Source organism: Notamacropus eugenii, chromosome 2 (assembly GCF_028372415.1).
Source record: "Notamacropus eugenii isolate mMacEug1 chromosome 2, mMacEug1.pri_v2, whole genome shotgun sequence".
In the NCBI taxonomy this organism is placed as follows: domain Eukaryota; kingdom Metazoa; phylum Chordata; class Mammalia; order Diprotodontia; family Macropodidae; genus Notamacropus; species Notamacropus eugenii.
In genome coordinates this window covers 29,775,302-29,913,740 of record NC_092873.1, presented here as the reverse complement: position 1 = coordinate 29,913,740, position 138,439 = coordinate 29,775,302, and the positions used below count along the sequence as shown (strand labels likewise).

At 40.7% G+C, this 138,439-nt stretch overlaps 2 protein-coding genes and 1 long non-coding RNA gene across 11 annotated transcripts in view; 1 reads left to right on the top strand and 2 right to left on the bottom strand.

The window, feature by feature from the left end:
- Nucleotides 1-16,849: 16,849 nt before the first annotated feature.
- LOC140524843 (uncharacterized) lies at nucleotides 16,850-19,134 on the bottom strand. Its single transcript, XR_011973853.1, has 2 exons — nucleotides 19,020-19,134; nucleotides 16,850-18,156 (listed from the first exon to the last, which is right to left on the bottom strand). It is a non-coding gene; the product is annotated as an uncharacterized lncRNA (long non-coding RNA).
- A 169-nt stretch (nucleotides 19,135-19,303) lies between these two features.
- Nucleotides 19,304-85,287, top strand: LOC140524837 (golgin subfamily A member 3-like). 9 transcript variants are annotated; one of them, XM_072639672.1, is made up of 13 exons: nucleotides 19,304-19,681; nucleotides 42,607-42,805; nucleotides 43,181-43,377; nucleotides 46,324-46,442; nucleotides 47,737-47,830; nucleotides 74,031-74,231; nucleotides 74,567-74,764; nucleotides 77,782-77,898; nucleotides 78,188-78,327; nucleotides 79,217-79,310; nucleotides 80,144-80,304; nucleotides 84,257-84,397; nucleotides 84,857-85,287. In XM_072639672.1, exons 4-12 carry the CDS (start codon nucleotides 46,420-46,422, stop codon nucleotides 84,351-84,353), a joined length of 1,125 nt encoding a protein of 374 aa, XP_072495773.1. In that variant the 5' UTR covers nucleotides 19,304-19,681; nucleotides 42,607-42,805; nucleotides 43,181-43,377; nucleotides 46,324-46,419; the 3' UTR covers nucleotides 84,354-84,397; nucleotides 84,857-85,287. The 9 variants fall into 9 exon arrangements, with proteins under 9 accessions (XP_072495773.1, XP_072495776.1, XP_072495772.1 ...); XM_072639675.1 differs by lacking the exon at nucleotides 84,857-85,287 and adding an exon at nucleotides 36,723-36,849 and having other exon boundaries at nucleotides 84,257-84,619; XM_072639671.1 differs by lacking the exon at nucleotides 84,857-85,287 and having other exon boundaries at nucleotides 84,257-84,619.
- A 42,783-nt stretch (nucleotides 85,288-128,070) lies between these two features.
- LOC140524833 (golgin subfamily A member 3-like) overlaps nucleotides 128,071-138,439 on the bottom strand; it is a 15,367-nt gene continuing 4,998 nt past the window's right edge. The window contains exons 3-8 of the mRNA XM_072639657.1: nucleotides 138,031-138,228; nucleotides 134,796-134,912; nucleotides 134,367-134,506; nucleotides 133,384-133,477; nucleotides 132,390-132,550; nucleotides 128,071-128,433 (exon numbers count right to left, since the gene is read on the bottom strand). Coding sequence (XP_072495758.1) covers nucleotides 128,337-128,433; nucleotides 132,390-132,550; nucleotides 133,384-133,477; nucleotides 134,367-134,506; nucleotides 134,796-134,912; nucleotides 138,031-138,228 — 807 coding nt within the window. The 3' untranslated portion in view covers nucleotides 128,071-128,336. The remainder of the gene's footprint in view (nucleotides 128,434-132,389; nucleotides 132,551-133,383; nucleotides 133,478-134,366; nucleotides 134,507-134,795; nucleotides 134,913-138,030; nucleotides 138,229-138,439) is intronic.

The window sequence follows — 138,439 nt, the reverse complement described above, 5'->3', positions numbered from 1 at the left end:
GGTTTACAAGAGAACACTGTTAATACATTGCTTTTTTCCGTAAAGGAGGAGCGGTAGGAGTTTATTTTTAAAGAGAAAACAAAGTTGAGCCTGAGCACTTGGTACCTTTGAAAAAGAAACCTTTTGCTTTGTTGCAGGTGTTGCTTTTCACATCATTGGTGATTGGAACAAGGGAAGAAATTTCACCGTGAGTTATAGAGGAGTCCAAAATTCAAAGTGACATGTGAAAATCACAAAATACAATGTAAGTGATCCCACAGAGGCTGTTGCTCAGGTCAAGCTAGCAGGGAATCATTGAGTACAAGTTACATGTTCACATGGCCCTTCCCTCCAAATGGTTGAATAATCTGGTTAGAGATAGTAAATAAACAAAAGAAAAAATAAATACACAAAAATGTGCAAATACATTTGTGTTTCTAAGTGTACATATGTATGTATAAATGTATGTATAAATACAGATGAAATAAATATCAAGTATTTTATAAAGTAATTATGAAATAAGAGAAACATAAGAAAAATTAATATGGGAAAAGTAAATACAAGAGCCCTAACAAAACTCTAAATAATTCAAATGTGAACTATACTGAATTTTTAAAAGTTTTACCGATGCCTTTGTTTTTTACACAATTTTTCCCCACCACCCCAATCCTCCGTACAAATAACGAAATTAATTCATTTCCATGGACAAAAGTGGTCCAATAATATACGTATATTCTGCCTCCATAGTCCCTTAAATTTTTTGTCAGATGTGTTTCATTATGTACTTTCCAAGGACTGATGACTGTGACTGATCTGAGCCTGACTACCTTATCTAGGTCATGGTAATCATTGCATATGTTATTCCCCCCCCCCCAGTCTATTTATTTGGCTCTGAATTTTGATCTTCAAATGGAGGCTGAATGCTCACCAACATCTTATGCTGTTGGTATTTATGCTTCACTTAGAAACAAGAGAAGATGACTCTAAACTTCCCTAATTCCATGCAATTGTTATTTTCTATGGCATTAGCTCCTACTGGGAGCACCATTTCTCAGTATATCAACCAAAGAACATTCACTGAACATCTATTTTGTCTTTTAGGCACTCTGAGGCCTATCAACAAGTATACAATGGAAGGAGGTGATATTAGATGAAGCCAATTGAAGGGAGTAGGAATGTCTAAAGTGGAGCAGAGGAGGCTTCAGTGGAGCACGAGAGCTCAAATACATGAAGGATTGTAATATTGAAGGGTTATACTTCTATACTATATATTGCTTCACCTAAGAAGATAGAGCTAAAAACAATTTTAAAAATTGCAAAGAGGCAAATGGAGTAGAAATATGAGGGAAAATTTACTAGAACGTTAAGTGGAATAAGTCACCTTCTTGGGATATAATAAATTCCCTGTCAATGGAAGCATTTGTGTCAAAATTGGATGACCACTTACTGAGGAATCTATAGAGGCAATAGGATAGACTGTTCAGGGATAGAAGGGTGTAGGCTACCTCTGTAATGCCTTCCAACTGTAAGAGTCTATTCTTCCAAGAAGGCACAGTCATTGTGCCTAAGTCATTGGTTATCTAGCAGAAGAGATAATCAACCAATAAACATTCGTTCAGTACCTGTCATGCACTTTACACAGTGCTCAACTCTGAGCATAAAAAAAAAAATAGAATGAGTCCTTTCATGAAGGAGCATACATACACAAAGAAGAAGAATTAACAATACAAGGCATCATATAATAAGGGTCAAATGAGTGGCAAAAACAGGGTTTCCAGCAGAGTAGGCACTTACTGAAGCCTTGTAGAATTGTATTCACGCGATCAAAGAAAGGAGAGATCACCTGAGATCATCCGGAAAATCTTCATGGAAGAAGTAAAATTGGAGTTGAACCTGGTCTAAAAAAAATTGTCTTAGTTTCAATTAAATGACAAGGCTAGAAGCCAGGTAGGAAAAGGTGAAAAGTAAGGATCAGACTTAAAAAGTTTCGTAGGGGAAAATCTTGGTGCACGAGATGGGCTCTGAGTTGACTTTTGAAAAATGGACAGGATTTACAAATGGAAAGATTTTGCGGCACTGCAATAGCATGATTTGCAAATGAAGAAGATGCAGAGTCAAGAAAGTACAAGGGGACGATCAGTGAAGAAACATGGCTAAATTAAGGGCTATATGTAAGAGAGAAAAAAGCTTGAAATGGTTGATTTATAAATACTGAAAATCAGGATCAGGTCAAAGAACTGGGAGAACAAGGGCAGGTTGGGCTGCCAGGTGAAATAATAAAAGTATGATTAATAATAATAGTTTTCATTCTTGTACCTCTTTAAAGAGAGGACAATCAGATAGACAGAAATAAATGATACATACATACATACATACATACATACATACATACATATATACATACATAAATGATAGATAGGTGGATCGATGAGAGAGAGATAGCATTTACCAATCACTCAATATGTGCCAGGTACTGTGCCAAGTTGTAGTGATACAAATACAATAAAAGAGAAGGCCTCTGCCTTCAAGGGGCTTACATTCCAATGTGTGAAGACAACACATAAACGCAGTGCTGGGAAGTGGAGGAGGGGGATGTACATCCTGGAGTAGGGGAGAGACTTTATAATTACAAAGTGCCTTCGCACTTCCTTTTCTAATCTGAGCCTAGTAATAACTCTGTGAATCTGTATGTGATATATATATATATATATATATATATATATATATATATATATATATATATATGTATATACATGCCTTCAGACATGACTATGTTCTAATAGAGAAATTGTCGTTCCTATCAGACATTGAAATTCAATAAATTCAATTAATTAACAATTTATTCAGTGCCTGTTGTGTAAAGATTACTATACCTGATTCTAGGGCAGATATAAATTATGAAAGACCAATATGCTGAGTAAGGGAGGTGATCATACTGTCTTCCCCCACACCACTCATAATACAGCTAGTGTACTGTGTCTAGTTCCCTGCATCACATAGCACAAAGAGCTCAGTTGAGTTGGGGTATGTCGAGAGAAATGTGACTAGAATGGTAAAGGAACTGAAATCCCTACTAGATGACTGGCTAAAGGAATTGGAGATGTTTAGACTGCAGTAAAGAAGACCAGATTAGAGGAAGATACAGGGATCTTCAAATCTATCAAGGGCAATCATTCAGAATAGAAATCAAAGGTTTGTTTTACTTGACTCTAGAAGGCAAAACTAGGACTAATGAGTACAATTTATAAGGAAGAATACGTTGGAAAAACATAGGTTTCCTAAATATGAGGGTCATGCTTAAATGGGCTGGGAATGTTCAAGCAGAGGCTATCTGGTCACCATAGCTGCTACAGGCGCTAGCTTTGATTTCGGTAGAGGCTAGACAGGACTATCTCCAAAGTCCCTCCCAACTCCTCAGGTACTATATAATCTAGCAGAGGATTCCATTTCAACACATTATGTAATACGAAATTGTACTTGAAGAGGCATTCTACTTAACAAATTTCTCTGTATGAGGTAACGAAGTAGAAAGAGTGCTCAACTTAAAATTTGAGAAGATCTGAGTCTGAATCCTGACACTGTCAGTTTATTTGTAAGAACAGGCAAGTCATGGAACTCTCTGAGTCTCAATTTCCTTATCTTTAACATGGGGGTGATAATATCAAACTACCTGTGTCTCAAGGCTGTTATAAGGAAAGCCTTGGTAAAATGTAAAGTTTCACTATACACCCATGAATTATTCTTGGTGACAAGGACGTAACATTTTGAATTGTTCATTGTTTTGCTTTTGCTTCTTTAGGTAGAGGACAGAGTCTATGTGAGAAGCTTCTGTGCTCCTGTGATCAGACTGCTGCCAAATGTATGGCTGCTGCAACATTCAATGAAAGTCACAGGCACTGGCGTATATACAGGTGCCAGGAGAATGGAGCACTGTGTGAAGACAGTAACTCTCAATGGCCTTTGCCTCCCACTGGTTTAGTGACCAGGAGCTAAACTTTGATGAAAACAGCAGTGAAGAGTTGTTGCTTCTCTCACACGGGGTTTCAGAAGAAAGAAAAGATTTCTGGGAAACTCATTTGACAATGCTGGTTCCACACCAGGCCACAGACAAGTATTTGAGTTTCCTTCTTCAGTGAAAAACACCAAAAGTAGGTCATCTACATCTATATTATTTCAAATTTAAGCTTTTTGAAGCCTTGGATGCCTCACCTGCTGAATCATCATAATAATGACTCTGCTACATTTTCCTCCCACAGGCATGATGGAAAGATTGATCGAGAAAATAAAGAAAGTGCTGTGAAAGTTACAAGTCCTACACACATACACGTGAAACATTATTATTGCCAGACTTCTTAGAATGCAAGACCAGAGGGCTCTGGATGTACCATTTTGTCTGATTTGTACTGCATGTATTGTATCATGGGAATTAAAGAAAAATTCAAATTAATTGTGTTTTTAGAACTTCACTTTAGATGACGATGCACAAGTGCTCCTGGGGGCATATATGGGAGAGTGAGTGAGAGGATCACTACCAGAACACTTAGCCTTTGAATGCTATTCCTGGCAAAGTTGAACCAATGATAAACCTGAAGTTAGCAGTTTAGGTAAGGGAAGTTTTACTTAAGTTATACCACTTACTTTCAGGCAACTAGGTAGCACAGTGGAGAGAGTGCTGGATCTGAAGTCAGGAAATCATCTTTCTGAGTTCAAATCTGGCCTTAGATACTTATTGTGTGACCCTGGGTAAGCCACTTAACCCTGTTTGCCTCAGTTTCCTTCCTCATGTGTAAAATGAACTGGAGAAGGAAATGGCACATCATTCCCACATCTTTGCCAAGAAAACTCTAAACAGGGTCATGATGAGGCAGACACAGCTGAAAAACAATTGAACAACAAAAACCCCCACTTATAGAAGTACACATGTGACTGAGTAACTAGTCATTTCTCAGTCCTAGAGGTAGAAATGTAATGTGGTGCACTGAGAAGAACTGAGCTGGGAGGCAGAAGACATAACTCATGGTGCAGTCACTGAGCAAATTGCTATCCCTCCCTGTTCCTCCATTGAGGGAACTGGACCCTTTATTAGCTCTAACAATATACGAGTACAATTCTACTCAATTTGAGTAAGATTCACCACCTGCATCAAGAGCTTTCTTTTATGGGGTTGTCTATGAGGAGCACAGTTTAGTCAGTGCAAAAAAAGATACTTCTTTAACAATAAAATACGTTCTCAACACTATGAAAAGAAATTTCAGTATATATGATTAGGCTTTTTTTGAGAGGATGAAGGCTTTCAGAGGTTTTGCGTAATTATGAACTATATGCTTCTATTTTACAACTTAAAGCCTACAAACTTTGGCTAGGAAAATTTTAAAGCTCTTATACGCTTACACCTTGGAGTGGGAAAAACATATACAATCTGAAAATACAATGATTAGAATTACAAGGAACTTCAGAGTTCATGTGGTCGGTGCCACCCTTATTTTATTCACGAGTTTTTATATATTTGGTGTTCATCCAAAATCTGCTCCAACATTCTTCATGATGGAGACCTTGTTACTTCTTAAGGCAATCTTTTTGGACCCTTTGTTGGGAAAGTCTTATCTCGAGCAAAACCTGCACCTTCACCTTCCGTGATCCCATTAATTTTGCATTCTGAGCCAAGGCATGCCATGAAGTGTAACATTAAATAACTTCCAGCACAAGGCACTCTAAGGAAACCATTTTTCTTCCATTCTCAACACTATCACTTTACTCTGCTGTCATTTGGAAACCACCAAAATACCTCGCCCACCTCCAGAAGTGCAGGACTCAAATTCTATCTAGAATTCCATTTCTTTAGATAAATGCTTTGTCAGTCTATGAAGTTAAAAAAACTTCTCATCCCTATTCCCAGCTACCAGATAAAGATTTTTAAATATTAGTCCTTTATATGTAATGGAAACATAACCTTTCTAGAGAAGAGGTGTTGAAAACTATGGAAGGAATGTGTCTACAACATGAGCTTTTTGAGGCATCTGAAAGTGATCAGAGGAGGACCAATGCTGGAAAGAACAGTGGAGGCTTGAGGGGCTGAATATCTATGAACTGATAATTTATGAAATTATGAAATGGGGGCAGGCATATCCAGTGTTTCGGATAGCTGCCAGAAAACACCATAAGTTGACAGTGAGAAAAGAAGTGGCAATAACACTTTAATTAAACCGAGTATGGGGCAAAAAATCCTGTAAAAGCAGAGACAAATGATGAAGAGTGATACAGAGACAGATCTCATGGAAACGTATGGAGTGGATGGATGGCAAGGGGTGTGGAGTAAGGCATAGGGAAGGGGAGAGGCAGAGAATGTCACTCATGTAACTATGGGCTAGAGTTGGCCAGCAGAGGCCTGATTCAGATGGAACAGTACTGGGGGTGAGGAAGAAGCAAGAGTTTATTTTTTGTGGAAACAGACCAACTATCTATGACAGTTTGGAGATAGTTCATGGACATATCCACATCATCTCAAAGTCATCAGCACCTCTTGGATATTCTGCTGATGTGAAACTGCAGAGTCTGGATTTTGTCTGGAATTCACATTTCCCAGCATCAAAATCTTGACATCACAACCTAGATGGTTTCCTCTGATCTAGCACGTTACCGAGATATAAATTTTCATTAATGTATGATATAATTTGCAAATCATGCTCCTTTGACCTTTAAGACAGTTTGTACATAACTTTCAGGCTCCTCTTTGCAACCTCATTTCCTGGTATTGTCCCTTTATAGCGGTTACCTATAAATTTACTGACTATATTGATTAGAAGGAGAGGACCACAATAAGGTACAATTTTCACACAATCCACTTCGTTTGTTGCCTAATTTTACCAAAACTGTGTCCTGCTTAAACACATTTCCATGTGGAGCTAAGTCATTAGGAATTTAATATTCCCTAGGTTTAGGTGGCTCAATATCAGTCCTTTAAACAAGTACTTTTTTGGAAGCTATACTTAGGTATTTTGGAACAAACAGCTTGGTTACTTTGTGAAAGCTCCAATGCAATTGTAATTCTCTCTCTTCCATTCTGTTTCCAGGCTTCCCAGTCTTTCTCTGAGACCCAGCTAAAATCCGATGTTCTGCAAGAAGCCTTTCTCATTACTGCTACATGTAAGTGACTTCCTTCGTTCCTTATCTAATATTTCACTTGATTATATTTTGTTTGCTCATAGTTCTTTGCCTGTTGCTTGGTTATCTGAAAGTTAAAAGGTCATAGAAGGCCACTTACCTTCAGATGAGTACGACATAATTTAGAAAGTGATGGTTTGGGTGGGAAAAGAAGAGAAAGGAGGAAGGAGGGTAAGGGGAACAAAAGGGAGAGGGAAGGCTCCTGCTCCAGGGGTGGGGGAAATCATAGCTTAAAAACTAGAAATTGATCTGTAGAGAAATATTTCAATTTGCCACTTTTAGAGATGAGGAAACTGGGGCCCAGAGAAGAAACTGTCTGAAGTTAGCAAATGTTTCTTCTACCCCCAAGTCTGGTGCCGTTTCATTGGTTAGAGATTTTAGAAAAGTTAATTGAACAAGCACATTTTATATATGCTAAGTTCTCGTGATTCAAAGAAAGGCAAAAAATAGATCTTATTCTCAAGGACTTCGAATTGTAATTGGGGAAGCAACATGTTCAGAAAGAACCCAGTTTTTATGTAGTCAAACCTATGCCTAAAAGAGTCTCCACTGTGATACAGTCTATGGGAGGTCAGGTGGCCTTTGGAAAATCACTGCTTTACACAAGGCAGACCATTTCAAATTTGAAGAGTTCTAACAATTATTTTTTTTCGGACTGGAAGTCCAAATTTGTCGCTGAGACTTCTACCCACTTATTTTGCTTCCACCCTCTGGAGCCATATGGAACAATGTAAATCCTTTCCCATGTGACACAGTTTTAAATGTTTAAAGACATTGTGTTCCAGTTTTGTCTTCTACAAGTTAAATATCTCCAGTTCAACTGACATTCTTTCATATGATGGAATCACTACCATTTACAATCCAGTTTGCACTTCTTTAGGTGCTGTCTAACTTATTTATGGCCTTTCAAAAAAGGAGAACTCAGAATGGAACCCAATGCTCCAGATGTCATCTGACATGGGCAGAGTGCATTGGGACATCTCATTACTAAAAGCTACAATTCCCTTAACGCAGCTCAATCACATTGCCTTTTTTGATTGCCTCATCAGTGTTGACTCAGTTCGACCTTAAATTCTGTTAAAACCTTTTCCCCCCTAATAATTACTACCCATGCCTACTTAACTTGTACCTGTAGAGTTGTTTATTGATGGAAAGTACAAATGGTTACAATTTTATTAAATTTGTATCCAATTTTATTTTTTAAAAATCCAATCCCTATATTCTATTGTGTTAAGATCTATTTTGGATGAATATTTTTTCTTACATTATGCTAGTTATACACAGTTCGAATAATCTAAAAATTAGTCATATCCGTCTATATCTTTGGGTCATTGACAAAAGTATTAAACAAACTGAGCAAAGATGCATGGGAAATGGTAATAGAGAATTCTTTCCTTTTTGACATCAGCTCCTTAATCAATACTCTTTGAGGGATGTCATTAATGTTCCAAAGTCATCTAATGTCACTTCTAAACTTAGCTATGCCATCTGATTATACTATACTCTCGATCTTCTCCAACAGAACAACATGAGATAATTTATCAAACTCTTCACCAAAATCTAGTGTGAGAGGGTATGGGTTCTTTTTGGTTGACCCACGTAGATAATGAGAGCTTATGTGGGTCTCTCTAGATGTGACTTTCAGGGAGGCAAAAGCAGATATTTCTAGAATCTCTTCCTTCCATCCTTCTCCAAGGAGTCTTTGATTCTTGCAAGGAAGGAAAGCAGGAGATTGGAAGTAGTAACTAGTCACTCTGCTCTTCTTAGAAACGGTTAAGATTTATAGTTTCTTCCTTAAATACTGAAAGTCTAGGGGAAATAATTTTTAGGCTTAAGCTACTCTTTTAAAAAAAATTATTTTGAGTTCAAAGTTTTCTCCTTCTCTTCATTCCCCTCCCCCCATTAACTGAGAAGGTAATATGATACACATTGAAATGATGTAAAATATCTTCACATGACTTATGTTGCAAAACAGCAAGAAAAATGAAGTGAAAAGACATATGCTTCATTCTTCATTCAGAATTAATCAGTTCTCATTCTAGAGGTGAGTACCATTTCTCATCATGGGACTTTTAGAATTACCTTGGATCACTATATTAATTAGAATAGCCAAGTCTTTCATCGTTGATTAATGTTACAACAATGCTATTACTGTGTACACTACTGTGTAGTTCTTCTCACTTCATTTTCATCAGCTCCCAGATTTTTCTAAAATCATTTAGCTCATCATTTCTAATAGCACAGTAGTATTCCATCACAGTCATATACTACAACCTGTTCAGTCATTCCCCAACTTATGAGCAGCTTCTCAATGTTCAATTTTTCGCCACCTTTAGAGCAGCTACAAATATTTTTGTATATATTAATCATTTTCCTTTTCCTTTGATCTCTTGGGGTTATAGAACTAGTACTTCTACTTCTGGGTCAAAGAATTTGATAGCTCTTTGGTCTTAATTCCAAATTGCTCTCCAAAAAGGTTGGACCATTTCATAACTCCACCAATAGTGCCATAGTGTAACTATTCTTCCACATCCCCTCTAACGTCTATTATTTTTGCTTTCTCTCATATTAGCTGGTCTGGAAATCATCTCAGACTTGTTCTGACTTGCATTTCTCAGATTCTTAATGATTTAGAGCATTTTATGACTCTTGATAGTTTTGATTTATTCTCCTGAAAACTTGTCTGTACCAACTGGATAATGGTTCCTATTTCTATAGATTGGGATCAGTTCCCCATATATTTGAGAAATGAAACTTTTATCTGAAGCAACTTGATGTCCAATATTTTCCCGTTTCCTGATTTAACTCTAATTTGGACTAAATTAGTTTTATTTGTTTAAAATTTTATTACATGCAATCAAAATTAGCCATTTTTCTTCCCATGCTATCTATTGATTTTTTGGTCATAAAATTTTCCTTATCTGCCAGGTAATTTGTCCCACGTTCCCCTAATTTGCCTATGATATCACCTTTCTCTTTCAACTTTTTCTCAGTACACGGTGTGAGATATTGGTTTATGACTGGTTTCTGCCAAATTGCTTTCCAGTTTTCTCAGAATTGCTTTTTGGTCAAATAATGACTTTTTGTCCCCAAGGTTTGAATTTTTGAGTTTATCAAATTCTAGATGACAGTGGTCATTTACCTCCCTCTATTGTGCACTTAATCTTTAACACTGTTTTACTACTGTCTTACCCAATGCTAGATTGTTTTGATGACTGTCACTTTGTAATATAATTAAATCTACCTTCTGCCTGTATTTTCTATTGATTTCCTTGATATTCTTCACCTTTTGTTGTTCTACACAAATTTTGTTACTATTTCATCCAACACTATAAAATAACAGGGTGATTTGATTGGTATGGCACTGAAGAAATAAATGTCAGTAGAATTGTCTTTTGAGTTATATTGGTTTAGCCTGCCCACAAGCAATCAATAGTTCCCAGGTTATTTAGATCTTTTTATGTGAAAAGTGTTCTAAAATTGTATTCACATACTTTTGTAAGTGTGTCTCTTCAAGTAGACTCCAAGTATTTTATACTGTCTGTAGTTATTTTAAATGGAATTTCTCCTTCCTCTTAATACTGGGTTTTCTTGGTAAAGTTTGGAAACGGTGATGATTTATTTGGGGTTTATTATATTTCCTGAAAATTTGCTGGAAATTTTAATTGTTTCAATTTGTTTTTTTTTGCTTGATTGTCTAGTTCTTCATTATCCACAAAGAATGACAGTTTTGTTTCCCCACTGTCCATTTTTATTCCTGCAATTTCTTTTTCTTTTATTATTATAGCTACAATTTCCAATGTAATAATGAATAGTGGTGGTGATAATGGACATCTTTGCTTCACACTTGATCTTCTTGGAAAGCCTTCTAACTTATGTCCATAACAAATGTATGCTCTTGGTTTTAGAGTGATACTACTTACCATTTTAAGAAAGGCTCCATTTATTCCTATGCTTTCTGATGTCTTTAATAGGAATGGATGTATTTTGTTAAAACCTTTTTCTGTATTCATTAGTATAACCATATGATTTTGGTTGTTTTTGTTACTTAGAGGTCAACTACACTTATAGTTCTAGTGATGTAAAACCAGTTCTGCATTCCTGGTATAAATTCCACCTGATCACAGTGTTATGATCTTTGTGATATATTGCTGTAGTTTCCTTGGCGTTTTTTTTTTCTTTGAATTAGGAGTTCTGGAATTTGACAGTAATATTCCTAGGAGTTTCTATCTTCATATTTCTTTCAGGAGATGATTCCTGAATTTATTTTTGATTTTCTATTTTGCCTTTTGATTCTAGGAAATCAGGATAGATTTTCCTTAAAATTTCTTGAAATGTGTCTAGGTTCTTTTTTATGGCTTTTAAAATTTCCTCCCATTGATCTACTTTTCAATTCAGTTGTTTTTCCAATGAAATACTCATTTTTTCATACATTTTCATTCATTTGTCTTTATTCTGTTCCCTGATGTCTCATGGAGCCATTATCTTCTATTTGCCCAATTCTATTTTTTTTGAGGCAATTACGGTTAAGTGAATAACCTAGGGGCACAGAATTAGCAAGCGTCTCAGGCTGAATTGGAATTCAGGTCCTCCAGTCTTGAAGGCAAGAAAGTATTCTATCCACTGTACCATCTAGCTGCTCCTTAATTCTAACCTTTAATTAATTATTTTCTTCACTGAGGTTCTAAGGCTCTTTTTCCATTTGGACAATTCTACTTCTTAAAAGGTTTTTTTCATCAGCCTAGTTTTGTATCTCTTTTACAATTTGCTCAATTAAGTTTTGTAAGGTATTTCACCCTCCCTCAACCCGTTATTTTCTGCTCAACTTTTACCAAAATGTTTCTCTTTTCATAATTGTCTTGCATCGCTCTCCCATTCTTACTTGATTTTTAACATAATTTTTCTTTTGCTCTTTCTTTATCTCACTCAGAGATAATTTTTGAGCTTGTGTCTAGTCTGCATTTTTTCTTTGCGGCTTTGCTTCCAAATCTTTTTCTGCCAATGGCTTCTGAGTTTGTTATTGATTTGCCATTGTCAAAGCAGCTTTTTATGGTCAGGGTCTTTATTTGTTCTTTGCTCATTTTTCCAGCTTTTTTTTTTATCGACTTTGAACGCTTTATATTAAAGTTGGGAAGTAGGAGAGCTGTCCCTAGCTCGTTTTTTCTCAATCTGCTGTTTTCACAAATAATTCTCTGTGAAAATTTAGGATTTCCAAGATGTTGGAATGCAGAAAGACGCAGTCAATGCTACAACCTTCAAACCAAAGATCTGACAACACCACTGCACTCCTGCATGCCACCCCCACCAATGTCAAAGACCTTTTTTCATACCTCTTAAGTAAGCTGTCCTGTTCTGGAAAAAATATCTCACCCTGAGCTTTTGTTAGCTATACGACTCCAAAATTTAATTTGAGGGATTATTTTGAAGTTTTTGGTGTGGAATGTTAGGAGAGTTCAGCAGGAATGCTTATCTTGGTTGCACCCTCCCAGCTTCACTTTGGATAACTATTCCTTAATGGGAAAGAGGGTCCCAAGCCCTGTGTGTGTGTGTGCGTGTCTCTCTCTCTCTCTCTCTCTCTCACTCTCTCTCTCACACACACACACACACACACACACACACACGATGTGTAGATGTGTGCATTCACTAGTGCATGTATATGACGATACATTTAGTTATATCTACACATACACACAGGCATATATGTATGCACATATGAACGTACATGTGTGCATACACACATATACATATCTCCAAGTTTGACCCCATTCTGACGAAATGTATATTTCACAATGGAAAAATATAGCATAGCAGATAAATCCATTTGTTCAGGTTAACAAATTGGAAATTAGAGAAAAAATATGTAGAATATATGACAATCAATATATACAGTAGATGAGTCCTCCCATTGGGATTAAAAGAATTCAGCTCAACCAAGTGAGAGAGTCTCAGATATCTCCTATTCTGCACTCTTGTGATTCCAGTCTTCATAATTTTTCGAAGATCCCTGATAGTGACCAAGCAATCATTTTTTCCTCCAGTATCTGAGGATGTGTGTGAATCAATACTTGGACTGATTAAAGACAACAAAGTGACCTTATTATCTTAGACCTCACGTTCCTAGTAGCCATTTTTGTTCTGTTTTTTTTCTAATCCAAGTCATGTTCCTTGGCAGAGAAAACAGAAGCAAAATAAACATTGGAGAAACACTTCAGACCATAGACCTCTTGCCAGTAATTGTCTCATCCATCTGGAAGAGCTGTCTTTATACCTACCTCCACTCATCCTCTTTCCTCTCACATGGCTTTAGAAACAAAAATTCTCATTTTCCTGCATTTAGCTTTCGTGGGCTAACTTGCTTCTGATTAAGGTAAAAGAGGATTCTTCAGATCAGCACTTTAACTTTGAGCTCATCTGAGACTAAATCAGTCTTAGAAATTCAAAGCTAGTAATTTATAAATTACCAATTAATTTAATAAAAATGACCTTATAAAGAAATAGAACTATGGAACTATAACCATCACTATATAACTATATATAAATATGTATATTCATATATGTCTGCATACATGTATATAGATATATAGATATGTATATGTCAAGATATATAGATAGGTAGAAAGATATGTGTATATATATCTATATATATAGATGTATATATGTGTGTGTATGTGTAGATACACACACACATACACACATATATACAACTGTATATATGTATGCAGTTATATGCAGGAGGTCTTCCCTGTGTGAACATGATTGGTACCTGGAAAAGGCCACTTCAAGCAAATCAACGGACAATATAGACCAGTATGTTTCATTGAAACAGTGGGAAAAATTTTGTTTCTGACCCTTTATTATACATTTTATTATACTAGGACACTGGCTCTGGAGTCACATCATTTCACTCCAAATCACACCTCTGTCATTTGCTACTTAGGTGACTTTCAGCTTTAATTAACCTCCTTCGCCCTTCATTTCCTCATCATAAAATGAGGACTCAATAACTAAAATCTGGAGGACACTAAACGATTTTTAAGGTCTCTTTCAATTCTACACTTACAATCCTGAAAAATGAATCTAAAATCTACGAAAAGAAATTTATTTTATTTTATGTTTAACACAACGTTGGTGATGACTGCAACCCAGAGGTAATTCTTAGAATGAACAAAGATCAAATGTTACCAGAGAAAAAAGGGTTTCATCAATGTCCCTAAGATCTTCTTATATTCATATCATTCGCTTCTGAAATATCTACTGACAATCAGGAAGAAAAGGACCAGACAAAGACAAAATAGGATGGTCTTGGAAATATGTCAGTCTTCAGTATGAATGGTGGCATCTAATTGTATAAGTGGTCAATCCCTGAATATATATTCATGTTACAATTTTGGTTTGCCTCAGCAACTTCCAGGGGAGGCAGCGTTAACGGATCTCTGTAGCATGAAATTTTGTGTTCAGATTGTGCCAGTAAAACGCACTAGACTATTACCATCACCTTTCAATTATCTGGGCAATATTCTGTGATCATAAATAGCAAGATAATTTCTCATCTGCGGACTGGTAAAAGTTTTCTCACTGGGAGTCCCCTAAGCAGCTACCGTGAAACAAATCCAGACTCAAACAAAATGTAGCCTCATAACTTGGAGGACTCAAATAATAAATACCCAAATGATGACTAACATGTATTTGTATGTATATGAATACATAGCTTTTTCTGACTAAAATAAAATAAATAATAAAGTATTTAAATAGATGTATGCATACATACACAAATATGGAATTCATTGGTTCATTACTTGGCCATGAATTTATCTACTTATAATTACTTCTAATAAATAGGTTTGTGGGGGTGTGTGTATAAAAAATGATCAATTTTATTTCCCCACATTTTGAATGAAGCACCACTGTGTGCTAGAAAGTGCACTGAATTCCAAAAGGCGTCCCTTGTTTCAATGGAGAGTGGCAGAGCCCATTAAAGGCTCTGCCCGAACCCCAGTAAGCATTCCTTGTGCACGAGTTGAACCTCAGCTATAGGGCAAGGAGAGGGGAAAGCTCAGCAAGCTTAAGGGAAAAGAAAGCTCACCTTGACTTGGAGAGGACTTGAGATGTCAGATTATGCTCTGGAGGAGTCGCCAAAAATATGATGAGGGTCAAGAAAGGTGCAGGAAGCGCTAGCGATCCCTGTCAACCTAGTCTGGAAAGGATTCACTGGACTGAAACAATCTTAAGTCAAGTAGGCAAAACAGTTTATTATTATTACACTTTTTAGCGGGCAAGAATACTTAGGGAACCTGCCATTTAAAGGAATTATAGATAAAGTTTATACAGATTATTGTATAGTAAGATGGGTGCCAAATACGCTAACTAGGTATTCTGTGGTGTGATTAGGGAGTAGTCAGTTCTTAAAAGAACATGTACTTTAGGTATGTACTGTGTAGGTATTTTACTCAATATTTATCGGGAAATAGCCCAAGGGGGAGCTACATGGAGGTGTGGTTTTAAGTCTGAAACGTCACTAAGTCAAACGATAGTCAGGATTGATCATAAAAAATCATACTTCTGTTACCAATGTCTTCTTAGACAAGATTTATGTAAAGGAGCTCACATAAATCTAAGTTGAAGATGCGTATCACTGGTCAGCGAGGAATTAATGTCGCCATGAACCAGTGCACAGCTAGTTTAGTCAGCACGCAGCTGGCTCTAAGTGATAAATTCTATAGGTGCAGCTGGCTACTATGGTAGGAAGGGAGATAACGGTTCCTGCTGGGGCAGGCTGTCCTTGAACTGGAGGGAGACTGACTGAGAGAGTGTTTTGAGGTTAGAGAGAAATGTGATTTTTAAGAGAAATGTGATTTTTAAGAGAAATGTGATTTTAGAATTAGGGTCCAAGCACATGCACCCAAGCACCCCATCATAGTCATCCACCAGTTGTGAGTCCTCACTGCGTTATTCCTGCTCTCTCAGGGGAATTTGTGGTTAGCTCCTCAACCACAGCATGAAGTCTCTGGAATATTTAGGGTCTGGTTCTTCCTGCAGGTAGGACTGATGTGGGTAGAAACAGTGCCCTGAGAGGTAAAGTAATATTGATTGACTTTGTGAAGCCCTTGGTGCCCTAAACATCTCCCCTTACCACAACCTCCCCTTATCCTGGACCGTATGATTCCCCGTTCTCACCCCTCATCCTGGGGAAACAAAAAATTCCTGTTCCTACCCCTGATCCTGGGGAATGGGATTTCCTTACCATGTGTCCATCATAGTCCTCACCCTGTGTCTTTATCTTGCAAGACCCTAAATCTCCTACACCCACAAGGAAACCCTAAAGTCATCCTACATAAAACTGGTCCTTTTTCTAAAGCAAGGCCTTTGTTTAGCTCCTTACTAAATCTCAGCTTCTGCATCAATAAACCTCGCAATGGCTACAGAGAAGATCTAAGTGAATTCATTCACATTCTGAAGCAGTTCTCCCATCTCTCTTTCTTCAACAGGACCTGAGAGAATTCCAACACATGTTCTAATGATTACATGTAGAGGGCATGGCAGACTTTTTGATGATCTGTTTTCCTGGACAAACATTAGTCACTACAATTCAAACTGCTTCCTTTTTTCCTCTGTTCTCTAAGATGGTGTCTTCTTTTTCTTGACACCATTGCAGTCATAGTCTGTGGATTCTCCTGGTTCTGTTTACTTTGTATGAATGAGGAACAAAGAATGAATGGGAAAGCTTTTATTAGACGTTTATGAAATGAACTGGGAATACATTTAGAAAAGTAAGTCTGTCCTCAAGGAGTTTATATTTGAAGACAAAAAATAGAGGACATTCCAATTGTGAGTCAGATGGAAAGAGCTTCATTGACCTCAGGTTGCAGCATACAAAGGACCACAGGTGAGTATTTCTTAGCAATAAAAAGTTCAGAGGTTTCACTCTGGTGCTGGAGTTGCAGTTTCGCTTTTAAGCAAGGCTCCCTGACTGAGGCCAAAGTATTTGAGGCTGAACAGTGAGGAGCCAATTTCCAGGAAGGAAGGAGGGAAAAGATGGGGAGCTATGAGAAGGCTTTGGAGGATGCCTTTAGGAGGGGTTGGAAGGAAGATCAGTCATGCTGGTCACTCATGGCAGGTAGGTCCATGGTCTCTGCCTCTCATTATATATATATAATACACACACACACACACACACACACACACACACACACACATCCCTCCACTGTTTAGATTGATCTGGTCCTAGTAGGTGCCATGGCTGCATTGACATTGAGGCTGAAAACCAAAATTGTTCCACCTTCATGGTAGCAGTCTTGTCCTTTGTGGAAATGGTAGCATGTGGAAAGTCTGATCTGACAACCAAGCTCTTGATCATGGATAGATCTTTCCTGTCATCACAGGATTCCCATGTGAAGACAGGAATAGCCATTTACTACCTTCAGCAGGGGGAAGCAGCTAGATGATTAAGTGAATAGAGTGCTGGGTTTTGAGTCAGGAAGACCTGAGTTCAAATGGCCTCAAACATTTACTGTGTGCCCTTGAGCAAGTCACTGAACCCAATTTGTCTAAGAGCCAACTAGGTGGCTCATGGTGTAGAGTACTGGGCCTTTAGGAGTCAGGAAGCTCTTAGGTCACATGGCCTCAGACATTTACGACCTGTGTGGCATTCTGCTCCCACAGTTCCTCATCTCCACAGAGTGGGAAGGCAAGCTTCATTTCCTAAATCTCTTGGACTAATCTCGAAGCTTAGTCATCAGAATTACAATGCTACTGTCTTTGGGCGTTTCATTTCCACTGTGATTTTCCTTTTTTGTGCTGTCCTCCTGATTATGTTCACTTAATTCAATTAGTCCACATACTTTTTCCCATCTTTCTCTGAATACCTGTCATGCACTATTCCCCTTTTGTTTTCTTTTCCATTTTTTTTCAGACCTGGGATTTTACTAGCAATTCTAGGTGTGTTAACTCCTTCCACTTGCGTAGATTCAATAACTCATCCGCAATCTTAGGGGCTTCTAGGAGAGCTGCCTCAGAACCCTGAAAGGTTAAATGACAATCCAATGGTTATACAGTTTGAATATGGCAGGGTAGAACCTGAACTCTCATTTTCCTGAACTCAAGGTTAGCCTTCTATCTACTGTGGCCTCCTGTGTCTCATCATTTTTTTCTGTGCAAATAATCTAGCACTTTCATGTAGGTATGTATTAGGTACATTTTGAAGAATTTATTTTATTGCTTTTTTCAGAAAGATATCTACCTTTTCTCGTCCAATTGCCCTACTCCTCATTGAGAAAGAAACCAAATCAAAACTCCTATTATGTGCTTGTCAAGTCAAGCAAAATAAATTTCTGCATTGGCCATGTTAAAAAAAAAATAGTCTCATTCTGTACTCTAGCCTTACTTATAATCAGCTGAACCTGACATATCTTTTCCCAAACAACTGCTGTAACTCCCTCAGCCCCCACTCTAATAAAAGCATCAATAGGGAAATTGCAGTTCTGCACAAGCTGGGCTCGAACCCAGGGCTGCCTGGTTAAGGCCAGCTCCACCCTCCCTGTGCCAGGCTCCCTGTCCCAGAGGAATCATTGCCCTGTCCTCCTGAAGGGAGAATCAGAGGAGAGAGGAACCTAGACTGCGTTTGTCCCAGGGCGTCCATCAGGCATCAGAGCACCAACATGGTGCTGGCTTTCAGTCTGGGCTTCACAGAATTATTCATGGCTGGCAGACACTTGGGAAGTTATCAAGACCGAAGTCTGCGTTGTACAGAAGAAGGAACTGGGGCTCAGAGAGGAAGTGCTTTGCCCACCTTCACAAATGGAAACAACAGAGCGGGTCCAGGATTCGACGTTCGAACCCAGTTCCTCCCAATCCACATGCCCCACCCTCCCCTTAGGTTTCACCTGGCCCCCATCGCCTTCCCCCGTCTTCTATGCATCCTGTCACAGCTCCAGGCTCCAAAGAACCTCCAGCACAGGAAGCAGCCAGCCCAGGGCTCAGCCACCCTCGCGATCTTGAGCTGTGTACCCCTCCCGCGGAGAGGTAACTGACCTGGCACGTGTGCACTCGCCCAGGCTTAGCTTTACCGTTGGGCCCATGCGCGTGACTCCTGCATCTGGAGAACGCGTGCTCATTTCGGTCCCCCTCGAGGCGTTGCTAGGGCTACAGCCGTCTCTAGGATCGATTCCTTGCTGTTACTGGCTTAGGAGTCACTTCACTTGGAGCGGTTGACGTTCTTTTTGGAGAATAGGCGAGGGCCCAGAGGAGGCCAATACATCAAGGGAGAACTCCTCGTGACTTCCCCCACCCTCTCTGTGACCCCCTGCCAACATGAAGAACATTTCTAACATCTTTAGGAGGAGCGTTGTGTCCCCATCTTCCTCCTCCTCCTCCTCCCCCCGCGCAGGGACAGCGGGGTCCCACCCTTCGGCCCGGATTCTTACATCATCAGAGTCAAGGACCTCGATAAGATACACAAAGCTGCCGAGCTTGGGGATGTGAAGAAGGTGCAGGAACTGCTGCTCCACGAAAAGGCCGGAGTCGACGATCTGGATAAAAAGGGCAGGTGAGAGGGCGGTGGGGGAGAGTGAAGGGAAGGCCCCCAGGAACAGCCTCAGACACCCCCCCCTCCACGGGGGCGCCTGTGCCTCGGCTACCCCTTGGCCAAGCTCTTCCCCTCAGCATCTGGGACAGAGCAGGGTCAGGCTCTGCCTGCTGGAGAGTGGATCCCAATCGTGACCACTGGCGTCCCCTCCCCCTCCTCCCTACCCATTTTGAATGAAGGGAAACTCCTTCACTTTTTCCTTTAGCCAGCCTCCAGCTGACTTCCGCCTCCTCAGTGGTGAGGTGGGAGCAAATGTTACCCTGTTCTAGTGAAATGTTGTTTTCAGCCTTTCAGTTGTGCCTGACTCTCTGGGAAGACTTTGGGAGATTTCCCTGGCACAGATACTGGAGTGGTTTTCCATTTCCTTCTCCTGGTCCTTTTACAGATGAGCAAATTGAGGCAAATAAGGTTAAGTGACTTGCCCGGGGCCACACAACGAATATTTGCCTAAGGCTAGATTTGAAGCCAGGAATATGAATCTCCCTGATCCAAAGCCAGCACTCCTATCCCCTGGGCCACCTAGCTGCCCCATCTGGAGAAATATGGTCACTGTATGTGGAATGTAAAAGCAACAAGGCAGAAAAGAAATTTCTGCTTTTATTAATCGCGTTCTATGTGTCAGTCACCCAGCTAATCACAACCGATAGAAAGAAATCTGGAGGCTGTCTCTGCTTGCTAGGAGGTCAGTCGAATGGAGATGGTAATCTACAAGGGAGGCTAGGAAGGAGAGGATCAGATACTTAGGAGGAGATCCGGGGAAAACTAGTGTTACAAAACGAAGACTGTAGGGAATATCAAGCAGATAAGTGTTCTAGTTTGACAAGGCTTCAAAGAGATCAAGTCGGATGAGAAATGAGAAAAGACCATTAGATTTGGCAGTTAAGGCAGCATTGGTATCTTTGGAGATTTTACAAGCCAGACTAATGTTAAAAGAAAGAGTCCAGAAAGGAAGTGGAGACACGTGTTTTCAGGAATCCTCTTAGAACACAAATTAGGCAAAAATGCCAAGAGAAATGTGAGATGAGAGTGAGGACAGGTTGACGAAGTAAAGATGTTTTTGGGAATGGGGAAGGAGGGAAGTAGCCATTAGGCAGGGAAAGATTGAAGAAAGCAAGAATAGGAATGAGAGAGGGGCGATACGCTGGAGGAGATAAGATAGAATGCGATGAGTTGGACCTATAGAAGCATTTTCTTTTTTTTTTTTCCTCTTTCCTTGACTTGTCTAATAGCTTTTTTTTTTATTTAACTTTTAACATTTATTTTCACAAAATTTTGGGTTACAAATTTTCTCACCTTTTATCCCCTCCCCCCCAAACCCAGGCATTCTAATTGCCCCTGTGACCTATCTGCTCTCTCCTCTATCCTCCCTCCCTGCCCTTGTCTCCGTCTTCTCTTTTGTCCTGTAGGGCCAGATAGCTTTCTTGACCCCTTAACCTGTATTTCTTGTTACCCAGTGGTAAGAACATTACATTTGGTCCTAACACTTTGAGTTCCAACTTCTTTAGCTCCCTCCCTCTCCACCCCTTCCCCTTGGAAGACAGGTAATTCAATATAGGCCAAATCTGTTTAGTTTTGTGCCAGGCCTAGAGGCCTGTGGGCTACCCGAGTCTTACCTTACCTCTATCGGAGGTCTTCGGTTGGCCAAACCGGATGCTCGTATGAGAGAAAGGACGTTCCAGAGTCGAACAAGGGTTGAGCTTTATTTCAGGGTCTAGTTACAAGTGCAGGGGAATTCTTCCTTAGGAGGGAGCGAAGAATCTCCCAAGGAGGCAAAGATCTTATAATAAGAGATTGGAAGTAGAAGTGTAAGTGGGGAGAGAGGGGGAGGGGAGAGAGGAAAAGCGGAGCCTTGTTGTCCTCACACGTGGCCCCTCCGCCCAAGAGAACTTTCTGGCTTTCTTGATCCTACTTAAGCTCTCCAGCCGCATAGTTTGCATCTGAATATCGTGCTGTTAGGTGTGCCCAGGTCCGGGACAATCTCGAGGGCGGGGAGAGCTCTCTCCCATCACGTTTCTCACGGGAAGAGGCGGAAATACACGAGATAGCTCGGTTCACCTCGATTCCCAGTCGTTTCCTGGGGGGGCCTCGTGAGAACTCTAAGATTTAGAAGTTCCCACCTTTACCCGCCCGAGGCTGTCCACATGGAATTGAGCTTCCATCTCCAGCAGTTTTGCAAATGATTTCCATACTAGTTGTGTTGTATAGGACTAACTATATTTCCCTCCATCCTATCCTGTCCCCCATTACTTCTATTTTCTTATGGTCCTTTCCCTCCCCATGAGTGTCGACCTCGTATTGCATTCTCCTCCCTCTGCCCTCCCCTCCATCTTCCCCCCCACCCTGCTTGTACCCCTGTCCCCCACACTCCTGTATTATGAGATAGGTTTTCCTATCAAAATAAGTGTGCATTATATTCTTTCCTTTAGTGGAATGTGATGAGAGTAGACCTCATGTTTTTCTCTTGCCTCCCCTCTTTATCCCACCACTAATAAGTCTTTTGCTTGCCTTTTTTATGAGAGATAATTTGCCCCATATAACTTCTCCCTTTCTCCTCCCAATATTTCTCTCTCACTGCTTGATTTAATTTTTTTTCAAAGATATGATCCCATCCTCTTCAATTCATTCTGTGCACTCTTTCTCTATGTATGTGTGCGTATGTGCCTGTGTGTGTGTGTGTACTCCCACCCAGTGCCCAGTTACTGAAATGTTTCAAGAGTTACAAATATTGTCTTTCCATGGAGGAATGTAAACAGTTCAACTTTAGTAAGTCCCTTATGACTTCTCTTTGCTGTTCACCTTTTCATGGTTCTCTTCATTCTTGTGTTACAAAGTCAAACTTTCTTTCCAGCTCTGGTCTTTTCATCAGGAAAATTTGAAAATCCTCTATTTCATTGAAAGACCATTTTTTCTCCTGAAGCATTATACTCAGTGTTGCTGGGTAGGTGATTCTTGGTTTTAGTCCTAGTTCCTTTGACTTCTGGAATATCCTATTCCATTCCCTTCGATCCCTTAATGTAGAGGGTGCTAGATCTTGTGTTATCCTGATTGTATTTCCACAATACTTGAATTGTTTCTTTCTAGCTGCTTGCAATATTTTCTCTTTCACCTGGGAATTCTGGAATTTGGCCACAATGCTCCTAGGAGTTTCTCTTTTTGAGTCTCTTTCATGCGGTGTTCTGCGGATTCCTTGAATATTTATTTTGCCCTCTGGTTCTAGAATCTCAGGGCAGTTTTCCTTGATAATTTCATGGAAGATGATGTCTAGGCTCTTCTTTTGATCATGGTTTTCAGGTAGTCCCAGAATTTTTACATTGTCTCTCCTGATTCTATTTTCCAGGTCAGTTGTTTTTCCGACAAGATATTTCACATTATCTTCCATTTTTCGAATCTGCACGCTATGTTCTGAGATATCGGTCTTTCTCATAAAGTCTTTAGCGTCCATCTGTACCATTCCAGTTTTGAAAGATCTATTTTCTTCAGTGAGCTTTTGAATCTCCTTTTCCATTTGGTTAATTCTGCTTTTGAAAGCATTCTTCTCCTCATTGGCCCCTTGCACCTCCCTTGCCAACTGAGTTAGGCTAGTTCTCAAGGTGCCAATTTCTTCAAGATTTTTTTGGTTCTCCTTTAGCAGGGAGCTGATCTGCTTTTCATGCTTCTCCCTCATCCCTCTCATTTCTCTTCCCAGTCTTTCCTCCACCTCTCTAACTTGATTTTCAAAATTCCTCTTGAGCTCTTCCATGGCCTGAGCCCATTGGGTGGGCTGGGACACAGAATCCTCGATTTCTGTGTCTTTGCCTGATGGCAAGCTTTGTTCCTCCCCATCAGAAAGGAAGGGAGGAAGTGTCTTTTCTCCGAATAAGTACCCTTCAATAGTTTTATTTCTTTTCCCTTTTCTGGGCATTCTCCCCAACCAGTGACCTGACCTCTGAATGTTCTCCTCACACCCACCTCGCCTCCTGGTCCTCCCAGCCAGCGTTTGGGGACTGAGATTCAAATGCTGCTTTCCGCCTTAGGGTTTTTGGCGGGGGCAGGGCTGCTATTCAGTGTGAGAATTAAGTTCAGGTGGTCAGGGGCAGGGCCGCCTCTCTGGCTCAGTTCCCTCAGGGGGTTTATGCACAGACCTTCCACTATGGATCCAGGCTCCCGCCCGTTTGGAGAGCTCCTGTCTGTAGCCGCCTCTCAGCTTCTATCTCCTGGGGGGGCCCGGCCATGGGGGAACCCCACTCCCCTCTCGACCCGCCAAAGAGACTCTCTCACCTACCCCCGTCAGTCACCTGTTGGTGGGGGGGCTTGTGCCGCCGCTGGAGATCCCGTCCCGTAGCCTGCTCGGATCTTTTCCTCACGGTGTCTCGGCCACGACAGGGCTGCCCTCTGCTCCCAGTCCCGGCGCCCAGTCCACGGCGCGAAGGACCCCCCGCGAGAGGTTTGCAGGTCTCTCCGGAACAGAAATCTCCCTTGCTCCAATATTCCGTGGTCTCTGGGTGCAGAATTCGCCCTGGGTTGGTCCCCTCTAGCCGTTCTGTGGTTTGTGGGTTCGGAGCTATGTGTATGTGCGTCTTTCTACTTCGCTATCTTGGCTCCGCCCCCTGAAGAAGCATTTTCATGTGGGATGAATGAAGGGGGAGATACTGACAGAAGGCATTTGGATGATGTTAGATGAGAAGAAGTGGGGACAGGGTGGTCTCAAGTAATAGCCTCAATTGTTTTCAGCCAAATATGAGACAAGATTTTTAGCTGAGGAGGTGCAGAGTGAAATATGGGAGCTTTGAGGAGGGATGAAAAGGTTTGGAAGAGCAGCTGTGGTAAGTGTAAGGTGACCGGTTTTTCAGGTGTAGTTTATAGAATCAGCTTCCTTACTCTCTCAGCATACCTAATATAGCTATCCGATTAAATGTGTATGTTTGAGTTTCTCATGGGGTATGGACTGGATATATGGTGTCATGCTATAGGGAACTCCCTTTGCACTGCAGGCCAGTATCTTTCAGCAAATTAGAATCTTAGATAGTTACTTAGATCCCTGAGAGGTTAAGTGACTTGCCTAGGTCACACTGCCAGTGGGAGTCAGAGGTAGTTCTTGCCAGCTCCAAGGCTTGCTTTCTCTCCCCTGTGCTGTACTGCCTTTCTGGAGTGTAATTGACGACGCAAGCAAGGGGATCTTTAAACATGAGTCACAGAAATTATCCATAGGAAAATTAAGTTCCAAGTGTATTTATAAAAGACATATATGTTTTATTTTGTCTGTGAAACATTGGAAGTCTGTGGAATCCAGGATGGGCATTTGATGGTTCCCAGCGCATTATTCATTTGCCCCAATCTATGTTTGTACATTTTCATAATTGTTGAAAATATACACAAATTATTAGATGTGTTCTTAGAAACAACGAAATGCTGTCCTGTTGTTACCATACCCCTATGTTGAATGTAATTTCCAACATTAGTCATTCATTACCTTTCAAAAGTAGAAGTGATAACTATATATTGAGTTTCGATTAATATTTTCGCTTATCCTAAAAGCCAAGAAATGCCAGTATTGGCATGATCCCTGTGAACCGCTGCCTTCACAATTACAGGCCCAAAGTAGGAATGGATGAGAGAGAACAGCCTCATAGGTTAAAGCAGCTGAGGTACTGGCTCATTGAAATGGCTGAAGTCAAAGGCTTTCATGATTGTCTGGCTATCCTCATTGACCTTGTTCTGATACATAAGCTGTGATTTGCAGACTAATATAATAACTTTTGCCCTTCCCATAAATATATATTGTTTTGTTGAGATGGTTATTAAAAAGCATTTCAGCAGAGTAATGATAACGGAAATGAGTGTAGTAACCTATTTGTTTAATATACAAATGTAGTCTAAAACTGAAGAAATACAAAAACATACAACCGGTCACTGTACAGTTTGAAAAATGCTAGTCCCTTTTCAAGGTTGAGATACTTTTCACTGTGTTCAGTCGTGCTGAAAGAAGTGAACCCTAGCCCGTTGATCCTGCATGGTATGGCAACTAGATAATTATTGCCTAGTTGGAAGATTAACTGTAATTACCATGGATAGAGACATTCCCAGAATGATGAATGTTGTAATTGCTAACAGCAACTACAGGTGAAGTGAGGTTGAAAGTTGTCACAGACTTTTGTCGCCCCTGTCTTTGTGGTTATATTCTTCCCTAAAATACACAGCAACCAAGGTGCCCTCCCCACATAGTGCCACTCAGGTAGTATGATGGCTGACCCACTTATCTTTCACTTTCTTCATCTTTCCCCTAACAATAAACATTTGAGGCTGTTTTGCTTCCTTCCGTTCTCATTTCTTTTACCACTCATAACTAAGTTTGTTATTTCTCAGATGTATATCAACACATTTTTAAATTTCTTCCCCTCTCTTATCAGTGCCCTCCTAGGAATATCTCTATCTACCCAGGCTCTTTTACCCTGCTTCCCTTTTCCCTTTGTGCCTTTTATGAGTAAAATGAAATCCTACCCTAATCATACCTGATAGGGATGGGATACATCTGGATTCAGAAGAATTAGTGTAGATGGCATAGTAGAAAGATACACGTATGGTAGCTTTGAACCCACAGCCCATAAAATATCTGTAAAGAAGAACTCCCAACAAATTCTGGAGCAGCAGAAGCCACAGAACAATGGAGTGGAGGAGATTTCTGTTTCAGAAAGCCCTGAAAAACCTACAAAAGGTCTGTCACGCCCTGGACCTGGAGCCCAGCCCAGTCCTGCCTTGGCCTTGAGCCACTGAGAGGAGCAGATACAGGCAGGCTTCAGGGAGGGAGTCTCCAGCAGCCTCGCAGATCCCTCCACCCACAGGCGCCAGGGTGAGTGAGGGAGACTTTTTGGCTTGCCAGGAGGGGAGTAGGGAGTCTCCATAGCTCAGGCCCCCTTGGGAGGCAGCAGCGGGAGCGGAAACGAAATGGCACCCATTGCATATGTGAAAAATCATAGATAATGGGAACTGCTATTAGACTGTACGAAGCTATTCATCTTCCACAAATAAAAGCCAGTGATTACACAAACTGCAAATTTGGACACAGAGCAAGAATTGTTATTAAAGGGTAAAAAATAAATACTGAGATAAATAAAAAATTAGTAGGGAAACAAAAACAATTTTTAAAAAATAGAGTTAGTATCACATAAAAATAATTAATGCTTAAAGCATAATGATACTTTTAAAAATAGGATTCCTGTTCTAAATTTTATAGGAAAATAGTGCCTGATCTTTGGAATTTCCATGGATCTCTTCTAACACTAGGAGGAAAAGATGTATCTCCAGTCACTGGTCCAAGTTATCTGGCTGGCTCCTCAGAATGCAAAGTCTCCCTGTGTTCATTGGTAGGAGGTAGAGTTTGGCTTGTCTGGGCTCTTGTCGTGTTGGGTGAGGGGATAGTTGTAGAATGGTTGGCTCCCTGTCTTACATCATGGAGGGCAACAATGAATGTTGTCTCTGGCCTTGTAAAAGTTGGAGGTCTCAAGGAATGTGTTTGATATTTGAGAGTTGTGTGGGGTTTGAGTATATTCTCCACAAAGGTAACAGACAATGTTATGGGCCCAGATATCCCTTTTGTGGGTGCCAAGGACAAACATGTATTGGGATGATCCTTATACCAGGATGGTGCTGGGCAGCTGAGCCAGATTCTCTTCACATCTGAGAGTCTGACCTCTCTGGGGTAGTGACCTCAGGTTGTCCTGGAGTTGGTGCAGGGTTTTCTCCTGAAAGTTGAAGGAGAGAAGGACATGGAGGCAGGAGGACTGGTGCCCATCCCTGAAGCTGAGGCAGTTGTACAGAGGACATCTGGTGGAATTGCTATAGATATTGATCCCATACTGGAGTTCTCCATGGTAGTTGTTGGTGCTCTAGATGGGATGATTGGGAGAAGAGAGGAAAGTCTCCCAGTCAGGCTGGTTTGTAAAGGAGTACTTGAGTCAGAGGTAGCTGTTGTTTCATCTGAAGTCAAGGCGAGCAACAGGCTCCTGGTTGCCACGTTCACTCCTGCAGATGTCTTAGGTACAGCAGTGGCTCTTCTTGAAAAATAGGTTGACTGTGTGTGAGAGAGGGTGTTTTGATTTCTGGCCAATTGTCCCAGTGGGAATCTGGTCGCTGGTGTCCTGAATTGAAGATAGTAGAGGATACATTCTATATGTGATTCATAGACTGAAATGCAACATGATAATCAAGTCTATTAAATGTCCAATATAAGGCACAGGTTTTACAAGTATTAAATCTAGAGCTCTGACTTTGACATTTTAACTTCTCTTAAATGTACTCACTCCCTGCAACAATGAAATAATCAGCCTACTTTGGCCAAGAGTAGACTTCAAGTGACTGAGCCTGTATCTCTTAACAATAAGAAAACAGCAAAAGGTACTAATAAAGCAATTTATAAAACAACTAAATTATGATTACCCCAACCTTATTTTTTCATTAAAAAAATTAGCAATACTAACAACTGGTAAAAAAAATTAAAATAATGATAAAAGCATGGCACATCCTTATCATCAGAGGACAAAATGCCCCATGGTATAGACATCAAGCCTTCATGAAACATATAAGGCCTAGCAAGAATATCAGGAAGATGAAAAACTGCAAAATCTCTTCTTAGACATTCAAAATTCCTAATTTGTGTGACACTTCAAAAAGCAAGTTGGAATGATCGTGGATTGTCATTCGATTATGCCTAGTTTTACTGAGATGTGTTCTACTGGAGGACAATGGAAAAAATAGCTTCATGGGTTAAATGAGTCATTTGGAGTTTTTCAAATAATTATTTAACAAAATAAAATTAAACACATTACATATTCTATTTGACACAAATCATGTTGTTAATGACAAACTATTTCCAAAAATAAAAGCTAAAATGTCAACATTTTCAACTTACAGTTGAGAGATTCAGTCTCTTTTCAACCAAACCATTATTTGGCCATTTCCTCACCAAATTCCTGTTACTATATAAGTTTGTGTGTATATGTACATGTGAATATACACATATATGTATGTATTCATCTATTCATATACACACACATGTATTCAGATAGGGAAATCCAGCTACTTCTCTATAACTCTGTTGACGGTCTCCAAAAGAATCTGCAACAGAAAAATTCGTCATCATCAAGCCCACCTGATGATGAACCTCAGACTAAAAAGGACATGTCTTACCAAAAAAAATTTTTGAATGATTCTATTCTCCTTTCCACAACTGCTTTGGAAAATATGTATCTGTATATGTGTATGGGAAAGCTGCCTCCTCAAAAACCTTATCTCAGAACAGGAGGTAAGGAAACTTATTTCTCTAATTGCAAGCTCAGTTCACATCTTTGGGATAACCCCATAGAGCTTAGCAATGACCTTGGTAAAGTAACTGCTAGAGAACTAGAGAATTCTCTGACCCACTGGTATTTAAATTTCCATGGGTTCAGCTTTTCAGTGATAAGCTTATTCCCAAAAGCAAATTTTTTTTTTTTCTGGACCAAAGTAGACTCCAGTCATCAAAATCTGGAATGTCATTGTAAGAGTAGCCCGTGTAGCATTTGGAAACATAGTAGGCAATGCACAAAAGGTAGAATCCTGGCAGGAATACCAGAATTTCAATTACCAGAACAGAAATGACTCATTCTGCCCCACCTTTGCTGATATATCCAGCTAATAGCAGAGCGCCTATGACATTGTGAAAGGTGCCAATCATAAATAGTACTATGGCAACTGCAATAACCTTGTAAGGGATTTTGGGAGGGCTCTTCTTAAAGTTTTCGAATTTCCCTGATTAAGTGATGAAGTTTTCATTATTTTATATTTATCATATTATTTGTATAAGTAATACCTTTATTGAAATCAAATGAGAACTTTCATTGACATACGTTTCAAAAAAAAAAAAAAAAGAAATGCTTTGTAGTGAAGTCCCAGTAAAGCTTTGTTGTTTTACGTAAGATGAATCATTTTCAAATCTCTCCATATTTGTTTTGGTTTACTAAACTATGTTTAAGCTAATATTTATAGATGCTCTGATCTTTTCTGTGTTCTCTTTTGTGAATTTACTATTACAAATTTGAGAATTTTCTTTTCTCGAGACTAAATACAAATAGGATCATTTTCTATATAAGGATACTTTGTTTTGGTACTTTCCCCACATGCTATATATATTGCAACATTTACCTCCTCTCTATCTATACTATACTGTTTCATTTGTCTCTGAAAAGGAAACTATACTGTTTTAATGGTGATCGGGAGAGCTCTCCCATTTCATCTCTTCCCACTTCTGTGAGGTCGTAAGAATTAAAGAACTGCATGCACTTAGCTTTTAAGGGCATCATGTCTATTAAGATCGCATCTTCCTACAGACAGGAAGAGGATACCTTTCTACAGTAAGGGGGGAAGATTAACAAGGGCTTGAAGGAAGCCAGAAAAATACAGAGGGAAAGGACTCCAGGGATGGAAGACAGTCAGTAAAAATATATTGAGTTGTGAGATGGTGAGTCAATGCAAGGAAGATCAAGAAGGCCAGTGTCACTGGCAGAATGCAGGAGTAAAGTACAATTAGATTGACAAATAAAAGGAGGGACAGGCTCTGAATGTGAACTAGCACTTTCTATTTGATTCTTGAGGGAACAGGAAGCCATTATATTTCATTGAATGGTAAAATGACATGGTCAGACAAGAGCTTTAGGAAAATCATTTTGGTGGCTGAGTAGAGGATGGACAAGAGTGTCTTATGACAAGAAAATCCACAAGAAGGGTACTGCAATAGTCCAGGAATGAGGTGATGAGGGCTTGCACCAGGAGGATGATAGAGTCATATGAGTAAAGGAGCATATAGGAGAGGTGTTAAGAGAGCAAGACCTATATTCCTTAACAAAAGATTGGATATGGGTTTGGGCGTGAAAGTAAGTAGTTCCGGGCTGTGAGCCTGGGTGATTGGAAGATGGGGAGAGCATGAAACTGGGAAATTGAGACGAAATGAATTTTGGGGGGAAAGGAAATGAGTAGAGTTTTGGATGTGTTGCGATTCAGATACGGACAAGACAACCAGTTCAAGATTTCTAACAGGCAGTTGTCCAAAAGGAGTAATGAGTTTGCAGATCACTAGAGAGGCTAAAGGTAGATGAGTATATCTGAGAATCATCCGTTCTCAGGACGGATTTCCAGGAGCTTACAAAATCTCCTAGAAAAAGAAAAAACAAGGGCCCAACTCAGAGCCCTAATATACAATACCCAAAATTCGCATTGATGACTTGGGTGAGAATGTAGCAAAAAAGACTGAGACAGGATTCAGCCAAAGAACCAGGAGAGTATTGTCATAAAAATCTAAAGGGAAGAGAATATCAATGAAAGTAGGAGAATGGAAGGAAAGGCTGCAATGAGATGAAGAAGAATGAGGATTGAGAAAAGGTCATTTCTTTTTGCAATGACGAGTTTTATAGTAACATTAGCGAGGACAATTTCATTTTGCTTATGAAACTTAGCAACCAGACTGTAGAGATAAAAAGGGAGTGGGAGAAATGGAAATGGAAACACCTTTTGTAAATAGCTATCTCAATGAACTTGAAGAGAAAAAGGGAAGAACTAAGGAAGAATATTATCAGGGAAAGAATGAAAAACTGAAGGTGCTTTTTTTTGTGGGAATTCATGTTTTGCAGATAGGTTAGTAGGGAACTAGATGACAGTGCAAATTGACATGGTAGTTTGGCCTCTCGCAGCACATCAGTGTGGAAGACCATCAGACCATCCCAGGGATGTTTCTTCTGGCTGAGAGCACAGCTAACTCCACGTCAAGTCATTTGTGAGGGTCTAGGCCAGAGTCAGCTGCCTACATAACTCCATCACACACTCCAACTACTTCCAGGGTCAGGCGTCAAGGAGAAACAGAATCATCCTTGGTTTTGACTTCACCAGCACCTGCTGACTCCATCACCCGCATTGATGGGGCTCTGCCTGGAATGAAAACAAAGGTCCTCTAGTCCTTGACCTCTGCTGAAGCTACAGATCTGACCAGGATTGTTAGATATTATGTCTACTTTGCCCCTTTGTCTCCAGTCATTTTCTCTGAGGGATACTTACAAGTCCAAGGCCATAAGCTTGAATAATCCTGGAACTGAAAGCCCAAGTGTCATCCTCAGCAGCAAGGTCACAGATGTGGGCTTTCTTTATTTTGAGACCACTAGAACCAAGGGCTTCTGGGTACAGTGGGAGAAAGTAACAAAGGTGCTTCACTGATCATTCCTTTACCTGGATCTCCTATGTCCTCAGCTTCCCTTTTGGGAGAAGAACCAAGGAGGTTAGGTACCACTTTTTGCTCCCTTCCACCGGTGATTGCGGCTAACCATCTGCAGTCCCAATTGGACACTCAGAGAGGACCTGAGTTCTCCCTTTGGCCACAATGGAGCAAAGTCCATACTGTCACAGTCAAGATGACTGGAGATATCTATGTGGCTCCAGAGTGACAGCACAGGAGCTCAAGTGAACTCAACCCTGCTTCTTACCACCAGCAGCAGTTGCATGGTTTTTCCTGGACAAAGCACAATTTCTCCCTCACCTACTAAAGGTGACGCCAGTGATCTCACCATCACTGAGACAGATGCCACCCCTGCATGGCCATGGACACTCTCTTCTTCAACTTCCCTAAATTCAACTGAAACGATTCCCTTTACAGTGAACATTAGCTCACCTGCCCCAAGACCTGATACCATAAGTCTCACCTTTATCACCAAAATCCCAGATATTGACCCTCTCAGACTGTGGCCACTCTCAGCACTGATCTGCCAAGTAGAGTGTCAGAGAAAAGCACAACTGAACCATCGACCACCACTTCTACTGAAGATCAACTCTTCTCAAACACTAATCCTGGAGGTTCATTGGTGAACACGACTGGCTCAATTTTGTTGGGACTGGTGCTCATATTGTTCCACATGCAGGCAGAAAGGAGCTGAGAGGTTCCGCTGACTACAGAGCGCATGATTCCATGCAGGATGATAATAAGTATCACGTCAACTCCTCCAGGGCTCAACACAGCAGCTGAATTGAGCTCAGCCATACCTCCTCCAACAATTGCCCAAGAGACTCCAATAAGTCCTGAGGTCATTCTGACTGCCAGGGATATAAGCCCTTCCTCTACTTGGCAATGGGTAGGAGGGGGGACTGCAGGGTCTCCTGTCCATATGAGATGAGGTTCAAGTGTGTCTGCTGTGTCCCAGACCATCCTCTCTGAAATTCAAAGTTCATTTATCATCACCAAAGCCCCTTAGGAGATTCACACATAATGTCCATTGTCTTGTACTGCAGTCGAGGTCACTAACACAGTTACTCTATCAGATTCCACTCTGATCTCAGGGCTGGAGGAAGGCCAGGATTCCAATGGTGCCATCTCATGGACAGAACCCAGCAGGACCTATCTCACCTTGGATTGCCCTTCAGAAAACCCCATAACACATGGCACTAGTCCTGTGGACACACGCTGACTAAGCATTATCCACTGGGCCAAGTGAGCACTTGCTTGAAAGAGGCACCAGTGCTGCTACTTTTCTTTTCAAAATGCTTGCTGAAGTCACTGTTCCAGCACCACAGAAAACTACCCAGGAGCTTGAAAGTCAAATGCATTTCTGCCCTAGATGGTCACACTGCCCTTGCAGTGGACACTGGCCTTATTGGGAACCTTATCTCTGCATTGTCAAAGTTCACAGCTTATATCAGCAAAGATAGGGAAACTGTGAAATTGAGCTCCTCTGGCAGTAAGCCTTCAAGGAATTTGCATCTAATGGGGGAGACAAGGCATAGAAAGGAGTGGTAGCCAGTGAGATGCAACTGAGTTATACATCATGAAGGAGTGTTACCTGGGGAACAAGTGGAGTACATGGACACATGACATTAGAGAAGAATGAGAGACAGGATTGGGTAACATTTTCAGATCTGGAGAGGATCCGGGGGATGAAAGTGTACCCGTGTACAAGAGAGAGTGAAATGAAGCATGACCTTGAATTTGATAAAAAAAAAAAAATAGATGAGTAGGGTGACACACCAATGGGGATCGCGGAAGTCCAGGGCAGACGTTCTAGGGACTAAGCTTGAATCCTGCAAGACTAGTCTTTAGTGTGGGCATCAGGACAGTAATGACGTTCGAGGAGAAATGGCCAGAGCTTAGCTTCAGGGCCAGAGCAGAGCTGATGAGAGTACTCTACAGGAAGAAGTGCCTGTGATGTGCATTGCAGAGGAAAGCGAGGTTCAGGTGATTGGGTGTTATCCCAAGGAATGAAAGAATCCCACTGAGAGGAAATGTATATCCCTATGAGAATAACACCAAACCTGTCCACATACTAACCAACTCCTCTGCTTGTAGTATTCTCCAGGAGCACAGTTCATGGATTAGTGAGTCTAATGTGACAAGCAAATGAAAACAGTCTACCAGCATCCTCATGCCTAGCTCCATAGTGAGAGATTCTGTTTCTGAGACTGTAAGAAAGACAGTTAGCATAGAAATCCCTCCAGGCTCAGCTCCCATTTGGGGTACACTTCTCATTGCGGCCATGATCACAAATGGGCTCAGATCTGAGACACCCAGAGGATCAGTAGATTTTGTCATAGAAATATCAGCTTCACCTGAGAAATCCTCTTGTTTGTCCTGTAAACCTCCCACGTTCCTTGAATCCAGCAGAGCCCACAGTCAGCCAAGGATCTAGTGAGCCTTGGAAGGCCATACTATTATGGGATACTCGGGCAGGAGCAGAGGCAAATTCAGCTGCCTTGTCTTTCACTGCTCCCAGCACCATGCCAACAGATGGTGGAGGGGACACAAGCCCTTTCTTGGTGTCTACAGAAGGGCCAACAGAACGTCAGACAGTGTCCAGCCCCTTCCTAGAAGACACAAACATTCTGCAAGCACTCACAGGGAGGACATGCACTTTCTAAGCACGTGAGTAAGCCACTGCCCTGACACAATCTCCACTTCTTCTCTACTCAGCCTAACTGAAGGACTCAGCTACCCAGGACTTTGCCTTCAACCTCTTTGGGAAGCCTGAGGAATTAGGCTAGGAATGTAGCTAAATGCCCCAACTCAGCGTCCATATGCTCCTTGATCATCCTTCTTTATATGAGAAGACATAGGTTCCAATAGAAACTGACATATGAAGAACCATTTAAACCATGTGCACAATCATTTAACAATGTGAATGTCAAGAACTACTATACAAATTGAGCTGAATGCTGTGAAATACTAATGACCTTCTTGTTCATTTAGAATAGATATTGAAATTTATTTCCCTCCCTTCATTGGAATGTTGAAGTGTATGAAATAATTATTAGTATGAAATATTAGTAATAAATTTAGTATGAAATAATGCATTTAATGTAAAAACTTTTTGATGTATAGGCTAGTTGTGCTATACGTTTTTGAATCTTTTATATTAAAGGAAGTCTCTAGGAGGGAGATGGATATATTTCAAGATAAATATTACCTAAAAAACAAAATGCAAACATCACTTTATCACTAATTAATGTAAAGTTAAAACAATTTAAAGGAGATGTTATATATCAATATATGAAATAATTTTAGAGGAAGACCTGAATATTTACGAAAATGTAATTTCTCCGGACCAACAGAAGAGAAAATAAAATACTTAGTCCCATCTTAATAAAGAAATTGAAAAAGCTTTTAATGAGGTCCCTAAGAGAAACTCCCAGAATCACCTGGATTCACAAGTGAATTCTATCAAACATTAATCTACCTAACTCGAAAGATGCTACCAAGGGTTGGTACTCTCCCAACTTGCCCAGTCATGGATCAAGCCCTTTAAAACAGAATTCCCCTCACTCTCTTTGGCAGTCCTACTGCACCTTCTTCCACACAACCAGGGCTTTTATTGAAACTCTACCTGTTGTGGTCGTCCTTTGTTTTTGAAAGACTTGGACTCCAAGGCCTCTGAAGGACAACAGAGAAATGATAACATGACTTGCACTAGACACTGTTTTGAATGAGGGAGGGCTGTGCAAAGTCACCAGCCTCACCTTTTCCTCCTAAGTCTTCTGGATCCTGTGACCAGACATTAATGATGATGACTGGAGATTGGCCAGGATGCAATGGGAGATTTTGGTCTTTTCTGCTAAGTCCTATTCAGGGACTCTCTCAGAGAGTGGTTATGCACATTTAATGAATAGGTCCCCTTAAGAAATAATCTAGGAATGGCCCCTTTAATGAGCAAAAGAAAAAAAAATGAGTAAATCTCACTGGAAGGAATCAGCAAAAGTGACTACTGATAATCACTCTTCTGTCAGAAAAGTTCAGAAAAATATTAAGTGGAGTTTGGGCAGGGACTTACTGGTGTGCCATGTATGAGGGCACTTGGTTTAAATTTTGGAGAGAGAGAGAGACAGAGACAGACAGACAGAGACAGAGAGAAGGAAGGAAGGAAGGAAGGAAGGAAGGAAGGAAGGAAGGAAGGAAGGAAGGAAGGAAGGAAGAAAGAAAGGAAGGGAGAGAAAAAAAGAAAGTAAGACAGACAGAAAGAGAGACAGAAAGAAAGAAAAAAGAAAGAGAAATGAAGAAAGAAAGGAAAGAAAGAAGGAAGAAAAAGAAAAAAGAAAGAATAAGAAAGAAAGAAGAGAGAAAGAAATATGCTCTGTTAACATCACGTTAACTAGTGACCCACTGACCATCCAAATTTACCTTCCTTTGGAGAGGAGACGGAAGGAGTCAACAAAAGCTAGAAGATGAGCTGAGGTACCCAGCTAGTTGAACCCCCATTAAGACATCTAGATCTACTCACAGGTCTGTGTTTGTCCTTAGTTTTAGAAGACCATGTCGTCAGAGAAATGATGACACGACTTGCAGCTGACTTTGTTTTGAGTGAGGGAAGGCTGTACAGCCTCACCAACCTCACTTTCTCCTGCTGAACTTTCTGGGTCCAGTGACCAAATATGCATCATGATGCCCAGCATGCAATGGGTGAGGCACTGGGAATACAGAAAGAGGCCAAAGACATTGCCAGCTCTGAAAGGAGCTCACATTCTAACACAGGAGACTCCATGCAAATAACGCTATACAAAGCAAGCTATGTACAGGATACATAAGGAATGAAAAGAGAAGAAGAGCCCTGGTTGAGAGATCTGGCCAGCGAACCATCTCTGAGTCCCCATTTCCAAAGGTGAGCTTCTCCTCCTCCAGCACCTTTGTCTAATGATAGTGGTGTTCCTGATGAGGATACTGCTGTTGCAGAACCCCTTGGTTCCCCTGATGGGTTCAATAAGTTGGACTCAAGTGGGGTGTATAGAGATCATCATCATGCCTTAGGAGGGTTAGGACATGGGAAAATCTGATCAGATCTGACCTGTCTTAGATGGTCCTAGAGAATTCAACTGGGGGCTCAGTTGACTGAGGGATCCCTGAGGTGGGAAAGGAGCCTCCTGTGTGACCAGGCCCCTGGGGTTAGTAGTTATGGTGGACTGGGAACAGTGGGGTGGGTTCAGTGGAATCCATTGAACTAGGTTGGGCAGAACTGTCTGCAATCCATTCATGGGGTAGGATTGATTAGGTCAGTAATTGTGTCCCATCTCACCAGGACTGACGGGATGGGGCTTGAGGGCTTGTAGGCACTGGCATTCCAGTGCCTAGGTTGAGCCTGTGTCTTGGGGAACTTGGAACATTCGCTGCTTACCTGTTCCTCACTGGGAGATCTCACTTGTCTTCACGATCCATCGACGAGGCAGAATGGAGGCTCTTGAAGGACGCTGGTGACCCTGAAGCTGCCAAGGGGGCCGGAGACTGAGTAGAAGTGTAAGCTTCAGTGGGAGGCAGTGTGCTTCCGGGTGACGATGTGGTGGGAGAAGGGAAATTTGGGGGCGTTGCGGTGGGAGGCGAGGGGGGGGGCTAATTTGTGGGACAAGGGGTCAGGAAAGTGGCCAGCACTGGTCTGGGAGCTGCTGGGTGCTTTGTCTGTCGTTCTGCTGGTCTGCTGTCTCGTTCACTTCCGGGAACAGTGGACTAGGGCATTGTGCCATGGCATTGGTGGACACAGTAGCTACCTCGCCTAGCCCAGTGCCCTCCATCCTTGGCACTCAGGGGACACAGATAAGGTGAGACCATGGAGGCCCCAGTGATCTGCCTTCCTTCTGCCCCAGCCTAGCATCCTTAGTACAATAGCGTGCCTACAGCTGAGTGCTCAGAATCACAAGAACACTCCTGCTTTTCTTGTCTCCTTGCCTCAAGAGTCACGTCAGAGGCCCTTGCCTTCATCCCTGAGATCCACTTCAGCCCAGGGCTGCCAGCTACTCTTCAGATGGCCCAGAAGCAGCGAGGCAGCCTCCCATGTGGGAGGGTCTGTCGCCCCCTTTCAGCCTGGCAGGACCCCCTGAGCTCTCTGAGCCACCATTTCCTAATACGTCAGTGAAAAATATGTTCAAAAACTTTCACAGCATCTAAGTGCCAGGAATATGGGGAGGAAAGCAGGAGGTGAGCTCCAGAAAGTGCTGTGGAAATCTTAAGGCAGGATGTAAATGCTGTTAGAAACTTTTCATTGTAAAAGCAACAATAGCCAGGTTGAAATCCTGCACTGGGCTCTTCCTTGCTATATGACCTTGGGCAAGTCATTGTGTTGAGGTTTGGGGGTGCTTGGAACTTGAAAGAGCAACCCCTGTCCTTCCCGGAGAAATTGAACCAAACCTTCTTTGCCAGTCAAAGACAAAGATGATTATAGGTCTCCCATTTGCAGTAGACTTCTTGGGAATCTGTGTCTTTGTGACTTACACGTGGGGCAGTTAGAACCTGAGCCCTGCGGATAAGGCCCAGATGCAATTCGGGCACTATCTGTGTGATTAAGGAAATTTATGGTTCAGATTCGCACCTACAATAAGACCCATTTGAGAAGAAGAAGCTGGATAATTTATTGATTTACAGAAAAGGCAAATGCATGAACAGTTTAGAGCTATAGCAGAAATAATTAATATAGCCTAATACCAATATAATTATAGCAATATTAACATAGATATAAGAGGAAATAGAAAAACATCACCAATTCAGGAAAGTACCGACACCTGAATTTTCTCACCTGGGGAGTCCCGGGATACAGCTTTCAGGGTCTGAATTGGGAGCAAGTAGTCCCAGGCAGAGCGTCCTCTCCGTGGGTGAGATTCCAAGAACTTACACTAAGCAAGGAGATTTTATAGGGACCTAGACAAAGACGGCTTTTTGCCAACGTCTCCGCACACTGTTCCAAGCTGGTCGGGAACATGGCCATGGGAATACAGATGTTTGTCCATCAGGGAGATATCATACAGGGGTCACAAGATATAAGTTAATTAGTCATATACTGGGAAGATTAGCCAAATCTTCCAAGTATTATCTATGTGTTCCAGGAGTGGCTAGTTCCCAAAACATTAATACATGGCTGACTCACCTATGTTATATTCCTTGAGAGGTCACCAAAAGGACAGAGTGAACTTACTTTATTCAAGGGATATGAAATATTCCTTCACTATCATGGACACAAGTTGGATCTTATGTTCAGAAAGACTGTGATAGGGATCTAGGCATGGTCAAGTAGTTTCAGGTGAGTGGAGGAGGGGTTTAGGGGAGGTCTTGAAGGGAGTGACCAGTAATTTCGGTGAGTAGCGTCAAGACAGCAGAAACCAAGAGAAAAGCATGTTGATAGCATGAAGAATGGGAAGTAGCTGAAGGTTCCCTGGAAATAAGACAATGGAGGGAGAGGCTAGGTAAGGGTAGCTGAAATTTGGGCCCAGGGATAATGAAAGACTTCTGACTTCAGCCAAACACCTGTTTCTGAGGCAGGAACATGAGAAATAACTTATTCCCACTCTGGAGGGGTGAAGATAGCACCCTCCAGAAACAAAAGTAAGCCTTAAAAACCTTTACCTGACTATAAAGATCCTCCCCTATCTCCCCATTGACTGGGGAGTGCAGGATGTACAATTTCCAGTACCATGTTCCCCCTTCTGCCACAAGTTATGTATGACCATGAAAATGGACATTTACCTTTCCTAGAGGAGGAGAAGTCAATATTTGTAAGCTTCATACTCATGAGAATTCCAAGCTATACTTCATGTTTATTCTACTTAGCTGCCTTCCAACGTCAAAACAAGTTCCAAACCAGTTGGACCCATGCTTTGCCTGTAATCTTCTCTATGAAACATAACTCCTTCCTTATGTCTCCCATTCTACTGGTGGCTCTTCTGAACTTAGGGAAACAAATATCATCGTGATATATCTCAAATTTCCCTCTTCCTCTGCTAGAAAATAATCTAGTACTAATTGTTGTTGATAGTATCTTCTACAATCACTTTATTTTCCTGCATTTCTTTGCAAGTCAAAACACTCTCTGGCCTGGATCACTTTGGTTTCATTCCGTATAGTACATAAGGTCTGTGGAAAGAAAAATTGTACTCATTCCTCCCAATCCATCCTCTTTTATTTATTCAAATCTTGTTTCCACATCTATCTCCATTCTGATGAATGCTCCCTCACTCTACTATACACATTCTTCCTTTCATCCATCTCCCCTTTAAGTAAGTATAGATTATTTTGAACAAATATACAAATGAGGAAAGGGAAGAGGTTGATCAACCCATACACAAATCAAAGGGAGCAGTCGCTTTGGTAAGGACAGATACAGAGACCCAACAGAAAAAGATAAACAATAAATTGCACATTTAGAAGTCTCATCTCATACAGCAGTCTAGGGGGTGGGGGAGACATCATCAGATCTGCATGTTCATCCAAGTCATCTTCAACTGAGGAACTTCTTGGCTGTCTTTATGTAGAAATCCTCTATCTTCGGTCAATTCTGCTACAAACGTCATCTTGACACAATTGTAATTTTCATTCACCATTTATACCCTCATTTTTCTTAAAGAAGTGTACGCTATTTCTCCTGTTTGGTGACCCCAATACAGCTAAATGAACATTTCTGAAGGATGCTTTTCTTGTTCTTCCATCAAAAATTTTTTTTCTTAAAAATCAGTTTCCTCTTTTGTGGCACTGCAGTGCCAAATGTCAAAGTACCAAATCTTGTATGATTTTCAAAATCTCTCCACCAGATAAGGGTTTCCCTGAGAACTTTCCAAATATAACAAATTATGAACTTTCTCTTCCCCAGCACTCAGGCTTTATAGATAGACTGTGTCCATCTCCCCATCACCACCTAGTCCAGTGTTTTCTGTAACACCAAAAGATCTCTTCACCTTTTTATAACCAAGGTTCCAGGAGCCTGTATCGCATTTATCCCTCCTTGAACACGATATGCTTCTGATTCCTGCCTCCACCTCTCTCTCTCCTTCTTCTCCTATCCCTTTCCCCTCCTATTTTCCAATAGTGTGAAATGGATTTCTATACCTAACTGAGTTATTCCTTGTTATGCTATTCCTTGCCTGAGCCAGTTCAGAGGAGAATAAGGTTCAAGGTGAAGGTTTAAAATAAAGGTTTTGCCACCTCCCCAATCTTCCTTTTGACTGTAAAACCTCGTTCTTGAATCTCTGTTGTGAGGCAATTTACTTCATTGTGCCTTTCCCTTTCCCTTTCTCCCAGTGCATTCCTTTACCTAACTACTTAATTTTAATTCCTTTAGACGTCATTGGTTGATTTGTGGGACCTTTTCTCCCTGAACCAAAGAGCCCTTTGTCAATAGCAGTATTCTGCCAAAGTTGATAGATGGCTGCAGTGCAGAGAGCACAACAGACTCCATAGCCTGAAAACATATAGGGCAATAGTGTAGAAAAGTGGAAAGCAGCTGCCCTACAGATCAGCACCAAAGAAGTATGACTGGAAGCTGGCTTGTTCACGTAGTGCAGGTGGCATGCGCACAATCCTTTGGGTCCACCTGTGTCCTCATGGTGTCAGGAGAAAGAGAAGAAATCCCTTTACATGTGGGTGTCAGCTTCTGGTAGGCCTGTGTGTGGACAGAACATTTATTACGCCAAGTCCAGGACTCTATACATTGCAACCAAGCTGCCCCAGGAATACCTAAGTTCACATCCTACCTCAGACACTTCCTGGTTGTGTGCCCTTGAGGAAGTCACTTCATTGCTATATTCCCCAGAAAATTCTGTAATACACATTCCCAGTGAGCTGGACCTAGCTCACATACATGCAATTCTCTACACTAACAAGACCACAGATCTAGTGTGAGATAACCAAACAATTTTGTATGAGATGTGTACTCATATGACATGATAGTAAGCACTCAAGCATTTCTCTGTTTTTGGTTTGTGTATTAAACTTGGTTTTCCTGAAAATTAGGTTAAAAGAGGCAAAGTGCCTTGGTAGCATTTAATTTCCATTGTTCCTTCCCTTCAGGCTGGCCAAAGCTAGCGAACATGCATGTATGAGGACCAGGAATGTGAATTCTGATTTTATGCTCTAAAGAATGAGAAGGCTTTAACACATGCTAAAATAATCCTGATGCAGGACTCCAATTTGTGATTTCCATAAATGTTAAACCATAATATGCAAAAGAATTTTCTTAATTGAGTGGGTGGTAAATACAGTAAGACAAGAGAGTTGACAAGCAATTAATTGGAATATGACCTAGGATATCCATGTTTTCTTTACCATGAACATGACATAACATATGTCCAAGGAATATGTATTTAAGATAGTGCCTTTTGGTGAGGAGCCTTGTCCTTGGTAGTCATTAATAGAAGAATGCCCTGGTCTTCTTCATCTTGCCTTATTGACACAGTAAGAGGCATTGTGGGAGTTTACTCAGAGAGCAGAGAAGAGATATCTGTGAGGCCAAGTGGCTACCCCTAGTTGATTAGTTCAGGCTCTGCCCCTTATTGAGGTTCACATGATATTAAATGATTATCAATCAAATGGCAGCCCAAAAAAGGGCAAGTGAACACTAGAGTTTTTGTGTTGGATGAAGGTGGCTTATGGAGTTGATTTCCCACAGGGAAAGGTGACTATGCCTCAGCGAGAGCTGTAGTTGGATGCCCAGTAGCAGAAGCCCCTGGAACTCATGAAACAGCTCATCCTGGTCCAGGAAACTGCATATCCGGGAGCAGACCCTCAGCGAGCTGCAGACTGACCATGAGGAGCTGCAGGCCAGGCTGGAAAAGTACCAGGAGAAATTCATCAATCTGGAAGATGAGGTGCTTCTCTCTGTTTTTTCGTGGGGGAGAAGTTAAGGGATGCTTCAGGGATGGAGTGTGGGGAATGGCAGGAAAGATGGGCTGGTGACTGTGGGGACTGCAGTAATATATTGGTCAGTAATTGGGTTTTGTGAAGCTGGTTTCATGGGACCTTGTGCACTCATCTCATGCTTTAGCACTGCTGACTATTGTCTGGTATTGTGTTGAGCAGAACTCTACTGATACAACGTCTGTACATCTGTAACGTGTTCTATTGGTGTGGTCTATTTCCTTGAACACTATTCTGAGTGATAAATGTCCATGAAAATATTTTACTCCCTAAAGTCCCAAACCAGCTCAGGTCACAGTGAGCCTTTGAATTGTGATTTTTCCCAGCTCCAAGAACCAAGAGGCTTCAGAAAGCAAATACAGCGCCTGTAGAATGTATTTCAGAAGTTGTCTCTGGAGTTACATCAAGGGCAAGATAAGGTGAACATTTTGGGAGAGGCCAATGCAGCCCTTCAGGAAACCACAATATCTTGGTAATGGAATCAATCAAGAGGGTAGCAGATTTAGCACAGCTGAACGTGCAGGTATGTGAAGCCTTATGCTAGTGGGTTGCTTCTCCTGGATCTTCAAATCAATACACATCTTTCTTTAGGAAGAGTTAGAAAGGGAAGACTTTGACAGTGAGGCATAAGTAAAATGACTATTTCTTCCCATCTCTCCTTGTGCAAACAGAATTTCCACAGTGAAAATGTGAACATTTTTCCTGGTAATTTTACTCAAAAAGGTTTTCTTAAGGTACAGCTTTATTGTCTAGGAGTACATCAACAAAAGGACTGACTCATGGGTTTGTTTCTATATTTCTTTTTTGGGGGGGGGGTTACTTAGAACGGAAGAGGTTGCTATTGTCTCAACCATTGCTGAGGGTCATTCCTTAGCTCCTTGGTTTGAAAGTTTCTTCTGGGAACAATAGTACCGCACTTTTTTAAAAAAAAAACGCTTATTTATTTATTTTTAGTTGTCAACATTCATTTCCACAATATTTTGAGTTCGAAATTTTCTCCCCATCTCTCAGCTCCTCCCACCCCATAATGCTTTGCATTCTTATTACCCCTTCCCTCAATATGCCCTCACTTCTATTATACCCCCTCCCTTCCCTTACCCTCATCTTCTGTCTTTTCTGGTAGGGCAAGATAGATTTCTATCTCCCATTAACTGTATTTCTTATTTCCCAGTTATATGCAAAACCAGTTCTCAACATTCGTTCCTAAAACTTTGAATCCCAACTACTTTCTCTTCCTCCCTCCCCACCCATCCACACTGAGGAGGAAAACAATTCAATATAGGCTATATGTGTAGCTTTGCAAAAGACTTCCACAATAGTCGTGCTGTGTAAGACTAACTGTATTTCCTTCCATCTATCCTGCCCCCGTTTATTCTATTCTCTCTTCTGACCTTGTCCTTATCCAAAAGTGTTTTCTTCTAATTATTCCCTCCTCCCATTTGCCCTACTTTTTATCATCCCCCCACATACCCCCGTCCTCTCATTTACCCTCCTTTCTATCATCGCCCCACACCCCACTTCTCGCCTACTTTCCTGTAGTGGAAGATAGATTTTCATACCAAATTGAGTGAGCATATTATTCCTTCCTTAAGCTTAGTGTAAAGAGAGTAAGCTTCCCTTTTCCCTCTCTCTTCCTCCCTTTTCTCATCCATTGAAAAAACTTTTTTTGCATCTTTGATGAGATAATTTTCCCCATTTTATTTCTCTCTTTATCCTCCCAATATATTCCTCTCTCAGCTGTTTTATTTTTTAGATATCATCCCTTCTTATGCAAGTCATCCTGTAATCTCTCACTCCATATATCTATCTATCTAAATATGTATATATGTCTCAGTGTGTGTGCGTGTGTGTTTGTCTCTGTATGTCTTCGTGTGTATGTCTGGTACAATCCGTTCAACTACACAAATACTGGCAAAAGTCTCAAGAGTTACAAATATTATTTTTGCATGTAGAAATGTAAACAGCTGAATTTTAGAAACTGCCTTGTGATATCTCTTTCCTATTTACCTTAGCTTCTTTCTCTTGATTCTTGTGCTTGAAAGTCAAATTTCCTCTTCATCTCTGATGTTTTCATCAAAAATGCTTGAAAATCCTCTATTTCGTTGAATAACCACTTTTTTCCACTGAAGTATTATCCTCAGTTTTGTTCATTAGGTGATCTTTGGTTTTAATCCTAGTTCCCTTGAATTCTGAAATATCATATTCCAAGGCCTTTGGTCCCTTAATGTTGAAGCTGTAATATCTTCTGTTATCTTGATTGTATTTCCAAAATATTCAAATTGTTTCTTTCTAGTTGCTTGCAATAGTCTCTCCTTGACTTGGGAACTCTGAAATTTGGCAACAGTATTCCTAGAAGTTTCTCTTTTCAGATCTCTTCCAGGAGGTGATTGGTGGTTTCTTTCAATTTTTATTTCACCCTTTGGTTCCAGAATATCAGGGTAGTTATCCTTGATAATTCCATGAAAGATGATGTCTAGGCTCCTTTTTTGTTCATAGCTTTCAGGTATTCCCACAAATTTTAAATTATCTCTCCTGGATCTATTGTCCAGGTCAGTTGTTTTTCCAGTGAGATATTTCACAGTTATCTACAATTTTTTCATTCTTTTCTTTTGTTTTGTACTTTCTTGGTTTCCCATAAAATCATTCCTTTTAATGTTTGCTCCATTCTAATTATTATACAACTATTTTCTTCAGTGAGCTTTTGAACCTCCTTTTCCATTAGGCTAATTCTGCTTTTTAAAGCACTCCACATTCCTTTCTCCTTGGTGAAGGAGCTCTCTCACTGACCTTTGAAACTGTCATTGGTGTTTGTGGATTGAGCTATCTGGGAAATACTGCTGCTGGTGGTTCCCTGAAGGCTATTCTGGATCCTGTCCCTGCCTCGCCATGCTGTCCATGCAGGGCTGTGTGCCAGTCTGAACCTGGTACGATAGACCTTTCCTGGTGGCTTTCCAGACTGTCTTGGGCTGCAACTCTGTTGTTTTTTAGTTTCTTCAGCTTTAGAATTTGTTTACTCATTTTTACAGGTATTTTATGGGGTATTTGGGGGAGCTTCCACAGGTCCTTCTTTCTCCTCAGCCATTTTGACTTCACACCCATCTTCCATACTGCACTTCTCAGGGACTTGGCCAGGGAATCCACTACAGACCACTCCTGCTTGAGAAAGCTAAAAAGTAGTACTAAAGTCTCTCCATCCACCAGGCTATGTCATCCATTTTTAACTAGTTTCTCTGGGAAAGCATCTTAGTCTCTGCACAGAAACTCAGAATGCTGTGGCTTGCTTTTAAGTGGCACATTGAAATGTCCAGGGTCTAGGTAGCCAGTGCCTAGGAGAGCATACAGTCCCCACCCTAAGGTCTCCTGCCATGGCAGTGCTGTCATCCAACAGAGTTCTTGTTTTTACACTGATTGTGATTTCCCAGACACTTGACAGGACAATGTGCCGCACCACTTCCTTCCTGTGGTCTAGGTCCACTGCAGGTTTGCCGAAAAAAAGAAGAGGAAGACCTGAAAATCAGCTTGTTTATTCAGGGCTTGCAGAGGACACTGAAGACTGAGAAAGCCAATGTTCAAAGCCTCAAGGAGCAGGTATGTGGGTGCTCAGATGGATGTGGGTGAATGTGACTGCTTCTGCTGCCTCTGAATCTCAGACCAGCCCTCACCAGAGGCCATGTAGGCTTGACCATTGCCAGATCTAGAAATACATATTACAGAGATGGTAGTGCCAAAGCCTTTCTAAGCCTTTCAAGGAGTACTGTTGAAAGGTCCTTCAGTCTACACCAGAAGTAAAAAGCTCTACTTATTTGCCTGTTCATTGCACAAAAAATGAAATTTAATAGGCTTCTTAGCCTGACTCTTACCTTCCCCTGCCACAGGCAACAGCACCCAATGTCAAAGCCATATACAACCTCTATCATTTCAAAGCTACCACCTCGGGAGTGAGTGAATTTAAGAAGGAGCTGCAGGCCAAGGAGCAGCTGGCTATGAAGCTCCAAGCAGACACACACAGGCTGCTGTGAGGATTGCCCCACTGAGAATTATCTGGAGTCTGACACCAGAGTTCAAATCTGTCTTTAGGAACTTAGAGCACTAAGCCTTAAACCTCTGTCTGCCTCGGCTTTCTCAACTCTTAAGATGGGGATGTTGATAGCACTTACTCCAATGGGATTGTTGTGGTTATCATATGAGATGATCATTGTAAAGTGCCCTGCACAGTTCCTGGTACATGGTAGGCACTGAACAAATGTAGCCATTCATGGTATTATTATTAACACATCTCTGTATCTCCTGAGGTCCAGATGCCAGAGACACAGGCACAATGTCTTTTCATGTCTGGGTCATTACCAATGCAGACTTTCCAGGTTTGACCATGCTTGCCCTTGGACTTGATCTCTATCCAGCACTGGGAGGATGGGTATGATCAGGAGGAGAAGTTCAGTTTCAGTTTGGCTCCCTTTATGGGACAACTCCAAAAAGCAAATTTTAGCTGATTTAAGGGATAGACAGTGTTCATGCCAGCATAAAAATGCCGTGGTGGCAATACTTGAAGGTAACTAGAAAGGGCGTAGTAAATCACCCTTAAAACAGATCTGGTGTCTGTGAGCAGAGCAGACAGGACCAAGTGAAGATCATCAGGCAGGCTCATCAAAAACATGTAGTCATCAGACATCTGTGCTTACCTGTTTCTTGGAATCTGTGTGCTCATAAATCCCCAGTGCTCTGACATTATTGTATGTCTTCTATACATGACTTACACAATGATGCAGAATATACTGATAGGTGCTGTCGTTTCTAGACTGGATATAGACTTTTATAGCCAAAAGAAGTTGTAGATCAGCAGAGAAATAATATTTTTGCTTGGTATTCTTGTGTCCATCCCTAGGATGCAGGAGGGAAAACACCGACAGGAAGTGTCCCAGTTGAAGCTGGAGTTGGCAGAAACTCAGGCTGAGCTGCAGCAAGACAAGATGAACAAGGTAATGCCCCCTGACCTGAGCTCCATCATGGGACAGAAGACCCTCTCCAGAACAGGCCTTGTGGTTAGGCTGCATAGCCTTGACCAGCAGAATCATGTTCCCTCTGTAACTGACAGTTTGTAGTTAGTTAATCACCCTAGAGGAAGAGGCTTTGTGATGGAAAGATCTTTAGGGCCCCAACAGGTGGCAGCTTCTGGACTTTATCCTGCTCAGGAGAAGTGGTGTGAGTGTAACCCAACCCAGAAAGCTGCTCCTGAATATCTTTGGTCAGAGGCCGAAGGTCCCAGTCTCCATTTGCTTTGGGCTTTAGCACACCCAAGGCTTACTCTGTATGGGCTCTTCCTGCTATATCTTTAGAGGACTTTCATAAATATGAGAAGTGCTGTACTTCATCCCTCTGAAATAAATGTACCAGTAACATAAAGGTGAAACCTGATGATCCACTGGATAAAAAAGAGTTGCTTATGATGCGAAAGGTCCTTCATGGAAAACTCTACTACTTCATATGTAAGAGGGGTTATATTGTTGATCATGAGCTTGACAAATCAATATAATTCCCAGGAGTTCCCACACGTCAAGTGCTTTACAAACATGAAAATCCAATGTAATTCTTAGCTACGACTTGGGGGGCATCAAACACGGGCATTTCACTTGCTGATTTTGGAGTCCCTCCTGTCAGTAACTGGGAAACATTATGCACATTTAGAAAGCTTGGGTTTCCACAGGTGTGCCATTATTTTCCATCTCTCTCTGTCTGTCTGTCTCTAAAAGTTAGGCACTACTAACATGAATAACACCTTTGTTTTTCAGAGTAAGGAACTGAAGGGAGAGAACAATGACTCCTGTGACTCCTCCCTGTCCCTGCCTCCCTTCGAGAGGGGCTGCTCAATCCTGAACCCGCTGTCAACAAAGATAAACTCTACAGCCTGCACATCTCTCTCCAGCAACTGACGTAGGACCTATTTGTTTATCATTCATTATAAAAAAGGAAATATGTTTGGAACATGCTTTCATGTCACTTATGCTAAATGCCCAACAAGTGGGTCTGCCAGGCTAAAAACCTCTTCATTCCCTTGTGTCCATGCCATGTTGCTACCTCTCACAAGATGAAAAAAGTTTCTGACTTGAATAGAATCACCTATGGACTCCCTCTGACAACTCACACCTGAACAAAATTCCTCTTGACCAAATCCCCAACACAGGGTGAGCCTCTAGCCCAGGGCTTCCCAACCTGTATCCCATGGGCCCTGTGCTGCCCACCAGAGCATTTCAGGCTTGGTCACTGGAAAATGTAGAGGAAAACATCCTTTGTATGAAAAGGAAGTCCTGGGGCCCACTGCTTCTAGCCCCAGGGCCCGAGGGCCACAGTTTGCACAGGCGTGCTCCAACTCCTACAAGGAGGCCTCCCCTTGTGTGGCAGCCCTGGCCAGAGTGGGATATCTCTAAGTGATTTTGGTTTTTCCACTCATCCGTGCTTTATTGATACATACTGTATGTGCACCCAGGATTGAAAACAGGAGATACAACTTAGGAGAGTCTTACAAACGAATCTAGTATACACACACATTTAATAGATAAAGACAGGTATATTTATGTTTTAGAGGGATTCAAAGGAAGGGAGAATGAATTGGACCATTCTCAGAGGAGTTTGGGGTTCTCCTCTGCAGAGACTGCAGACAATGGCTTCCAAGGCAAGGGGAATAGCATGAAGGAAAGCAAGACTAAACAGAACTAAGACACCAGAGAAGACCAGCTGACCTCTACTACCAGGAGAGAGGCTTCTTTAATCAGTAGACAGACATAGAGACAACTGGGTCACCCTCTTCCTCACCTGTTAACCTTCTCACTGAGACTGCTTTCTTCCTCTACAGTTCAGGACTATTTGAATCTATGTGAAATGCCAGATGGAGTCAAGAAGAGTTGGACAAGACAGAACGTCACAACCCTACATCGTTGGTCAATATTCCTTGTTTTGACCAGTTTGGAGGATGCCTTTAATTTCTTTTAATTGGCATATCTTTGATTGTGAGGGAGGATGAACAGAAGAAAAGGCTCACTTTTAAATTTTAACTTAAATTTTTAAATTTAAACTTCTTAGAAGATTTTATCTCATTGTGGAAATAGAGGAAGATTAAACAGGGTTTGGTACTAGGGCTCCAGCTGTATGATCTACCTGAGAGCCAAGAGGCAGCCCCTCCTACTGCACTTTTGTTTTCTTGACTAAGCAGAATCCATTTTATACTGAAATAGTTGTTCAACAAGAAGATGCCTGAGTTAACAAAGGTACCTGACTGCCTTTGGCAACTTCAGGGCACCAGGCACAGTTGAGCTCTTAAGGTACTGGGAAAAACAAGGCAGATGTCACTGGTGAGGCGACAAACTAGGATTTGGGGAAAATCATGGAGCACGGGAGAGGACCAAAGGAGGGCAAATGTCCCGATCTTCTACAAAGGAAAGAGAACGAAGTCTGCACATGGAGAATAAGGAGGGTCACCTCTGTTGCTGAGAAATTATAGATCATGCTATTCAGAGGGTGGCTAGAAAATGGCTAGAAAAGCAGGAAGTGTCAGCGGCTGGTGTTAGCTTTCCCAAAGTCACACCCAGTTCATTTCATCTCCCTTCTTCTCAGAGTCATTAGACTGCTCAGGAAGGGGAATGCTGGAGTTATCCTTTTTCTAGATTGTAGCCAGTCATTTGGGCAAGTTTCCCATGCAGTCCTTTCCAAAGCGAGTGAAGAAAATGGCTAGAAGGTAATACGTTCAGATGGATTTACAAGAAGATGAAAGACCAGACTCAAGTCGTAGTCATACCTCAGTGACTTAGGCATAGATGGCATGCTTTTCCAAAACAGTTAACGGCTATAACAGTCAGGATGCCAAAAGATCTCACATGGTAAAATTATTAGGTCAAATCTAGTAAGATGAAATTATTTTTGGTCTCTTTAATTAAGAATTTGACAAACATCAACCAAAATGACTACATCTATCAAAGTTAGAAAAAAGAGAGAAAAGAGAATTGTGTATGAAACCATGAATCCCTTTTATACTTAGTTTGGGTAATTTTAAAGTGTATTTATTTTATGTGGCTTACATATGTCTGTGTCCCCTTTCTGAACTTGATTCTCTTCTTTGCTGGATGTTTTTAAATGTGTTTTGTACCTCATTTTTGTTTTATTTTTGGCATCAGTATCTTCTTGTTACACTTGCCCCCCAAGTATTTAATCCTTCCTTCTAATCCTCCCTGAAGCAAACGTAATCCGCCCCCATTCTCACAGACTAAGATAATAGGAGGGAGGGGGAATCACACATCTGTTATCGCTAAAAATAGTATGATTCTGCAATTATAATCTGTACCAAGAGGATGGAGGCCTGCTTCATTACTAGTCTTCTGAGTCACTGATTCATCATTGCATTGGCCAGAGTCTTAAGTCTTTTGGAGGAATTTCTCTTTACAACATTGCTGTCAGTGTATGTAATAGTGCTTCAATCTGTCAGCTCATATGTCATCCTAGATTGCACTTTATCCCTTTTATAACTCTATACTGTGAAGCAATGTTTTCTTCCATTGATATGCTATGTTTTCAGTCATTCTCTAATGGATGAACATGCCCTCAGTCTTCAGTTCTTTGCTGTAGCAACAAATGCTACCATAAACATTTTGCATGTATTAATCCTTTCCTTCTTCTTTGGTCTCTTTGGAGTATAAAATTATTAACTAGAATAAAATAATTAAGGATCAAAAAATCTACTTCACTAATAAATTACAGGGACAGGTATTATTAGGCAGTGATTGTCCTGAAAGAATCTGGCCTTTTAGGGCACTCCAAGCTCCAGGTGAGTCAGTAGTGTAATATGGCAGACAAGAGAGCTAGAGTGATCTTTGCTGAAATAAGAAATGAACATACCCAGACCTAGGAAGGCAATCATCTCTCTGTACCTTATCCCAGTAAATGCATATCCCAAAGGCAGTATGAAGCTCATTGGTAAAGTAGAAAGTGTCGTCATAATGATTGGTGGTCTTCAGGCCCTGCCAGCTTATTTAGGGAGGAGCAGGCCATGAGTAGCTGGATAAAGAGGATATCTGCAGGAATTGTGGCAGTGTTCAAGTATTTGATAGGCAGTCACATGCAAGAGAGCAGAGTCCCATGCAGCAGAAAGCCAAACAGTAGAATTAGCAGTGTCACCAAAATTCCAGCTGGCACAAAGGGGAATGGGCTTTCTCAAGACGTTGTCAGTTCTCTATCCCAGCAGATCCTTAGAGAGAAGCTAGCTGAGAGGCCCTAAGTTTATTCACTTTAGGGGTGTTTTTGTCAAAGTTTGAGGTGGCAAGTGTGGATGCCTAGGTCTTCACAAGTCATCATTTCTGATGTATGTGTTGTCTATTGTCTCCGGATAGAACCTTTGATCCCTTAGTGGATGCATGTTTCCTTTGAATATTTGTGAGATTTTGAAACATCACAAGTTGATGGATTACGCTTAATGAAGCTACTTAGACTCTGCTGATTTTGTTTCTCGTGGTGATTGGTGAAGGGATAAGGGTGTTGTGGGTTTCTTATGTCTAATCCTATCATATGTTCCTCTTTTCAACAGATAAAAAATTTTGCAGTATAATTTCATTTTCATCTAACTTTGGGTTTTCTTAAATGGTTAACTGTACGATCTTGTTCCAGTTGATGTTAAGATACAGTAGAAGGTTGAGAACCCAAGTCTATATTCAGCCACATCCAGTTGTTAACAAGGGCTTTCTGCTTGCTTTGGAAGCTAATATTTTAAATGTTGTTGTAGAAAATGATTATAGCTCTTTCTGCTGTTCCTGTGTTTTGTTTTACATAGTATTTATTCCTTTGACCTGTTTCCTTTTGTTAAAAAGCAACAAATAGATAGTCTTCAACACCAAATGGAAGAACACAAGACCAAAATACATGAATCGATGCCTTCATGGACTCATGGATGGAATGTTACTTAATGGACCTCTCCATTACCTGCCCATCTGCTGCTTCTAGGGAACTTGAAAATTCCAGCTTTGACTGAAAGGAACAGAACCACCCTTTCAACACCCAGTCAGTAATGAAACAATGACCTTGGATCTGAATAAGCTTTCTTTTCCTCCAGAGAAGAAAACATTTCTTTCGGACCTTTTACTTTATTTTTCAAGTACATACATCGTATATAGTTGGTTGTCTATAAATAGTAAAATTACAACAATTTCATTGTTGCAAAATCCCCTTTTACAATTTCAAAATTACTTGGAATGTCTTTCTTGTTCTTCTGACTCATTGCCATGTTGAAGTCTGCTGCTAGAAAATCTGGTATACGGAGTATTTAGGGAAGCTGACGTACTGGTAAGGCTTTTAGTAAAATGATTATTTTCTTTAGTATACCTTTCCAACAAAAAAATGCCTGTATGATAAGGTTTTATTTTGTTTCCATCACCTTTCTTTCTCAGCTGTTTGCAAAAGCACATTACTTCTCTTTCAGTGGGACCAGCCTTTCTCTCTCTGGCTGAAACACCAAACTTCCTAAATGGTAGTTGGGTCCCCTGTCCCAGCAGGTCCTGAAGGACTTTAGGTCCCACACAAGGAGAGGAAAAAGATGGGGTAGATCTCTGGTCATAGTTCCAAATTGCTTTCCAGAATGGTTAGATCACCTTAGAGTTCCACCAACAACGAATTAGTCTTCCAAAATACTCGCATCTAATCCAACATTGATCATTTTCCTGTTTTGTCATGTTAGGGAATCTCATAGGCATAGCTTGTGTTTATTTGCCTCATTTTGCACAAAAGTGATTTAGAGCATTTTCCTTATGAATATACGTAGCTTTAATTTCTGTCTCTGAAAATTCACTCTTCATATCTTTGACCAGTATTCAGTTGGGGAATGAATTGTATTCTTGTTAATTTGGCTAAGTTCTCTATTTATTTTAAAAATGAGTCCCTGACCACAGACACTAGTTTTCAAAATTATTTCCAGTTTTCTATTTCCCTCCTAATCTTGGATGACTTACCTTTGTACAAAATCCTTGCAATTTAATGGAAACAAAATTATCCATCTTGCATTTCATAATGTTCTCTATCTCTTGTTTGGTCATAAAATCGTGCATTCTCCATAATCTGAGAGATAAACTATTTCTTACACCCCTAATTTGTTTATGCAATCAATCAGCCTTTATACCTAAATTGGAAAACCATTTGTACTTTATGTTGGTATATGGTGTCACATGTCCAAATTTTCCTTGTTATTTTCCAGTTTTTCTAGCAGCTTCTGTCAAACAGTGAGTTCTTATCACAGAAGATGGCATCTTTGGGTTTATCAAACAGGTGATTACTGTACTCATTGACTACTGTGTCTTGTGAAGTTAACCTACTCCACTGATCTGCTGTTTTATTTCATAGACAGGACCAAGTCGTTTTGATGATTGCTGCTTTGTAATGCGATTTAATATCTGTTGTAGTACGTTAGCTTGACTCATATTTCTTTTCCTTACATAGCTTGATATTCTGGATCTTTTATATTTCCAGATGAATTTTGATATTGTTGTCTAGGTCTTCAAAGTAATATCTGGTTGTTGATTGGGATGGCACTGAAAAAGTACATTAATTTAGGTTGAATTATCATTTTTAGTGCATTAGCTCAGGCTACCCTGGAGTAACTGATGTTTTCCCAGTGGTTTAGATCTCAGTATATTTGTGAGAAAAGTGTTCTCTGATTGTGTTCCCACAGCTCCTAGGTTTATTTTGGCAGGTAGGCTCCCAAATATTTCATAATGTATACAGTATCTTCAAATGGAATTCTCTTTCCATCTCATGCCATTGGGCTGTAACGTGCAATACAAATAATTTTGATTACATTAAATTGAAAAACTTTTGCATAGGCAAACCAAAAGCAACCAAAAGTAGGAGGGAAGCAGAAAAATGGGAAAAACATTTTTGTAACTGTTGTCTCCTATCCAAATTTCTAAAATTATGATTTCTAAAATATATGGAGAGCTGAGTCAAATGTCCAAGAATACAAGTCATTTCCCAGTTGACAATTGGTCAAAAGATATAACCAGGCAGATTTCAGAGGAAGAAAATAAAACTATCTGTATTTATAAGAAAAAGTGCTCTAAATCACTATTGTTTAGAGATACACAAATGAAAACAACTCTGGGGTACCACATCACTTGCGTCAGATTGACTACCTTGACAAAAAAGAAGATGATAAATATTGGAGAAGATTTGAAGAGCCGGAACACTAATTCAATGCTGGCAGAGCTGTGAGGTGATCCAACCATTCTGGAGAGCAATTTGGATCTATGACCAAAGGGCTACAAAAATGATCTTACTCTATGACCCAGCAGTATCTTTTCTAGGACTCTATCTTAAAGAGAACAAAAAATAGGGACAGGTCCCACACGTACCAAATTATTTATAGCAGCTCTCTTTGTGTTGACTCAGAACTGGAGATGGAGGGGACACACATCAGATTGGGAATGGATGAACAAGTTGTGGTGTATGAACATAATGGAATTCTATTGTGCTATAAGATATGATGAAGTGAGGTTTTCTGAGATGTCTCATGTCCGAAACTGGTCCCCTTCAGACACAGCAAGAAGGACCCTTCCTGTTAATCTCCCCAGTCTCCCCAGCTAAAAGACTGGTGTATCCCTTCTACTCGTTCCACTTCTCCTCGATATATCCTGGGCCAATATTCTCTGGAGTTTTCAAGATCAACAAGGCATGGTGACAGCACTTACAATGTACTCTGCCATCTTGGATCCTGGAAGTTCAGGTAGGCAACTTTCAAATGTTCAGTCTGTGTGCTGATAGGCCCAGAAGTAGCTGCTGCTGCTGTAAAGGCAGCAGCCTCCTCAAATCCTTCAAACATTTACTTTCCAAGGCTTCACAGTCACCATTGCCCTCACCTTCTCCACAGCATGCAATGGCTTCTCATTGCCTGAGAGCTCATCTGTAAAGAGTGGTTAGTGTTGTGAGAGATGATCTCTGAAGATTTCTCAGGAGTGAAGCAGGCCTCCTCACAGAGTCAATTTTTTCTTGTCCTGTTGACTTGTAAAGAAATATCTCAATATATTATGTACTTTCCCAGACTTCCCCCACCCCACCATGTTATAGGCACATAGCTAGGAGAAATAACACCTCTCCCCCCCCCCCCACCTCCCTCCTCTCCTTGTCTCCAGGCAAGTTTGTGCAACTGTCTTTGTTCTCTGTCGCTAGCGTAGATTGCTGTGAATTGTACCCTCAGGGCTTGCACCCATGAGCCCTGAGGAAGGGGGTTAGTGAGGAGAGGATTGTTGTTAGAAGCTATAATCTGCTGAGCTGAACACACCTCAGCTCTCTTAGGTTCCAGCACTCTGAGGGAACCCTTTCTTGAGAAAGTCAATAAACGAACTATTCTCTTTGCTAATATCTCTGACTCTCTCATTCATTGCTAAGCGTCTCTGTACGCTACACAGTACGTTGTCTTCCCCATTGGCCTGGAAAGTTTTGGAGCACAGGCTCTTTCTTTCCCTTCTTTGTATCCACATCACTCACCCCAGTGCCTGCCCTGACTCTGTTAGTAAATAGACATTTATTAAAATCCTCCCATGTGCTAGTCCCCTGCTAAGCTCTGGGGATGTGAAAACAAATGACAGACCCTGATTACAATGTAATGGAGACAAGAAGCAAAGAAACATGTACTAACAATCTCTATACAGGGTAAGTAGAACATAATCAACAGAGGGAAGAGACTGAGAAAGGCTTCCAGTAAAATATGACATGTTGGCTGGGACATAAAAGGAAGTCAGGGAGGTTCGTAAGGTAGAGTGGTGGGGGGGAGGGAGGGCAGAGGTCCAAGTATGGGGGGCAGCCAGAAAAAATGCCTGGAATTGGGTAGTTGAGGGTCTGCGTGATGAAACATCCAGGAGACCAGCATCACTAGATACAAGAGTATGAGTTGAGAGGTAAGGTGTGTGAATACCAGCAAGTTAGGAGGGTCCTAGGTTATGCGGGGCTTAAGGTCATACAGCATTTTGTATTGGATCCTGGAATTGAAAAGGAGCCATTGGAGATTATTAAGTGGGCAAGTGGGAAGCAGTTTATGTGAAAATATAGGACCATTTTTTAGGAAAAACACTGGAATGGCTGAGTGGAGGTTAGATTGGAGTGGAGAGAGACGTGAGCAGACTTCAGAGACAGCACATATTCCTGCAAAGTATTGCAATAATCCATGTGAGATGATTAGCCCTTCACCAAGTACCACAGGAGAAAAGACTTGTAGAAGAGATGTTGCAACAGTGAGATTGTCAGGCTATGGTAACACTTTGACTATAGGGATTGAGAGATTGTGAAGCATCCAGGATTAGTGGACTAGACTGTGGTCTTATTTGTTACAGGGGTACAGAAAGGAGTAGTGGAAAATGGTTTAAGGATAAAGACAATGAGTTCAGTTGTGGACATGGTGAGTTTCATGTGTCTACTTGATATTCAGGTTGAGATATCTGAAACGCAGAGACACAAGATCAGTAGAAAGATTGGGGCAGGAAAGTTAGAGTTGGGAACCATCAGCATACAGATGATAATTGAATTTATGGGAGTTGATCAGATCACTCAGTGAAAGTGTATAGGGAAGAGGGCCCAGGATAGAACCTTGAGAGTCACCTATGTTTGGAGGAGGAAGCAACCCAGGAACCTGAGATGGAGCAATCAGAGAGGTTAGAAAAGAACCTTGAAAACTTGTAGAAGAGAGGGTATCAAGGAGGAGAGAATGGTCCTGGGGTTCAGAGGCTTCAGAGTGGTCAAGAATAATGAGGACAGAGAAAAGGCTGCTGAATTTGGCAACGAAGAGATCCCTGATAACTTTGGAGAAAGTAGTTTTTGTGTCGTAGTGAGGTCATAGCAGGATGGTGAAGGCTTAAAAAGAGAGAATGGTGGAAGGGTCTTTTGTAGTGGCCTTTCCATGGAGTTTAGCCACAGAGGACAGAAAAGAGAGAAGATGAGAGTTAGAAGGGATGGTAGGATCAAGTGAGGGGTTTCCTTGGAAGGGGGAGATGAGGATATATTTGTAAGCAGCAGAGAAAGAGCAGGAGTGAAAGACTGAAAATAGGAGCTGGAGACAGATGGTAGAGTGGGATAAACTGTTGGTGGAGATGAGATGGAAAGAATTCCCCCTTTTCAGGTGTTAGACTTGGTGAGAAGACAGGAAAGAGGGGCAGAAGACACGTGAATGAGGAGCTCATGGGGAAAGCTCTCAATATTTTCTGTACAGTATGAGGTGAAGTTCTCAGCAGAGAGAGTATAAGGGGAGGGAGAACCATAGGACGTTTGAGGAGGGATGAGTAGGTTTGTAAGATTCACTGTGGAGAGAAGAAGAGTGAGCTGATGAGGGAGGTATAGAAGGTTTGCCTAGAGCAGTGAGGGCCCGGTTGACGTGGTGTTACCAATTTGTCGTGGACCTAGTCAGAACGATTGTGTGACTTTCTCCAACTTCATCTTGTAGCATATGTGTAGTATGCATAGTGGGAAAGGGGGGGACTGATCGAAGGCTGAGTTTTGAAAGGGAATAAGGGAGGAAATGATGAAGGGGCTAGGGATACAGGAGTGGGCTACAGTGTGGAAATGAATTGGTTTAATAAGGAGTCAGGATGAAAAAAAGAGGTGAGAATGAACAGTAGAGGGAGACAATTGAGGAGTAAAGGAATCAGAGCTCATTGGGGTAGGAGAGGAGGAGGTTTGGAAGCAGAGTTGAAGAGAAAGGAGCAAAGTCTGATGCTTAGGTGGGACAGGGCCAGCATAACAGGTGAGGCTGGAGGGAAGCAGAGGGATGACTTGGCTAGAACTAAGTTAAGTAAAGAAGGTGGCAGAATTTAGGTGGCGAAGAGTGATGTTTACATGGCAAGGAGGGAAGTCAGAGAGCATCTTAACTGAATAGAAGAGGGGCATCGAGGTGAGCTTAGGAGAGGGACCATAGGTACGGGGACCAGTAAGAGAATGATATGAGGGGCCTGCGCCAGAGGTTAGGGTTCCTAGGTAAGAGCTCTAGTGAGGCTTGGGTAGTGGGCAGAATGGGGCTGGATTTAGGCCAGCTAGATATTGCATGCTGTACCCCAGAGTAGTATTAGTCATGGTCCCCAGTGAGCCCCTTTGGTGGATTAACTTACACATATCAGGGAAAATGTGTTTATGTTAGGCATTGAAGGAGAAAGTGAAGTGGTAGGGGTGGTCTCCCTAAGATGGAATTGCATTATTGAGGAGAAATGGGGATGAATAGCCTGCTGTCTTTGCTTCCCTGCAGCCTTCACATGTGCCAATCAACTACTCAATCACAGAATTCCCTAGAAAAAGAACCCAGGCAGGAGGCTCATCTCCTCAAACTTGTGACTTTTCAGGGCTGAACACCATCTTTGAGATCACCCTCTTTGTCAAATGCTCCAACAGAGTCAGTTGCCATGGAGGTACTTCCTTCACTTCAGTCCACCAGCCAACATGTTCCCACTGAGACAACTGGCCAGTAAATCAAGACACCCTCACACACAATCAACCTCTTCTTCAACGAGAACCCCTGCTGTACCCAAGACATCTGCAGGAGGGAACATGGCAACCAGGAGTCTGTTGTTCACCTTGACTTCAGATGAAACAACAACTACCTCTGAGTCAAGCACTCCATTACAGACCAGCGTCCCTGGGAGAATTCCTTCTCTTCTCCCAATCATCCTGTCTAAAGCACGTACAATTACCATGGAGAAAACCAGTATGGGATCAATATTTATGACAATTCGACCAGATATCCTCTGCACAACTGCCTCAGCTTTAGGGATGGGCACCAGTCCTCCTGCCTCCATGTCCTTCTCTCTTTCAACTTTCCATGGCAAAGAACCAGGAGAAAACCCAGCACTGAATCCAGTACAAGCTGAGGTCACTACCCCACCGAAGTCAGACTCCTAGACTTGAAGAGAGTCTGGCTCAGCTGCCCAGCACCATCGTGCTATAAGGATCATCCCAACACATGTTCTTCCTTGGCACCTACCAAGGGATATCTGGGCCTATAACACTGTCTGTTTTCTTTCTGGAATGTACACTCAAACACCACACAACTCTCAAATATCAAACACATTCAGAGGGATCCCCAACTTTTACCAGGCCAGAGACAACATCCACTGTTGGCTCCCATGATGTAAGACAAGGAGCCAACCTTTCTCAAGCTATCCCCTCTCCTCTCACGACAAGAGCCCTGACAACACAAACTCTACCTCCTACCTCTGAACACAGGGAGACCTTGCATTCTGAGAGGGCAGCCAGATCAGTTGGACCAGTGACTGGAGAAACATCTTTTCCTCCTAGTGTTAGAAGAGATCCTAGATTTTTCATCACTCTTGCAAACAGACAGCTGGCTAGTTATATGGCTTCCATAAGCACCCCTTCATTTGAGATGAGTCGGGGATGGGGAGCAATGGTGCCAGGGCATCTTTTCCTGCTGAGACCTCAGCTGACCTCAAGGCAAGTCATGCTGGAGTGTCTAGCACCAGGCCAGATGGCAATTCCACTCTACACTACACCCTCCTTTCCTGGGGTTCAGGCTTGGAGCAAAAACAGTCTTGTGTCCTGTATCAACAGTGGCAAGTCATGCTACTTTTAGCAGCAGTAGCTCTGTGACTCATATAGGAGAAAGAACTGACAGCACCTCATCTTCTGCTACATCTGAAGTCATATCTCTTGCCATGACTGGAATGGCAAACATCTTTACTTGGCCAACAATTCACCATTCTGCTTGCGCTTATGGACTCATATTACTAGGACTTGAAGGGAATTTAGTTGTCTAGTACAAATATTTTAAAGTAGAGAAAACTCTAAAGTAGATGTGAACCTTTGACCAAAGCCTCACAAGGATAAGCGTTAGCAGTGTAGATTGAATCATATTCCTTTGACATACTTCCTGAAATGTGGTACCCAGATTTTCCTGTCTAATTGCTTTCTCCAGTGAAGCCTGTAGGGTAATAGCAACTTTGGAGAATTGTGGGTAAGGGCTTGGGCAAGTATCAATCAGTCAGTTAATCTGAGCTTAATTTTCATTTGTTATCTTTTTGCAAGAGAGTTGGGGTTAAGTGTCTTTGCCAGGGTCACATGGCCAGTGTCAAATATCTGAGGCTGGATTTCACTCAGGTCGTCCTGATTTCAGAACCAGTGCTCTATCCCACTGAACAATCTAGCTGCCCCCGGGTCTAACTGTCTATCCTAATTCATTCCTCTGCCACAGATATCAATAAAATTGCAAGTAAGGATCAGTACCTTCTCCTCTTATCTCTGTTCTGCAAGTCGTCCTGGGATCTGCATGAGTCAAAAATGAATCTTGTCATGGGATTGGTTCACTTACATGGGCCTCACAGACAAACGTGGCCACACTAAGGTTAGCATAGCAGTGTATAGCAGTCTCTGATGGAATCCTTACACCATAGGTAAGGCTTATCCAGGAACTGAAGCTGAACTAATGAATGCAGGGGAAAGTGAGGCAGTGGTTTGGGAGATGTCTTGAATATAGAAGGCGCCATGTTAAGAGGCAATAAAAATCTGTCTAAATGAGGCCAAAATTTGTCCTTCAACACTTAGGCACACTTCAACCAACTGTCAACTCCAACTAACTTACATAAGCACAGAATTCTCCAACTCAAGAATAGTGACATTGGATAATGTCAGTGGATCCGACTTGGGAAGAGACTAAACAGGGTCCACCAGCATCCCCAAGATTGTCTCTATTGAGAGAGATACCATTTCTGTCACTGCAACAGAGATGATCATCATAGAGACAACTCCAGGTACAAGAGCCATTGAAGCTCCACCTTCTCACTGTGGCCACCATCACAGTTGGTTTCAGGCCTACAAAACAGAGAATAATCATGTACTCTTTCACAGAAGCCTCAATATCACATGAAACATTGGCTGGAGATGCCTTGGGCTTGCTGAAAGCCCAATACTTTCCTTGCCTCCAATAGAGGCCATAGTCAGCTCAATCTCCAGCAGTCCTTTTAAAGATAAGTACAGCCAGGACAATGTTTTCTGCATTCCCTTTGGACATGCTTCTATCAGAAATATCCCATAGGAAGAGTCCCACTACCACCCAGGCTCCATGGCCCACTGGATTTGATTCTACCCATGTCTCTGTCTGAATAACAGGAATTGAAATCAGGCCCATTTTTTTCTCTACCTTCAAATCCTACATCCATCAGTGCCATGGGAGTTGGGCCAAACCCAGATATGTCTATGATGTGAATCACCCCGGAAAAGTAGGATGCCTGCCCTAGACAGTAACACAGTCATGGTCAGTGCCCTGTCCTCCATTGCTCCCAGAATCATGCCAACATCTCCTGGAAGAGACACACGAACTTTTTTGGTGTCTATAGAAAAGTCAATGGAGTGTAAAAGAGTGGGCAACAATTTGCTACAGACCACATGATACTCTAAGACAAGCAGCCCACAGGTCAAGGAGTAACTTGAATGGCTTTATATGATCTCCAACTCTTGTCTGCCCAGCCTCAGTGAAGAGACCAGTTACTCCAGGACTTTCTTTTCACTCTCTGAAAGAAGTGTGATGAGCTCAGAGAATCCCACTTGTATCACTTGCGACTGAACCTACATAGCCCACAGCTTTTGAGAAGTATACTGTTTCTGTTACACCAGTGGCTACATGCAGTGCTGATTCTGCCTTCTCCACCAGGACCCTAGCGTGAGAGCTACTCCAACAGGCCACACAGCTCTCTCAGAGCCCAGTGAAATTGCATCAGGGATGTCTCTCCTGATGAGCTGAGAGCTGGCCTCTTGACAAGTCCTGTGGGAGGATGAGGTAAATACCTGATAAATCGGAGATTATCAATAAAAGAAGGACACTAGAATTAATAGTGATCCCTTAAGAATCAAGGGCATCATGTCTATTAAGATCACACCTTCCTATAGACAGGAAAGGAATACCTTTCTACAGGAAGGGGGGAATCTTAACAGGGGCTTGAAGGAAGTTAGTAAAATGAGGAGGGAAAGGACTCCAGGGATGGAAGACAGTCGGCGAAAATGTGCTACGTTGGGAGATGGTGAGGCAATGCAAGGAAGAGCAAGAAGGCCAGTGTCACTACAAGAGGATTGGCAAATAAAAGGGGGGGCAGCCTGTGAATGTCTCTGAATGCCAACCAGCACTTTCTATTTGATTCTTGAGGGTAACAGAAAGCCATTGTATTTCATTCAATGGTAAAATGGCATGGGGAGACCTGGGCTTTAGGAAAATCATTTTGGTGGCTGAGTGGAGGATGGACAAGAGTGTCTTATGACAAGAAAACCCACCAGAAGGCTAATGCAATAGTCCAGGAATGAGGTAATGTGGGCTTGCACCAGGATGATGATAGGGTCACAGGAGTGAAGGAGCATATAGCAGAGGTGTCAGGAGAGCAAAATCTGTATTCCTTTTCACCAGATTAGACATGGGATTGGGAGTGAAAGAGAGTAATCTTGAACTGTGAACCTGGGTGATTAGGAAGATGGTGATAGCCTGAAATTGAGAAACTGAGATAAAATGAAGGTTTACAGGGAGGGGCAATGAGTAGAATTTTGGATGTGTTGCATTTCAGATGTGTACAAGACACCAAGTTCAAGATTTCTAACAGGCACTTGTCCAACAGGACAGATTTCACACCCCCTGAAGGAGGCACTCCCTCTGTTGCACCAATGAATGACTTCAGAACTAGGTGACAGTGGACATTGACATGGCAGTTTGGCCTCTAGTAGCACATCAGTGTGGGAGACCATCAGATCATGTAGCACTGCAGCATCACAGGCTGGCACACTCATCCCAGGGATGTTTCTTCTGGCTGAGAGTACAGCTCACTACATCTCAACTCCTTTGTGAGGGTCTAGGGCAGAGTTAGCTGGCTACAGTACTCCTTGCCACTCTCCAAGTACGTCCGGGGTCAGGCTTGAAGGAGAATCAGACTCATCCTTGGTATTCACTTCACCAGCACCTGCTATCTCCATCACCAGCATTGCTGGGGCTCTGCCTGAAATAAAAACAGAGGTTCCCTGGTTCTTGACCTCTACTGAAGCCACATATGTCAACAGGATTGGTAGATATTATGTCTACTTTGCCCCAGACCTTCTCTCCTTTGTCTACAGTCACCATCTCTGAGGATACTTACAAGTCTAAGGCTATGAGCTTAAATATTCCTGGAACTGAAAGCCCAAGTGTCATCCTCAGCAGCAGGGTCACAGATATGGTGTCTTTTTATCTCGAGTCCCCTCCCAACCAAGAGCTTCTGGGTACAGTGGGAGAAAGTAGCACAGGTGCTTCACTGATCACTCCTTTACCTGTATCTCCTATGTCCTCAGCTGCTTTTATGGGAGAAGTACCAAGGGGGTTAGGTACCACTCGTGGCTTACTTCCACTGGTGATTGCAACAAAAAATCTCCAGTCTCCATTGAAGAAGAAGGCTGGGGATATCGCTATGACTCTTACAGGGCACAGCACAGAATCTCAAGTGAACTCAGCACTGCTTCTTACTACCAGCACCACTTGCATGGTTTTCCCTGGACAAAGCACAGTTTCCCCCTCATCTACTGAAGCTGAAGCCAGTTATCTCACCACGGTGAACATCAGCTCAACTGTCCCAAGGCCGGATATCACCTTTATCACCAAAATCCCAGATATTGGCCCTCTCTGTCCTGTGGTCACTCTCAGCCCCGAGATTCCAAGTAGAGTGTCAGACAAAAGCACACCTGAACCATAGACTACCACTTCTACTGAAGATCAACTGTTCTCAAACACTAATCCTGGAGGTTCATTGATCACCATGGCAGGCTCAACTTTTGTGGTGACTGATGCTCATATTGTTTCACAAGCAGACAGAAGGGAGCTCAGAGGTTCCTCTGACTACAGAGAGCATGATTACATGCAGGACAATAACAAGTATCAACTCAATTCCTCCAGGGCTCAACACAGCAGCTGAATTGAGCTCAGCCATACCTCCTCCTACAATTGCAGAGGAGACTCCAAAAAGTACTGAGGCCATTCTGACTGCCAGAGATATATACCCTTCTTCCACTTGGCAGTGGGTAGGAGGGGGAACTACAGTGACTCCTGTCCATATGAGATGAGGTTCAAGTGTGTCTGCTGTGACCCAGACCATCCTCTTTGAAATTCAAAGTTCATTTAAAATCACCAAAGCCCCATGGGAGATTGACACAAAGCATCCATTGTCTTGTACTGCAATCAAGGTCACTAACACAGTTACTCTATCAAATTTCACTCTGATCTCAGGGCTGGAGGAGGACCAGGATTCCAAAGGTGCCATCTCACGGACACAACCCAGCAGGACCCATCCCACCTTGTTTTGCCCTTCAGAAAACCCCATAACACATGGCACTAGTCCTGTGGACACCCTCTGACCAAGCACTATCCACTGGGCCAAGGGAGCAATTGCTTGAAAGAGGCACCAGTGCTGCTAGTTTTCTTTTCAAAATGCTTGCTGAAGTCACTGTTCCAGCACCACAGAAAACTACCCACGGGCTTGAAAGTCAAAAGCATTTCTACCCTGGATGGTCAAACTGCCCTAGCAGTCCGCACTGGCCTTGTTGGGAACTTGATCTCTGCATTGTCAAAGGTCACAGCTTATATCAGCAAAGATAGGGAAACAGTGTGAAATGGAGCTCCTCAGGCAGCCAGCCTTCAAGGAATTTGCATCTAATGGGGGAGACAAGGCCTAGAAAGGAGTGGTAACCAGTGAGAGGCAACTGAGTGCCTCATCATGAAGGAATGGTACCTGGGGAACAAGTGGAGTACATGGACACATGACATTAGAGAAGTATGAGAGAGAGGATTGGGTCAAATTTCCAGACCTGGAGAGGATCTGGGGGATGAAAGTGTACCCGTGTACGGTAAAGGAGAGAGTGAGATGAAGCATGAGCTTGGATTCGATGAAAAAATATATGAGGAGAGTGATGCACCTATGGGGACCATGGTAGGCCAAGGCTGAATTTCTGGAGACTAAGCTTGAATCTTTCAAGACCAGTCTTTTTTGTGGGCATCAAGGAAGTAAGGAGGCTTGAAAAGAAATGGCTAGAGCATAGTTTCAAGGCCTGAGCAGGGCTGATGAGAGTGCTCTACGGGAGGAAGTGCCCATGAGGTGCATGGGGGAGGAAAGTGTAGCTCAGGAGATTGGGTATTATCCCACTGAGAGAAAATGGATATCCCTGTGACAATAACACCAAACCTGCCCGCATAAACTAACCAACTCCTCTGCTTGTAGCATTCTCTTCCAGGAGCACATTTCATGGGCTTAGGGAGTCTGATGTTACCAGCAAATCAGCAGAGTCTACCAGCATCCCCATGATGAGCTCCACAGTCAGAGATTCTATTTCAAATCCCTGTAGGCTCAGCTACCGTTCTGTGTACACTTCTCATTGTGGCCATGATCACAAATGGGCTCAGATCTGAGACACCCAGTGGACCAGCGGATTTTCCCCAAAAAACTTCAGTTTCACCTAAGAGATCCTCCAGAGTGATCCTGATTTCTCCCATAAACCTCCCATGCTTCTTGACTCCAGTAGAGTCCACAGTCAGCCAAGGATCTAGAGAGCTTTGAAAGGCCACACTAGTGGCATGGGATACTCAGGCAGCAGCAGAGGCAGGTTCAGCTGCCTTGTCCTTCACTGCTCCCAGCACCATCCCAACAGATGGTGGAGGGGACACAAGCCCTTTCTTGGTGTCTACAGAAGGGCCAAAAGAAAGTCAGACAGTGTCCAGCACACTCCCAGAGAACACAGACACTTCTGCAAGCACTCACAGAGAACACATGCACTTCCAACTACATGAGTAAGCTACTACCCTGATAGAAGTTCCACTTCTTCTCTGCTCAGCCTAACTGAAGGACACAGTTACCCAGGACTTTGCCTTGAACCTCTTTGAGAAGCCTGAGGAATTAGGCTAGGAATGTGGCTAAATGCCCCACCTTATCGTTCATAAACTCTCTGATCATCCTCCTTTACATGGGAAGACACAAGATTAAATAGAAATTGACATATGAAGAACCACTTCAACAAGGTCCACAATCATTGAACTGTATGAATGTCAAGAACTGCTATAGAAATTTAACTGAATGCTCTGAAAGTCTAATGAACTCTTTATCCATTTAGAAGAGATATCAAAATTTATTTCCCTCCTTCCCTTGAAATATTAAGGGTCTATCAGTATGGAATATTGATTTAATGTAAAAACTTTTTGATGTATTGGCTAGTTGTGCTACACATTCTAAAATCTTTTATTTTAAGGGAAGTCTCTTCGTGGGAGATGGATATATTTGAAGATAAATATGTAAAAAACAAAATGTAAAGATATCTTTATAACTAATTAATGTAAAATTGAAGCAATTTAAAGGAGATATTATGCTTAATAACGTGCCAATGTATGAAACCATTTTAGAGAAAGACATGAATATATATATAAATGTAAATAGATCAGATCAACAGGAGAGAAAATGAAATACTTAGTCCCATCTTCATAAAAAAATTGAATAAGCTTTAAATGAGGTCCTTAAGTGCAACTCCCAGGATCACTTGCATTGACAAGTGAATACTACCAAACATTAATCTATTTAGCTCTAAAGATGCTCCCAAGAGTTGGTACTCTCCCACCTTGGCCAGCCATGGATCAAGCTATCTAAAACAGAATCCCCCTAAGTCTCTTTGGCAGTCTTACTGCACCTTCTTCCACACAACTGAGGCTCCTATTGAAACTCTACCTGTTGTATTCTTCCTTTGTTTGGGAAGGACTTGGACTCCAAGGCCTCTGAAGGACATCAGAGAAATGATAACGTGATCTGCACTAGACATTGTTTTGAGTGAGGGAGGGCTGTGCAAGGTCACCAGCCTCGTATTTTCCTCCTAAGCCTTCTGGATCCAGTGACAAGATATTAATCATGATAACTGGAGATGGGCCGGGATGCAGTGGGAGATGTTGTTTTTTTCTGCTAAGTCCTATTCTGGAATTCTCTTAGAGAGTGATTATGCATGTTTAATGAATAGAACTCTTTAAGAAATAATCAGGGAATGGCCATTGTAATGATCAAAAGAAAAAAATATGAGTAAATACGACTGGAGGGAAAGAGCAACAGTGACTACTGATAATCATTTAAACCAAGAAGGTTCAGAAAAATATTAAGTGGAGTTTGGTCAGGGACATATTGGTGTGCCATGTATGAGTGTACTTGCTTTAAGGTTTGGGGAGAGAGAGAGAGAAAGACAGAGAGACAGAGACGGAAGGAAGGAAAGAAAGAAGAAAAGAAGGAAGAATTTAAGGAAGGAGGGAAGGAAGCAAGAAAAGAAGGAAAGTGAAAGAAAGACAGAAAGTAAGACAGACAGACAGACAGAGAGACAGAAAGGAAGGAAGGAAGGAATAAAAAAGAGAGAAATGAAGAAAGAGGAAAAGAAAGAATTGAAGGAAGGAAGGAAGAAAGATAGAAAGACAGAACAAAAGAAAGAAAGAGAAAGAAAGAAAGAAATATAGCCAATTAACCCCACGTTTATTGGTGGCCCTCTGGCCATTCAAATTTACCTTCCTTTGGAGAGGAGAAGGTAGGGGTCTACAAAATCGAAAAGATGAACTGAGGTACCCAGCTAGCTGCATCCCTATTCAAGCATCTACGTCTACTCATAGGTCTGTGTTTGTCCTTAGTTTTTGAAGAAGACCATGTCATCAGAGTAAAATTGACATGACTTGCAGTTGACTATGTTTTGAGCGAGGTTAGGGCGTACCGCCTCACCAACCTCCCTTTCTCCTGCTGAGCCTTCTGGGTCCAGTGACCAAATGTTCATCAGGATGACTGGAGATGACCCAGCATGTAATGGGTGATGCACTGGGAAAACAAAAAAAGACCAAAGACATTGCCTGCCATGAATGTAGCTCACATTCTACCAGAGGAGACTACATGCAAATAACGATATGCAAAGCAAACTATATAGAGGATAAATAAGGAATGAAAAGAGAAGCACCCTGATTAAGAGAGGTCTGACCAGGGAATCATCCCTGAGTCCCCATTTCCAAATGTGAGCTTCTTCCAACCTCCTCTAGCACCTTTGTCTAGTGATGGTGGTGTTCCTGATGAGGATACTGCTGCTGCAGAACCCTGCTTGGGTACCCCTGAGGGGGTCAACAAGTTGGACTCAAGGGAGGTGTACAGAGATTGTCATCATGCCTTAGGAGGGTTAGGACATGGGAAAATCTGACCAGATCTGACCTGTCTTCGGTGGTCCTAGAGAATTCAACTGGGGGCTCAGTTGACTGAGGGAACCCTGGGGGTGAGGAAGGAAGCTCCTGTGTGGCCAGGTCCCTGGGGTTGGTAGTTGTGGTTGACTGGGGACACTGGGGCTGGTTCAGTGAAGTCCATTGGACTGGGTGGGGCAGAACTGTCTCCAATCCATTCAAGGGGTAGGAGTGATTAGATCAGTTAAGATGCCCCATCCTTAGAACTGAGGGGGTGGGGCTCAAGGGCATATAGGCTCTGGCATTCCAGTGCCTAGGTTGAGCCTGTGTCTTGGGGAACTTGGAACGTTCGTTGGTTGCCTGGTTCCCGTTTGTGCACGGTTCACTGGGAGCCCTCAGTTGTCTTCAGGATCCACAGAGGAGGTGGATTGGAGGTCCTTAAAGTACCCTGGTGACCCTGAAGCTGCCAAGGGGGCGGGAGACTGAGTGGGAGCACAAGCCTTAGTGGGAGGCAGTGTGCTTCCAGGGTGTTATGTGGTGGGGGATGGGAAATTTGGGGGCGTTACGGTGGGAGGAGGGGTGGTGGGGGGCCAATTGGTGGGACAAGGGGCCAGGAGAGTGGCCAACACTAGTCTGGGAGCTGCTGTGCGCTTTGGCTGTCGTGCTGCTGGTCGGCTGTGCCGTGCACATCTGGAAACAGTGTAGCGGGGCGTTCTGCCATGGCATCGCTGGACACAGCAACTACCTTGCCTGGCCCAGTGCCCTCCATCCCTGGCACTCAGGGAACACAGATCGGGTGAGACCATGGAGGTCCCAGGGACCTACCTTCCCCCTTCCCCAGTGTAGCGCCCTTAGTACAGCAGATTGCCAGTGGCTCAACACTCAGAATCACAAGGACTTTCCTGCCTTTCTTGTCTCCTTGCCTCGGGGGTCACTTGAGAGGCCCTCACCCTGGTCCCTGGGCCTGCTTCAGCCCAGGCCTGCCTGGTTCTCTTCAGCTGGCCCAGAAGCGGCGAGGCAACCTCCCGGGTGGGAGGACCCATCTCCCCCTTCCAACCTGGTACGGGCCCCTGAGATCTCTCAGCCACCATTTCCTAGTACGTCAAAGAAAAATCTGTTCAAAAACAGTCATAGCTTCTAAGTGCTAGGAATATGTGGAGGAAAGAAGGAGATTAGCTCCAGAAAATGCTGTGTAAACCTTAAAGCAGCATGTAAGTGCTGTTAGAAACTTTTCATTATAGAAGCAATAATAGCCAGGTTGAAATCCTGCACTGGACTCTTCGTTGCTATGTGACCTTGGGCAAGTCATTGTGTTGAGGTTTGGGGGTGGTCGGAACCTGAAATAGCAAACCCCTGCCCTTCCCAGATAAACTGAACCAAGCCTTCTTTGACAGCCAGAGAAAAAGTTGATTATAGGTCTTCCATTTGGCGTAGACTGGTTAAGGACATGTACATTTGTGACTTACACATGGACCAGTTAGAAACTGAACCCTGGTGATAAGGTCCAGATGGAATCTGAGCACTATCATGGAGGCAAGTTGGGTCTTATATTCAGAAAGACTGTGGTAGGGATCTAGGCATGCTCCAGTAGTCTGGGGTGAGTGGAGAATGGATTTATGGAGGGTCTTGAAGGGCGTGACCAATAAGTTGGCATCAGGACAGCAGAAACCAATAAAAAAGCATTTTGCTAGCATGAAGAATGGGCAGTAGTTGAAGGTTCCCTGGAGGTAAGACAATGGAGGGCTAGGCTTGTAAGGGTAGCTGACATTTGGGCCCAGGGATAACGGGCCCAGCCCATTGATGACCTCAGCCAAACACCAGCTTCTGAGGCAAGACCATGAGAAATAACTTATTCACACTCTGGAGGGGTGAATAGAACAGCCTCCAGAAACAAAAGTAAGCCTTAAAAACCTTTACCTGACTACAAAGTCTGTCCCCTAGGACCTCATTGACTAGGTAATACAGGGTGTATAGTTTCCAATACCATGTTCTCCCTTCCCATACCTACAGGTATGGGATGACCGTGAAAATGAACCTTTAGCTTTCCTAGAAGAGAAATCAACATTTCTTAGCTTCTTATTCATGAGAATTCCAAGCTACACTTCACATTTATTCTACTTAGCTGCCTTCTAACCTCAAAACAAGTTCCAGACCAGTTGGACCTTTGCTTTGTGTGTTACCTTCTCTGTGAAACATAACTCCTTCCTTATGTCTCCCATTCTACTGATGGCTATTCTGAACTTAGGGAAATGATTTCTCCATGATATTGCTCAAATTTCCCTCTTCCTCTGCTAGAAAATAATCTAGCACTAATTCACGTTGATAGTGTCTCCTACAGTTAGTTTATTTTCCTGTATTTCTTGCAAGTCAAAACTCTCTGGCCTGTATGGATCCCTTTTGGTTTCATTTCATATATTACGTAATTTCTGTGGAGAGAAAAATTGTACTCATTCCTCCCAATTCATCCTCTTTTATGTATTCAAATCTTTTTTCCACATCTGTCTCCATTCTGATGAATGCTATCTCACTCTCTTTTCCATACACAACCTTCCTTCCATCCATCTCCCTTTTAAGCAAGAATAGATTGTTCTCAACAAATGTAGAAAGAGGGAAAGAGAAGATGATGATCAACGCATTAATAAGTCAAAGGGGCAGTCCCTTTGGTAAGGACAGATATAGAGACCCAAAAGAAAAAGATAAAATATAATTGCACATTTAGAAGTCTCATCTCACACAGCAGTCTAGGGGTTGGGGGAGACACAGTCTGAGGCAGATTTCTGATCTGCATGCTCATCTAAGTCATCTTCAAAAAAGGAACTTCTTGCCGTCTTTATGTAGAAATCTTCTATCTTTTGTCAATTCTGCTACAAACTTGATCTTGACACAATTTAAAATTACCATGCAGCCTTCATACCCTTATTTTTCTTATGGAAGTGTATGCTATTTCTCCTGTTTGGTGACCCAAATACAGAAAAATGAATCTTTCTAAAGGATGCTTTTCTTGTTCTTCCACCAAAACAAAATTTTCTTAAGACTCAATTTCCTCATTCATGGTACTCCAATGCCAAATGTCAAAGTACCAAATCTTGTATGATTTTCAAAATCTCTCCACCAAATAAGGATTTCCCCGAGAACTTTCCAAACCTAACAAATTATGAAATTTCTCTTCCCCCAAAATCAGGCTTTTTAGATAGACTGTGTCCATCCCCCCGTCACCACCTAGTCCAGTGTTTTCTGTAACGACTAAAAGGCCCCTTCATCTTTTTATAACCAAGCTTGGAGGAGTGTGTGTAACATTTATCCCTCCTTGAACATGAACTGCTTCTGATTCCTGCCTCCACCTCTCTCTCTTCAATGAGAAGCACCCCCTTCTCCTAGCCCTTCCCCGTTCAATTTTCCAACAGTGTGAGATGGATTTCTATACATAACTGAGTTATTCCTTCTGGTGCCATTCCTTGCTTGAGTCAGTACAGAGGAGAATAAGGTTCACGGTGAAGGTTCAAGATTAAGGTTTCCCACCTCCTCCATCTTCCCCTCAACTGTTATAGTTCATTCTTTATTCTTTGTTGTGAGATAATTTACCTCATTGTACCTTTCCCTTTCCCTTTCTCCCAGTGTATTCCTTTTTCTAACCCTTTAATTCTTATTCCTTTAGAAATCATTGGTTGGTTTTGGGGACCTTTTCTCCTCCATCCAAAGAACCCTTTGTGAATACCAGTATTCTTCCAGTGTTGATGTATGGCTACAATACAGGGAGCACAGTAGAGTCCACAGCCTGAAAACATAGAGAGCAATAGGGTAGGAAAGTGGGAAGCAGCTTTCCCACAGATCAGCCACAAATAAGTGTGACTGGCAACTGCTATGGCCATGTAGTGAAGCTCGCATGGGCACAATCCAATGGGTCCACCTGTGTCCTCATGGTGTCAGGAGAAAGAGAATAAAACCCTTTTCATGTTGGAGTCAGACTCTGGCAGACCTGTGTGTGGATAGATATGAAATCATTTCTTCATCACTCGAAGTCCAGGGTTCTATATTTTGTTCAACCAAGCTGCCCCAGGAACACCTAAGTTCCAATCTTACCTCAGACACTTCCTGGTTGTGTGAACTTGAGGAAGTCACTTCACTGCTGTATTCCGCAGAAAATTCTGTAATACACATTTCCAGTGAGCTCGACCTAGCTCATATACATGCAATTCTCTACACTGACAAGACCAGATTTAGTGTGAGAAAACCAGAAAATTAGGCATGAGATGTGTACTCCTAAGACATGATAGTCAGCACTCAAATATTTGTCTGTTTTTGGTTTGTGTTTTAAACATTGTTTGCCTGAAAGTTGGGTTAAAAGAGGCAAACAGGCTAGGTGGCATTTAATTCACATTGTTTCTTCCCTTCAGGCTGGCCAAAGATAGAGAACATGCATATCTAAGGAGCAGGAATGTAAATTCGGATTGTGTGCTCAAAAGAATGAGAAGGCTTTAACACATGCTAGAACAATCCTGATGCAGGACTCAGATTTATGATTTCCATAAATGTTTAACCATAATATGCAAAAGAATTTTCTTAACTGAATGAGTGGTAAATACAGTAAGACAAGAGAGGAGACAAACAATTAATTGAAATATGACCCAGGATATCTGTTTTCTTTACCATGAAAATGACATAACATAGCATATGTCCATGAAATATATATTTACGATAGTGCCTTCTCTTGAGGAGCTTTGTCCTTGGTAGTCATTAATAGCAGAATGCTCTGGTCTACTTCATCTTGCCTTGTTGACACAGTAAAGGGAATTCTGGGAGTAGAGAAGTAGAGAGTAGAGAAGAGATATCTGTGAGACCAAGGGGCTACCTCTAGTCAATTAGTTCAGGCTCTGCCCTTTCTCGAGGTTTACATGATATTAAATGATTAGCAATCAAACAGCAGCCCAAGAAAGGACAAGTGAACACTGGAATTGTTGTGTTGGATGGAGGTGACTTATGGAGTTGATTTCTCACAGGGAAAGGTGACTATGCCTCAGCGAGACTCGCTATTGGATGCCTTGCAGCAGAAGAACCTGGATCTCATGAGACAGATCACCCTGGTCCAGGAGACTCTGCACATCCGGGAGCAGTCCTTCAGCGAGCTGCAGACCCAACATGAGGAGCTGCAGGGCAGGCTGGAAGAGTACCAGGAGAAAGTGATGGACCTGGAAGATGAGGTGGTTGTCTCTGCTGCTTCTTGGGGGAGATGTTAAGGGATGCTACAGAAACGGAGTGTGAGAAATGGCAGGAAAGATGGGCTGGTGACTGTGGGGACTGCAATAATGTACAGGCTAGTGATTGGGTTTTGTGATGGTTGAAGCTGGTTTCTTGGGATGTCGTGTTGAGTACAACTCTATGGATACAACTTCTGTACATCTGTCACATATTTTATTGGTGTGGTCTATTTCCTGGAACATTACTCTGCCTGATAAGTATTCATCAAAATATTTTACTCACTAAAGTGTCCAACTAGCTCAGATCACAGGGAGCCTGTACCGTAATTTCTCCCCAGCTCCAAGAGCCAAGAGGCTTCAAAAGGCAAATACAGCGCCTGAAGGATATCAATAAGAATTTGACTCTGCAATTACATCAGGAGCAGGAAAAGGTTAACATTTTGGAACAGGCCAATGAAGCCCTTCAGGAGAAAAACAATGTCTTGGAAATGACTTCAATGAAGAGAGAAGCCGATTTAGTAGAGTTGAACCTGAAGGTATTTGGAGCTTTATGCTAGTGGGTTGGTTCACCTGGATCTTCAAATCAAAACACATTTTTCTTTAAGAATAGTTTGGAGGGAAACAATTTGACTGTGAGGCATGAGTAGAATTACTATTTCTTCCTATCTATCCTTGTGGAGATAGAATTTCCACAGTGAAAACGAGAACGTTTTTCCTTGTTTCATAAGGTTATAGTATATATGGTAATTTTACTCAACAAGGTTTTATTAAGGCACAACTTTAACCTCCGGGACTAAATCAACAAGATGAGTGACTCATGAATTTGTTTCCTTCTTTGTTTCTTCTTCTTCTTCTTTTTATTTTACTTAGAAAGGTGCTATTGTCTTGGCCATTGCTAAAGGTCTTTTCTTAGCTCCGTAGTTTGGAAATTTCTTCTGGGAAAAATTGCACTACACATATATTTTTTTTAAGTTTTTTTTATTAATTTTAGTTGTCAACATTCATTTCCACAATGTTTTGAGTTCCAAATTTTCTCCTCATCTCTCCCCTCCCCCATCCCATAATACTTGGTATTCTGATTGCCCTTTCCCTCAATATGCCCTCCCTTCTATCGCACCCCTCCCTTCACTTATCCCCATCTTCTCTCTTTTCTGGTACGGAAAGATAGATTTCTATATAACATTAACTATATTTCTTATTTCCCAGTTATATGCCAAACAGTTCTCAACATTCCTTCCTAAAGCTTTGAGTTCCATCTTCTCTCCCTTCCTCCCTCCCCACCCATCCACACTGAGAAGGAAAGCAATTCAATATAGGCTATATGTGTATAGTTTTGCAAAAGACTTCCATAATAGTCATGCTGTGTAAGACTAACTATATTTCCCTCCATCCATCCTGCCCCCTATTTATTCTATTCTCTCTTTTGACCTTGTCTCTCCCCAAAAGAGTTTACTTCTAGTTACTCCCTCCTTCCATCTGCCCTTCCTTTTATCATCCCCCCACATATCCCCGCGCTCATTTGTCCCCCATTCTATCATCGCCCCACACCCCACTTATCACCTTCTCCTCTACTTTCCTGTAGTGTAAGATAGATTTTCATACCAAATTGAGGGAGCATGTTATTCCCTCCTGAAGCTTAATATAAAGAGAGTAAGCTTCACTTTTTCCCTCTCAACTTCCTCCCTTTTCTTCTCAATTGAAAAAATATATTTTTACCTCTTTTATGTGAGATAATTTCCCCCATATCATTTCTCCCTTTCTCCTCCCAATATATTCCTATCTCACCTCTTAATTTTATTTCTATAGATATCATCCCTTCTTATTCAATTCACCCTGTTCTCTCTCTCTCTCTCTCTCTCTCTCTCTCTCTCTCTCTCTCTCTCTCTCTCTCTCTCTCTCTCTCTCTTTCTCTCTCTCTCTCACTGTCTCTCTCTCTCTCTCCAGACAAGTGTGAGTATGTGTGGCACAATCTGTACAACTACACAAATACTGAGAAAAGGCTCAAGAGTTACAAATATTATCTTTCCATATAAGAATGTAATGATTTGAACTTTAGAATGTGCCTTGTGATTTCTGTTTTCTGTTTACCTTTGCATGTTTGTCTTGATTCCTGTGTTTAAAATTCAGATTTTCTATTCATTTCTGGTCTTTTCATCTAAAAGGCTTGAAAATCCTCTATTTCATTGAATACCCATTTTTTTCCACTGAAATATTATCCTCAGTTTTGCCCTTTAGGTGATTCTTGGTTTTAATCCTAATTCTCTTGAATTCTGGAATATTATATTCCAAGCCCTTTGATCCCTTAATGTAGAAGGTGTTAGATCTTCTGTTATGCTGACTGTATTTCCACCATACTCGAATTGTTTCTTTCTAGGTGCTTGCAACACTTTCTCCTCGACCTAGGAACTCTGAAATTTGGCTGAAGTATTCCTAGCAGTTTCTCTTTTCGGATCTCTTTCAGGAAGTGATTGGTGGTTTCTCTCAATTTTTTATTTTACCCTCTGGTTCTAGAATATCAAGGCAGTTTTCCTCGATAATTTCATGAAAAATGCTGTCTAGGCTCTTCTTTTGTTCATGCATTTCCGGTAGTCCATACGTTTTAAATTGTCTCTTCTGGATCTGTTTTCCAGGTCAGTTGTTTTTCCAGTGAGATATTTCAAATTATCTACTATTTTTTCATTCTTTTGGATTTGTTTTGTAATTTCTTGGTTTCCCATACACTCATTCACTTCCATCTGCTCCATTCTAATGATTATGCAACTATTTTCTTCAGTGAGCTTCTGAACCTCCTTTTCCATTAGGCTAATTCTGCTTTGTAAAGCATTCCACATTCCTTTCTCCTTGGCAAAGGAGCTTTTTCATGACCTTTGAAACTGTCTTTGTCATTTGTGGATTGAGCAATTTGGAAAATGCTGCAGCTGGTGGCTCCCTGAAACCTCTTCCATATCTCGTCCCTGCCCCATCATGCCGTCCACCCTGGGCTGTGTGCTACTCTGCATCTTCTGTGATAACACTTTCCTGGTGGCTTTCCAGGCTGTCTTGGGCTGCAATTCTCTGTCCTTTTATGGTTTCTGCTGCTCCAGAATTTGTTTAGTCATACTTGCAAGTATTTTATGGGCTATGTGGGGCGCTTCCACAGCTTCTTCTTTCTACTCTGTCATTTTGACTCTGCCCCCTATCACTCAGGCTGCCTTTATCAGGGACTTGGCCAGGGAGCCCACTAGAGACCATGCTTGCTTGAGAAGGCTAAGAAACACCACTAAATACTCCACATTCTGCAATCTCTGTAGTCCATTTTTACCTAGTTTCTCTGGAAAAGTATTTTAGTCTCTTCACAGAAACTCAAAACTCTGTGGCTTGCTTTTAAGTGGCACGTTGGAATGTGCATGGTCCTGCTTGGAGCTAGTGCCTAGAAGAGCATACAGCCCCCACTCTAAGGTCTGCTGTTGTGGCAATGCTGTCACCCAACACTAGTTCTACTTTTTACACTAACTGTGGTTTCCCAGACACTTGACAGGACAATGTGCCACCCCTCTGCCTTCCTGTTGTCTAGGTCAAGGTGGTTCTCCAGAAAAAAGTAGAGGAAGACCAGCAAATCAACCAGCGGATTCAGGCATTCATGAGGGCGTTAAAGACTGAGAAGGCCAATGTTCACAGCCTCAAGGAGCAGGTATGTGGTTGCTCAGGTGGATGTGGGTGGATGTGGCTACTCCTGCTGCCTCTGAATCTCAGAACAGCTCTCACCAGGGGCTATGTGGTTTTGGTCGTTGCCAGATCTGGAAAGACATATCACAGAGATGGTAGTGTCAAAGGCTTTCTCAGCATCTTTCAAGGAGTACTATTGAAAGGCCTTTTTGTCTACACCAGAAGTAAAAAGGTCTGCTTATTTGCCTGTTCATTTCACAGAAAATGCAACTTAATAGGCTTCTTGGCCTGACTCTTGCTTCCCCTTGCCACAGGTGGCAGCAAGTAAGATCAAAGCCGTTCACAACAAGCTGCATTACAAAGCTGCCACCTTGGAACTCATTGAACTGAAGAAAGAACTGCAGGCCAAGGAGCAGCTGGCTAAGAATCTCCAGGCAGACACACATAGGCTGCTGTAAGTATTGCCCCACTGGGACTTGTCTGGGCTCCGACTCCAGAATTCAAATCTGGCTTCAGGCACTTAGTGCTCTAAACCTTCACCCTCTGTCTGTCTCAGCTGTCTCGACTCTTAAGATGGGGATGTTGATAGCATCTGTTCCAACAAGGTTGTTGTGACGATCATATGAGATGATCATTGTAAAGTCTTCTGCACAGTTCCTGGCCCATAGTAGGTGTTGAAGAAATGTAGCCATTCGTGGTATTATTATTATTACATTCCAGTATCTCCTGAGGTCCAGAAGCCAGAGACACAGGCACAATGTCTTTTCATGTCTGGGTCATTGCCAATGCAGTCTGGGTCATTACCAATGCAGTCTTTCCTGGTTAGACCATGTTTTCCCTTGGACTTGATCTCTAATCAGCACCGGGAGCATGGGTAGGAACAGGAGGGGCTCAGGTTCAGTTTGGCTCCCTTTCTAGGTCAACTTCGAAAAGAAGCTTTTAGCTGATGTAAGGGATAGGCAGTGTTTATGCCAGCATAAAAATGCCTTGGTGGCACACTTGAGGGTAACTAGAAAGGGTACAGTAAATCACCCTTGAAACACATATGGTGTCTGTGACTAGTGCAGACAGCACCAGGTGAGGATCATCAGGCAGATTTATCAAAAACATGTAGTTATCAAACATCTGTGCTTAAGTGTTTTTTTGGAGTCTGTGTGCTCATAAATCCCTAGTGCTCTGGAACATCACTGTACGTCTTGTATACATGACATTAAGAAAGATGCAAAATACAATACCAGGTGCCATCACTTCTAGACTGGACATAGATTGCTTTATAGCCAAAACCAGTTGCAGATCAGCATAGAAATGCCATTTTTACTTGATATTCTTCTGTCCATCCTTAGGACACAGGAGGAAAAACACCACCGGGAAGTGTCCCAGTTGAAGCTGGAGTTGGCAGAAGCTCAGGCTGAGCTGCAGCAAGGCAAGATGAGCAAGGTAATGCCCCCTGACCTGAGCTCCCTCATGGGGCAGAATACCCTCCCCAGGACAGGTCACGTGGTCATGCTGCAGAGCCTTAGCCAGCAGAATCATGTTCCCTCTGTAGCTGCCAGTTTGTAGTTAGTTAATGTCCCAAGAGGAAGAGGTGTTGTGATGGAAAGATCTTTAGGCCCCCAACAAGTGGCAGGTTCTGGAATTTATCCTGCTCAGGAGATCTGGAATGAAACCCAATCCAGAAAACTGCTCCTGAATGTTTCTGTTCAGAGGCCAGAGGTCCCAGGCATCCTTTGCTTTGGGCCATGGCACGCCCAAGGCTCACTCTGTATGGGGTCTTCCTGCTATGTCTTTGGAGGACTTCCATACGTTTGAGGATGATTGCTGTAATTCATCCATCTGAAATAAATGTCCCAGTAAAATAAAGGTGAAGCCTGATGACCCATTGTACAAGTAACAGTTGCTTATGATGCCAGAAGTGCTTCATGGAAAATCCTCATCTACTGGTTCGTATCTAAGGGAGATGATATTGATGATCATGAGTTTGGCAAATTCATATAATCTCCATCAGTTCCCACATGTCAAGTGCTTTACAAATATGAAAATGCAATCCAAATATTAGCTACAACTTGGGGGCCATCAAAACACCAACATTGTACTTGCTGAGTTTGGGGGCCCTCCTGTCAATAACTGGGTAACATTGTGCACATTTAGAAAGCTTGGGTTTGCACACATGTACCATTATTTTATCTCTCTCCCTCCTTCACCCCTGCAGTTTTTCTCTGTGTCTCTAAACGGTAGGCACTAATAACACAAATAACACCTTTGTTTTTCAGAGGAAGGAACTGAAGGGAGAGATCAAATCCTTCCCTGTGACTCCCATTCAACTTCCATCCTGCCCTGTCCCTGCTTCCCTTCTAGAGGAGCTGCTCAATACCCAGCCCACTGTGAGCAAGGAGAAGCTCCACAGCCTGCACATCTCTCTCCACCAACTCAGGTAGGACCTTTTGTTTATCATTTATTATGGTATGTTTGGAACATCCTTTCATGTTACTTATGCCAAATGCACAACAAGTGGATCTGCCAACCTAAAAATCTCTTCCTGCCCTGTGACTGTGCCATGTTGCTTCCTCTCACAAGATAACAAAAGGTTCAGATTTGAACAGGATCACCTATGGACTCCGTCTGCCAACTCACACCTGAAGAAAATTCCCCTTGAACAGATCCCCAACATAGCGTGAGCCTCTAACCCAGGCCTTCCCCACCTGTGGTTCATGGGCCCTGTGCTACCTACCAGAGTATTTCAGGTTTGGCCACTGACAAATTTAGAGGAAAATGTGGAGAGGAAGTCCTTGGACTCATTGCATCCAGCTCCAGAGCCCGAGGGCCACAGGTTGCACAGACCTGCTCCAAACTCTACCAGGAGACCTCCCCTTGTGGGCAGCCCTGGCCAGAGTGGGATATCTCTAAGTGATTTTGTTTTTTCCACTCATCTATCCTTTATTGATACATACTGTGTGTGCACCTAGGATTGAGAATAGGAGATAGAACTTAGCAGAGTCTTACAAACAACTCTAGTATATAGACACACATAATACAGAAAGACAGGCACATTTAAGTTTTAGATCGATTCAAAGGAAGGGAGACTGAATTGGACCATTCTCAGAGGCGTTTTGGATTCTACTCTGCAGAGACTGCAGACAAGGGCTTCCAAGGCAAGGGGAACGGCATGAAAGAAGGCAACACTAAGCAGACTTAAGACTCTAGAGAAGACCAGCTGGCCTCTGATGCCAGGGGAGAGGCTATGTTAATCAGTAGCTAGACATAGAGACAGCTAGTTCACCCTCTCCCTCACCTGCTTGCCTTCTCTCTGAGACTGCTTTCTTCCTCTGTAGTGCAGGACCATTTTAAGCCATGTGAAATGCCTGATGGGGTCAAGAAGAGTAGGACACTACAGAACGTCACAACCCCACATCATCTGGTCAATATTCCTTGTTTTGACCAGTTTAGAGGATACCTTTACATTCTTTTCATTGGAATATCTTTGATTGTGAGGGAGGATGAACAGAAGAAAAGGCTCTCACTTTTAAATTTTAACTTAAATTCTTAAATTTAAATTTTAACTTAAATTTAAACTTCTTAAAAGATTTTATCTCAATGTGGAAATAGAGGATGAAGAAACAAGGATCGGGACTAGGGCTCCAGCTGTATAATCTACCTGAGAGCAGAGAGGCAGTCCCTCCTACTGCACTTTTGTTTTCTTTACTAAGGAGAATCCATTTTATACTGAAATAGCTGCTCAAAAGGAAGATGCGTCAGTTAAGAGAGGTACCTGATTGTCCTTGGCGACTTCAGGGCACGAGGCACAGTTGAGCTCTCAAGATGGGAAAAATAAGGCAGATGTCACTGGTGAGGCCACAAACTAGGATTTGGGGAAAATCATGGAGCACAGGAGAGGACCAAAGGAGGGCGAGTGTCCTGATCTTCTCAAAAGGGAAGAGAGCGAAGTCTGCACATGGAGAATAAGGAGGGTGACCTCTGTTGCTGAGAAATTATAGAGCATGTTATTTAGGGAGTGGCTAGAAAACTGCTAGAAAAGCAGGAAGTGTCAGCGCCTGGTGTTAGCTTTCCCAAAGTCACACACAGTGCATTTCATCTCCCTTCTTCTCAGGGTCATTAGACTGCTCAGGAAGGGGAATGCTGGAGCTATCCTTTCTCTAGATTGTAGCCAATCATTTGACCAAGTTTCCCATGCGGTCCTTTCCAAAATGAGTGAAGAAAGTGGCTAGAAAGTAATACGTTCAGATGGATTTACAAGGAGATGAAAGACAAGACTGAAGTCGTAGTCATACCTCAGTGACTTAGGCATAGATGGCATGTTTTTCCAAGACAGTTAACACTTCTAACAGTCAGATGCCAAAAGATCTCACATGGTAAAGTTATTAGGTCAAATCTAGTAAGATGAAATTATTTTTGGTCTCTTTAACTAAGAATTTGACAAACATCAACCAATATGACTATTTCTATCAACGATAGAATAAAGAGGAAAAAGAGAATTGTGTATGAAACATGAATCTCTATTATATGTAGTTTGGGTAATTTCAAAGTATGTATTTATTTTGTGTGGCTTACATATGTCTATGTCCCTTTTCTGAACTTGATTCTCTTCTTTGCTGGATGTTCTTAAATTTAAATTTAAATTAAATGTTTTGTAGCTCATTTTTTTTTATTTTTGGAATCAGTATCTTCTTGTTACACTTGCCCCCCAAATATTCATATCCTTCCTTCTAATCCACCCTGAAGAAAACGTAATCCGCCCCCATTCTAACAGACTAAGGTAATAGAAGAGAGGGGGGAATCACACATCTGTTATCACTAAAGACAGTATGATTCTGCAATTATAGTCTGTACCAAGAGGATGGAGGCCTGCTTCATTACTAGTCTTCTGGACTCATTGATTCATCATTGCATTGACCAGAGTCTCAAGTCTTTTGGAGGAATTTCTCTTTACCACATTGCTGTCAGTGTATGTAATTGTGCTTTAATCTGTCAGCTCATATGCCTTCCTAGATTTCACTTCCTTTTATAACTCCGTACTGTGCAGCAACACTCTCTTCCTTTCATATACCATGTTTTCAGTCATTCTCTAATGGATGAACACACCCTCAGTCTTCAGTTCTTTGCTGTAGCAACAAATGCTACCACAAATATTTTGCACGTATCTATTCTTCCCTTCTTCTTTGGTCTCTTTGGAGTATAAAATTATTTGCTAGAATAAAATAATTAAGGATCAAAAAATCTACTTCACTAACAAAGTAGGGGCAGGCATAATTAGGCAGAGATTTTCCTGAAAGAATCTGGCCTTTTAGTGCACTCCAAACTCCAGTTGAGTCAGTAGTGTAATATGGCAGACAAGAGAGCTAGAGCGATCTTTCCTGAAATAAGAAACGAACATACCCAGACCTAGGAAGGCAATCATCTCTCTGTACCTTGCCTCAGTAAGTACACATCCAAAAGGCAGCGTGAAGCTCATTGGTAAAGTAGAAAGTGTAGTCATAATGATTGGTGGTCTTCAGGCCCTGCCAGCTTATCTAGGGAGGACGAGGGCATGATTAGCTGGGGAAAGAGGATATCTGCAGGAATTGTGGCAGTTTTCAAGTATTTGAAAGGCAGTCACATGGAAGAAAGCTGAGTCTCATGTGTCAGAATGCCAAACAGTGGAATTAGCAAATCACCAGAATTCCAGGTGACACAAAGGGGAATAGGTTTTCTCAAGAGGTGATCAGTTCTCTATCCCAGCAAGTCTTTTTGGAGAAGATATCTAACAGGCCCTAAGGATATTTGCTTTTGGGGGTTCTTTGCCGAAGTTTGGGTTGGCATGTGTGGATGCCTACGTCCTCAGAACTCATAATTTCTGGGGGGGGTTTCAAGAGATGATTTTTGATGTATGTGTTGTTGATTGTCTGTGGATAGATCACCTTTGATCCATTAGGGGATGAGTGATTCCTTTGAATATTTCTACGATTGCAAGACATCCTAATTTGACAGATTACGTTTAATGGAGCTATTTAGTCTCTGCTGATTTTGATTCTCTTGGTTATTGGTGAAGAGATAAGGGTGTTTTGCTCTTTTTTTATCTAATTCTATCATATGTTCCCCTTCTCAACAGATAAAAATTCTTGAAGTATGATTTCATTTTCATCGAACTTTGGGTTTCCTTAAGGGCTTAACTGTACGATCTTGCTGCAATTGATGTTAATATATAGTATGAGGTTGAGAACCCAAGTTTATATTCAGCCACATCCAGTTGTTAACGAGGACTTTCTGTTTGCTTTGGAAACTAATATTTCAAATAATTGTGATAGAAAATTATTATAGCTCTTTCTGTTGTTCCCGGGGTTCATTTTACACAGTATTTATTCCTTCGACCTGTTTCCTTTTCTTAAAAGGCAACAAATGGATAGTCTTCAACACCACATGGAAGATCAAACGATCAAAATACATGAATCGATGCCTTCATGGACTCATCGATGGACTGTCACTTAATGGACCTCTCCATTACCTTCCCATCTGCTGCTTCTAGGAAACTGGTAAATTTCATCTTTGCCTGAACCACCCTGTCAACACCCAGCCAGCAGTGAAGCAACGACCCTATATCTGAATAAGCTTTATTTTCCTCCAGAGAAGAGAACATTTCTTTGGGACATTTTACTTTATTGTTCAAATACATACATTGTATATAGTTGGTTGTGTAAAAACAGTAAAATTATAACGATTTAATTGTTGCAAAATCCCCTTTTGCAATTTCAGAATTCTTGGATTGTCTTTCTTTTTCTTTTGGCTCATTGTCATGTTTAAGTTTGCTGCTAGAATATCTGGTATAAAGAGATTTAGGGAAGTTGACATGTACTGGTAAGGTTTTTAGAAAAATGATTGGTTTTTTTTAGTATACCTTTCCAACACAAAAGTGCCTACATGACAGGGTTTTATTTTGTTTCCATCACCTTTCTTTCTCAACTATTTGCAAAGGAACATTGCTTCTCTTTCAGTGGGACAAACCTTCCTCTCTCTAGCTGACGCACCAAAGTTCCTAAGTAGCAGTTGGGGTACCTGTCACCAGAAGGTCCATGAAGGACCTTTTGTCCCACACAAGCAGAGAAAAAAGATGGTAAGTGGGAGGATGAGGGAGTGCATAAGAGGGAGGGAGGGAAAGGAAAGGGGGATATGGACAAAGATTGGCAATAGTTAGTGGAGGGCACTATAGTTTGGCTAGCTCTTGGCTTGTATTCCTGGATCCATCTTACCTTGGCAGAGTGGTCAAAGACAGGATAACAACAAGGATCTCTCTTCTCTCCATCAGTTGTGAAAACCTGAGGTTTATACCTGAAACTGACAGCAGGTGAGAGTCGCCCCAGCCAAATGAAACCAGTGAAACCATGGAGAAAAGTACAATCCCAGGAGACTGGACTTTATGAGCATGGTAGGCAGTTTTACAAAAAAAAAAAAAAAAAAAGGGAAAACTTCCATTTCTGTCACTTTCCTGCTCAGGAGTCATTGTTTCTGATGCACAGGAATGGAAAAAATTAAGACACCACATCAGTTTAGACTTCTGCTTGCTCTGTCTTTGCATGGTGCTCTGGAAACATAGAATACATTCATTCATTTACAAATAAGCATCCCTGGATAGGCCACACTTCAGCTCCTCCCACTACTCCACCAAAACTAAATATCATCAGATGGCTACGTCAGAAGGCTAGCAGTTTGCGAAATTTGGATTTGGTTGAGTTTTATTTTTTAAAAAACCGTAGAAATACAGTTGCAGTAAAGAGTTGGAGATTTCTGTGTTTGTAATCTTTAGGGATGAGAGGGAGTAATCCCTGAATGGGGACTTCAGATGACTATTCTGCATAATAACTGGCCTGCAAATGATGTAATGCAGGGGTCCTGATCATTCCAGACATGTTCATGTGTACTCTGTATGTGACAGAAGCATAATTGCTCTCATGGAGTAAACAGTACTGTATTTTTAAGCCATTCATGGTGTTCTCTTTTTTATTTTTAATTTTCAAAGTTCACTTCTATACGTTTTAAATTTTCTCCCCCTCCCTTCCCAAGGCTGCATGCAATCTGATATAGGCTTTACACATACATTCCTATGCAAAACATGTTCATATCAGTCAGATTGCATGTCAGAATTATAACGAATGGCAGAAATCATGAGAAAGAAAACAAAACAAAACAAAATAAAAAAGAAAATGGTCTTCTTTGCTCTCCATTATGACTCTTTAGTTGTTTTCTCTGAATGTGGATAGCATTTACCATCATAAGTCCTTTGAAATATTTAACCTCCTTGCGTTGCTGACAAGGGCTAAGTCTATGAAAATCAGTCATCATACACTGAGGCTGTTTCTGTGAACAATGATCTCCTGTTTCTATTCACTTCAATCAGCATCAGTTCATTGAAATCTTTGAAGGATTTTTAAAATTCTGCCTGTTTGTCATTTCTTATATCTAAATAGCATTTGATTATATTTATATGCCACAAGTTGTTCAGCAACAACCCAACTGATGGCCATCCCATGAATTTCCAGTTCTTGGACATCAGAAAAAGAGGTGTGAAAAATGTTTTTATATGTGTGGTTCTTTTCCCATTTTATAATTTCTTTGGCATACAGCCCTAGGAGTATTATTGCTGGGTCAATGGTTATGCACATTTTTGTAGATCTTTGGTCAAAGTTCCAAATTGCTTTCCAGCATGGTAAGATCAGCTCATACTTCCACCAACAACGAATCAGTCTTCCAAATTCCTCACATCTATTCCAATACTGATCATTTTCCTCTTTTCATGTTAGCCAATCTCATAGGCATGATGGAATACCTCACAGTTGTTTTTATTTGCCTCATTTTATACAAAAGAGATTTAGAGCATTTTTCTTAGGAATATAGATAGCTTTAATTTCTTCCTCTGAAAATTGCCTATTCATATCTTTGACCAGTTATCAACTGGGGAATGAGTTGGATTCTCCTTAATTTGACTCAGCTCTGTATTTATCTTAGAAATGAGTCCTTTATTACAGACACTACTTGTCAAAATTATTTCCAGGTTTCTACTTCCTCCTCATCATTGATGACTTAGGTTTGCACATAAACTTTGCAAGTTAATGGAAACGAAATCATGCATCTTTCATTTTGTAATGTTCTCTATCTCTTGTCTGGTCATAAAGTCCTGCATTCTCCATAAATCTGACAGATAAACTACTTCTTGTTCCCCTCATTTGTTTATACTCTCAATCAGTCTTTATACATAAATCAGATAACCACTTGGACTTTTTTTTTTTTGGTATATGGTGTCACACATTGTCCTATGTCCAAATTTTCCTTGTTATTTTCCAGTTTTTCTAGCAGCTTTTGTGAAACAGTGAGTTCTTATCACAGAAGATGTCGTCTTTGGGTTTATCAAACAGTTGATGACTGTACCCATTGACTACTGTGTCTTGTGAAGCTAACCTACTCCACTGATTTACTGTTTTATTTCATAGAACAGGACCAAGTCATTTTGATGATTGTTGCTTTATAATACAATGTAAGGTCTGGTATGGTACACCAGCTTGGGAATATTTCTTTTCGTTTCATAGCTTGATGTTCTGGACCTTTTAAATTTCCAGATGAATTTTGATATTTTTTTCTATCTCTTCAAAACAATACTGGTTGTTGATGGCACTGAGCAAGCAAATTAATTTAGGTTGAATTATCATTTTGATTGCATTAGCTCAGGCTATCCTCGAGCATCTGATGTTTTTCCATTGATGTAGATCTCATTATACTTGTGGGAAATGGGTTCTCTGATTGTGTTCCCATAGCCCTTAGGTTTATTTTGGCAGGTAAGCACCCAAATATTGTATAATTTCAATGGAAGTTCTATTTCCATCTATTGGTCCTGAGTTTTAAAAGGCAAAATGGAAAATTTTGATTACATTAAATTGAAAAGCTTTTACACATACAAACCAAAAGTAAGAGGGAAGCAGAAAAATGGGAAAGAATTTTTGTAACTACTGTCTGTGATAAAGGCCTGATTTCTAAAATATATAGAGAACGGAATCAAATATCCAAGAGTACAAGTCATTCTCCAATTGACAAATGGTCAAACAGACAGTTTTCAGAGGAAGAAATGAAAGCTGTCTGTATTCATAACAAAAAGTGTTCTAAATCCCTATTGCTTAGAGATATTCAAATGGAAACAACTCTGAGGTATCCAGATTGGTACCATGACACAACAGGAAGTTGATAAATTTTGAAGAAGATATGGAGAGTTGGAACACTAATTCATTGTGGGTGGAGCTGTGAGCTGATCCAAGCATTCTGGAGGGCAATTTGGTACTATCACCAAAGGGCTTCAAAAATGATCTTATTCTATGACCCAGCAATATCTTTTCTAGGACTCTATCCTAAAGAGACCATACAAATAGGAAAAGGTCCCACATATAAAACATTATTTATAGCGTCTCTCTTTGTGGTGGCCCAGAACCGGAAATCGAGGGGACACCCATCAAATGAGGAATGGCTGAACAAGTTGCAGTATATGAACATAATGGAATTCTATTGTGCTATAAGATATGATGAGGTGAAGTTTCCGGGATTGTCTCATGTCCTACACTGGTCCCCTTCAGACACAGCAAGAAGGGTCCTTCCTGTCAATCTCTAAAAGACCGTTGTATCACTTCTGCTGGTTCCACTTCTCCTGGGTATATCCTGGGAAAATATTCTGTGGATTTTTCAAGATCAACAAAGCATGGTGACAGTATTTACAATGTACTCTACCCTCCTGGATTCTGGAAGTTCAAGTAGGGAACTTTCAAATATTCAGTCTGTGAGCTGACAGGCCCAGAAGTAGCTGTTGCTGCTGCAGCTGCTGCTGCTTACTCAGGCCCTGTGCTTCTCTCTCTCCCAACTCTGCCAGACTCCCAATGGCCTTTTTACAAACCTCAGTCTCCTTGAGGTCTTTGCAGCTTCTGCCACCAATAATCATTCTCTCTTCCTTGATACCCTCTTCTCTAGATTTTTGAGGTTCTCCTCCCACCTCTCTGACTTCTCCTACTCCCCTTCCTTTGTTGAATACTATTCTAAACATAGGTCTCCCTCAGGGTTCTGTCCTGGGCCCTTCTCTTCTCCCTCCACACCACGTCATTTGGTGATCTCATCAGCTCCCATAGATTTAACGATTTTCTCTATGCTGATTCCCAAATGGCCCTTTGCTGTCCCAATATTTCTGCCAATCTCCAGTCTTTTATCTCTAAGGGCCTTTCAGACATCTCAGACTGGATGTCCACTAAACATATGGAACTAAAAATGCAGAGAGATGAACTCATTATCTTTCCCCCTAGACCCTTCCCATCACATACCTCCCCCAAGAGTGCAGAGAGCAATTCCACCCTCCAAATCCCTCAGGATCATGACCTAGGAGTCAGCCTGGATTCCTCACTATGTCTCACCCCCTTGGCAACAAGCTATTGGCAAGGCCTGTCAATTACACCCTCACATCATCTCTCCCATGTCTGCACTTCTCTCCTGTGACACTGACACCCCCTGTTACAGACTTTCACACCCAGGACTATAAAAATAACCTTCTGCGGGGGGGGGGAGGGGAGAAAGGGAGAGGAGGACATTCCTATCTGCCTCAATCCATGCTCTGTTCAGCCACGAAAGTGATTTTCTAAAGCTTAAGTCTGATCATATCACCCCTGTCAATACTCAATAAAGCCCAGGAGTTTCCTATTGCTGCCAGAATCCAATACAAAATGCCTCATTAGGCATTCAAAGCCCTTCATAACCTGGATCCCTTCACCTTTTCCAGGTTTCTCCCACCTTACTCCCCAGCAAGTATTCTTCCAACGGGTGACACTGACTTTGTGCCACTTTGACAAAGAAGACCCTCCATCTGTCGTCTCTGAGCACTCACTCTGGCTGAACCCCATGCCTGAAAAGCTCTTGCTCCTCTACCCTGACAAGTGACCTCCCTGGCTAAAATCTCACCCTCCACAGGAATCTTTCCACAGCCACTAGACTGTAGTACCTCCCCTCTCTCAACTGTCTTGTATATATCTTGCTTTGCAAATATTATTTTATATTTTCTTCTTCACTATAATAATTCACTTAATAAAGATTTCTTAAGTGTGTCTACATGCTGGTGACTGTGCAGTCAATCTCGCAGTAAAAGAGATCTTTCATTCTTTACTGTTAAAACTACTTTTCTATTAACTGGGGGCAACTATGTGGCAGGTGGTCTGGAGTCAAGACTATGTAAGTTCAAACCGGCACTTTTCTGCTGTGTGCTGATCAAGACAGAGTAAAATGAAAGTAATAATACCAATCTCCTACAATTGTTGTGAGGATCAAAGGAAATATTAGTTAAGAGATTAGCACAGTGTCTAGCACATAGTGGTGCTTAACTCAAAGTGTGGGGAAATAAAATTGATGATTTTTCAGACACATACACACACACAAACATCTGTATTAGAAATAATTAGAAGTAGATAAATTCGTTGCCAAGTACTGAACCAATGAATTCCATATGTGTGTATGTATGCATACATATATTTAAATACTTTCTTATTTTTTTGTTCTAGTCAGAAAAACCTTGTATTAGAATAAGGTATACATATATATATATGCATATATATATATACACATATATATATATATATATATGAATACATACAAATATATGTCACTCATTATTTGGGTATTTATTATTTGGGTCCTCAAAGTTATGAGGTTGCATTTTGTTTGAATCTGGATTTGTTTCATGGTAGCTGATTAGGGGACTCCCAGTGAGAAAACTTTTACCAGTCCACAGATCAGCAGTTATCTTGCAATTTGTGGTCATAGAATATTGCGGAGAGAATTGAAAGGTGAAGGTAACAATCTAGTGCATTTTACTGGCAGACTCTGAGCACAAATTTTCTTGCTACAGAGATCTGTTATACTGCCTCCTCTGGAAGTTACTGGGGCAAACCAAAATTGTAACATGAATATATTTTCACGAATTGACCACTTATACAATTAGATGCCACCATTCATACTTAAGACTGATGTATTTCCAAGACCATCCTATTTTGTCTTTGTCTGGTCCTTTTCTTCCTGATTGTCAGTAGATAGTTCAGAAAAGAATGATATGAATATAAGAGGATCTTGGGCAAATTGATGAAACCCTTATTTTTTGGTAACATTTGATCTTTGCTCATTCTAAGAATTACTTCAGGGTTGCAGTCATCACCAGTATTGTGTTAAACATAAAACAAAATAAATTTCTTTTCATAGTATTTAGATTCAGTTTTTAGGATTGTAAGTGTAGAATTGGAAGAGACCTTAAAAAATCACTTAGTGTCCTCTGAATTTTAGTTATTTAGTCCTCATTTTAAGATGAGGAAATGGAGGGTAAAAGTTAATTAATGCTGAAAGTCACCTAAGTAGCAAATGTCGGAGGTCTGATTTGGAGTGAAATGATGTGACTCCAGAGCCAGTGTCCTAATATAATAAAATGTATAGTATAGGGTCCCAAACGAAAATTTTCCCACTATTTCAATGAAACATACTGGTCTCTATTGTCCGTTGATTTGCTTGAAGTGGCCTTTTCCAGGTACCAATCATGTTCACCCAGGGATGACTGCCTGCATATAACTACCCTAACCCTAAATATATATGTATATACAGATATATAGATATAGATATAGATAGATAGATAGATATAGATATAGATAGATATGCATATACACATATATTTGTATATAGTTATATAGTGATTGTTATAGTTACATAGATCTATTTCTTTATACAGTCATTTTTATTAAATTAATTGGTAGTTTATAAATTACCAACTTTGAATTTCTAAGATTGATTTAGTCTCAGATGAGTTCAAAGTTAAAGTGCTCATCTGAAGAATCCTCATTTACCCTAATCAGAAGCAAGTTAGGCAAGGAAAGCTAAGAGCAGGACAATGAGAATTTTTGTTTTGAAAACTATATGAGAGGAAAGAGGATCAGTGGAGGTAGGTATAAAGACAGGTCTTCCAGATGGATGAGACAATGACTGGCAAGAGGTCTGTGTCTGAAGTGTTTCTGTAATGTTTATTTTGTTTCTGTTTTCTCTGGCGAGGAATATGACTTGGATTAGAAAAAGCAGAACAAAAATTGCTACTAGGAACATGAAGTCTAAGATAATAAGGTCACTATTTTATCTTTAATCAATCCAAATCTTGATTCACATACATCCTCAGATACTAGAGGAAATTGATTGCTTGATCACTCTCAGGGATCATTGAAAAATTATGAAGACTGGAATCACAAGAGTGCAGAGTAGAAAACATTCCCAATTTTTTGAAGGGAAAAGCAAGGAGTCTTCCATTTCATATATTCCAACACAAACCAGTTACATTGATTGCAGTGAGTAGAAAACGTACAAAACATTATTTAAAGAGATAGCTGTGAACCCCTAAAATGGAAGAGATGATCACAAAGACAAAGCATAGCTTCATCAACATTTTTCAGGCTTCTACTCTACGCCACAATACTAGGCACAATCCTAGCTTTTGGAGATACAGAGTATGCTTCCTACCTTCAAAACTCTACTCCAGGAGTTTATATGAGGGGAGACACTAAGTACACATATGAGTATATAAAAATTTTTCAAAAGAAATAGAAGGTAGGTGGAATGGTGCTAGCAGTTGGAATTGTAAAATGCTTTGTTTTGAAAATATTTGCCTTGCATCTTTAAGGAAGAGGAATTTTCTGAAGTAAAAGTTAAGAGAGAGTGGAATAGCAGCTAAAATAAAGGTTGGAGATGCAATTCTGTGTGGGGATTTAGCTAGACTATCATGTGATGGAAGAAAGCTGCAGTGAAGCAAATAGTCAGGCTGTAAAGGACTTTAAAGTCAAAGAGATGAGTTTGTATTTTATCCTAGAAGCAATAGGGAGTCACTGGAATTGATTAATGGGATAGACTGTGATGGAGCATTCAACAACCTTTTGTTAAGTGCCTATTATGTACTCAATATAGTAGTTAGTATATGAAATACTAGGCATCCAAAGGCAAAACAAAACAAAGTACTCCCTGCTCTCAAGGAGATCACAATCTAATGGAGGACACATGAACAAAATACACAGAGTGCAGGACAAATTGGAGATAATTGATGGAAAGTACTCACATTGAGAAGGATGGAAAGTACTCACATTAAAAGAGATCTGGAAAATTTTCTTATACAGGGTGGGATTTTAGCAGAGACCTTAGGGGGTCCAGGAGACAGAGGAGAAGGGAATAATTCTAGGAATGGGAGCCCGCCAGTGAAAATGTCTGGAGAGCAGAGCAACGAGTACAGACCAGCGCTGAGCAGCAGGGTCAGGACCCAGAACAGGATTAAGGTGCCACTGGAAGCAGCTCCCACATTGCTCAACCCACTAATACCACAGACAGCTTCAAAGGTCAGTGGGAAAGCTCCTTCACCCAGAAGAGGGGAGTGCCATCTGGACCTTCAGCAGCAGGCATGGCAGCTGCCACTTTCTGAGCCCTTCACCCAGAGCCCTTGGGGAATTAAAGGGTTGATCTAATCTCAGCCCTGAGTGGCTGCCCTGGGAGACCTCTGCCTAAAGCCCATGAGGGATTTGAGCCTCTGATTTGATTCTTAGACCTGAGCTCCACCCAGGGGTGAGGAGGAGCAGTGGTGTGGAGCTAGTGAAGGATACGGAGAGGGATTTCAATTGCATATGCTGGGCAGAAAAGTTTTTGGTTGCTCCCAGACCAGAAAACAGCTCAGGAAAGAAGTAAATACCTCCTCCTTGTTTGTATACCACCTTGGAGGATGTGAGAAAATACAAGTCACCAGAATAGACCCTCCTCTCAACAAAGGAATCAAAAGTCAAGTAACTGCCTGGGAAAATGCCCAAAAAGGAGAAAAAATAAGACTTTAGAAGGTTATTTTCTTGGTGAACAGGTATTTTGTTCCATCCTTCCAGATGAGTAAGAACAAAGCGTAATCTCAGAGGAAGTCAAGACTTCTTCATCCAAAACTATCAACATAAATATGCCATGGGCTCAGGCCATGGAAGAATTCAAAAAGGATTCTGAAAATCAAGCAAGAGAGTTGGAGGAAAATTTGGGAAGATAAGTGAGAGCAATGGAAGGAAATCATGAAAAGGAAGTCAACAGCTTACTAAAGGAGACCTAAAGAAGTACTGAAGGAAATAACCCTTTTAAAAATTGACTAACCCAAATGGCAAAGAGGTCCAAAAAGGCAATGAGGAGAAGAATGCTTTAGAGAACAGAATTAGTCAAATGGAAAAGGAGGTTCAAAAGCTCACTGAAGAAAATAGTTCTTTAAAAATGAGAATGGAACAGATGGAAGCTAATGACTTTATGAGAAACCAAGAAATTACAAAGCAAAACCAAAGGAAAGAAAACAATAGAAGATAATGTGAGCTATCTCATTGTAAAAACAATTGACCTGGAACGTAAATCCAGGAGAGACAATTTAGAAATAATAGGACTACAAGAAAACCATGATCAAAGAAAGAGCCTAGACATCATCTTTCATGAAATTATCAAGGAAAACTGCCCTGATATTCTAGAATCGGGGGGGGGGGGGGGATAAATATTTAAAGAATCCACAGATCACCTCCTGAAAGGATCTGAAAAGAGATACTCCTAGCAATATTGTAGACAAATTACTGAGTTCCCAGGTCAAAGAGAAAATATTGAAAGCAGTTTGAATATGGTGGAAATCAAATCAGGATAAAACAGGGCCTGGCAGCTTCTAAATTAAGGCATCCAAGGGCTTGGAATATGATATTTCAGAAGTCAAAGAAACCGGGATTAAAACCAAGAATCACCTACCCAGCAAAACTGTGTACAATACTTCAGGGAAATAAAATGGTCATTGAATGATATAGAGGACTTTCGAGCGTTCTTGATGAAAAGACCAGAACTGAGTAGAAAATGTGACTTTCAAACACAGGAATCATGAGAAGCATGGAACGGTAAACAGGAAAGAGTGAACATAAAGGACTTTGTAAAGTGGAACTGTTTACATTCCTACATGAAAAGGTAATATTTGTAACTCCTGTGACTTTGGGTAGTGGGTACTTGGAGGGATTGCACACACACAACACACACAGACGCAAACATACACGCATATGTGCGTGTGTGTGTGTGTGGACAGAAAACACAGGGGGAGTTAAATAAGAAGGGATGATAGTTAAAAAAATTAAATAAATTTGGGGTGTGAGTGAGGAATATATTGGGAGGAGAAAGGGAGAAATGGAATGAGGTCAATTTATTACGCATCAATGAGGCAGGAAAAATCTTCAGTGGAGGAAAAAAGGGAAGCCTACTCTCTTCACATTTGGCTTGAGGAAATGACATGCTCACTCAGTTTGATATGAAAGTATATCTTGCACTACAGAGGGCAGGGGAGAAGAGGATAAATGGGGTGAGGGGGATGATAGAAGGGAGGAGAAATGGGAGCAGGGAGAATTAGAAGTAAATACTTTTGGGGAGGGACAAGGTCAAAAGAGAGAATACAATACTTTGGGGGGCAGGATAGGATGGGGAGAAATATAGCTCGTCTCCAACAACATGACTATTAGGGAAGTCTTTTGCAAAACTACACTTATACAGCCTATATTGAATTGCCTGCCTTCTCGGTGGGGATGGTTGGGAAGGGAGGAAGGGAGAGAAATTGGAATTCAAAGTATTAAGAACCAATGCTGAGAACTGTTTTTGCATACAACTGGGAAATAAGAAATACAAGTAACGGAGTATAGAAACTTATCATGCCCTACAAGAAAACAGAGAAAAAGGGGATAAGGGAAGGAATGGGTGTGATAGAATGGAGAACTTATTCAGGGAAGGGATAATCAGAATGCAAGATTTTATTGGGTGCGTGTAGGGGAGAGATGGGGAGAAAGTTTGAAAGTTAAATTTTTTTGGAAATGAATTTTGAAAACTAAAAATAAATGAACAATAAAAAAGAAAAAAAATGTTGGAGTTTCGAGATGTACTATGTAAGCAACAGCAAAGAGACCGATGTCACTGGATCATGGAACATAAGGTGGGAAGTAAGGTGTAAAGACTGGAAAGGGAGTATGAAGGAAGGTTATGAAGATATTCGCATGTCAAAAAATTTATATTTGTTCAGGAGGTGATGAGTCAGAAGATTTTGACCAAGGGTTGACATGGTCAGACTTGTACTTTAGGAAAACCATTTGACAGTTGAGTGGGAAGAGACTAGAAAAAAGGAGACCTATGAGGAGGTCATTGAAGTAGTGTAGACTAAGTGATGAAGGCTTAATATGATGACTAGGTAACTAGAGACAAGTGTTCAAATATGAGATATGTTGCACAGATGAAAAGGGTAACATTTGGCACTTGATTTGTTATGTGAGATGAACAGAGTTGGGGGGGGGCATAATTATAGTTTTATGAGCCTGTAAGAGTGGAACAACAAGCGTGAATTAATGGTGATGCTTATAATAGGGAAGTTGGATAAGTGGGATTTGGAGGAAAGATGATAATTCTGTCTTGGCCATGTTGGTTTTGAAATGCCTTTAAGACATCCTGTTTGAAATGTCTACTAGGCAATTGGTGATGTCAGAGTAAAACTCATGAGAGCAAGGGAGGAAGGGAAGGGGAGAGAGAGAGAGAGGACAGACTGGGTCTGAGTATATAGATTTGGGATTAATATTAAAAGAAATGATAATTAAGTCAGCTCCTATTGCAGTTGAATGTTTACCACAAGAGAAAATGTAGGGAAAGAATTCCCAGGACAGCATCTTATGAAAGACCCACAGTTAGAAGGCATGATATCGATAATTAAAAAGAGACCTAAAAGGATTGGTCAAACAGGAAAACCAAAAGAAAGAGAATTGACGAGGAAAGGATGGTGAAGATTATAAAATGCAGCAGAGAGGTCAAAATGTATGAGGACTTAAAAATAAAAAGACTATCAAATTTGTCAATTAAGAGACCATTGGTCATTTTGGAGAGAGCAGTTTCATTTTGTAATAAATTCAGAAGCCAGATTGAAACACTTGAGGAATGAGAGGAAATTAATGTAATTAGCTTTAATTAATAACATTTTTGGCAGTTATTAAACTAGTACAACACAGAAATAGTATTTTTGTTGTAACCTTTGGTGCAAAAGAGCTCATTGATTGGGTTGCTCAGCGTCAGAAGTTGGGCAGAGTTGGTGAAAGTGAGAGAGAAGAGAAATTCGTAATCTTTAAACTTCCAGTTTTGAGAGAGAATGTGACATTCTAAACATTTTTCAGGTTGATGAAGGGAGGAAAAAGACTGGGAAGAAGCTGATATTGTGAAGCAGTTGTCAATCTCTTTCATGTCCTTATCCCCAGTTTGACACATTAGAGACTTCAGGAATTTTTCTTTAGGTGAGATCTGAGACTCTCTCTCTTGGTTGAGCTGAGTTATTTTAATCCCAATGGGAGGAATCATCTATTCTCTATATGGCTTGCCATATATTCTACATATTTTTCCCTGATTTGCAATTTGTTAACTTGGATAAATGGATTTATTTGCTATGCTATATCTGTCCATTGTGAAATATGCATTTGGTCAGAATGGGATAAGTCTTGGAGATATGTATATGTGTGTATGCACACATAGATGTACATGTGTGCATATACACATATGAACGTGTATGTATGTGGAGATATATCTAAGTGTATCTTCATATACATGCATTTGTGAATGCACACATCTGCACGTTGTGTGTGTGTGTATGCGTGTGTGTGTGTGAGAGAGAGAGACAGACAGACAGACAGACAGACAGACACACACACACACACAGAGTGCTTAGGACCCTCCTTCCCATTAAGGGATAGTTATCAAAAGTGGAGCTGGGACGGGGGAACCAAGATGATGGAGTAAAAGGAGCATTCCTGCTGAAAACTTTCTTAACATTCCACACCAAAAAACTTCAAAATAATCCCTCAAATTAAATTTTGGAGTAGCATAGCTAACAAAAACTCAGGGTGAGATATTTTTTCCAGAACAGGACAGCTTACTTAAGAGGTATGAAAAAAGGTCTATGACACTGGTGTGGGTGGCATGCAGGAGTGTAGTGGTGTTGCCACTGAAGGCTGTAGCATTGACTGCATCTTTCTGCATTCCACCATCTTGGAAACCTTAAATATAGAGACTCAAAGAATCATCTATGAAAACAGCAGATTGAAAAAAAATGAGCTAGGGACAGCTCTACTACTTCCCAACTTTAATATAAAGCATTCAAAGTCAAGAAAAAAAGCTGGTAAAATGAGCAAAGAGCAAATGAAGACCCTGACCTTAAGAAGCTGCTATGGCAATGGTTAAGATCAAGAAAAAACTCAGAAGCCATTGACATAAAAAGATTTGGAAGCAAAGCCTCAAAGAAAAAATGCAAATTAGACACAAGCTCATAAATAATTTCTGAGCGAACTAAAGAAAGAGAAAAAGAAAAATTATGTTAAAAATCAAGTAAGAAGTGTAGAAGAAAAATAGGGAAAGAAATGAGAGCGATGCAAGAAAATTATGAAAAGATGAGCAGAAAATATGAAGTTGGGGGGGGTGATATACCTTAAAAAACTTAACTGACCAAATAGTAAAAGAGGTACAAAACTAGGTTGATGAAAAAAATTTAAGAAGCAGAATTGCCCAAATGGAAAAAGAGCCTTAAAACCTCACTGAAGAAAATCATTCATTAAAAATTATTATTAAGGAGCAGCTAGATGGTAAGGTGGATAGAATATTTACTTGCCTTGGAGTCTGGAGGACCTGAATTCAAATTCAGACTGAGACTCTTACTACTTCCGTGCCCCAGGATTATTCACTTAACTCTAATTGTCTCAAAAAAAAAATAGAATTGGGCAAATAGAAGCTAATGGCTCCATGACACATCAAGAAACAGAATAAAGCCAAATGATTGAAAATGTATGAAAAAGTGAATATTTCACTGGATAAACAACTGAACTGAAAAGTAGATCAATGGGAGGTAATTTTAAAAGCCACAAAAAGAGCCTAGACACATTTCAAGAAATTTTAAGGAAAATCTATCCTGATATACTGGAAACAAAAGGAAAAATAGAAAATGAAAAAAATACACAAATCATCTCCTGAAAGAAATATGAAGATGGAAACTCCCAGGAATGTTACAGTCGAATTCCAGAACTCCCAATTCAAGGAAAAAATAACGCCAAGGAAACTACAGCAATATATCACAAAGATCATAACACTGTAATCAGGTAGAATTTATACCAGGAATGCAGAACTGGTTCTATATTACTAGAATTGTAAGTGTAGTTGACTTCTCAATAACAAAAACAACCAAAACCATATGGTTATATCAATGAATACAGAAAAAGCTTTTAACAAAATACATCCATTCCTATTAAAGACATCAGAAAGCATAGGAATAAATGAAGCGTTTCTTAAAATGGTAAGTAATATCTGTCTAAAACCAAGAGCATACATTTGTAATGGAGATAAAGTAGAAGCCTTTCCAAGAAGATCAAGTGTGAAGTAAAGATGCCCATTATCACCACCACTATTCATTATTATACTGGACACTGTAGCTATAATAACAAAAGAAAAAGAAATTGCAGGAATAAAACTGGGCAGTGGGGAAACAAAGCTAGCATTCTTTGTGGATAATGAAGAACTAGACAATCAATTAAAAAACTAATTGAAACAATTAAAACTTCCAGCAAATTTTCAGGAAATAATATTAACCCCAAATAAATCATCACCATTTCTAAATATTACCAACAAAATCGAGGAGAAAGAGGAAGGAGAAATTCCATTTAAAAGAACTACAGACAGTATAAAATACTTGGAGTCTACCTGAAAAGACACACTTACAAAATTATATGAATACAATTTTAGAACACTTTTCACATAAAAAGATCTAAATAACCTGGGAACTATTCATTCCTTAAAGGCAGGCTAAATCAATATAATTCAAATGATAATTCTACTGAAATCAATTTATTTATTCAGTGCCATACCAATCAAATTACCATGTTATTTTATAGAGTTGGATAAAATAGTAACAAAAGTTATGTAGAACAACAAAAGGTGAAGAATATCAAGGAAATCAATAGAAAATACATGCAGAAGGTAGCATAGCCATACCTTATTTAAACTATATTACAAAGTGACAATCATCAAAACAATCTGGCATTGGGTAAGTCAGTAGTAGAACAGCATTAAAGATTAGATACACAATATAGGGAGGCAAATGCCCATTGTCATCTAGAATTTGATAAACTCAAAATTTCAAACCTTGGGGACAAAAAGTCATTATTTGACCAAAAAACAATTCTGAGAAAACTGGAAAGCAATTTGGCAGAAATCAGTCATAGACCAATATCTCCCACCGTGTACTAAGAAAAGCTTGAAAGAGAAGAGTGATATCATATGCAAATTAGGGGAACATGGGAAAAAGTTGCCTGGCAGATAAGGAAAATTTTATGACCAAACAAGCAATAGGTAGCATGGGAAGTAAAATGGCTAATTTTGATTGCATATAATAAAATTTTAAATGAACAAAACTAATGTAGCCCAAATTAGAGTGAAAGCAGGAAACTGGGGAAAATATTTGACAGCAAGTTGCTTCAGATAAAAGTTTTATTTCTCAAATATTTGGGGAACTGATCCAAATCTATAGAAATAGAAACCATTATGCAGTTGATATGGACAAGTTTTCAGAAGAATAAATCAAACCTATCAAGGTCATATAAAATGCTCTAAATCACCAATAATCTGAGAAATGCAAGTCAGAACAAGTCTGAGATGCTTACCAGATTGGCTAATATGAGAGAAAGCAAAAATAATAGACGTTAGAGGGGATGTGGAAGAAGAGTTACACTAAGGCACTGCTGGTGGAGTTATGAAATGATCCAACCTTTCTGGAAAGCAATTTGGAATTATGACCAAAGAGCTATCATCCTGTACATATTCTTTGACCCAGAAGTACAAGTACTTGCTCTATAACCCCAAGAGATCAAAGGAAAGGGAAAATGATTTATATATACAAAAATATTTGTAGGTGCTCTAAAGGTGGCAAAAAATTGAAAATTGAGAAGCTGCTCATCAACTGGGGAATGACTGAACAAGTTGTAGTATATGACTGTGATAGAATATTATTGTGCTATTAGAAATGATGAGCTACATGGTTTTAGAAAAATCTTGGAGCTGATGAAAATGAAGTGAGAAGAACTACACAGTACTGCACACAGAAATAGCATTATCATAACATTAATTAACTGTGAAAGACTTGGCTACTCTAAGTAATATAGTGATCCATGGTAATTCCAAAAGTCCCATGGTGAGAAATGGTACTTACCTCTAGAATGAGAACTGATTAATTCTGAATGAAAATTGAAGCATATATCTTTTCACTTCATTTTTCTTGCTTTTTTTCAACATAGCGCATGTGAAAACGTTTTATGTGATTTCACATGTAAAATGGGTATCATATTATCTTCTCAGTTAATGGGGGAGGGGATTGAAGAGAGGGAGAAAACTTCGAAATTGAAAATAAATTTTTTAATTTATTTAATTAATTTTACAACATTGATTTCCACAAAATTTTGGGTTCCAAATTTTCTCCCCATGTGTCCCCTCACCCCACCCCAAAACACCGAGCATTCTGATTGCCCCTATCACCAGTCTCCCCTCTCTTCTATCATCCCTCCCTTCTCTTATCCCCATCTTCTCTTTTGTCCTGTAGGGCAAGATAACTTTCTATACCCCTTTACCTGTATTTCTTATTTCTTAGCTGCAAGAATAATACTCAACAGTTGTTCCTAAAATTTTGAGTTCCAACTTCTCTTCATCGCTCTCTCTTCACCCATTCCCTTTGGGAAGGCAAGCAATTCAATATAGGCCATATCTGTGCAATTTTGCAAATGACTTCCATAATAGCCGTGTTGTGTAAGACTAACTATATTTCCCTCCATCTTATCCTGCCCCCCATTGCTTCTATTCTCTCTTTTGATCCTGTTCCTCCCCAAGAGTGTTGACATCAATTTGCTCCCTCCTCGCACTGCCCTCCCTTCCATCATCCCCCCCCGCCCTGCTTATCCCGTTCTCCCCCACTTTCCTGTATTGTAAGACAGGTTTTCATACTAAAATGAGTGTTCATTTTATTCCTTCCTTGAGTCGAACGCGAGGAGAGTAAGCTTCATGTTTTTTCTCTCACCTCCCATCTTTTTCCCTCCACTGAAAAGTCTTTTACTTGCCTGTTTTGTAAGAGATAGTTTTCCCCATTCCATTTCTCTCTTTTTCCTCCCAATATATTTCGCTCTCACCACTTAATTTCATTTTTTAAGATATGATCCCATCCTATTCAATTCACCCTGTGGTCTTTGTCTCTACGTGTATTTGTGTGTGTGCGTGCGTGTAATTCCACCAACTACACAGATACTGAAAAAAGTTCCAAGAATTACAAATATTGTCTTTCCATGTTAGGAATGTAACTCGTTCAACTTTAGTAAGTCCCTTATGATTTCTCTTTGCTGTTTATCTCTCCATGCTTCTCTTGATTCTTGTGTTGGAAGGTCAAATTTTCTTTTCAGCTCTAGTCTTTTCATCAAGAATGCTTGAAAGTCCTCTATTTCATTGAAAGACCATTTTTCCCCTGAAGTATTATACTCAGTTTTGTTGGGTAGGTGATTCTTGGCTTTAGTCCTAGTTCCTTTGATTTCTGGAATATGATATTCCACGCCCTTCCATCCCTTAATGTAGAAGCTGCTAGATCTTGTGTTTTCGTGATTGTATTTCCACAATACTTGAATTGTTTCTTTCTAATTGCTTGCAATATTTTCTCCTTGACCAGGGAACTCTGGAATTTGGCCACATTGTTCCTAGGACTTTCTCTTTTTGGTTCTCTTTCAGGAGGTGCTTGGTGGATTCTTTCAATATTTGTTTTGTTCCCTGGTCCTAGAATCTCAGGGCAGTTTTCCTTGATAATTTCATGAAAGATGATGTCTAGCCTCTTTTTCTGATCATGGCTTTCAGGTAGTACCATAATTTTTACATTGTCTCTCCTGGATCAATTTTCCAGGTCAGTTGTTTTTCCAATGAGATATTTCACATTATCTCCCATTTTTTCATCCTTTTGGTTTTCTTTTGTAATTTCTTGGTTTCTCATAAAGTTCTTAGCCTCCATCTGTTCCATTCTCTTTTTTAAGGAGCTATTTTCTTTAGAGAGCTTTTGAACCTCCTTTCCCATTTCACTAATTCTGCTTTTTAAAGCATTCTTCTCCTCATTGGCTTTTTCAACCACTTTTACCAATTTAGTTAGACTATTTTTCAAGGTGTTATTTTCCTCAGCATTTTTGGGGTCTCCTTTAGCAAGGTGTGGACCTGCTTTTCATGGGTTTTTTGCATCGCTCTCATTTCTCTTCCCAGTTTTTCCTCCATGTCTCTTACTTGATTTTCAAAATCCTTTTTGAGCTCTTCCAAGGACTGAGACCATAGAGTATTTATTTTGGATATTTGGGATGCAGAAGCCTAGACTTTTAAGTCTTTCCCTGATGGTAATCGTTGTTCTTCCTCATCCAAAGAATGAGAGAAGACTATGGCCTTATTTTTCTCCCTTTTTTGCACATTTTTGCTACCAGTTACTTGACTTTTGGGTCCTTTGTCAGGAGTACGTTATACTCTGGGAATCCTTAAAATCTCAGTTCCTCCAAGGTGGCACAATCAAGCGTGTACTGGTCTGGGCGCAGAAAGGGATTTTTGTGCCGAGAATCTTCACAGAGTTTCTTCTCCCCAGCCACCTGGCCTCCAGTTCAGCCAAGCCAGCACTGGGAGGGGTGGGGGGGGTGGGATTCAGTCAAGCTGTGGGGGCAGAGCCACCATTCAGTGCGAGACAAAGACCAGTTCCCCCAGGGCCTCTATACAGGGCTGAGGTAAGACTCAGCTCCTCAGTGTCCCCAGGGGTTTTGCAATCCAACAATGGTCGCAGACTGCTGTAGGGGCTGCTGGGCGTCTGCAGTTGCTGCCTGAGGCTGGAGCTATGGGAAGGCCCTTCTCCCTTCTTGACCAGCTGAAAAAACGCCATCACTGACCTTTGTCGCCTGTGGGTTGAGGGATCTGAAAACCTGCTGCTACTGGGACTGGGGACTCTGGGACTGGAGATTCTGCCCCCGAGTGCTGTTCACAACCGGGCAGCCAAGACTAGGCTCCACTCCGTGTCCAGTGTAACAGACAATAGACGGTTCCCGTGGGCCTTTCAGGTCACTCTTGGCTGGAAATCTCCTCCACTCTGTTGTTCTCCACTTCTGCTGCTCCAAAATTTGTTGAGAGTCCCTCTCTATAGGTATTGTGTGGGCTGTTTGGGGAGAGCCTGCATTTTTGTGTCATTCTACTCCACCATGTTGGCTACACCCCCTAAATTTTTTTTAAAGCAGTAGCTTAAACTTAAAAACTATTTCCCCAGATTTACTGTTTTTAAGGGAGAAGCTATAAATCTTAACCCTTTCCAAGAAGGGCAGAGTGGCCAGCTACTACCTCCAATCTCCTGCTTTCCTTCCTGGCAAGAATCAGACTCCTTGGAGAAGGGTGGGAGGAAGAGATTCTAGAAATATCTGCTTTTGCCTCCGTGAAAGTCACATCTAGACAGACCCATATAGGCACTCATAACGTACATGGGTCAACAAAAAAGAACCCATACCCTCTTACACTAGATTTTGGTGAAGAGTTTGATAAACTATCTCATGCTGTTCTTATGGAGACGATCGAGTGCATAGTACAATCAGATGGCATAGATAAGTTTAGAAGTGACATTGGATGACTTTGGAACTGGTTGAATGGCATCCCTCAAAGAATATTTATTAACGAGCTGATGTCAACCAGGAAAGAATTCTCTATTAGCATATCCCATACATCTTTGCTCAGTTTGTTTAATACTTTTGTCAATGACTCCAAGACATACATGGATATGACTACTTTTTAGGTTATTCAAACTGTGCGGTATAGCTAACATACTGTAAGATAAAATATTCATCCAAAATAGACCTTAACACAATGGAATATAGGGATTGAATGTTTTTTTAGACAAAATTGGATACAAATTTAATAAATTGGTAACCATTTATACTTTGCATCAAAAAACAACTCTACAAGTACAAGTTAAGTAGGCATGGGTAGTAATTATTTGGGGGAAAAAAGGTTTTAACAGAGTTTAAGGTCAAACTGAGTCAACTCTGATGTGGCAATCAAAAAAGGGAATGTGATTGAGCTTCATTAAGGGAATTGTAACTTTTAGTAATGAGATGTCCCAATGCACTCTGCCCTTCTTAGATGACATCTGGAGCATTGGGTTCCATTCTGAGTCCTACTTTTTTGAAAGGCCATAAATAACTTAGACAACACCTAAAGAAGGGCAAACCAGATTGTAAATGATAGTGATTCCATCATATGAACGAATGGCAGTTTAACTGGAGATATTTAACTTGTAGAAGACAAAACTGGAACGCAGTGTCTTTAAGCATTTAAAACCGTGTCACATGGGAAAGGATTTAGATTTTTCCATATGGCTCCAGAGGGCAGAATCAAAAGAAGTGGGTAGAAATCTCAATGGCAAATTTGGACTTGAAGTCCGAAAAAAAAGTAATTGTTAGAACTCTTCAAAAGTGAAATGATCTGCCTTGAGTAAAGTAGTGGTTTTCCAAAGGCCACCTGATGTCCCATGGACTGTATCATAGTGGGGACTCTTTCAGGCATAGGTCTGACTAGATAAGAACTGGGTTCCTTCTGAACATGTGGCCTCCCCAATTAGAATCCGAAGTCCTTGAGAATAAGATCTATTTCTTGCCTTTTTTTGTATCATAAGAACTTAGCGTATATAAAATGTGCTTGTTCAGTTAACTTTTCTAAAATCTCTACCCAATGAAAGAGCACCAGAATGGGGGTTAGAAGAAACACTTGCTAACTTCAGACAGTTTCTTCTCTGGGCCCCAGTTTCCTCATCTCTAAAAGAGGCAAATTGAAATGTTTCTCTACAGATCAATTTCTAGTTTTTAAGCTATGATTTTCCCCACCACTGAAGCAGGAGCCTTCCCTCTCCCTTTTCTTCCCCTTACTCTCCCTCATCCTTTCTCTTCTCTCCCCACTCAAACCATCAATTTCTAAATTATGTCATACTCATCTGAACGTAAGTGACAAGCAACAGGCAAAGAACTATGAGCAAACAAAATATAATCAAGTTAAGTATTAGATAAGGAACGAAGGAAGTCACTAACATGTAGCAGTATTGAGGATGGCTTCTTGCAGAACATGGGATTTAGTTGGGACTCAGAGAAAGACTGGGAGGCCTGGCAATAGAATGGAAGAATGTGCATTGGAGCTTGCACAGAATAACCAAAGTGTTTGTTCCAAAATACCTAAGTATAGCTTCCAAAAAAGTATTTATTTAAAGGACTGATATTGCATCACCTAAATCTAGGGAATATTGAATTCCTAATGACTTACCTCCAGCTGGAAATGTGTTTAAGCAGGACACAGTTTTGGTAAAATTAGGCAACAGATGAAGTGGATTGTATGAAAATTGCACCTTATTCTGGTCCACTCCTTCTAATCAATATAGTCAGTAAATTTATAGGTAACTGCTATAAAGGGACAATAGCAGGAAATGAGATTGCAAAGAGGAGCCTGAAAGTCATGTACAAACTGTCTTAAAGGTCAAAGGAGCATGATTTGCAAATTGTATCATATATTAATGGCAACTCATATCTAGGTAACATGTGCTAGATCAGGGGAAACCATCTAGGTGGTGATGTCAAGGTTTTGATCCTGGGAAATGTGAATTCCAGACAAAATCCAGCCTCTGCAGTTTCAGATCAGCAGAATATCCAAGGGTGCTGATGATTTGAGATGATGTGGATATGCCAACGAACTATCTCCAAACTGTCATAGATAATTGGTCTGTTTCCACAAAAAATAAACTCTTGCTTCTTCCTCACCCCCAGTACCCTTCCGTCTGAGTCAGGTCCATGCTGGCCAACTCTAGCCCATAGTTACATGCGGGATATTCTCTGCCTCTCCTCTTCCCTATCCTTTACTCCACACCACCTGCCTTTCTTCCACTCCATCCGTTTCCATGAGATCTGCCTCTGTTTCACTCTTCATCATTTGTCTCTTCTTTTACAGGATTTTTTACCCCCATACTCAGTTTAATTAAAGTGTTATTGCCACCTCTTTTCTCCCTGTCAACTTATGGTGTTTTCTGGCAAGTACCCGAAACACTGGATATGTTTGCCCCCATTTCCTAATTTCATAAATTATCAATTCATAGATATTCAGCCCTCCAAGCCTCCACTGTTCTTTCCAGCATTGGTCCTCCTCTGATCACTTTCAGATGCCTAAAAAGCTCATGCTGTAGACACATTCCTTCCATATCTTTCAAAACCTATTCTCTGGAAAGAATATGTTTCCATTAAATATGCAGGACCAATATTTAAAAGTCTTTATCTTTTAGGAGGTAATGGGGGTGAGGAGTTTTTCTAACTTAATAGACTGACAAAGCATTTATATAAAGAAATGGAATTCTAGATAGAACGTGAGTCCTGCACTTCTGGAGGTGGGGGAGGTATTTTGGGGGCTTCCAAATGACAGCAGAGTAAAATGATAGTGTTGAGAATGGAAGAAAAATGGTTTCCTTAGAGTGCCTTGTGCTGGAAGTTATTTAATGTTACACTTCATGGCATGCCTTGGCTTAGAATGCAAAATTAATGGGATCGCTGAAGGTGAAGGTGCAGGTTTTGCTCAAGATAAGACTTTCCCAACAAAGGGTCCAAAAAGATTGCCTTAAGAAGTAACAAGGACTCCATCATGAAGAATGTTGGAGCAGATTTTGGATGAACACCAAATATATAAAAACTCGTGAATAAAATAAGGGTGGCACCGACCACATGAACTCTGAAGTTCCTTCTAATTCTAATCATTGTATTTTCAGATTGTATATGTTTTTTCCCACTCCAAGGTATAAGAATATAAGAGCTTTAAAATTTTCCTAGCTAAAGTTTGTAGGCTTTAAGTTGTAAAACAGAAGCATAGAGTTCATAATTACACAAAACCTCTGAAAGCCTGCATCCTCTCAAAAACAAGCCTAGTCAGATATACTGCAATTTCTTTTCATAGTGTTGAGAACGTACTTTATTGTTAAAGAAGTATCTTTTTTTTCACTGACTAAACTGTGCTCCTCAAAGACAACCCCATAAAAGAAAGCTCTTGATGCAGGTGGTGAATCTTACTCAAATTGAGTAGAATTGTACTCGTATGTTGTTAGAGCTAGTAAAGCGTCCAATTTCCTCAATGGAGGAACAGGGAGGGAAAGCAATTTGCTCAGTGACTGCACCATGAGGTATGTCTTCTGTCTCCCAGCTCGGTTCTTCTCAGTGCACCACATTACATTTCTACCTCTAGGACTGGGAAATGACTAGTTACTCAGTCACGTGCGTACTTCTATATAAGTGGGGGTTTTTGTTGTTCAATTGTTTTTCAGGTGTGTCTGATTCTTCGTGACCCTGTTTAGAGTTTTCTTGGCAAAGATGTGGGAATGATGTGCCATTTCCTTCTCCAGTTCATTTTACACATGAGGAAGGAAACTGAGGCAAACAGGGTTAAGTGGCTTACCCAGGGTCACACAATAAGTATCTAAGGCCAGATTTGAACTCAGAAAGATGATTTCCTGACTTCAGACCCAGCACTGTATCCACTGTGCTACCTAGTTGCCTGAAAGTAAGTGGTATGACTTAAGTAAAACTTCCTTTACGTAAACGGCTAACTTCAGGTTTATCATTGGTTCAACTTTGCCAGGAATAGCATTCAAAGACTAAGTGTTCTGGTAGTGATCTTCTCAGTCCCTCTCCCATATATGCCCCCAAGAGCACTTGTGCATCGTCATCTAAAATGAAGTTCTAAAAACACAATTAATTTGAATTTTTCTTTAATTCCCATGATACAATACATGCAGTACAAATCAGACAAAGTGGTACATCCAGAGCCCTCTGGTCTTGCATTCTAAGAAGTCTGGCAATAATAATGTTTCACGTGTATGTGTGTAGGACTTCTAACTTTCAGAGCACTTTCTTTATTTTCTCAATCAATCTTTCCAACATGCCTGTGGGGGGAAAATGTAGCAGAGTCATTATTATGATGAGTCAGCAGGTGAGGCATCCAAGGCTTCAGAAAGCTTAAATTTGAAATAATATAGATCTAGATGACCTACTTTTGATGTTTTTCACTAAAGAAGGAAACTGAAATACTTGTCCATGGGCTGGCGTGGAACCAGCATTGTCAAATGAGTTTCCCAGAAATCTTTTCTTTCTTCTGAAACCCCCTGTGAGAGAAGCAACGACTCTTCACTGCTGTTTTCATCAAAGCTTAAGCTCCTGGTCACTAAACCAGTGCGAGGCAAAGGCCATTCAGAGTTATTGTCTTCACACATTGCTCCATTCTCCTGGCACCTGGATATACTCCAGTACCTGTGACTTTCATTGAATGTTGCAGCAGCCATACATTTGGCAGCAGTCTGATCAGAAGAGCACAGAAGCTTCTCACACAGACTCTGTCCTCTACCTAAAGAAGTAAAAGCAAAACAATGAACAATTCAAAATATTATGTCCTTCTCACCAAGAATAACTCATGGGTGTATACTGAAACTTTACCTTTTACCAAGGCTTTCCTTGTAACAGCGTTGAGACACAGATAGTTTGATATTATCACCCCCATTTTAAAGACAAGGAAATTGAGACTCAGAGAGTGACATGACTTACCTGTTCTTACAAAAAAACTGACAGTATCTGGATTCAGATTCAGATCTTCTCAAATTTGAAGTTGAGGACTCTTTCTACCTCGTTACCTCTTACAGAGAAATTTGTTAACTAGAATGCCTCTTCAAGTACAATTTCGTATTATATAATGTGGTGAAATGGAATCCCCTGCTAGATTATAAAGTACCTGAGGAGTTGGGAGGGACTTTGGAGATAGTCTTGTCTAGCGTCTACCTAAAGCAAAGCTACCACCTATAGCAACTATGGTGACCAGATAGCCTCTGCTTGAACATTCCCAACCTATTTAAGCATGACCCTCATATTTAGGAAATTTTTATGTTTTTTCAACCTATTCTTCCCTATAAATTGTACTCATTAGTCCTAGTTTTGCCTTCTAGAGTCAAGTAAAACAAACCTTTGATTTCTATTCTGAATGATTGCCCTTGATAGATTTGAAGATCCCTGTATCTTCCTCTAATCTGGTCTTTTTTACTGCAGTCTAAACATCTCCAATTCCTTTAGCCAGTCATATAGTAGGGATTTCAGTTCCCTTACCATCCTAGTCACATTTCACTGGACATACCCCAACTCAACTGAGCTCTTTGTGTTATGTGATGCAGAGAACTAGACACAGTACACCAGCTGTATTATGACTGGTGTGGAGGAAGAGAGAATGATCACCTCCCTTACCCAGCATATTTGTATTTCAGAATTCATATCTGCCCTAGAATCAGGTATAGTAATCGTTACGCAACAGGCACTGAATAAATTGTTAATTTATTGAATTTCAAGCTCTGATGGGAATGACAATTGCTCTGTTCGAACATAGTCATTTCTCAAGGCATATATGTATGTGTGTGTGTGTGTGTGTGTGTGTGTGTGTGTGTATGTATGTATGTATATGTATATCACACGGAGATTCACAGAGCTGTTACTAGGCTCAGATGAGAAAAGCAAGTGCGAAGGCACCTTGTAATTATAAAGTCTCTCCCCTACACCAGGATGTACATCCCCCTCCTCCACTTCCCAGCACTGCGTTTATGTGCTGTCTTCACACATTAGAATGTAAGCCTCTTGAAGGCAGAGGCCTTCTCTTTTATTGTATTTGTATCACTACAACTTGGCACAGTACCTGGCACATATTGAGTGATTGGTAAATGCTTTCTCTCTCTCATCGATCCACCTATCTATCATTTATCTATGTATGCATGTATGTATGTATGTATGTATGTATGTATGTATGTATCATTTATTTCTGTCTATCTGATTGTCCTCTCTTTAAAGAGTTACCAGAATGAAAACTATTATTATTAATCATATTATTATTATTTCACCTGGCAGCCTAACCTGCCCTTGATCTCCCAGTTCTTTGACCTCATCCTGATTTTCAGTATTTCTAAATCACCCATTCCAGGCTATTTTCTCTCTTACATATAGCCCTTAATTTAGCCATGTTTCTTCACTGATCGTCCCCTTGTACTTTCTCAACTCTGCATCTTCTTCACTTGCAAATCATGCTATTGCAGTGCCTCAAAATCTTTCCATTTGTAAATCCTGTCCATTTTTCAAAAGTCAACTCAGATCCCATCTCATGCATGAAGATTTTCCCCTACGAAACTTTTTAAGTCTGATCCTTACTTTTCACCTTTTGCTACCTGGCTTCTAGCCTTGTCATTTAATTGAAACTAAGATAATTTTTTTAATACCAGGTTCAACTCCAATTTTACTTCTTCCATGAAGACTTCCCGGATGATCTCAGCTGCTCTCTCCTTTCTTTGATCACGTGAATACAGTTCTACAAGGCTTCAGTAAGTGCCTACTCTGCTGGAAACCCTGTTTTGGCCACTCGTTTGACCCTTATTATATGATGCTTTGTATTGTTAATTCTTCTTCTTTGTGTATGTATGCTCCTTGATGAAAGGACTCATTCTATTTTTACCTTTTTGTGCTCAGAGTTGAGCACTGTGTAAAGTGCATGACAGGTACTGAACGAATGTTTATTGGTTGATTATCTCTTCTGCTAGATAACCAATGACTTAGGCACAGTGGCTCTGCCTTCTTGGAAGAACAGACTCTTACAGTTGGAAGACATCACAGAGGTAGCCTACACCCTTCTATCCCTGAACAGTCTATCTTATTGCCTCTATAGATTCCTCAGTAAGTGGTCATCCAATTTTGACTTAAATGCTTCCATTGATAGGGACTTTATTATATCTCAAGAAGGTGACTCATTCCACCTAACTTACTAGTAAATTTTCCCTCATATTATTCCTCAATTTGCCTCTTTGCAATTTTTTAATTGTTTTTAGTTCTATCTTCTTAGGTGAAGCAATATATAGTATAGAAGTATTACCCTTCAATATTACAATCCTTCGTGTAATTGATAATAGCTCCACTGAAGCCTCCTCTGCTCCACTTTAGACTTTCCTCCCTCCCTTCAATTGTCTTCATCTAATATCACCTCCTTCCATTGTATATTTGTTGAAAGGCCTCAGAGTGCCTAAAAGACAAAATAGATATTCAGTGAATATTCTTTGGTTGATACACTGAGAAATGGTGCTTCCAGTAGGAGCTAATGCCATTGAAAATAAAAATTGCATGGAATTAGGGAAGTTTAGAGTCATCTTCTCTTGTGTCTAAGTGAAGCATAAATATCATCACCATAAGATGATGGTGAGCATCCAGCCTCCATTTGAAGATCAAAATTCAGAGCCAAATAAATAGAATGGGGGGGAATAACATTTGCAATGATTACCATAACCTAGATAAGGTAGTCAGGCTCAGATCAGTCACAGTCATCAGTCTTCGGAGAGTACATAATGAAACACATCTGACAAAAAACTAAGAGACTATGGAGGCAGAATATACGTATATTATTGGACCACTGTTTTGTCCATGGAAATGAATTAATTTCGTTATTTGTATGGAGGATTGGGGTGGGTGGGGAAAAATTGTGCAAAAAACAAAGGCATCGGTAAAAAAACTTTTAAAAATTCAGCATAGTTACATTTGAATTATTTAGAGTTTTGTTAGGGCTCTTGTATTTACTTTTCCCATATTAATTTTTCTTAAGTTTCTCTTATTGCATAATTACTTTATAAAATACTTGATATTTATTTCCTCTGTATTTACACATACAATTATACATACGAACACAAATATATTTACACATTTTTGTGTATTTATTTTTTCTTTTCTTTATTTCCTGTCTCTAACCAGATTATTCAACCATTTGGAGGGAAGGGCCATGCGAACATGAAGCTTGTACTCAATGATTCAATGCTAGCCTGATCTGAGCAACAGCCTCCGTGGTATCACTTACATTGTATTTTGTGATTCTCACATGTCACTTTGAATTTTGGACTCCTCTATAACTCACGGTGAAATTTCTTCCCTTGTTCCAATCACCAATGATGTGAAAAGCAACACCTGCAACAAAGCAAAAGGTTTCTTGTTCAAAGGTATCAAGTGCCCAGGCACAACTTTGTTTTCTCTTTAAAAACAAACTCCTATGGCTCCTTCTTTATGGAAAAAGCAGTATATTAACAGTGCTCTCTTGGAAACCAGGCATATCAAAATAGCATCCCTAAAACTATATTCTATGAGTCCCTGGGGTAGGGGAAACAGCCAAGGAATTCTTTGTGGAAACAAAGTTAGAATGGTCGCCAAAAAAAACAAAACAAAACAAAGCACAAAAACTGTCATCATTTTCTTCTGTACTGCTCTCTGGGCCAGGAGTGCACAACTTGTGTAATAAGCTGATGCAGATATTGATTGAAAATTTATTGGTGTCCCCACCATTGTTGAATACTTCTAAACAGAATGTGATGCAACCAACAACATGACTGTTCAGTTAGTTCAGGAGAGTTCAAGTAGGATAATGTGTCCATTTGTACTCACACCGGCAACATTTCTGACAATTAGTATTGCCAAGCACTATGCTAAGTTACAAGGGTGCAAAGTAAGGTAAAAAACAGCCCCTTCTATAAAAAAACTTAAATTCTAATGAGAGCAAAGTCAGAAAACAGGTGCACACAGGTTACATATGGAACAAAAAACACTTAATCTCAATGGAGAAAGCACTAACAGCTGGAGTGCCCAGGAAAGGTGTCTTGCAGAAGCATGCATTGGATATGAGACATGAAAGAAGTCATGGAAACTCAAAGCTGGAGGTGAGGAGGGGGAGCATTCTAATCATGGAAAGTAGTACATGCCAAGGTAGGTGGAATGCCAAATGTGGGAAGCAGCCAGTAGATGAGTGTGGCTGGATTTAGAGCATGTCAAAGGGAGAAAACTGTATTAATGTTGGGAAGGTAGGTTGAGGCCAGGTAGTGAAGACTTTCAGTTTCAGATGGCCGTGGAATGACTTTCATTACCTGTGTGATTTTGAACCAATTTGTTCAGTTAACCCTGAAGATACTTAACCCTGTTTGCTTCAGTTTCTTCATCTTATAGTGATCTAGGAAAGGAAATGACCAACTGTTTCAGTATCTTTGTCAAGAAAACCCTAAATATGATCAAGAAGCATCAGACATGACTGAAAATGACTGAACAACAACTTTGTATTCTCAATAAGTTCAAAATAAGCTTGTTTTGTTCTCTTTGTTGGGCCTTTTTTATCCAGTAGAAACAGGAGTAGTCTGACATCGACAAGGAAGCAACACAGGAAAAGTAAAGACTTGTGATAAAAGGAAAGGCAAAAACATAGTCATTGCTCTCCAGGTATTCACATTCAAATGGGAGACATAAGCAGTGAATTATTATGTACGTACAAGTCACATGTAGTCTAAATGGAAGATAATCTTGAAAACAAAGAAGCAGGACAGAGGAGGGGCAGACATAATTTGGGGAAGGGACAAAAGGACTTGGACATGCTGGATTTGGTCACTTCTCACATTATTTTCTTCACATACTTTGCAACTATCTAGTTCTATATAAACAGAGATCGTTTAGAACATGAATATTCCTTTGCCCACATTTGTAAATAAGTCTAGGGGGTGTCCTAGTACTTCATGATGGGCTTTGGTGATAAGACAAGCTTAGGATCACTCATAGCAGAGGATTTTAACAAAGAATATAGAAAACCCCAAGACAGCTATGAATAGATTTCAGGGGGCCTGTGGACTTGGATAGGAAATATATATATATATATATATATATATATATATATATATATATATATATATATATATATATATATATATATATATATATATATATATATATATATATATATATATACATAATTCAATATAATTGGCTTTCCTTGTAGCACTTTGTAATTTATTTCATGTATTCAAAAACATTATTCTGAGAAGGGGTCCATAGGTGTCACCAGACTTCCACAGAGCCCATGTCTCTCTCTCTCTCTCTCTCTCTCACACACACACACACACACACACACACACACGCACACACACACACACACACAATGTGCAGAAATGTGCATTCACAAATGCATGTATATGAAGATACACTTAGATATATCTCCACATACATACACGTTCATATGTGTATATGCACACATGTACATCTATGTGTGCATACACACATATACATATCTCCAAGATTTACCCCATTCTGACCAAATGCATATTTCACAATGGACAGATATAGCATAGCAAATAAATCCATTTTTCCAAGTTAACAAATTGCAAATCAGGGAAAAATATGTAGACTATATGGCAAGCCATATAGAGAATAGATGATTCCTCCCATTGGGATTAAAATAACTCAGCTCAACCAAGAGAGAGAGTCTCAGATCTCACCTGAAGAGAAATTCCTGAAGTCTCTAATGTGTCAAACTGGGGATAAGGACATGAAAGAGATTGACAACTCCTTCACAATATCAGCTTCTTCCCAGTCTTTGTTCTCCCTTCACCAACCTGAAAAATGTTTAGAATGTCACATTCTCTCTCCAAACTGGAAGTTTAAAGATTACGAATTTCTCTTCTCTCTCACTTTCACCAACTCTGCCCAACTTCTGACACTGAGCAACCCAATCAATGAGCTCTTTTGCACCAAAGGTTACAAGAAAAATACTATTTCTGTGTTGTACTAGTTTAATAACTGCCAAAAATGTTATTAATTAAAGCTAATTACATTAATTTCCTCTCATTCCTCAAGTTGTTCAATCTGGCTTCTGAATTTATTACAAAATGAAACTGCTCTCTCCAAAATGACCAATGGTCTCTTAATTGACAAATTTGATAGTCTTTTTATTTTTAAGTCCTCATACATTTTGACCTCTCTGCTGCATTTTATAATCTTCACCATCCTTTCCTCGTCAATTCTCTTTCTTTTGGTTTTCCTGTTTGACCAATCCTTTTAGGTCTCTTTTTAATTATCGATATCATGCCTTCTAACTGTGGGTCTTTCATAAGATGCTGTCCTGGGAATTCTTTCCCTACATTTTCTCTTGTGGTAAACATTCAACTGCAATAGGAGCTGACTTAATTATCATTTCTTTTAATATTAATCCCAAATCTATATACTCAGACCCAGTCTGTCCTCTCTCTCTCTCTCTCCCCTTCCCTTCCTCCCTTGCTCTCATGAGTTTTACTCTGACATCACCAATTGCCTAGTAGACATTTCAAACAGGATGTCTTAAAGGCATTTCAAAACCAACATGGCCAAGACAGAATTATCATCTTTCCTCCAAATCCCACTTATCCAACTTCCCTATTATAAGCATCACCATTAATTCACGCTTGTTGTTCCACCCTTACAGGCTCATAAAACTATAATTATGCCCCCCCCCACTCTGTTCATCTCACATAACAAATCAAGTGCCAAATGTTACCCTTTTCATCTGTGCAATATATCTCGTATTTGAACACTTGTCTCTAGTTACCTAGTCACCATATTAAGCCTTCATCACTTAGTCTACACTACTTCAATGACCTCCTCATAGGTCTCCTTTTTTCTAGTCTCTTCCCACTCAGCTGTCAAATGGTTTTCCTAAAGTACAAGGCTGACCATGTCAACCCTTGGTCAGAATCTTCTGACTCATCACCTCCTGAACAAATATAAATTTTTTGACATGCAAATATCTTCATAACCTTCCTTCATACTCCCTTTCCAGTCTTTACACCTTACTTCCCACCTTATGTTCCATGATCCAGTGACATCAGTCTCTTTGCTGTTGCTTACATAGTACATCTCGAAACTCCAACATTTTTTTTCTTTTTTATTGTTCATTTATTTTTAGTTTTCAAAATTCATTTCCAAAAAAATTTAACTTTCAAACTTTCTCCCCATCTCTCCCCTACACGCAGCCAATAAAATCTTGCATTCTGATTATCCCTTCCCTCAATAAGTTCTCCATTCTATCACACCCATTCCTTCCCTTATCCCCTTTTTCTCTGTTTTCTTGTAGGGCAAGATAAGTTTCTATACCCCGTTACTTGTATTTCTTATTTCCCAGTTGTATGCAAAAACAGTTCTCAGCATTGGTTCTTAATACTTTGAATTCCAATTTCTCTCCCTTCCTCCCTTCCCAACCATCCCCACCGAGAAGGCAGGCAATTCAATATAGGCTGTATAAGTGTAGTTTTGCAAAAGACTTCCCTAATAGTCATGTTGTTTGAGACGAGCTATATTTCTCTCCATCCTATCCTGCCCCCCAAAGTATTGTATTCTCTCTTTTGACCTTGTCCCTCCCCAAAAGTATTTACTTCTAATTCTCCCTGCTCCCATTTCTCCTCCCTTCTATCATCCCCCTCACCCCATTTTTCCTCTTCTCCCCTGCCCTCTGTAGTGCAAGATATACTTTCATATCAAACTGAGTGAGCATGTCATTTCCTCAAGCCAAATGTGAAGAGAGTAGGCTTCCCTTTTTTCCTCCACTGAAGATTTTTCCTGTCTCATTGATGTGTAATAAATTGACCTCATTCCATTTCTCCCTTTCTCCTCCCAATATATTCCTCACTCACACCCCAAATTTATTTAATTTTTTTAACTCTCATCCCTTCTTATTTAACTCCCCCTGTGTTTTCTGTCCACACACACACACACGCACATATGCGTGTATGTTTGCGTCTGTGTGTGTTGTGTGTGTGCAATCCCTCCAAGTACCCACTACCCAAAGTCACAGGAGTTACAAATATTACCTTTTCATGTAGGAATGTAAACAGTTCCACTTTACAAAGTCCTTTATGTTCACTCTTTCCTGTTTACCGTTCCATGCTTCTCATGATTCCTGTGTTTGAAAGTCACATTTTCTACTCAGTTCTGGTCTTTTCATCAAGAACGCTCGAAAGTCCTCTATATCATTCAATGACCATTTTATTTCCCTGAAGTATTGTACACAGTTTTGCTGGGTAGGTGATTCTTGGTTTTAATCCCGGTTTCTTTGACTTCTGAAATATCATATTCCAAGCCCTTGGATGTCTTAATTTAGAAGCTGCCAGGTCCTGTTTTATCCTGATTTGATTTCCACCATATTCAAACTGCTATCAATATTTTCTCTTTGACCTGGGAACTCAGTAATTTGTCTACAATATTGCTAGGAGTTTCTCTTTTCAGATCCTTTCAGGAGGTGATCTGTGGATTCTTTAAATATTTATTCCCCCCCCCCCTCCCGATTCTAGAATATCAGGGCAGTTTTCCTTGATAATTTCATGAAAGATGATGTCTAGGCTCTTTCTTTGATCATGGTTTTCTTGTAGTCCTATTATTTCTAAATTGTCTCTCCTGGATTTACGTTCCAGGTCAATTGTTTTTACAATGAGATAGCTCACATTATCTTCTATTGTTTTCTTTCCTTTGGTTTTGCTTTGTAATTTCTTGGTTTCTAATAAAGTCATTAGCTTCCATCTGTTCCATTCTCATTTTTAAAGAACTATTTTCTTCAGTGAGCTTTTGAACCTCCTTTTCCATTTGACTAATTCTGTTCTCTAAAGCATTCTTCTCCTCATTTCCTTTTTGGACCTCTTTGCCATTTGGGTTAGTCAATTTTTAAAAGGGTTATTTCCTTCAGTACTTCTTTAGGTCTCCTTTAGTAAGCTGTTGACTTCCTTTTCATGATTTCCTTCCATTGCTCTCACTTATCTTCCCAAATTTTCCTCCAACTCTCTTGCTTGATTTTCAGAATCCTTTTTGAATTCTTCCATGGCCTGAGCCCATGGCATATTTATGTTGATAGTTTTGGATGAAGAAGTCTTGACTTCCTCTGAGATTACGCTTTGTTCTTACTCATCTGGAAGGATGGAACAAAATACCTGTTCACCAAGAAAATAACCTTCTAAAGTCTTATTTTTTCTCCTTTTTGGGCATTTTCCCAGGCAGTTACTTGACTTTTGATTCCTTTGTTGAGAGGAGGGTCTATTCTGGTGACTTGTATTTTCTCACATCCTCCAAGGTGGTATACAAACAAGGAGGAGGTATTTACTCCTTTCCTGAGCTGTTTTCTGGTCTGGGAGCAACCAAAAACTTTTCTGCCCAGCATATGCAATTGAAATCCCTCTCCGTATCCTTTACACCTCTGCTGCACCTCCACACCACTGCTCCTCCTCACCCCTGGGTGGAGCTCAGGTCTAAGAATCAAATCAGAGGCTCAAATCCCTCATGGGCTTTAGGCAGAGGTCTCCCAGGGCAGCCACTCAGGGCTAAGATTAGATCAACCCTTTAATTCCCCAAGGGCTCTGGGTGAAGGGCTCAGAAAGTGGCAGCTGCCATGCCTGCTGCTGAAGGTCCAGATGGCACTCCCCTCTTCTGGGTGAAGGAGCTTTCCCACTGACCTTTGAAGCTGTCTGTGGTATTAGTGGGTTGAGCAATGTGGGAGCTGCTTCCAGTGGCACCTTAATCCTGTTCTGGGTCCTGACCCTGCTGCTCAGCGCTGGTCTGTACTCGTTGCTCTGCTCTCCAGACATTTTCACTGGCGGTCTCCCATTCCTACAATTATTCCCTTCTCCTCTGTCTCCTGGACCCCCTAAGGTCTCTGCTAAAGTCCCACCCTGTATAAGAAAATTTTCCAGATCTCTTTTAATGTGAGTACTTTCCATCTTTCTCAATGTGAGTACTTTCCATCGATTATCTCCAATTTATCCTGCACTTTGCGTATTTTGTTCATGTGTCCTCCATTAGATTGTGATCTCCTTGAGAGCAGGGAGTACTTTGTTTTGTTTTGCCTTTGGATGCCTAGTATTTCATATACTAACTACTATATTGAGTACATAATAGGCACTTAACAAAAGGTTGTTGAATGCTCCATCACAGTCTATCCCATTACTCAATCAATTCCAGTGACTCCCTATTGCTTCTAGGATAAAATACAAACTCATCTCTTTGACTTTAAAGTCCTTTACAGCCTGACTATTTGCTTCACTGCAGCTTTCTTCCATCACATGATAGTCTAGCTAAATCCCCACACAGAATTGCATCTCCAACCTTTATTTTAGCTGCTATTCCACTCTCTCTTAACTTTTACTTCAGAAAATTCCTCTTCCTTAAAGATGCAAGGCAAATATTTTCAAAACAAAGCATTTTACAATTCCAACTGCTAGCACCATTCCACCTACCTTCTATTTCTTTTGAAAAATTTTTATATACACATATGTGTACTTAGTGTCTCCCCTCATATAAACTCCTGGAGTAGAGTTTTGAAGGTAGGAAGCATACTCTGTATCTCCAAAAGCTAGGATTGTGCCTAGTATTGTGGCATAGAGTAGAAGCCTGAAAAATGTTGATGAAGCTATGCTTTGTCTTTGTGATCATCTCCTCCATTTTAGGGGTTCACAGCTATCTCTTTAAATAATGTTTTGTACGTTTTCTACTCACTGCAATCAATTTAACTGGTTTGTGTTGGAATATATGAAATGGAAGACTCCTTGCTTTTCCCTTCAAAAAATTGGGAATGTTTTCTACTCTGCACTCTTGTGATTCCAGTCTTCATAATTTTTCAATGATCCCTGAGAGTGATCAAGCAATCAATTTCCTCTAGTATCTGAGGATGTATGTGAATCAATATTTGGATTGATTAAAGATAAAATAGTGACCTTATTATCTTAGACTTCATGCTCCTAGTAGCAATTTTTGTTCTGCTTTTTCTAATTCAAGTCATATTCCTCGCCAGAGAAAACAGAAACAAAATAAACATTACAGAAACACTTCAGACACAGACCTCTTGCCAGTCATTGTCTCGTCCATCTGGAAGACCTGTCTTTATACCTACCTCCACTGATCCTCTTTCCTCTCATATAGTTTTCAAAACAAAAATTCTCATTGTCCTGCTCTTAGCTTTCCTTGCCTAACTTGCTTCTGATTAGGGTAAATGAGGATTCTTCAGATCAGCACTTTAACTCTGAACTCATCTGAGACTAAATCAATATTAGAAATTCAAAGTTGGTAATTTATAAACTACCAATTAATTTAATAAAAATGACTGTATAAAGAAATAGACCTATGTAACTATAACAATCACTATATAACTATATATAAATATATGTGTATATGCATATCTATCTATATCTATATCTATATCTATCTATCTATATCTATATCTGTATATCTGTATATACATATATATTTAGGGTTAGGGTTGTTATATGCAGGCAGTCATCCCTGGGTGAACATGATTGGTACCTGGAAAAGGCCACTTCAAGCAAATCAACGGACAATATAGACCAGTATGTTTCATTGAAATAGTGGGAAAATTTTCGTTTGGGACCCTATACTATACATTTTATTATATTAGGACACTGGCTCTGGAGTCACATCATTTCACTCCAAATCAGACCTCTGACATTTGCTACTTAGGTGACTTTCAGCATTAATTAACTTTTACCCTCCATTTCCTCATCTTAAAATGAGGACTAAATAACTAAAATTCAGAGGACACTAAGTGATTTTTTAAGGTCTCTTCCAATTCTACACTTACAATCCTAAAAACTGAATCTAAATACTATGAAAAGAAATTTATTTTGTTTTATGTTTAACACAATACTGGTGATGACTGCAACCCTGAAGTAATTCTTAGAATGAGCAAAGATCAAATGTTACCAAAAAATAAGGGTTTCATCAATTTCCCCAAGATCCTCTTATATTCATATCATTCTTTTCTGAACTATCTACTGACAATCAGGAAGAAAAGGACCAGACAAAGACAAAATAGGATGGTCTTGGAAATACATCAGTCTTAAGTATGAATGGTGGCATCTAATTGTATAAGTGGTCAATTCGTGAAAATATATTCATGTTACAATTTTGGTTTGCCCCAGTAACTTCCAGAGGAGGCAGTATAACAGATCTCTGTAGCAAGAAAATTTGTGCTCAGAGTCTGCCAGTAAAATGCACTAGATTGTTACCTTCAGCTTTCAATTCTCTCGGCAATATTCTATGACCACAAATTGCAAGATAACTGCTGATCTGTGGCCTGGTAAAAGTTTTCTCACTGGGAGTCCCCTAATCGGCTACCATGAAACAAATCCAGATTCAAACAAAATGCAACCTCATAACTTTGAGGACCCAAATAATAAATACCCAAATGATGAGTGACATATATTTGTATGTATTCATATATATATAATATATATATATGTATATATATATATATATGTATGTATATGTATATATATGTTATATATATATATATATATGTATACCTTATTCTAATACAAGGTTTTTCTGACTAGAACAAAAAAATAAGAAAGTATTTAAATATATGTATGCATACATACACACATATGGAATTCATTGGTTCGGTACTTGGCAACGAATTTATCTACTTCTAATTATTTCTAATACAGATGTTTGTGTGTGTGTATGTGTCTGAAAAATCATCAATTTTATTTCCCCACACTTTGAGTTAAGCACCACTATGTGCTAGACACTGTGCTAATCTCTTAACTAATATTTCCTTTGATCCTCACAACAATTGTAGGAGATAGGTATTATTACTTTCATTTTACTCTGTCTTGATCAGCACACAGCAGAAAAGTGCCGGTTTGAACTTACATAGTCTTGATTCCAGATCACCTGCCACATAGTTGCCCCCAGTTAATAGAAAAGTAGTTTTAACAGAAAAGAATGAAAGATCTCTTTTACTGCGAGATTGACTGCACAGTCACCAGCATGTAGACACACTTAAGAAATCTTTATTAAGTGAATTATTATAGTGAAGAAGGAAATATAAAATAATATTTGCAAAGGAAGATATATACAAGACAGTGGAGAGAGGGGAGGTACTACAGTCTAGTGGCTGTGGAAAGATTCCTGTGGAGGGTGAGATTTTAGCCAGGGAGGTCACTTGTCAGGGTAGAGGAGCAAGAGCTTTTCAGGCATGGGGTTCAGCCAGAATGAGTGCTCAGAGACGACAGATGGAGGGTCTTCTTTGTCAAAGTGGCAGAAAGTCAGTGTCACCCGTTGGAAGAATACTTGCTGGGGAGTAAGGTGGGAGAAACCTGGAAAAGGTGAAGGGATCCAGGTTATGAAGGGCTTTGAATGCCTAATGAGGCATTTTGTATTGGATTCTGGCAGCAATAGGAAACTCCTGGGCTTTATTGAGTAGGGACAGGGGTGATATGATCAGACTTAAGCTTTAGAAAATCACTTTCGTGGCTGAACAGAGCATGGATTGAGGCAGATAGGAATGTCCTCCTCTCCCCTTCTCCCCTCCCCCCCCCCCCGCGGAAGGTTATTTTTATAGTCCTGGGTGTGAAAGTCTGTAACAGGGGGTGTCAGTGTCACAGGAGAGAAGTGCAGACATGGGAGAGATGATGTGAGGGTGTAATTGACAGGCCTTGCCAATAGCTTGTTGCCAAGGGGGTGAGACATAGTGAGGAATCCAGGCTGACTCCTAGGTCATGATCCTGAGGGATTTGGAGGGTGGAATTGCTCTCTGCACTCTTGGGGGAGGTATGCGATGGGAAGGGTCTAGGGGGAAAGATAATGAGTTCATCTCTCTGCATTTTTAGTTCCATATGTTTAGTGGACATCCAGTTTGAGATGTCTGAAAGGCCCTTAGAGATAAAAGACTGGAGATTGGCAGAAATATTGGGACAGCAAAGGGCCATTGGCAATCAGCATAGAGAAAATCGTTAAACCTATGGGAGCTGATGAGATCACCAAATGACGTGGTGTGGAGGGAGAAGAGAAGGGCCCAGGACAGAACCCTGAGGGAGACCTATGTTTAGAATAGTATCCAACAAAGGAAGGGGAGTAGGAGAAGTCAGAGAGGTGGGAGGAGAACCTCAAAAATCTAGAGAAGAGGGTATCAAGGAAGAGAGAATGATTATTGGTGGCAGAAGCTGCAAAGACCTCAAGGAGACTGAGGTTTGTAAAAAGGCCATTGGGAGTCTGGCAGAGTTGGGAGAGAGAGAAGCACAGGGCCTGAGTAAGCAGCAGCAGCTGCAGCAGCAACAGCTACTTCTGGGCCTGTCAGCTCACAGACTGAATATTTGAAAGTTCCCTACTTGAACTTCCAGAATCCAGGAGGGTAGAGTACATTGTAAATACTGTCACCATGCTTTGTTGATCTTGAAAAATCCACAGAATATTTTCCCAGGATATACCCAGGAGAAGTGGAACCAGCAGAAGTGATACAACGGTCTTTTAGAGATTGACAGGAAGGACCCTTCTTGCTGTGTCTGAAGGGGACCAGTGTAGGACATGAGACAATCCCGGAAACTTCACTTCATCATATCTTATAGCACAATAGAATTCCATTATGTTCATATACTGCAACTTGTTCAGCCATTCCTCATTTGATGGGTGTCCCCTCGATTTCCGGTTCTGGGCCACCACAAAGAGAGACGCTATAAATAATTTTTTATATGTGGGACCTTTTCCTATTTGTATGGTCTCTTTAGGATAGAGTCCTAGAAAAGATATTGCTGGGTCATAGAATAAGATCATTTTTGAAGCCCTTTGGTGATAGTACCAAATTGCCCTCCAGAATGCTTGGATCAGCTCACAGCTCCACCCACAATGAATTAGTGTTCCAACTCTCCACATCTTCTTCAAAATTTATCAACTTCCTGTTGTGTCATGGTACCAATCTGGATACCTCAGAGTTGTTTCCATTTGAATATCTCTAAGCAATAGGGATTTAGAACACTTTTTGTTATGAATACAGACAGCTTTCATTTCTTCCTCTGAAAACTGTCTGTTTGACCATTTGTCAATTGGGGAATGACTTGTACTCTTGGACATTTGATTCCGTTCTCTATATATTTTAGAAATCAGGCCTTTATCACAGACAGTAGTTACAAAAATTCTTTCCCATTTTTCTGCTTCCCTCTTACTTTTGGTTTGTGTGTGCAAAAGCTTTTCAATTTAATGTAATCAAAATTTTCCATTTTGCCTTTTAAAACTCAGGACCAATAGATGGAAATAGAACTTCCATTGAAATTATACAATATTTGGGTGCTTACCTGCCAAAATAAACCTAAGGGCTATGGGAACACAATCAGAGAACCCATTTCCCACAAGTATAATGAGATCTACATCAATGGAAAAACATCAGATGCTCGAGGATAGCCTGAGCTAATGCAATCAAAATGATAATTCAACCTAAATTAATTTGCTTGCTCAGTGCCATCAACAACCAGTATTGTTTTGAAGAGATAGAAAAAAATATCAAAATTCATCTGGAAATTTAAAAGGTCCAGAACATCAAGCTATGAAACGAAAAGAAATATTCCCAAGCTGGTGTACCATACCAGACCTTACATTGTATTATAAAGCAACAATCATCAAAATGACTTGGTCCTGTTCTATGAAATAAAACAGTAAATCAGTGGAGTAGGTTAGCTTCACAAGACACAGTAGTCAATGGGTACAGTCATCAACTGTTTGATAAACCCAAAGACGACATCTTCTGTGATAAGAACTCACTGTTTCACAAAAGCTGCTAGAAAAACTGGAAAATAACAAGGAAAATTTGGACATAGGACAATGTGTGACACCATATACCAAAAAAAAAAAGTCCAAATGGTTATCTGATTTATGTATAAAGACTGATTGAGAGTATAAACAAATGAGGGGAACAAGAAGTAGTTTATCTGTCACATTTATGGAGAATGCAGGACTTTATGACCAGACAAGAGATAGAGAACATTACAAAATGCAAGATGCATGATTTCGTTTCCATTAACTTGCAAAGTTTATGTGCAAACCTAAGTCATCAATGATTAGGAGGAAGTAGAAACCTGGAAATAATTTTGACAAGTAGTGTCTGTAATAAAGGACTCATTTCTAAGATAAATACAGAGCTGAGTCAAATTAAGGAGAATCCAACTCATTCCCTAGTTGATAACTGGTCAAAGATATGAAGAGGCAATTTTCAGAGGAAGAAATTAAAACTATCCATATTCCTAAGAAAAATGCTCTAAATCTCTTTTGTATAAAATGAGGCAAATAAAAACAACTGTGAGGTATTCCATCATGCCTATGAGATTGGCTAACATGAAAAGAGGAAAATGATCAGTATTGGAATAGATGTGAGGAATTTGGAAGACTGATTCGTTGTTAGTGGAAGTATGAGCTGATCTTACCATGCTGGAAAGCAATTTGGAACTTTGACCAAAGATCTACAAAAACGTGCATAACCATTGACCCAGCAATAATACTCCTAGGGCTGTATGCCAAAGAAATTATAAAATGGGAAAAGAACCACACGTATAAAAACATTTTTCACACCTCTTTTTCTGATGTCCAAGAACTGGAAATTCAGGGGATGGCCATCAGTTGGGTTGTTGCTGAACAACTTGTGGCATATAAATATAATCAAATGCTATTTAGATATAAGAAATGACAAACAGGCAGAATTTTAAAAATCCTTCAAGGATTTCAATGAACTGATGCTGATTGAAGTGAATAGAAACAGGAGATCATTGTTCACAGAAACAGCCTCAGTGTATGATGACTGATTTTCATAGACTTAGCCCTTGTCAGCAACGCAAGGAGGTTAAATATTTCAAAGGACTAATGATGGTAAATGCTATCCACATTCAGAGAAAACAACTAAAGAGTCATAATGGAGAGCAAAGAAGACCATTTTCTTTTTTATTTTGTTTTGTTTTGTTTTCTTTCTCATGATTTCTGCCATTCGTTATAATTCTGACATGCAATCTGACTGATATGAACATGTTTTGCATAGGAATGTATGTGTAAAGCCTATATCAGATTGCATGCAGCCTTGGGAAGGGAGGGGGAGAAAATTTAAAACGTATAGAAGTGAACTTTGAGAATTAAAAATAAAAAAGAGAACACCATGAATGGCTTAAAAATACAGTACTGTTTACTCCATGAGAGCAATTATGCTTCTGTCACATACAGAGTACACATGAACATGTCTGGAATGATCAGGACCCCTGCATTACATCATTTTCAGGCCAATTATTATGCAGAATAGTCATCTGAAGTCCCCATTCAGGGATTACTCCCTCTCATCCCTAAAGATTACAAACACAGAAATCTCCAACTCTTTACTGCAACTGTATTTCTACGGTTTTTTAAAAAATAAAACTCAACCAAATCCAAATTTCGCAAACTGCTAGCCTTCTGACGTAGCCATCTGATGATATTTAGTTTTGGTGGAGTAGTGGGAGGAGCTGAAGTGTGGCCTATCCAGGGATGCTTATTTGTAAATGAATGAATGTATTCTATGTTTCCAGAGCACCATGCAAAGACAGAGCAAGCAGAAGTGTAAACTGATGTGGTGTCTTAATTTTTTCCATTCCTGTGCATCAGAAACAATGACTCCTGAGCAGGAAAGTGACAGAAATGGAAGTTTTCCCTTTTTTTTTTTTTTTTTTTTTTTGTAAAACTACCTACCATGCTCATAAAGTCCAGTCTCCTGGGATTGTACTTTTCTCCATGGTTTCACTGGTTTCCTTTGGCTGGGGCGACTCTCACCTGCTGTCAGTTTCAGGTATAAACCTCAGGTTTTCACAACTGATGGAGAGAAGAGAGATCCTTGTTGTTATCCTGTCTTTGACCACTCTGCCAAGGTAAGATGGATCCAGGAATACAAGCCAAGAGCTAGCCAAACTATAGTGCCCTGCACTAACTATTGCCAATCTTTGTCCATATCCCCCTTTCCTTTCCCTCCCTCCCTCTTATGCACTCCCTCATCCTCCCACTTACCATCTTTTTTCTCTGCTTGTGTGGGACAAAAGGTCCTTCATGGACCTTCTGGTGACAGGTACCCCAACTGCTACTTAGGAACTTTGGTGCGTCAGCTAGAGAGAGGAAGGTTTGTCCCACTGAAAGAGAAGCAATGTTCCTTTGCAAATAGTTGAGAAAGAAAGGTGATGGAAACAAAATAAAACCCTGTCATGTAGGCACTTTTGTGTTGGAAAGGTATACTAAAAAAAACCAATCATTTTTCTAAAAACCTTACCAGTACATGTCAACTTCCCTAAATCTCTTTATACCAGATATTCTAGCAGCAAACTTAAACATGACAATGAGCCAAAAGAAAAAGAAAGACAATCCAAGAATTCTGAAATTGCAAAATGGGATTTTGCAACAATTAAATCGTTATAATTTTACTGTTTTTACACAACCAACTATATACAATGTATGTATTTGAACAATAAAGTAAAATGTCCCAAAGAAATGTTCTCTTCTCTGGAGGAAAATAAAGCTTATTCAGATATAGGGTCGTTGCTTCACTGCTGGCTGGGTGTTGACAGGGTGGTTCAGGCAAAGAAGAAATTTACGAGTTTCCTAGAAGCAGCAGATGGGAAGGTAATGGAGAGGTCCATTAAGTGACAGTCCATCGATGAGTCCATGAAGCCATCGATTCATGTATTTTGATCATTTGATTTTCCATGTGGTGTTGAAGACTATCCATTTGTTGCCTTTTAAGAAAAGGAAACAGGTCGAAGGAATAAATACTGTGTAAAATGAACCCCCGGAACAACAGAAAGAGCTATAATAAATTTCTATCACAATTATTTGAAATATTAGTTTCCAAAGCAAATAGAAAGTCCTCGTTAACAACTGGATGTGGCTGAATATAAACTTGGGTTCTCAACCTTATACTATATATTAACATCAATTGGAGCAAGATCGTACAGTTAAGCCCTTAAGGAAACCCAAAGTTCGATGAAAATGAAATCATGCTTCAAGAATTTTTATCTGTTGAGAAGAGGAACATATGATAGAATTAGATAAAAAAAGAGCAAAACACCCTTATCCCTTCACCAATAACCAAGAGAATCAAAATCAGCAGAGACTAAATAGCTCCATTAAACGTAATCTGTCAAATTAGGATGTCTTGCAATCGTAGAAATATTCAAAGGAATCACTCATCCCCTAATGGATCAAAGGTGATCTATCCACAGACAATCAACAACACATACATCAAAAATCATCTCTTGAAACCCCCCCAGAAATTATGAGTTCTGAGGACGTAGGCATCCACACATGCCAACCCAAACTTCGACAAAGAACCCCCAAAAGCAAATATCCTTAGGGCCTGTTAGATATCTTCTCCAAAAAGACTTGCTGGGATAGAGAACTGATCACCTCTTGAGAAAACCTATTCCCCTTTGTGTCACCTGGAATTCTGGTGATTTGCTAATTCCACTGTTTGGCATTCTGACACATGGGACTCAGCTTTCTTCCATGTGACTGCCTTTCAAATACTTGAAAACTGCCACAATTCCTGCAGATATCCTCTTTCCCCAGCTAATCATGCCCTCGTCCTCCCTAGATAAGCTGGCAGGGCCTGAAGACCACCAATCATTATGACTACACTTTCTACTTTACCAATGAGCTTCACACTGCCTTTTGGATGTGTACTTACTGAGGCAAGGTACAGAGAGATGATTGCCTTCCTAGGTCTGGGTATGTTCATTTCTTATTTCAGCAAAGATCGCTCTTGCTCTCTTGTCTGCCATATTACACTACTGACTCAACTGGAGTTTGGAGTGCACTAAAAGGCCAGATTCTTTCAGGACAATCTCTGCCTAATTATGCCTGCCCCTACTTTGTTAGTGAAGTAGATTTTTTGATCCTTAATTATTTTATTCTAGCAAATAATTTTATACTCCAAAGAGACCAAAGAAGAAGGGAAGAATAGATACGTGCAAAATATTTGTGGTAGCATTTGTTGCTACAGCAAAGAACTGAAGACTGAGGGTGTGTTCATCCATTACAGAATGACTGAAAACATGGTATATGAAAGGAAGAGAGTGTTGCTGCACAGTACGGAGTTATAAAAGGGATTAAGTGAAATCTAGGAAGACATATGAGCTGACAGATTAAAGCACAATTACATACACTGACAGCAATGTGGTAAAGAGAAATTCCTCCAAAAGACTTGAGACTCTGGTCAATGCAATGATGAATCAATGAGTCCAGAAGACTAGTAATGAAGCAGGCCTCCATCCTCTTGGTACAGACTATAATTGCAGGATCATACTGTCTTTAGTGATAACAGATGTGTGATTCCCCCCTCTCTTCTATTACCTTAGTCTGTTAGAATGGGGGCGGATTACGTTGTCTTCAGGGAGGATTAGAAGGAAGGATATGAATATTTGGGGGGCAAGTGTATCAAGAAGATACTGATTCCAAAAATAAAAAAAAAATGAGCTACAAAACATTTAATTTAAATTTAAATTTAAGAACATCCAGCAAAGAAGAGAATCAAGTTCAGAAAAGGGACATAGACATATGTAAGCCACACAAAATAAATGCATACTTTGAAATTACCCAAACTACATATAATAGAGATTCATGTTTCATACACAATTCTCTTTTTCCTCTTTATTCTATCGTTGATAGACATAGTCATATTGGTTGATGTTTGTCAAATTCTTAGTTAAAGAGACCAAAAATAATTTCATCTTACTAGATTTGACCTAATAACTTTACCACGTGAGATCTTTTGGCATCTGACTGTTAGAAGTGTTAACTGTCTTGGAAAAACATGCCATCTATGCCTAAGTCACTGAGGTATGACTACGACTTCAGTCTTGTCTTTCATCTCCTTGTAAATCCATCTGAACGTATTACTTTCTAGCCACTTTCTTCACTCATTTTGGAAAGGACCGCATGGGAAACTTGGTCAAATGTTTGGCTACAATCTAGATAAAGGATAGCTCCAGCATTCCCCTTCCTGAGCAGTCTAATGACCCTGAGAAGAAGGGAGATGAAATGCACTGTGTGTGACTTTGGGAAAGCTAACACCAGGCGCTGACACTTCCTGCTTTTCTAGCAGTTTTCTAGCCACTCCCTAAATAACATGCTCTATAATTTCTCAGCAACAGAGGTGACCCTCCTTATTCTCCATGTGCAGACTTCGCTCTCTTCCCTTTTGAGAAGATCAGGACACTCGCCCTCCTTTGGTCCTCTCCTGTGCTCCATGATTTTCCCCAAATCCTAGTTTGTGGCCTCACCAGTGACATCTGCCTTATTTTTCCCATCTTGAGAGCTCAACTGTGCCTCGTGCCCTGAAGTCGCCAAGGACAATCAGGTACCTCTCTTAACTGACGCATCTTCCTTTTGAGCAGCTATTTCAGTATAAAATGGATTCTCCTTAGTAAAGAAAACTAAAGTGCAGTAGGAGGGACTGCCTCTCTGCTCTCAGGTAGATTATACAGCTGGAGCCCTAGTCCCGATCCTTGTTTCTTCATCCTCTATTTCCACATTGAGATAAAATCTTTTAAGAAGTTTAAATTTAAGTTAAAATTTAAATTTAAGAATTTAAGTTAAAATTTAAAAGTGAGAGCCTTTTCTTCTGTTCATCCTCCCTCACAATCAAAGATATTCCAATGAAAAGAATGTAAAGGTATCCTCTAAACTGTTCAAAACAAGGAATATTGACCAGATGATGTGGGGTTGTGACGTTCTGTAGTGTCCTACTCTTCTTGACCCCATCAGGCATTTCACATGGCTTAAAATGGTCCTGCACTACAGAGGAAGAAAGCAGTCTCAGAGAGAAGGCAAGCAGTTGAGGGAGAGGGTGAACTAGCTGTCTCTATGTCTAGCTACTGATTAACATAGCCTCTCCCCTGGCATCAGAGGCCAGCTGGTCTTCTCTAGAGTCTTAAGTCTGCTTAGTGTTGCCTTCTTTCATGCCGTTCCCCTTGCCTTGGAAGCCCTTGTCTGCAGTCTCTGCAGAGTAGAATCCAAAACGCCTCTGAGAATGGTCCAATTCAGTCTCCCTTCCTTTGAATCGATCTAAAACTTAAATGTGCCTGTCTTTCTGTATTATGTGTGTCTATGTACTAGAGTTGTTTGTAAGACTCTGCTAAGTTCTATCTCCTATACTCAATCCTAGGTGCACACACAGTATGTATCAATAAAGGATAGATGAGTGGAAAAAACAAAATCACTTAGAGATATCCCACTCTGGCCAGGGCTGCCCACAAGGGGAGGTCTCCTGGTAGAGGTTGGAGCAGGTCTGTGCAACCTGTGGCCCTCGGGCTCTGGAGCTGGATGCAATGAGTCCAAGGACTTCCTCTCCACATTTTCCTCTAAATTTGTCAGTGGCCAAACCTGAAATACTCTGGTAGGTAGCACAGGGCCCATGGACCACAGGTGGGGAAGGCCTGGGTTAGAGGCTCACGCTATGTTGGGGATCTGTTCAAGGGGAATTTTCTTCAGGTGTGAGTTGGCAGACGGAGTCCATAGGTGATCCTGTTCAAATCTGAACCTTTTGTTATCTTGTGAGAGGAAGCAACATGGCACAGTCACAGGGCAGGAAGAGATTTTTAGGTTGGCAGATCCACTTGTTGTGCATTTGGCATAAGTAACATGAAAGGATGTTCCAAACATACCATAATAAATGATAAACAAAAGGTCCTACCTGAGTTGGTGGAGAGAGATGTGCAGGCTGTGGAGCTTCTCCTTGCTCACAGTGGGCTGGGTATTGAGCAGCTCCTCTAGAAGGGAAGCAGGGACAGGGCAGGATGGAAGTTGAATGGGAGTCACAGGGAAGGATTTGATCTCTCCCTTCAGTTCCTTCCTCTGAAAAACAAAGGTGTTATTTGTGTTATTAGTGCCTACCGTTTAGAGACACAGAGAAAAACTGCAGGGGTGAAGGAGGGAGAGAGATAAAATAATGGTACATGTGTGCAAACCCAAGCTTTCTAAATGTGCACAATGTTACCCAGTTATTGACAGGAGGGCCCCCAAACTCAGCAAGTACAATGTTGGTGTTTTGATGGCCCCCAAGTTGTAGCTAATATTTGTATTGCATTTTCATGTTTGTAAAGCACTTGACATGTGGGAACTGATGGGGATTATATGAATTTGCCAAACTCATGATCATCAATATCATCTCCCTTAGATATGAACCACTAGATGAGGATTTTCCATGAAGCACTTCTGGCATCATAAGCAACTGTTACTTGTACAATGGGTCATCAGGCTTCACCTTTATTTTACTGGGACATTTATTTCAGATGGATGAATTACAGCAATCATCCTCAAACGTATGGAAGTCCTCTAAAGACATAGCAGGAAGACGCCATACAGAGTGAGCCTTGGGCGTGCCATGGCCCAAAGCAAAGGATGCCTGGGACCTCTGGCCTCTGAACAGAAACATTCAGGAGCAGTTTTCTGGATTGGGTTTCATTCCAGATCTCCTGAGCAAGATAAATTCCAGAACCTGCCACTTGTTGGGGGCCTAAAGATCTTTCCATCACAACACCTCTTCCTCTTGGGACATTAACTAACTACAAACTGGCAGCTACAGAGGGAACATGATTCTGCTGGCTAAGGCTCTGCAGCATGACCACGTGACCTGTCCTGGGGAGGGTATTCTGCCCCATGAGGGAGCTCAGGTCAGGGGGCATTACCTTGCTCATCTTGCCTTGCTGCAGCTCAGCCTGAGCTTCTGCCAACTCCAGCTTCAACTGGGACACTTCCCGGTGGTGTTTTTCCTCCTGTGTCCTAAGGATGGACAGAAGAATATCAAGTAAAAATGGCATTTCTATGCTGATCTGCAACTGGTTTTGGCTATAAAGCAATGTATGTCCAGTCTAGAAGTGATGGCACCTGGTATTGTATTTTGCATCTTTCTTAATGTCATGTATACAAGACGTACAGTGATGTTCCAGAGCACTAGGGATTTATGAGCACACAGACTCCAAAAAAACACTTAAGCACAGATGTTTGATAACTACATGTTTCTGATAAATCTGCCTGATGATCCTCACCTTGTGCTGTCTGCACTAGTCACAGACACCATATGTGTTTCAAGGGTGATTTACTGTACCCTTTCTAGTTACCCTCAAGTGTGCCACCAAGGCATTTTTATGCTGGCATAAACACTGCCTATCCCTTACATCAGCTAAAAGCTTCTCTTCGAAGTTGACCTCGGAAGGGAGCCAAACTGAACCTGAGCCCCTCCTATTCCTACCCATGCTTCCAGTGCTGATTAGAGATCAAGTCCAAGGGAAAACATGGTCTAACCAGGAAAGACTGCATTGGTAATGACCCAGACTGCATTGGCAATGACCCAGACATGAAAAGACATTGTGCCTGTGTCTCTGGCTTCTGGACCTCAGGAGATACTGGAATGTATTAATAATAATACCACGAATGGCTACATTTCTTCAACACCTACTATGAGCCAGGAACTTTGCAGAAGACTTTACAATGATCATCTCATATGATCGTCACAACAACCTTGTTGGAACAGATGCTATCAACATCCCCATCTTAAGAGTCGAGACAGCTGAGACAGACAGAGGGTGAAGGTTTAGAGCACTAAGTGCCTGAAGCCAGATTTGAATTCTGGAGTCGGAGCCCAGACAAGTCCCAGTGGGGCAATACTTACAGCAGCCTATGTGTGTCTGCCTGGAGATTCTTAGCCAGCTGCTCCTTGGCCTGCAGTTCTTTCTTCAGTTCAATGAGTTCCAAGGTGGCAGCTTTGTAATGCAGCTTGTTGTGAACGGCTTTGATCTTACTTGCTGCCACCTGTGGCAAGGGGAAGCAAGAGTCAGGCCAAGAAGCCTATTAAGTTGCATTTTCTGTGAAATGAACAGGCAAATAAGCAGACCTTTTTACTTCTGGTGTAGACAAAAAGGCCTTTCAATAGTACTCCTTGAAAGATGCTGAGAAAGCCTTTGACACTACCATCTCTGTGATATGTCTTTCCACATCTGGCAACGACCAAAACCACATAGCCCCTGGTGAGAGCTGTTCTGAGATTCAGAGGCAGCAGGAGTAGCCACATCCACCCACATCCACCTGAGCAACCACATACCTGCTCCTTGAGGCTGTGAACATTGGCCTTCTCAGTCTTTAACGCCCTCATGAATGCCTGAATCCGCTGGTTGATTTGCTGGTCTTCCTCTACTTTTTTCTGGAGAACCACCTTGACCTAGACAACAGGAAGGCAGAGGGGTGGCACATTGTCCTGTCAACTGTCTGGGAAACCACAGTTAGTGTAAAAAGTAGAACTAGTGTTGGGTGACAGCATTGCCACAACAGCAGACCTTAGAGTGGGGGCTGTATGCTCTTCTAGGCACTAGCTCCAAGCAGGACCATGCACATTCCAACGTGCCACTTAAAAGCAAGCCACAGAGTTTTGAGTTTCTGTGAAGAGACTAAAATACTTTTCCAGAGAAACTAGGTAAAAATGGACTACAGAGATTGCAGAATGTGGAGTATCTAGTGGTGTTTCTTAGCCTTCTCAAGCAAGCATGGTCTCTAGTGGGCTCCCTGGCCAAGTCCCTGATAAAGGCAGCCTGAGTGATAGGGGGCAGAGTCAAAATGACAGAGTAGAAAGAAGAAGCTGTGGAAGCGCCCCACGTAGCCCATAAAATACTTGCAAGTATGACTAAACAAATTCTGGAGCAGCAGAAACCATAAAAGGACAGAGAATTGCAGCCCAAGACAGCCTGGAAAGCCACCAGGAAAGTGTTATCACAGAAGATGCAGAGTAGCACATAGCCCAGGGTGGACGGCATGATGGGGCAGGGACGAGATATGGAAGAGGTTTCAGGGAGCCACCAGCTGCAGCATTTTCCAAATTGCTCAATCCACAAATGACAAAGACAGTTTCAAAGGTCATGAAAAAGCTCCTTTGCCAAGGAGAAAGGAATGTGGAATGCTTTACAAAGCAGAATTAGCCTAATGGAAAAGGAGGTTCAAAAGCTCACTGAAGAAAATAGTTGCATAATCATTAGAATGGAGCAGATGGAAGTGAATGAGTGTATGGGAAACCAAGAAATTACAAAACAAATCCAAAAGAATGAAAAAATAGTAGATAATTTGAAATATCTCACTGGAAAAACAACTGACCTGGAAAACAGATGCAGAAGAGACAATTTAAAACGTATGGACTACCGGAAATGCATGAACAAAAGAAGAGCCTAGACAGCATCTTTCATGAAATTATCGAGGAAAACTACCTTGATATTCTAGAACCAGAGGGTAAAATAAAAAATTGAGAGAAACCACCAATCACTTCCTGAAAGAGATCCGAAAAGAGAAACTGCTAGGAATACTTCAGCCAAATTTCAGAGTTCCTAGGTCGAGGAGAAAGTGTTGCAAGCACCTAGAAAGAAACAATTCGAGTATGGTGGAAATACAGTCAGCATAACAGAAGATCTAACACCTTCTACATTAAGGGATCAAAGGGCTTGGAATATAATATTCCAGAATTCAAGAGAATTAGGATTAAAACCAAGAATCACCTAAAGGGCAAAACTGAGGATAATATTTCAGTGGAAAAAAATGGGTATTCAATGAAATAGAGGATTTTCAAGCCTTTTAGATGAAAAGACCAGAAATGAATAGAAAATCTGAATTTTAAACACAGGAATCAAGACAAACATGCAAAGGTAAACAGAAAACAGAAATCACAAGGCACATTCTAAAGTTCAAATCATTACATTCTTACATGGAAAGATAATATTTGTAACTCTTGAGACTTTTCTCAGTATTTGTGTAGTTGTACAGATTGTGCCACACATACTCACACTTCTCTGGAGAGAGAGAGAGAGAGAGAGAGAGAGAGAGAGAGAGAGAGAGAGAGAGAGAGAGAGAGAGAGAGAGAGAGAGAGAGAGAGACAGAGACAGAGACAGAGACAGAGAGACAGAGACAGAGAGAGAGAGACAGAGACAGAGACAGAGAGACAGAGAGAGAGACAGAGAGAGAGACAGAGAGACAGAGAGAGAGAGAGAGAGAGGGAGAACAGGGTGAATTGAATAAGAAGGGATGATATCTATAGAAATAAAATTAAGAGGTGAGATAGGAATATATTGGGAGGAGAAAGGGAGAAATGATATGGGGCAAATTATCTCACATAAAAGAGGTAAAAATATATTTTTTCAATTGAGAAGAAAAGGGAGGAAGTTGAGAGGGAAAAAGTGAAGCTTACTCTCTTTATATTAAGCTTCAGGAGGGAATAACATGCTCCCTCAATTTGGTATGAAAATCTATCTTACACTACAGGAAAGTAGAGGAGAAGGTGATAAGTGGGGTGTGGGGCGATGATAGAATGGGGGACAAATGAGCGCGGGGATATGTGGGGGGATGATAAAAGGAAGGGCAGATGGAAGGAGGGAGTAACTAGAAGTAAACTCTTTTGGGGAGAGACAAGGTCAAAAGAGAGAATAGAATAAATAGGGGGCAGGATGGATGGAGGGAAATATAGTTAGTCTTACACAGCATGACTATTATGGAAGTCTTTTGCAAAACTATACACATATAGCCTATATTGAATTGCTTTCCTTCTCAGTCTGGATGGGTGGGGAGGGAGGAAGGGAGAGAAGATGGAACTCAAAGCTTTAGGAAGGAATGTTGAGAACTGTTTGGCATATAACTGGGAAATAAGAAATATAGTTAATGTTATATAGAAATCTATCTTGCCCTACCAGAAAAGAGAGAAGATGGGGATAAGTGAAGGGAGGGGTGCGATAGAAGGGAGGGCATATTGAGGGAAAGGGCAATCAGAATACCAAGTATTATGGGATGGGGGAGGGGAGAGATGAGGAGAAAATTTGGAACTCAAAACATTGTGGAAATGAATGTTGACAACTAAAATTAATAAATAAACTTAAAAAAAATATATGTGTAGTGCAATTTTTCCCACAAGAAATTTCCAAACTACGGAGCTAAGAAAAGACCTTTAGCAATGGCCAAGACAATAGCACCTTTCTAAGTAAAATAAAAAGAAGAAGAAGAAGAAACAAAGAAGGAAACAAATTCATGAGTCACTCATCTTGTTGGTTTAGTCCCGGAGGTTAAAGTTGTGCCTTAATAAAACCTTGTTGAGTAAAATTACCATATATACTATAACCTTATGAAACAAGGAAAAACGTTCCCGTTTTCACTGTGGAAATTCTATCTCCACAAGGATAGATAGGAAGAAATAGTAATTCTACTCATGCCTCACAGTCAAATTGTTTCCCTCCAAACTATTCTTAAAGAAAAATGTGTTTTGATTTGAAGATGCAGGTGAACCAACCCACTAGCATAAAGCTCCAAATACCTTCAGGTTCAACTCTACTAAATCGGCTTCTCTCTTCATTGAAGTCATTTCCAAGACATTGTTTTTCTCCTGAAGGGCTTCATTGGCCTGTTCCAAAATGTTAACCTTTTCCTGCTCCTGATGTAATTGCAGAGTCAAATTCTTATTGATATCCTTCAGGCGCTGTATTTGCCTTTTGAAGCCTCTTGGCTCTTGGAGCTGGGGAGAGATTACAGTACAGGCTCCCTGTGATCTGAGCTAGTTGGACACTTTAGTGAGTAAAATATTTTGATGAATACTTATCAGGCAGAGTAATGTTCCAGGAAATAGACCACACCAATAAAATATGTGACAGATGTACAGAAGTTGTATCCATAGAGTTGTACTCAACACGACATCCCAAGAAACCAGCTTCAACCATCACAAAACC

Excerpts from the sequence above, each read along its gene's own strand:
- LOC140524837 (XM_072639672.1), top strand. The coding sequence starts at position 46,420 with ATGTTCAAAGCCTCAAGGAGCAG. Across the intron at positions 77,899-78,187 it reads TTCACAGCCTCAAGGAGCAG|GTGGCAGCAAGTAAGATCAA; the intron begins GTATGTGGTTGC and ends CCCTTGCCACAG. Across the intron at positions 80,305-84,256 it reads ATCTCTCTCCACCAACTCAG|GCAACAAATGGATAGTCTTC; the intron begins GTAGGACCTTTT and ends TTTTCTTAAAAG.